At 46.0% G+C, this 116,220-nt stretch overlaps 1 protein-coding gene across 1 annotated transcript; it reads right to left on the bottom strand.

The window, feature by feature from the left end:
• Nucleotides 1-2,174: 2,174 nt before the first annotated feature.
• On the bottom strand, nt 2,175-67,198 carry ADAMTS3 (ADAM metallopeptidase with thrombospondin type 1 motif 3). The gene is made up of 22 exons (XM_068402987.1): nt 67,124-67,198; nt 66,340-66,367; nt 60,806-61,206; nt 43,539-43,695; nt 25,166-25,365; nt 21,000-21,083; nt 19,748-19,904; nt 18,816-18,921; nt 18,020-18,163; nt 16,992-17,124; nt 16,122-16,235; nt 15,322-15,467; nt 14,995-15,170; nt 14,295-14,428; nt 13,891-14,014; nt 10,801-10,881; nt 9,133-9,296; nt 8,380-8,545; nt 7,759-7,891; nt 7,305-7,512; nt 6,515-6,632; nt 2,175-3,857 (listed from the first exon to the last, which is right to left on the bottom strand). Exons 1-22 carry the CDS (start codon nt 67,196-67,198, stop codon nt 3,280-3,282), a joined length of 3,627 nt encoding a protein of 1,208 aa, XP_068259088.1. The 3' UTR covers nt 2,175-3,279.
• Nucleotides 67,199-116,220: the final 49,022 nt, after the last annotated feature.

Here is a 116,220-nt window from a genome sequence, read left to right on the forward strand (position 1 = left end):
TCTCCCAAGTCAGCGCAGGCACTTGGTCCTAAAACCAAATCATTCCAAGAGAGATTTAATACCCAGGGCCTGAAACACCAGAAATACCTAAGAGCAGGTATTTCTGCATGCTCTTTGTGCATTTTAAACACTTGAAAAGGAAAAGGACTGATTCTATGTTGAGTACAGATGGCTGGCATCTTCCCAAGATACTCATTGCAATTACAACTCACATGATGAGAGGCTCAGACTCTCTTTTCTAAGACAACTCTGTCTAATACTTTTAAATTTTGTCGCATAAAACCCCCCACTGTGGTCTGGCAGGATTTTCCCAGCAGTGTTTTAACACGCTCCCATCTGGTCCCACGTTGAAGTTTCCTGTTACAAGAGGTACCTGCTCCTGAAGTGGGACACCAGGGAAGTCTCCAGCTGTTGGCACTGCCAGTGACAAGCCATCCACCCCCAACAACTTGCACTTTAAACTGTGATTAACGGAGCTTTTCAGGGCTCTCAAGTGGTGCTTAACTGGATCTCAGAAGTTTTGAAACACTTTTGCTTATGAAATGCTTGGATTAGTGCTCTGTACAGGACTTTGAATCCAACTAGACACCTACTTTACATTTACTCGCCCAGCTTAAACCTGTCAAGAACGTACTCAGAGCGTAATCCTTGGCAGCATGTAGTAAAACAGAGGTTTAGCCAAGACCTGAAGCCAAACCCAGTGATACAAACTTCTCAGAGGGTTGGAAATTTGGCCTCTTAGTTTTATTTTTTTTTTAACATCATTCAGCATTTTCCATGACATCATTTAGCATTAAAATCAATAATTACACACCAAATACCAATATATGCCCATCACGTATCCCCGTGTCACACCACCTGAGGGTCACAGGGAAGCTGTGGCTGTAGGCACACGCCAGCCTGCACTTGGCAAATGAGAAACCCATCAAAGGATGGATTGTAGAGTGGATGGTCTCACAACTTTATAGATGGACCAGAAGGCCAGAACTCTCTTTAAAACATGCACCTGGACTAAAATAACCTGGGTGAGGTGGTGTTTTTTGTTATAGTGTCTGCTGCAGACCTGAAATCCTGTCATCAGCTGAGAAAACCTTCCCAGGTAAAGGAGAGGAGAGCAGCTGCCTCTGGTTGGGATCCCTTAGACACCCCTTCTCCAAAAGCAAAGCCCAAAACGTGACGTGTTGTTGACAAAAGGGCTGGAGCTGCTACCTGGATGCTCACCTGCGTCCTGGGGAATATTCTCCTTCCTTTTCCCCAGTTTCTCTACAACCCACACTCGCCCCTGCTAAAAGCAGGACCTTTGTTCTTAAAAATCAAACTAAACATTTAATTCAGATGAACTGTTGTCCAAGATGGTAAAGTTGGGATGGAAATGGTTTTATTTCATCAAAGATGAAACCAAAATGAAACCCCAGCCCCTCCCACACGAATCAAAGCAGAGGAAGGCCTGTTACTTGAGAGGTTTTATTGCTACGTGCTCCCCAATACAACAAACAGTATCAGTAGTGTACACCTTCTAGACAGAGCAATCAGCTTGGGAGGAAAAACCAAACAAGGTACAAGGAGTATCTACACCCACGTCGTATATACGTGAAAGATAAAGGCAGAGAGAAAAGAGAATTTGCCTTTGGGGGAATTTTCAAGAAACAAACACACCCTCTTTGTCTGGTTGAGGCTCAGGGATTGTCTGCAATTGTTTAATACCAATTTCTTGGACCTTCCAAAGCCTCCCAGAAAGGTAGCAGCAATTCTTCAGAGGCGTCGAGTCGACACGTGAGTGGGGTGGATCACACAGACGGTGATGCCCGATGTCAGTGTGACCCTGCACTTCCCCAAACCTACCTTCTCATTTACTTCAAACATCTTCTGACAACACTTTCCTTCCTTATTTCTCTCTGTGATTCCGCAGAGTCACTACAGATGTTTCTAGAATGTCACCTCTGGGGTCTTAATCCACTGTACAGCATTTTAGAGGTACATATTCACTCTTTTACATGGGTCAATCATGAGGCCTTTTTATGGGGAAGCAAAAATTGCACGTGAAACTTTAATAACCTATTTAAAGATGCCTGTAATAAAAAAATTGTCATAATTTTTTTCTTTTTAAAGAATAAGATCAACAGTTTCTCTACAGTAGTTTAGTTAGCTTAAATTTCTGTTCTATCCATAGCATGTACAGGTGTCTAATTACATCTCTCTATTTTATCTTGGCAAAAAGAATAGCCAACTGCCCTTGGTGTAAATATTTAGTACATAAAATACTATCAAGAAATCCACTTTTAATAAATATCTTTAGTTCTCAATCCTATATACAAGTACTTTACAGCAACACACAGGAGAGAGCGCGGCTGGGTGGGCTGTGAACGAGATGAATTTAATATATCGACATAAATTACTAGCACATTATTGCAGTCAGATGCATCGTGGTTGTGGAGATTCCGAGGTGAACCGTGCTGAAAAATAAATATCTCTCTCACCTTTAAATCCGTGCCTCCAGGAGGAAAAAAATAATAATAATAATAATATTTTAAGTCTTGCCACAGTATTTCTTGTTAGCGCCTATTTTTTTTATATTTCCAAAGAAAGCATCACATTGTTGATACAAAACCCCCCTTTGACATCAGCAGATGTCATTCACATGACAATGGAACTCCTCCTTTCCTGATAACGCTTTAAAAATCACCTCTTGGGGTGTCAGTAAGGCAGTACTCAGCGGCAGGCACCTCCAGAACGCAACGTAGGTAAACAGTTGTCTGACAGCACGACACTCTTACAAATAATACTGATTTTCTGCAATATACAGTATTTACACACAGCTGCAAACTCGCTCGTACAATATTTGTTTACAGAGATAAATTAGCAAAACAAGTCTCAGGGTTGTTCCACGCAAAGGTGTTTGTAGTGTAAACGTTTGGTACCTCTCGTAGCGGGGCGTTTTCTACGTGGGAGTGTGTAAAACCAACAGCAACGAGGCGAGCGCTGAGGTCAGGGCCACTCTTCTGTGCTAGAGGTTGCCTGGTGCCCTCAGCAGCTCCTGCTCGCTGCCAGGAGTATCTTTGGTGCTTTCCTCCGCCGCGCTCGAGCTGGCCAGGTAACGCGGCGTGGGAGGAGGACGGGAGCAAGTAGGAAGTGAACCAGCACTTCTCGTTCTTTGTATTTACAAGGAAGCTGAGTTGATGACCTGCAGTGTCAGGTAGCATGCACCATGGTGTCCAGAAGGAGGGACATGAACCCCGAAGCGCCAACCAAAGCCTCTTTCCATGGCTATCCTCCACATGCTCATCTGCCCACAGTGGAGGACCTCGAAGGCCAGCTCTTCTCAACGTGCTTCTCGCTCTTCCTTGAGGTTCTCGATGGAGCAGGAGCACCCGCCGTGGTGTTATGAGCTGCCACCACAGGAACAGCTGCCGCCAACGCCAGGGCGTCACGAGGACCGAGGCTGCTGCTGTTGGCAGGCGCCTGGCGTAGCGAACCAGCCAGCCTAGAAGTCTTCCTCACCTGAGGAGCTCTCCATTGAGGAAACTCAGCACCTTTGGGCCTGGCATTGGACGGGGAGATGAGCACGTCCGCGTCCTCTTCTGCAAAGGGAGGCGTGCCCAGCGAGCTTCTCGCAGGCAGGAACTGTGCGTGGCGGGGCACTGCAGGCGTGGGCACCACCAGAGCCCTGGGCAGGTCACCCCGGTCCAACGTCGCCTCCTCTTCAGTCTCAGCGGCGTCGGTGAGGAGCAGCGGTGGGAGGGTGCCGCCGCGCTTGCCGCAGGACTCGCAGCACAGCTTGTTGTAGCCGGGGATGGAGCAGTAACGGGCGAGCACTTCCATCTGACAGAAGATGGATTTGTCTCCCATGCAGGGCTCATCTGCAAAACAAACGTAACGTTGGTCGTGAACCAAGGGAGGAGAAGTTCTGCCCACGTTTCATACTGGGCTACTCCCAGTAGGCACCTGAGATGCTTCATCCTCTGATGGAACTCACCACCACCCTAGAAGTCACCCTAGTTGGGAACCAAAGAAATCAGTGGTCACATTGAGAACGTCAGCTTCTGTGCACACAGACAACCCTTGCCAGTGCCAACCCACCAGAGCTCCCCCACAGCAGCCCAGGCGTAGTTCTACCCACCCCAAATCACCTCCGCTTCTAGCCTGAGGACTTCATCTATCAGCAGCGTTGAAAACGATGAAATCTTCCCTTAAAGAAATCAAATCCCAAGCAATATCTCTTTTATATGATGTCTTAAAATACAATATTATACTCAGATAAAGTTTGGTTTGGATAAAGCCTGAGTTTTTCAGTGACCTAACCGTAATGGGAGAAGGGATGGAAAGCTTTCAACAGACAGGTCACACCTAAGATGCCTTCAAGTTATGTGAAGATTCCTTTCAGTCAGAAAAAAGATCTTAAAGAGGTCAAAGATCTATCAGAGATCCCCAAAATGTCCACGTTCCTTGGAGCAGGGAGAGACCGGCAAAGAAGTTGCCATGAGCAGAATTTTCCTAAGATACCATCAATGGTATTGATGGATTTTGCTTAAAAGAGAAATATGCCAAATTATAACGTGAAAAGCCAAAAGTTAACCCCAGCTATTAAGATCTCTTCCACGTCTAGTCCTCCATTCCTAGTTAGCAATTACGCAGTCAACATTTTAATGAGCAACTGATGGCACGTAGCACCACTCCTTAAGCTCTGAAATTAAATGAGCATCCTGTACTGCGATATTTTTTTGCCTCACCACATGTCAAGAGTACATCAGGCAACCAAGTTTTCCTATTTTAAACTATTAACTGCAGCCCAACCTCTTGATCGGTGTAAATCAGCTTAATTGCACTGAGCTCAGTATAATTACACACATGCTCATCAGTGGGGTTGTGGGATGTTGTTTATAAATAGCAAATTATACGACTGTGCCATGTAATATAAAACTTTCCTTGCTCCTAAGCCCCACGTGCCTCCTTGGACAGATGGCTGTTGGCTCTTGACAAACCTCACATTATATGTACAGCTTTGCACGGGGACGTAGGTACTCCACGGAGGTTCTCTAAGACTATTTTCAGCAGGGATTTAGCACGGGAAATTCAAGGGCTGCATTTATAGTTCACCTAAAGGTGAAAAGCTAATATTGAAACACAAATCTTCCATGTAAATGAGAGCACCTGATCTGGAAAATTATGGCAGCCACCTTGTTAACACACGGTGATTTATGTATGTAAGTCATCACCTGAAGTGACAACCCAAAAAAGAAAGGACCAAACAATTCTTTTTGCCTCTCCACAGTGACAACACATCTTATTTGGTCCTTTCTACTCATGGTCAACTTTTGTGACACCAGTTTGTGATGGTTTAGACTTCGTGACTCAAGTGATAGTGCAAAGGTTTTGTACTTATCTCCTTTCAGTGTGTTCTGTAAGCACAATCTTGGAGCTGTATACTCACATAATCCTTGTTTGTTTATTATTTAGGTTAATTCTGCACAACCTAGTCAACTATTTCCTATTCAGTGTGTCAGTGCTCGTATCCTTCTGCTGATGTTCATGGTAAAAAGTCTCCTCCTCACCATTTGTCACTTGCTTCACTGTAACTAAGAGTAGAAGACACAAGAAAGCGTATCATCTCCCTAGGGAATGAAGATGAAGCTACTGGAATATAATTTAAATCAACTAAAAATTTTCCCATTAGATTTTAGAATTGACACAGCTCTTAGAGGATGCATCACTAACTCGAAGTACACGGCTTGCTGACAGCATCCCATTGAGAAACTCGCTGCACGTTGGTATTTAGGGACTAAAATGTACAACAACACGTGCTGTAACTTCTTCATTCTGCACCTGGTGTTGCAAAGCAGGGATACCCCCACAAAGACTTCTCAAGGGTCAGTTCTATACACGTTCTTACGTGCAGCTCATCTATTTGGGCTATGGCCCAACCCCCTGAGCAGAGCAGCGAGGCTTGAGCTCAAAGGGAAGAGCTGGGTGTAGCTGCACACTGAGTATGGACCAACGTGAGATGTAGCACTCACAAAAGATTGGGTGCTGCTTGATTCTGAAAGGCAGGAGTTTAACATTGGCTGTTCAAGAAAATCCCTACTGATGCCTAAATCCCAGATCCTTTAAGGTGATGCTTAAAGCACGAGATCAAAACTATCTGGACATTCTGGCGAAGACGCAGCCCTTATTTCCCTCAGGTCTGGAAATATGTTTATCCCCAGTGAAAGAGGATTTTACACCTTGTACTTGTTTAGTCACAGCCAGTGATTTGCTCCCACCTAGTGGGTACAACATTTTATAAGCTCTCCATTGCTCCCAGAGTTGTTTTCTGCTCCGAGTTCTTTCGCTGGCAGAAGACAAGTCAGAAGACAAGCTTAGCTTTTAATTTAGACCCAAATACAGGTCTTTAATTGCTCACTGGAGCTCACTCCAGGGTGAAATCTGTGTCTACCATCTCCACCCAGTCCCTGCAGGCTGCACCAAGACAGGAATCGGTGCCCTCGCCCACCGCAGCCGCTCTCAGACCTTCTCTTACCGTTGCAGGGAGCGAGTTTACAGCCCCTCACTGAGTCCGGCTTGTCTCCATCGCAGCGGTCACCAGCGCGGCACACGACCTGCCGGGTCTCGGTCCCCTCCCCGCAGGTCACAGAACACTACGGAACAGACACAGGACAGGGCAGGACATTGAGCTTCCGCTGTGACGTGCAAAAATCACTGTGTCTAGAGTAGCCCAAGGGTGGCTCTCGGGTCAGGCTGCACGTGCCAGCCGTTTGTTTGGGAAGGAGGCTTCAGGGAAGGCTGACATTATGGAGGAACATGCAGAGAAGGATGGTATTTGCCTTGGTTCTTGCTTTATGTCATGTTAGATTGATTATCACAGAATCACAGAATGGTTTGGGGTGGAAGGGACCTTAAAGTCCATCTAGTTCCAACCCCCTGCCACGGGCAGGGACACCTTCCACCAGACCAGGGTGCTCCAAGCCCCATCCAACCTGGCCTTGAACACTGCCAGGCAGGGGGCAGCCACAGCTTCTCTGGGCAACCTGGGCCAGGGTCTCACCACCCTCACAGTAATAATTTCTTCCTAATATCTAATCTAAATCTCCCCTCTGTCAGTTTAAAACCGTTCCCCCTCATCCTGTCACTCCACGCCCTTGTAAAAAGCCCCTCTCCTGCTTTCCTGCAGCCCCTCCAGGCACTGGAAGGTGCTAGAAGGTCTCCCTGGAGCCTTCTCCAGGCTGAACAACCCCAACTCTCTCAGCCTGTCTCCATAGGAGCAGCATTATTAGAGCATATTATGAATTTTGCTCTTTCCTGTAGCCCACCTCCGACCAGGGTCCAGCCTTCCACTGCGCGGGGCACGGGACGCGGTTGCAGGGCCGGCGGCTCTCGGGGCGCTCCCCGCTGCAGTACTTGGCGTGGACGGAGCGGTTGGCGCCGTCCTGGAGGGGCTGGATGCAGCGCACCGTGCGGAGCTGGTAGCCCGACTGCCCGCAGGTTTTGGTGCAGTATTCCCACTCGTCTGCTGCCCAGCTGGGAGGGAGAAAGGAGTAAGATGCCATCACAACCCGTACCTGTTACCCACAGCGCTCCCACGTCAGGCATCACAGTATTTTTGTGATGAAACCACCCCGTAAGACCAGTAACCATCCTCATACAGGGAGAAAAACCAGTCCATAAGGCAGGAGCTCCAGGCTGGAAAGCTGTCAGCACCCTGCCAGCCTGGGCACACCTACCACAGGGAGCAGCTGCTCACCCCTTTACCCCAGCCCTACTCACAGCGGCTGCGTGCACTCGTGCAGGTTGCACATCCTACGGATGGGCTTTGGCTTTTTGCTGGCTTCACAGAAGCTGCGATGGACCATTTTGTTATCGCTCTTCCTGCGGCACCCGTACTTGGTGTACTGGAACCCTGGAAAACATCGTGGGAAGATCAGGAGAAACAGGTCCTTGGTAGAACTTCTGGTTTATATATAAATTTTGTGGCCTGTTTTTACACGACAGATATTTAAGAAGTATTTAAACGTGCTCACGATTTGCTCAGTTGTCAGGCATGAGTGTTCTGTGGGTGCCGTTCACAACAGGGCACTGTGACAGGTTTTTGAGGCCAGAAAGGACAGTTACAACTGTTGGAAGAGCCCTCTGGGGTCATCGAGTCCAACCATTGCCCTGACACCACCATGGCAACTAGACCAGGGCACTAAGTGCCACGTCCAGGCTTTTCTTAAACCCCTCCAGACATGGTGACTCCACCACCTCCCTGGGCAGCCCCTTCCAATGGCTAATGACCCCTTCTGAGAAGAAATGCTTCCTAATGTCCAACCTGAACCTCCACCTTTGACTCTTCCACTTTTGGTAACTCCTCATTCATTACTAGCAGGTGCTACACCGTCCGCTCACCTCCGCCGCAGGGTTTGGAGCACTGCGACCAGCTCTTCAACGCCCACTCGAAGGTATCGATTTCTTCCTGCAGGACGTTGTTGCTGTTGATCGTGGGTACTGAATCCTCGTGAATGATGTACTTGTAAGTCAGGCTGGATCTCGTGTCGTTCTCCCGAGGAATGATCTATTAATAAGCAAATGTAAACAGCGCTACAAAACCAGAGCTATTATTTACTCCTTTGCGAGGTGAAGAAACCAAGGAGAAACATGGAAACTCCTAGTTTTAACTCACTGTGAAAAAATAAACTGTTTTTTTTTTTGTTTTCACAGTTAGAACTAACAATAGTAAGGTCAACACAGAGCCATTTAAAATGAGAGGCATTCCTAGCTAGCATTCTGAGCTGGCCAACTCGGACACCACCGTGTAGGATCAAAGGATGGTGTGGCCACATCATTGACTTGGCTGAAGAGCAGGGCTGGCCTCACACAGGGTTTGACATGCAGTGCCCTTCTTTGGTCCACTGAAAGCCTCCCACTGATGTCCGACAACGCAATATTGGGCTTCTCCTTGACATAGGACCACTACGTCACCAGGCAGCAGTTTACAAGCGATAGTAACAGCTAGTGAGGAAAGGGCTTCAGGCCACCAGCCGCGTCTTTGAGAGAGGCATCACACAGCAGCGTGTTATCCCAGCACTAGCTCCATGCTGGCCACGGGCTTTTGATCAAAGACAACCCCCCCCCATTCCCACCGCTTGAGGTGTAACCCACCAGCACCACCACCGCGTCGTGCAAGGGCCCGTCGGTGTGGAGCGTCTCGATGTCGTCCTCGATGCTGTACTCCCACTCCACGCCCAGGTCGATGAAGGATCGGGATCTGGCCTCCTCCCCTTTCCCGTTCAGGATGTAGTGACCCGTAGCCTGGTTCTTAATTGCTGAAAGGATGGAGAACACTGTCAGCGTGGTGGCTCACGTGAAACTCAACTGGAGATGAAGAAGAAGAAGGCCTTTTGCAAGAAAACCCAACAGGCCAGCAAGTGCCAGAGATGCCCTGCCTCAGAGAAAGGCCCTCCAAGGCCTACTAGTACACCAGACACCTCCACAGACTTCAACTGCATTTCTTATTCTCCTGAGATTACTAAAATGACAACTCTTCATCACATTTTAGCTTCTTTTGCAGACATATGCATGTACCAGATGCTAAAATCAGTAAGCAAAGAGCTGAGGCATTTGAACCCCTCAACACTACTTGGTTTGGGGTTCCTGCACCACGATAAAAAAACCTACGCAGAAATCTTACAAGTTCCTGTGATTATAGAAATCCCAGTGCAGGAGCTCTGCAGCACCTAGTGAGTAGCTCCATGAAGAATCACAGAATCAACCAGGTTGGAAGAGCCCTCTGGGCTCATCGAGTCCAACCATTGCCCTGACACCACCATGGCAACTAGACCACGGCACTAAGTGCCACATCCAGTCTACTAGCAATGTGCTAGAATTTCCTCTACAAGTAGCAACTTTCTGAGTAGGTGCTTTAAATGGCTTCAAAAAATCCAGCAGAAATATGCCTTTCTTTTAAAAACTAAATTTACAGGTAATTAGGCAACTCCACGGTGAGAAGAAGGCTACATTGGCAGAGGCAGGATGTTCTGCTCAACTTCATCCTGAAAACATGTGTCTCCTTTGTCTTTTCTATTCCTACATCTTTTTAGTAACTAATCCACCTCTGCCTGAAGGGTTTACAGCTCTGACACTGCCCTAGCACACGAGGACCTGATTAAAAGGCCGTTAAAATCCATGAAAGATGGATTTCTCCTAAGGATGGGCTTCTCCTAAGATGAATTTTCTCCTAAAAATCCCTTCTAGGTTAGAAAAGGGTAAGCAGTAGGATATAAACTGACTGACAACAGTATGGACTGTCCCTGTGTGAGAAAAAACTGCAATAAAACAGACTGCAAATATATCACAAGTTTCCCAAAGCTTCTTTAAAATACAAGCTACTCTTTAAATAACAAAAATTGAATTTAAATAAAATACGAGCTATTCTTTAAATAACAAGAATTGTATTTAAATAAAATACAAGCTGTTCTTTAAATAACAAGCTATTAAAATAGCTGTTGCTTACAATCTGCAGCAAATAAGGGTAATTAAAGATACTGAATTTGATTCACATAATAGAATAAATAAATAGTTTTCACCCTGTCAGTGCCCATTTAAATGTGAGTGATGACAATCTTTTGTTAGTAAACATGCAAATTGGGATCAGTTTAATATTCAAATGAGCAGTAAATGTTTGTTTGCTGCAGGACTCAGTCCTTAACATGCAGTTTTGAGTGCACACATTTACCCAAACCACTTTAATTTGGTTATCTCATTTCTCAAGTTCTTCTGCATGACTGCCCCGTGCTTCTCAAAGCCAAACCCGAGGAGAGAAACACTTACCAAGAAAGTGAGGAGAAGCCTCGTCTTCTTGGACAAACACATGTCGAGCACCAGGAGGGATGTCAAACATCTTAAGGTACCCTTTGGCATGTGTAGGAGAAAGCAGGGATGGGAAGAAAAAGTAATAGCCATGGTTAGGGGCGCAGGAGGTGACCCAGCTGCTCCTTGCAGAGGAGGGCATCCAGCACCAACCGAGAAGCGGCGTCAGAAAGGAATGGAGCAAATAGTTTTGTAACGGGTTGGACAGGACCTCCTCGTGCTTCTTCTCTTTCAGGGAGAGAAGAGGACGCAGTTACAAAGCTATTTGTCACTCGACCAGCTCGGGCAGAAGTCTGTTTCCTATGTTCCTCAGGGGGAAACACAAGCCTTCCTGATTGTTTTTTCCACATCACTCATCAGCCAGGCCCTTAGATCTGAGTTTACTTACTGTCACCTTAGATGTTAATGTCCTGAGTATGTCTGCTTTCTTCTGAGACAAAGACCAGAGGAAGGTGGCTGTAGGACAGGGTGTATTGTCCCTACGCATCAGAAAACCTGAACCAATCACAACCGTGAATGTAAAACGCATCCATTAAACTGCTACTGCTGAAGCCATGGGGCTGAACTCAACCCTACAGCTACGAGTAAAAAGCTGTTCTCAAAGAAAATGATTTTAAATTTTGATTATTTAGCAGTCCAAATCACAGGTAATCAGTGCAACATTGTCATTAGAAGGACTAAAATGCCCAGAGAAGCTGTGGCTGCCCCCTCGCTGGCAGTGTTTAAGGCCAGGTTGGATGGGGCTGGGAGCAACCTGGTCTGGTGGAAGGTGTCCCTGCCCGTGGCAGGGGGCTGGAACTGGATGGGCTTTAAGGTCCCTTCCAACCCAAACCAGTCTGTGATTCTAAGAATCATTCCTAGGGAGCTGCCAGCAGGTACTGCTATATGGAGTTTTAAACAACAGCACCACAAGCACTCTGAGTGCATGGTACTTTCATATTTCCATTATTTTCTCCTTAACAACTGCAGATTTAATTATGGCAAATCTCTGCAGATCCCTTTTTAAGAGCTGAGTAAGCTTCTCTCTGTTTTGTACTCTGCTATGCAATCTTCTTGAGTAACCCAGCCCTGCCACAGAATCAGTGTAGCTGTGACAAGGGTCGTAGCATTGAAGTAATTCAGTTTCATCCTGGGGACTCTGGGACTAATGAATGCGTCGGTCGTTTGTCATGGACCTGACACGCTCCTTGGGAAATCCAAGTGAGGAAAAGAGGAGCTATGAATATGTAAAATCACGGTCCTGGCTGAGGAGTGACTGTGCAAACAGCACTTGCCAATCTTTGATCATCTTTTGAGCATATGAAACATAAAGCTTTTGCCCAACTCAGCATTATCCATCGATGTCCGAGTGGAGGTGAGAGCTGCAGCACGAGTTGCCACGGATGCCTCTCCTTCTGCAAGCACACGGGACTTACCCAGAGTATTTTTAGAGTCCTTTGTTTCAGAAAGGGAAATATTGCGAGCTCCTTTGGGCAAGGTGAACGCTCCTCGTGTCTTCCCTTAAACAGAACGTCTGTAATTAGTGCTACGGGAGCCAAGTCCTGGTGTTTCATTGACTACGTTTGTCAGCCAGATGGTCTTCACAAGTGTGAAGCATAAATTACTTTATGTGTTCAACTACATTTAAAGCACAATGAGACACATCCAGCACGTTTTAGTAGTCAATGAAAGTCAGACCAGTGAAAATTCAGGGAGATGAGTTTAAGTTGGATACTTGCAGATTTCATTTTCCAGAAACTTGAATTCTTTTTGGCACCTCTTGCTTAAATGTTTTCCTGTTGGAAGAGGTCAATTAGTCTTTTTAATGACTAGATTGCTGAGGTTACTGTAAAACAATAAACATTGCACAAACACTTCTATCACTTTCCTAAACATTTGCAAATGAAGGCTGAGGAACAGCAGCCTTCCTCAACCATCTCCTAGCACTGTCTCCCTCTTTGCACTGTCCTGCTTTGCAGACACTGAATTTTTTCTGCTGAATACCTTTATTTTTTTTTTAAGAAAAGTGCAGTAGCTGCCAGCTCCAGAGATACCCAGGCTTATATATGAGACTCAAGTTATAGTCTTAAGTCCATCACTCTCAAAGTCTGAATGATTCTTGCATTACTCTGTGTCCAACCCATCAGCCTCCAGGGAACTGTCCCTTTCAGAAAGGCCCTCTACTGTCATCTGGTAATTACAATCAGTTAAGTTTTCCAATTGGTTTGTAATAATTAATATGTACAAGATAGTACTGCCCTGGCTTAACACATAACTGACAAAATAGACATTTCTGAGAAGTTCAACGAGATCCAGAATTACTACTGGTATGAAACGTGTTGCAAAATACCCCCGAGTGCAGCCTGAAAAATCTAACCAGGTCATTCTTAGCTCTGAGCTAGCAGAACACTATCACATGTTCAGTGCCATGTCCAGGCTTTTCTTAAACCCCTCCAGAGATGGTGACTCCACCACCTCCCTGGGCAGCCCCTTCCAATGGCTAATGACCCTTGCTGAGAAGAAATGCTTCCTAATGTCCAACCTGAACCTCCCCTGGCCAAGCTTGAGGCTGTGTCCTCTTGTCCTATCGCTGGTTGCCTGGGAGAAGAGGCCGACTCCCACCCCGCTACAACCTCCCTTCAGGTAGTTGTAGACTGCACTAAGGTCACCTCTGAGCCTCCTCTTCTCCAGGCTAAACACCCCCAGCTCCCTCAGCCGTTCCTCGGAGGTCAGACCCTCCAGACCCTTCACCAGCTTGGTCGCCCTCCTCTGCACTCGCTCCAACACCTCAACATCTTTCTTGGAAGTGCGGGGCCCAGAACTGGACACAGGATTCAAGGATGGATCAAGCTGTCCTCTAACAGGCCCTTCAGAGGACAGTAGTAGTACACTCTAATCAAAGATGTCATTTCTTTATCAGAACTAACCCATTTTTGCACATCAGCTTACACCTTGTGTTTTGCTGCCTCAAAGCAGGCTGCATTTCTGAGTGGTCTGCAAAAGCGTAAGTACAACAGAAACACCAGAGACAACAGAAACTATATGCAGGTGCATGAAAATGCTAATTCCTACCAAGCTTTTTGGGAGTGCGGGTGAAGGTTCCCTTCACGGTTCGGCAGTGAGAGTTATCCCCGCCGCAGACGCCACACTTATCTTCAACCTTATTTGAGCCAATCTCCTTGTCACAGCCCACTTTCTGCAGAAGGAAGAGCAAACAACAGAACAAGGTTGACACCACCATGTCACAGAATCACAGAATCAACCAGATTGGAAGAGCCCTCTGGGCTCATCGAGTCCAACCATTGCCCTGACACCACCATGGCAACTAGACCAGGGCACTAAGTGCCACGTCCAGTCTTTTCATCTGCAAAGTCCCTCTTGGCACTGCTGGAGGAGTTGCTCTGATTGATGCCAACCAGCGTTGGTTCTGTAACGTGGTGCAAACCCAACGGTGCCCTTGGGAGGCCGTCACTCACCACGCATTCTCCACGGACACAAATGCTGTAGGGATCTTTATAGGAGCAGCGAGTCCCATCGTGTGCCAGCTGTTTCATGTAAGCAACGTCTCCGGTTTCCTTGGACTGGCAGTACAGGTGACATCTCTTATTAGCTGTGGAGCAAGGAGAGAAGTAACTGCATAAATTAACAGCAATCCACGTGTGCTTCAGAAAGATATCCCACTAGAGAAGTGAAGAGAATATGACAGAAAGGACCTTCAACAGACAGCTGTGGGGAAAAAAGGACCTAATTTGCTTTTCTGTGAATTATGGACCCATGACTTGGAGGTGTTCTCACAGAAATCAGTTCCCTCCTGAAGAGGCTCCTAGGACTGGGCTGAAAGCAGCTTTCACTCTGATCCTGGAGGGAACAGGGCTGAGCTCACAAAACCATTAAATGCTATGAGCACCCACCAACTACTCCAGCAGGAGCCGAGAGCCTCTCGCTACGTCGTGTTCTTGCTAGGAGGAGGATGCAAGTCAGGGGAAGCTATTGGGGAAATGAAACTGTCTCATGTGGCATGTGGTCTTTCCTTCTGGGGCCAGCCCTGTTTTTCCTGCTTTTTAGCCTCACCTATGCTCGCTCACACCCCGATTATTCTCTGCACAGCTGATGAACAAGACCCCCACAAGCTCCAGGAGATTCCAGGATTGACTCGGGATAAAGGCTTGAACTCACAGTCCGGGTGCTCGTAGGGCAGCCAGTGGTGCTTGCTGCTCTGATACTCGAAGTGGGAATTGCGCTGCTGACACTGCTGCGCCCTGAAGTCCTCGAAGTGCTTCGGACACTCCTCTGTGTTGCAAAGCTGGAACTCAAAATTGACACCGGCGCAGTCCTCACCTCCGTTAACGGGCCTGTGGAGAGAACAACATCCAAGAGATTGCAAAAAGCCACGTTTCGAGGGGCTTGAACAGAATGAGACTTTGGGCAGACTCCACCCAAAACTTAAATACCATTTAAATGGTTCCCAGTTGACTGGAACTACCCCCTAGCCACAAGACCTACATTGGGTTGTTGCACTGGCGCGTTCGGAAGCGAACTCCAGTCCCGCAGGTCCGCGAGCAGGAGCCAAATTTTGTCCAGGGTCCCCAGTTGCCATCCTGCTTCAGCTGGTTCACGTTCTTCCACATGCAGTGACCTTTGTAGCACCACTGAGAGACATGGGGCAAGGAGAACAGATGAGAACAGAAACAAAAGCCCAAACCAAACGTATAATGGCAGGAAAATGCAAAGCACAGAGGTGGGCTCATGGGCTGGGAAGGGACATCTCGGAGAGGAGACCACAAGCAGAGACGTTCCTGGGGACAAAGGGAGTGAGGGTCCATGTACCCTGGGCCCAAGAGTAGGGGTACATTTCCTATGCAAATAGGCTGGACTGAGCCTAGTCACTGGGCAGGGTGTTGTTTTGCTGCTGGCTCAGGCATCCTCAGATGGTAAAACTGGCTCTCCTGTATCTCAAAATACATGGAATTTGCTAAACAAACATTTATTTGAGTGTAATTTTGTAATTAAAAATGAATTAGCAGCAAGACACCCACTAATGGGGATACTAAAAGGGAAAAATAAAGAGCTAATCCTAAGCCTAGACCAACACTGAGCCACAGGACGTCTGGACCACAAGCACTAAGAAGTGGTCCGACAGTAAGGGCATTATCTGCTACTCTGGACTCCTCAAGACACTGCACGGACACTTTGCAGGTGAGACAAGAACCCAAAAAAAACCTAACAGCAAGGCCACAGGAGAGGCTCCCCAACTCAAATTAATGCAACTGTTGGGTTGTTTTTTCCCCAATACAAACACTCACTTTTCCAGGGGCACATTCTGTCCCGTCGAGTGGAGGTCCCTTCTTAGTCTTACAGAAATAGGGGTTGTCAGGATGGCTGCACCACAGCTGCTTACAGGGGTCGAAGGTTCGGAACTGAAATGCAGAATATTTGTGAGATTAAAGTCAACATTACATTATTAATGCTTTTTAGCGAAGGATTCAGCCCACCCAGTCAATTCATCTCACACACACGGCTACAAGTACAGTATCTTCAGAAAGAAAAGGGCAAAATGATCTTCAGAAGGACAAGGGCCCTGCTTATTCCCTGCAGCCCCTAGCCCTGAGCTGGTGAGGAGAGGAGAGGAGGAGACAGAATCACAGAATCAATGAGGTTGGAAGAGCCCTCTGGGATGATCAAGTCCAACCATTGCCCTGACACCACCATGGCAACTAGACCAGGGCACTAAGTGCCATGTCCAGGCTTTTCTTAAACCCCTCCAGAGATGGTGACTCCACCACCTCCCTGGGCAGCCCGTTCCAATGGCTAATGACCCTTGTTGAGAAGAAATGCTTCCTAATGGCCAACCTGAACCTCCCCTGAGGCTATGTCCTTTTGTCTTATCCAGAGACATCCAGAAATGGGCGGAAAATGAGGTTTTTCTCCCATCTTCCTTGGGATCACACTACCACAAGTCTGTACCATGTGGATCACGCTGCCATCCACCTGAGCATTAAACCAAATGACGCAGACGACTGCGTTTCACCCATAAATATCTCTCTCCTCTGTTTAAACTACTCCATGAACTGCTCTTCAATTATGAGAAAATGTGTATTTTGAAGCACTGAAACAAGGCCCGACACCAACTTGCTGAGTGAACGTCTGTCTCTGCAATGACCACCCGGACATACCGCTGTGCACATCTTGTAGCCCACGCCGAAATCGAAGCGGCACTGCTCGTCCATGGAGTAATTGATGCCTGGGAGCTCAGGAAGCTTGGGCCAATCGTGTTCGAAAGGGTCGTCAAGAAGACAGTCATAAGAGCTGGGGAAAGATACACAGGGAGAAAAAGTCATGAGAAGATGTAGGGCTCTTTTATCAGCAAGATTAAACTACTTACTCTTAGTAAGGCAATACTCCTTTTCTCCAACCTGTATATTGTCCACATCTACTGTACTGACAGGGATGAAGCCCTGCCCATGCAAGGGCAAGAGTAAGGCTTGCTTTTGTCTCATTCCTGTTTAATTCTGATGTCTTAAAGTGGTGATACTGGTGGGCTGCTCCTCCTGCACTGGGGCATTTCACTTTAGGTCTCAATCAATTACTATTTTATGATTTATTTCATGAATAGGGTTTCTTCTACAAGAGATGTGGGTCAACTCAGGAAGTTTTCACTCAGTTTTGACCAGCAAAACCAGCTATTAGCAATGGAGAAGGAAGCCTGAGTAAGAACTGGGTGAGAAGGTACCTACATGGAGGGAGACCAGAGCAGCAGGGTAGAGAGCTGTTCTCCTTGTCTCCCTAACTCAGGCACGTGCATGCCGTGCTGCCTTCTCTCTTCCACAACTTGTGCTAGTTCCTTTTCTGAGTTCAGGGCTTCATCCTGCCACTTTTACAGCACAACTCCTACAGAAATCAAAAAACCTAGGGGAAACACCAGCTACCTGACACGGGGGAGCCCCCTGCTCCGCTCCCCCCGAGGGTGCAGTGGGCTCTGAGCACAGCCCTGAGAGAAGCACCACTGTCCCTGCTTCACAGCTTTTCTGATCTAGAGTTGAAGTACCACAGGGTTTATCAAAGGGGCTTCCACAGCCAAGGGTCCCGTTGGTGACACTCATGCCTGCTCCTCCACGCTGGGACTGCCTCTCCTCGCTGGCCCCACATCCCCACAACTACACAGGCTCCTGTTTCCTCCAGTAAACCACCGACAGCTCCTTACTGTATGTATCGTTTGAGCTCCTGGCCGCTGCACCTGGACCAGTGGTACCGGTGAAAGGCAGCCTGCACCAAGGGAGCCATAACGCTCCCCATCGCCGTCTCGTCCCCGCATCTGTTCCCTTGCCCGTCGTGCTCCATTCCCAGCCTGTAACAAAGAACTGGCATCAGAGCCTAGAAGTTTCCACTCTTCAGCTGGTAAAACGACTGCTAAAGCACTGAGTTGTTCATGTTTGTTTATCAAAAGCACCTATTCAAACACAGAGCTAGCACAGTCATCAGGGTGCATCTCCCAAGAGCTAACACGGTTAGCACATCCCATCTCCAACACGCTTAACGTGCAGGTGAGTTGGTCATCTCCACTTGGGCTACATTCCTCCTGTGAGCTGCTACTCAAGGAAGACAAAAATCAGCTCCTCAGTGCTTGCTGTTAATTCACCCAGACAGCCAACAGAGATCTTTGCTTCATCAGTTACTCCCAACTCAATGTTTTATCATTCTTGCAGAGGTGCCACATCTAACAGATCAGCACGCCCAGTCAATGAGAAGAAGCCAAGGATGCTTGACAAGCTGCTGTCTCCGCTGCCTGGGCCTTCCACGTTTCTTACTCACCTTGTCCTCACCCTAGAGAAAACAAGTTCCCCCTCTCTCTCCCACTTACCCACATTCCAAGGGAATGGAAATAAAACCAGGATAGCTTTCATACAGCCACTAAAATCAAACCACTTGAAGCAAGCAGGAGATGCAGCACCACCAAAAATCAGTTTTGTTGGTAATCTACTTGTAAAAGTCAGACTTACACGTGACCAGTTTCATGGGCAACAACGAAAGCTGATGAAAACCCATCCTCGTGGTTGAGAGTACAGCTTCGGACCGGGTGACACATGCCAGTCACAGGAGCATACCCTGTTGAGAGAAATCACGTCTGATTCTTTTACAGTTGTTTTAAATGAGACCCCCCCCAATAAACTCACTGCCTGAGAAGAACCTAGGACTATTTTCTTTGGATTGTCAATTTTTTCTCTGTCTTTGTAAGTGCTGTCAGACAGTAAATGGCTCTGACACGCTGGGGTTGATTCCACAGACGTCTGGGTTACTTCAGGCACTCACACTTTTATCACCAAAACCACACGAGATTCCTGTTCCATTCAAAGGCAGAGCTACAGGCTGGGATTTTTTGCTGCCTAACATCTCAACCTAACTGGTTTCACTCCAGGCATGCCAGCCCACACCTGAAGGAGAACTCACTCAGACCCTTATCTCCCCCTGAAAGGTGAAGGGAGCACGCAGGTACGAGCACCAATCTCTAAGACATCTCCAAAGCACTGTCTCACCCAGACTCTTATTTATCTGCACTGACGTAGACCACACTTTGTGAATTTACTTCCCATCATCATTAGTTCCTTGAGTCATAAAGATTAATGCAGGTATCAAAGCAGCTGGTACACTAGCTATAAAAAGAAATCTACAGTCAATAACGCAATAAAATACAAGTGAGGTTGAATGCAAAGGGCACTGAGCACTCCTAGTGATCCCTGCACACACACGAACACTTGGTGTTTGAAAAAACTAAATATCTCTTTACTTACATCTCTCAAGTAAGAAATTTAACCTGCTACAGTGGGATATAACTGGCAGTAACAACGCAATTTTCAAATTTTCCCCTTTTCTGGCAGGCGCTAGCCAAGAAACACCAAGTCCAGACAGTTCTGCTCCAGCTCAGCTGCATTACCTTGCATACCAGCGGGCCCAAAATCTTGCCTGGTTAAGAAGATGGCGTGGTCGTGGTGCTCGGAGTGACTGGGGTCCGGCTTCTGCTGCTGATACGCCCAGCGGCAAACGTTCTCCAGGCTTCTCGAGGGATTCCCCCTTTCAATCAAGCTAATGGACTGAAAGAGCAACACGTTAGACCCAGGAGCTCCTAAAAGTAGGAAATTCAGGTGGGTTTTGATTTTCTTGGAGCACCAACCAGGTCCCCATTTCTCTATTCCTATCACTAAGTCATGACAGCCTTCTCTCCTACGAGGAAAGACAACGTGTATGTTAGCAGTGATGGGGCATGTGTAATAGTAAGTCCTTAGCGGGTTTTTTGAAGACAGTTTAATGAGTGTTCACATCATCTATGTGTTCACATTCCTCTAATGTGCAGCAGGAACACCCAGCTCGATGTCAGGATTGAATAAGGACATTTTATTTCTTTTGGAGCTTGCTTACATCCTGCACTGCCAGATGACAACGTGACTCGGTTGAGCAGCGCGTAGTGACACACACGGAGCCTGCGCGGAGGGAGTGAGTAACACAAACACGTAGGATAATGCCTCAACTGGTGCAAAACCCTGTAGGGCCAGGAAATGTGTACTGGTGAACACAGACTAAACATCTGGTTCTGTGAGACTTCTGCTACAGCGTGTGCCTACGAGCTCAGTAAAGTTAATTACAAGACCAACATCCAACTGGTCTTTTGACTTGCCCGATGGTCTTTTGACTTGCCCAAATCCAATGTCTGAGTTAAACAGAACAGATGTGATCTTTATCAAACCCTAAACAGCATTACTGCTTTCCCCTCTCCCTGAACAACTTAACAAGCATTTGTTTCAACACTCTCTGAGTGTTTGTGACCAGCAAAATCAATGACCCAGGAACAGGGGCGTACACAGAATGAGAAAAGGAGACAGTTACACCAGCAGGCTGCCTGGAGGGGGTGCACCAGCAACCTGTGTTGGCCAACCAAGATGACTGCTTCTACTGAACTGATTTAATCCCCAGAGGACTCAAAAGGGGAAGAATTCCTGTGTCATGGAAGGGACACTCACGGGCAGCCGCAGGAGCGAGGGCACGGGCACATTTAGCACGTGCCAAGCAGGGAAAGCAGCTCTCTGGAACCAGCAGTTCAGCAGACTTGTGTTCCCACAGCCCTTGGTGTGACTCACACAGACTCTAACCACCAAGATGAAGGTGGAGAAGGGGTTCAGAGGCTTGCTTACCTTCGCATAGCCCAGCATGATCATTCGCACCAGCACGACGTTTATGTGAACACCCAGGGATTCGTCGTGGTAAATTTCATTCACCTAAAGAAAAAAAAAAGCAGCGTTACAAAGGTGACTTCCAAGGCCACGGCAATGTTATTTCAAGTGCTTACACCACTACAGGCTCCTCAGAAGGGGGTTCAAGTCTCAGATCATTGCCATGCAGGGAGAAATGCAGACTATGCTGCCCGTCATCACGGCCCCCCTCAGGCAGGACTTTCTGAAGCACATGTCAAAGCTCCTCTCAAGTGTAATGGCCTTTGGATCAGGGCCAACTGAGAAGGCAATTGGGGAAAAAAAAAACAGACTGCAAGTTCAAACCTTGCAAATACTTATCTGAACACTTCACTTAGTTGGTAAACATAATGAGGGAAATGAGGCTATTCCTGAAAGCAAGGTTACAGCAGCGTGTTCAGGTTCACGGAGGGGTTTAAAAGCAGATGGAGTTTGCTTGAACGACAGATAAACCCGTTGCCATCCACCCCACGTGGCCACCTCTGCTATGCCATCTGGCCACTCCAACCCTGCATGAATCCCAGACTCTGCTCCTATCTGTAGAGCTCTCCTGTGAGATCTCTACTCATCACTTAAAGGCAGAGCTTTGATTCAAGTGTTTTCAGCCCCATTTCCGAAGGGAATTAAGATCAGACAGTCACTCTCTCTGTTAGTTCTAATGCCCCAACAGAATTTGGCCCTGTTTATCACTTGCAAAACAATAAAGACCTCAAAGAAATCCCGAAGTTTTGTGAAAACAAGCAGGTGATTAGAAATAAGTCTTACTACTGCTCACCAGGAAGGAGAGACTGCATATCCTTATCCCACAGGAGCTCAGAGAACACTCACAGAATCCCAGAATCCCAGAATCAACCAGGTTGGAAGAGCCCTCTGGGCTCATCGAGTCCAACCATTGCCCTGACACCACCATGGCAACTAGACCAGGGCACTAAGTGCCATGGCCAGGCTTTTCTTAAACCCCTCCAGAGATGGTGACTCCACCACCTCCCTGGGCAGCCCCTTACAATGGCTAATGACCCTTGCTGAAAAGAAATTCTTCCTAATGAAGAATTAGGACTTGGCACAATGATTTTAGCCCATGGTTTTTAAACACTCCCAGCACCGAGGAGCTTATGTCCCATTAGGGAGCCCAGGCACAAGACAGAAATCCAGAGGTAACCCTGCAGTCCCACTGCTCACTCAACGACCAAAATGTTTCACGGTGGTTTTTGTTGTGAAGAATTTTTTTTTAGAAGCAACTAATACTGCTGTCCTACTTTTTAGAGATGAATTAGAATTATGTGGTCACTTTGGTACTAAAAAAAGAGTATTTGTGGAAGTGAAGTTAAAAAAAACAGAATTATGCAGACGGGTCAAAAATTGTTCTTCTTGAGGAGTGTCCTTGTGTCTGGGAAGGTGAGAAATGTCCTGAGTGTAAATTAGGGGGCTAAAACATCTGCAGATCATCAATGAAGTTACTCATCCTCCTAAAAACAAAGTCAATATTATATGATGGGTGAAAAATAAATACCACTGTTCAGAGGCTGGTATATTTGAGCAGGATTTAGAGGCTGGGTTTTTTTTTACTCAGGCTAAACAGAACTTGCCCCTTCCCCTAAGGGAAAAAGGTCATTCTGAGTTGTCCAGACTGTGGGACTTGGCACAATGATTTTAGCCCATGGTTTTTAATGTAAAGATTCAAGTCTTCTTCAAGATTTCTCCGTGACACCGTTTTTCACCCCATTCTGTGTGGATTGCTATGGAGGGCTCCACGAGGAGCTAGTTCCTATGTACTCCTGTGACCAAAACACAGGGGACTTTGGAAACCTGTAACCTCGCTGGAAGGACACAAACCTCAAACAAGTGCAGAGAACTGCAGCACCTTCAGAGGAACTTGGGTTTTGGGGACCGTATGGCCTCAAGGACCTTCTGTTTCTGCCTTCAGGAAACTACTTATGTTTCTGTGTCTGACTTGCATGGGGGAAAGTGCAGCTTCTTAATTAGTATTCTACAGTGAAGTCGAGTCATTCATAATTTAGTGATTAATGCCATCAGCTGCTCTACTGTTCCCATCACTGGAAATGAAAAAACTACTGGTCTGCTGACCACCCACGGGTATAAATCACTAGATTAAGTGGCAAGGCGTGAGCTGAGCTCTTGTGGTGACACCTTCCCATGCCATTAGTCTGTACCACAGGCTGAGGGCAGTATTAGATTAAAATTGAAGTAAATGAGACAGAAGTGAGAGCTGGAAACAGCTCCCTAACTAGTAACCTTGACAGACAACGATAAGCCTGATAAAATCAAATCCAAAATTCAGGGCTGGGAAGGAGGGTGGCTTTTGCCACCGCCTACAGAACAGGCCATTTGCCTAAAGGTATCAAGAATGTTTTGTTACTTAACAAATAATAACTTCTCATCTCAGGCTTTCTGGATTCAGAAGTGAACTTGCTTCCACGTTCGCCTGAACCACACTAACTCCTATTCCACATTCTTCAGCTCCTGATGGCACTTGGTTGCCAGCGAGCCAGCTCTGGCACCGAGAGCAGCGTGGTTGTGTCAGCGTGGCCCTGTGCCCAGGAGAGCCAGCCTTGGCACAGGGCTCAATGAACGTGACTTAGTGCTGCTTTTTTTTGCACTGGAGGAAGAGTGTTGCTTACGATGCCTGTATATGCTCCTTCTCATCTAGAGCCTCCCATGTTTAGGCAGAGTGAAAGAAATAATTTGAGACACACAAAGTTCAGTTCTTGGACCTTCACACCACTACATCCAAACCGAAACCAGAACCAGAAGTCAGGTTCACGTCTGTCAGGTAAATTGAGCTGTGCTGAACCATGTCTGCAGATGCCAGCGGCGGACTGGACTGTGGCAGCTGCAGTCCCAGGGGCTGACCATCTTCTAGGAACAAGCAGAGACTTGCTTGTGGGCTTTCTGACTCCCTCAAGCCTAAAAAAGAAGCTTCTACTAACAACAAAGACACACAGTTACTAAACAGAATCCCAGAATCAATGAGGTTGGAAGAGCCCTCTGGGATCATCGAGTCCAACCATTGCCCTGACACCACCATGGCAACTAGACCAGGGCACTAAGTGCCATGTCCAGGCTTTTCTTAAACCCCTCCAGAGATGGTGACTCCACCACCTCCCTGGGCAGCCCCTTCCAATGGCTAATGACCCTTGCTGAGAAGAAATGCTTCCTGATGTCCAACCTGAACCTCCCCTGGCCAAGCTTGAGGCTGTGTCCTCTTGTCCTATGGCTAGTTGCCTGGCAGAAGAGGCCATGCATTCACGGCCATGACAGCCTTGCTGTCGATTCACTCGTGTCTCGGAGGTGACCCACAGGGCAGCCCAGGATCAGGGGCTTGTTTCTCCTCAGGGATTTCACACTCAGCTTCCTAACACACCACAGTCTCCAAAACCCAACGCACAGACACGACTCAACAACCTCTTTTCATCAAACCAAGATCCTGTATAATTCTATACAGAGATGTTATAATTCTACACACAGTTATGCTGGAAAAGATATCACTGGTTTAAATTCATACAGATTTTTTTTTCCCCCTCTCACATTCTAAGGATTAAATTTCTCAACTGCTGGTCCTCATTTTGGGAGCTAGAACAGGTGGGGCAGATTTCCAAAGATGCTCAGCATGTTTGTGCACTTGGAAAACCGAGATGGGATTGTGACAGGCAAAAGCTGGGTGGTGCCGAGGGTTTTTTTTAAAAGGACCTGGCTTTAAACATCCAAAAGGTAACTGGGGTCTTATGACAAGGACGCCATACCTGTGGGTACACTTTGTCCTGGCCCTGTGCTCCCCCTCAATATCTGGAAGGTATCCTCTGTACCTAGGCAGATGTAGCTGTGCTCTGTGCTCTTTAATGTGCATTTCCACAGAATCTGATAGTTGATGCTTTTTCCCCCACTGTTTTTCAACTATTTCCAAATTCTTGGAATTACCCTAGAAAACTACTGTGAAAAAGATCAGTGAAAGGAACATCTTGAAAAGAGAGCACCATACCCAACAGCAGACAAAATGATCCTATTTGTATGACTTCTAGATACTCCTCCAAGAGCTTACAAAAGCCTCCCACACTCCAAACAGGCGGTGCAGCACTACGGGAGATACTCACTATGTTCATGAGGGTGAGGAGGTAGTTCTGAACGTGTTCTTTGCCGTGGAACCGGACGACAGAGTCGTCCACGCCCAGCAGCACCTCGATGTTGTAGTCGTCGTCTCCCGCGTGCCTGCGTCGCCTCAGCGTCTCGTTCAGTTGCTGCTCTACGCTGCCGTACAGGGAACTCAGCTCTCCGAGGTCGCCGAGAAGAGACCCTACGAGGGATAATGAAGACATCAATGTCTACTCCAATTTCAGAAACATCCTCCTGCACAACATCTTCACCTGTACAGTCACCACTTCTTTGGATAAAATAAATCAGGAACTCTGAAGAGATGATTCTAGTGGCGTTGGGGTGGGGGAAATCACCAAGTACCCAACAAACTATTATGACAGGATGTTCTCATGAGGTTCTGGGATGTGCTGAAACGCAGAATCACAAAATCAAGCAGATTGGAAGAGCCCTCTGGGCTCATCGAGTCCAACCATTGCCCTGACACCACCATGGCAACTAGACCACGGCACTAAGTGCCATGTCCAGGCTTGTCTTAAACCCCTCCAGAGATGGTGACTCCACCACCTCCCTGGGCAGCCCCTTCCAATGGCTAATGACCCTTGCTGAGAAGAAATGCTTCCCGTTACCTTTACAGAGCAGCTCACTGCCTACTGCCAACAACGACTACACTCTAAATCGCTTTATCTGCCTTAAGCCTCTGAAAGCCGGCACAGCCCACCGCGCTGTCCAGACAGAGCAGCAAGACACCAAGAGAGCGCACGGCCCCGTTTGATGCGGGATTAGCGGGAGCAGGGAGGTGGGCCTGGCCAAACGCAGGCCAGCAGGACATGGGCAAGGGGCTCTCCCAAGCTCTTGGTGATGGAGACTTGGCAATCACTGAGGAAGGACTTCTATATGCCACTAACATGCAACTAAACAGAATCATCACAGAATGGTTTGGGTTGGAAGGAACCTTAAAGATCATCTAGTTCCAAACCCCTGCCACGGGCAGGGACACCTTCCACCAGACCACGTTGCTCCAAGCCCCATCCAACCTGGCCTTGAACACTGCCAGGGAGGGGGCAGCCACAGCTTCTCCGGGCAACCTGGGCCAGGCTCTCACCACCCTCACAGCAAAGAATTTCTTCCAAAGATCTCAATCTCCCCTCTTCCACTTTAAAACCATTCCCCCTCGTCCTGTCACTCCATGGCCTTGTCAAAAGTCCCTCTCCAGCTTTCCCATAGCCACTTCAGCTACCGGAAGGCTGGTTCACCTAAAACTACACATCTTAAAATTTGTGCTGTGCATCAGCTCCACAAATGACAAAATCCTGTAGCGGGGACCTGTCAGCTGACCCGTGCGAGGGGAAAGCTCTCATCAGCTCAGGATAAAGCCTTTGGCCTTTTCCAGGCCAGCTCTGGTACTCTCTTGCCTATGGAGCACCAGAAGCAGGAATGGCTCCCCACCAAAGAGCTTCAAGCTGAAGGGCTCCCTGTGCATGACTGCCAGTCCGAGCCAAGGCTGCCATCCAGCTGGAGAGGAGAGCTGTGAAAAGGCGAAGCTGATGCAGCTAAGCTTTTCCATCAGTGTAATTACCAACAGGGAAAACACGTCGTAAAAACCCAAGGAAAAAATGTCAGCTGTGAAGAGGTGGGGCACGGCAACCTGCTACTTGAGAAATGCTCAAGGACGAGAACATTGTGATGGCAACACACTGGAAAGCCCAAAAAGGTGCTTTACATTTTTTTCTGTGAAAGGAAACAGACACGAACACACTGAAGCTCGAAGCTTTGCCCATAAAGAGATGAGAGAAGATTCCTGAACTTATCGGGACTGAAATAATTTCCTTCTCGCTCTCATACGTTCACGTCTGTCCCCAGAAGAGGGACAGCAGAAGGAAGACAACCAGAATCAATGAGGTTGGAAGAGCCCTCTGGGCTCATTGGGTCCAACCGTTGCCCTGACACCACCATGGCAACTAGACCAGGGCACTAAGTGCCATGTCCAGTCTTCTCTTAAACCCCTCCAGAGATGGTGACTCCACCACCTCCCTGGGCAGCCCCTTCCAATGGCTAATGTCTCCTACCCACAGCTCTGGTTATAACTGTCCAGAACATGACCCAGGTGGGATATATTTATACAAACCATACAGTTTGATTTACATACTGACATCACAGTATTTTCAGTGAAAATAAAACACGAAATGTGCCTCTTAGGAGCTTTAATTTTCCCTGCCATACCACAAAGCTGGTTTACAAACAGGAGACAATCCCACATCAGCTTTCCTTTCAGGGAGGGGAACAAAGTCTGCTGCAAGGCCCCAACCACCCTGCCCTCAGCAACAGCAGGGATTTCACCACGGCCTCACCCCCCTTCCATACTTTCCCCTTTTCATATAGACTCTTACACAAAGCAGCACTTTTTTTTTTCCTTCCACCTCCCCAAATTCCTCTCAGCCAGCCAACCTCCGCTGCACCTCGCGCAGATGTGTTATGGATATAACTCACAGTGTTTCCACACAGGATATTTTGATGGTTCCCCTTCTCCTCCTCCCTGTCCCAATCCCATCCAAACCAGCAGAGCACCATAAATCCTCCCAGTCTGACCTCCCTCTCTTTCTGGCCTGCGAGATGGTGCCATTTATGTTCTCCCTCCTGACCCACCAGCTCAAGACCGCTCAGATAAAACCACAAATTCCCAACTCTGACACTAAAATTAATTTAAATCCAAGATTTGAACATCACTGATAGAACCTCACCGTAAGGTGTGAATACCCACAACGCCATTTATTCGTGGCACGGCGTTCCCAGCAGCGTTTCGTGCCCCGGGTGCCTCCTCAACAGCACATTCTCTCTACGAAGCTGCTCCCCAAGCCAAGGAATTTCCCTGCTCGAGGGGAGCTGCCAACTTTCCCTCTCTGGCGAGCAGGGTCCCATTCTTGCGCCTCTCCCCATTTCCTGTACAGTATGCTTTAACGAGCCCTCCAGTCTGGTGGAAAGCTAACAGAGACGGTGAAAAAATAATAATAATATTAAAAAAAAAAGAATAACCTGAGATGGGAGAAGATTTAGGAAGAATTTTCCATGGAATATACGATGGGTCTGATTATAAATATGACCAAAAGAGACAGTTCTCCTCGAAAGGCAGAGGGGAAACAGCCCCCAGGCGCACACTATTGTGAAGAAGGGGATCAAGGTGGGCAGAATCCAGCCAGAGCTCAGTAGCGCTGAGGAATGAAGAATAACCTCTCATAGCCTCAGGCTTTGCCAGGGGAGGTTCAGGTTGGACATCAGGAAGCATTTCTTCTCAGCAAGGGTCATTAGCCATTGGAAGGGGCTGCCCAGGGAGGTGGTGGAGTCCCCATCTCTGGAGGGGTTTAAGAAAAGCCTGGACGTGGCACTTAGTGCCCTGGTCTAGTTGCCATGGTGGTGTCAGGGCAATGGTTGGACTCGATGATCCCAGAGGGCTCTTCCAACCTGGTTGATTCTGTGATTCTGTAATGTCAGAGTAACAATCACAGCCAGAAGAAAAGCTGTTTAAAATGACAACAGAAGCAACCAATGCAGCAGAAGACAGAAGTGTCACGACAGCAAATAATACTGGTTTTTAGGAAGGCACCGAAGCGTTGGTCCCAGATAGGAAGCCTCTCCTTCTCGCCACACGGAATTTCAGCCGCGTTTCAAAATTCCACTGGCATCAACATAAAGGAAAAGCTCCAACTATAAACTATCCCTGAATGCTGCTGAACTCGGGTTCCTGCTTTTTTTCCGTGAAGGCACTGTAAGTCAGCATTCCAAGACCAACAGACGGCTCCAACCCCAAGCTATTTCCAAACAGTACATGTACCACGATATCGTCCAAGATAACGGCAAAAATATGCACGAAGCCCTTTCTCCTCTAACACCACGTAAAAAGAACCAACAAAACATGCTGATCTGCACAAAGGAGGGCTGGGGTCTGAACAAGACAGACAACAAAAAGCATCGAGAAACCAACTAGAGCAAAAAGACCATTCTATTCCTGAGCTGAAAAACAAATACCCCACCCAAGTCAGCTCTCTGTTGTGCCAGCTGAAATTCTGTGTAGCCATTACGAGCCAGAGCATCTGCCCAGGACTGGGGAAGCTCAGATTTGGGTTTAAGCCCTGCCCCTGCCTAAGGAGCAGTCTGTTCCTAACCCTGGCTATCAGCTTACCCACTGCTCCTCGGGGGAAGGACTTGCAGTGTCTTTGGAAATCCTCCTCAAGCTGTAAATATTATCATCAGCCCAAATAAACCTTCACAGAAGGTGCTGAGCGCAGCTTATTATGTCCCAAGTAACTAAGAGGTTTCAGGGAGGCTCTAGTTGTCCAGCTCTGCTCTTCCAGGGAAAAATGGAATTTCCTTTCGTTAAGAAAGAAAAAAGAGACCAAGCACAGACCAGGGAAGACTTGCTAAGAGGAAAATGACTGAAGCCTTTGCTTTCCCGAGGGCAGCCCCTGCTTAGCAAAGCAGCTGGCTCTCCTTCCTGGAATGCAGCTTTCCCTGCTCTGGAAAGCCAGCTGCTGCCTCAGTTTCCCTGGCATCAGAGCCAGGATCCTGCCTTTGACCTTTGCAGAAGGAACACACACAGAATCAACCAGGTTGGAAGAGCCCTCTGGGCTCATCGAGTCCAACCATTGCCCTGACACCACCATGGCAACTAGACCAGGGCACTAAGTGCCATGTCCAGGCTTTTCTTAAGCCCCTCCAGAGATGGTGACTCCACCACCTCCCTGGGCAGCCCCTTCCAATGGCTAATGACCCTTGCTGAGAAGAAATGCTTCCTAATGTCCAACCTGACCCTCCCCTGGCGAAGCTTGAGGCTGTGTCCTCTTGTCCTAGCGCTAGTTGGCTGGGAGAAGAGGCCGACTCCCACTCCACTACTGAACAGCTCCTCACGAGAATGTGCAAGGGGCTATTTTTTGCTCCTGTAACTACGTGGTTCAGCGTAAATAGCCTGTAACGCAGTTCAAGCCAAGCTCCATCAAGTCATGTTTTAGTTGTAGCCGCTGCACTTCAGCAGCTCTCCCATATTAAGCAAGTAAAGAAAGACCAGGGATTTTTTTTTTGCATTAATGCAGATTCCTTTAGGCTTTAAAAACGGAGGAAGGGCAGCTTGAGACAGAGGCCTCCGGGTTTACAAGCAGCATTACATCTGAAGAACAGCTGTGAATCAACCTGCGTGGCAGAGATTCAACAACACGAGTGCTTAGCTTTGAAAATCCTGTGGATACAATGAGTAACCTGGAGGAGACCCTGCTGGCTTTTCTCCATCGCTTCCCCCCACAAACGCCGCAAGTTTATTCCTCACACAGGAGCAAACATTAAGGCATCCTAAATATGTGCTACAAAAAAGCCCAGTCAAGAAAGAGGTATTTGGGTTTTAGTGCTGATTGAATTTCTTTCACTCCCAGCACTTGTACATCAGCCTGGAGATGGCAAGAGAGCGCATCTGCTCACAGAATCAACCAGGTTGGCAGAGCCCTCTGGGCTCATCGAGTCCAACCATTGCCCTGACACCACCATGGCAACTAGACCAGGGCACTAAGTGCCATGTCCAGGCTTTTCTTAAACCCCTCCAGAGATGGTGACTCCACCACCTCCCCGCAGTGCTGCTAAGAAGTTCCTAATAACGATGCAGACGTTTCCAAAGAGCCAGTGGATGGGATGCCCAGATGTCTTTCATTGTCCTATTTTTCCAAGCAGCTTGACAAACTTCAGATGTAAAAAAATAAATATGAATGATGAGTCTGTCTGGCCAGCAGAAATAAAAAGCATGTTTGACAAAAACGCAAACGAAGCAGATCTGTGGAGGTCAGGACTCTGTTGGCCTTTGTCCAACGGAGTTAGTGGATGATCAGCCACCGAAAGGCTGCCCGGCGTTACGTGAGCTGAGCTGCTGGTCACTAAACACCAGACTCTTCTAACTGATCTATCTCACCTTGTGTTCCCTATTAAAGAGCAACCGTTACCTAAAGGAAGGCTTATTTTTTTCTTCTAGTAGTAAATGTTCTGGGCATCAGCAACTTGGAAGCTTTGAAGTGCTGGAAGCAATGAAAATATATTGTTACTTATTCTTGGCAGGGAGAACTCTGCAAACTGATTAAGAAAAAGGACCTGAAATAAATCAAGACTCAACCCCGTGAAAGCAAATTGAGAAATACCATTAAAATACCAAAGCGCAGCCTCAAGTGCATGTTTGCAAATTCACTTGTGATTAAAAAACATTTAGTTGGCTGTGGAAGAACCTGAGCAGAACCCAGGTCCATGGCAGTGCAGATCCAAGGACTGTTAAGGACAAACTATTCACAACAGTTATCAAAATGAATGACACGGTTCCTGGATGCTCACTGAGTGCTGGTTAAAAGTGAGCATTTAAAAAAAAAAAGCAGCTGAATTTTCCAGTAATATGGCAAACTGACACGTGGGATGAGGAGCAGCCGAGTAACACCACTGCTGCCCCGTCCAAGAGGTCATTGAGCAACAGACGTCTTTACGATCTGGAGAAAATCAAGTCAATGACATTTGACTCCCGAAAGTACACGGGTGCAAAGGACCAAGGATCTTGGACTCGACGCACCCGGCAACGTCCAACAGAAGATTTTTAAGTAAAGCTTGAGATATTCACTCTGTGCTGTGAGAAACCCTGGAAGACCAGAACACGGTTTCACTCAACCTGAGAACTGTTCTGCCTAAGGCACAGTTTGTGCACGTAGTTTAGGAAATAAGAAGTTCCAGTTTTACTCCAGCAAGAAGAACTGATCTTGCAGGGGGAAAAAAATGCTAACAGCCTTCCTTTCTGCCCTAAGCAAGTGAAAAAAACCTGCAAAGAATCTTTATCAAATCACAGGTAACACAAAAAAAAGCCAAATAAAAACCTACATCCAAAAATGGAAGCAGCAAGAGACATTCATTTCTAGCTGGACTCAGTTAGGAAGTCCAAGACCTAAATGAAAAATAGATCGATTTATTAAAACCCTCTCAGAGGCCAGCGAGGACTGTGACAGTTGGCAGAGCAGCCTGCCACCATCCCCAGCGGTTCTGCTCCAGCTGCTTTCAGAGCTCCCAAGGAACATCCCCAGCAGCTTCTCCTCTTCCCCTGAGCCCTCTCCAACCCACATGCTTCAGTACCTCCTTCCTGCGCTGGCAGAGTGGCTGGGGGAGACCTAGTCCTGGAAACCTCCTGCAGACCTGGTCCTGCAGACCTCCTGCAGACCTGGTGGTCCTGGAGACCTCCCGCGGACCTGGTCCTCACTGAGCCCTGGAGGCATCTCCCTGTTCATCAGCTCATGCCCCCTTGGCCAGTTGTTGCAAATTGAAACTGCAGACTACAGAAATAGCATCCTAAATGATGCAGGTTTCAGCATCTGCTTGTGTGGACCTGCTCAAATATCAGTGTACCACTTCACATCTGAAATACGTTCAAGAGGAGACTCAATGTGAGGAAACAGAGGATATACTGAACTGGTGAACTATTACATTAACCTCCACATGAAAGGGAAAAAGCAAGCCCTAAAACTTCAGGCCCAGAGTTAATGAGACACTCCAGGGCAGGAAAGACCCGCAAACCTGGTCCTGTCACACCACTCTTAGACCTGTGTAAATAATTACCCGAGTTACTACTACCTCTTACCTTAGTATTGCTAACAGATTTAGTGCTGAGGAGAGACAAACACAACTTTCTTCTCCTGGAAGAAAAGCACTTTCCAGTGTTTTCTCCTGCCACCAAGGCCACAAGCAATCAGATGGTACTGATGTCTCCAACCCTTTCTAGCCTGGCTACTCAACCTCTCCAGTTCCAGCTTTCTCCAGGTGCCTAGGTCCCCAGTTAGGCAGCCCACGCAGAAACAAGGGAGGAGGAAAACCTTACTGTCCCTTGCCACCTGCTGGACAGAGTCCCTTGCCATTAACAAAAGACAGAAGAGCTTTTACCCCCAGACGCAAGTCGTGAGCCCAGCATAGCAAATACCTGAGTACGAGAAAGAATCCCAGAATCAACCAGGTTGGAAGAGCCCTCTGGGATCATCGAGTCCAACCATTGCCCTGACACCACCCTGTCAACTAGACCAGGGCACTAAGGGCCATGTCCAGGCTTTTCTTAAACCCCTCCAGAGATGGTGACTCCACCACCTCCCTGGGCAGCCCCTTCCAATGGCTAATAACCCTTTCAGAAAAGAAATTCTTCCTGATGTCCAACCTGAACCTCCCCTGGTGAAGCTTGAGGCTGTGTCCTCTTGTCCTATCGCTGGTTGCCTGGGAGAAGAGGCCGACTCCCACTTCACTACAACCTCCCTTCAGGTAGTTGTAGACTGCCTGAAGACAAAGACAAAGGCCTCTGAACTGCAACGCCCGTGAAGCCCCACACAGTCATTTTTCCCTGACCTACAGAGAAGAAAGACAAGGACAGAAAACTGTGTGCCAACTCTACCTTCATTTATCTCACGAGTCATTTAGCTACTCCATCCTGGTCCGGCACAAACCTGCTCTCTGGCACGCCCGTCACTAACTCTCCAGCTGAAGCAGCCTGCCTGCTGTTGGGGTGGGGTGTCAGGGCTCCAAAGGACACACCAGCTGCGACTTGGACCCCTCCTCCAGACACGTCCCCAGACTTTTCCAGGGCACGTTTACACAAGGCCCTGCCAGTCACGCTGCAAAGGCAGGCACGCGCCCCAAACCTTTCCTTGGCTGCTCCTAAGGGCACGAGCCAGCAAAGCTCTTCCTCACTCGCTGGGTTTTCTTCCCAAACCACCGGTGTCTGACAGAGCCTAACCCAGGTTTCCGTGGGTCAGCCTCCCCCAGCTGCCCTTAGATACCAACTCGCTCTTTTCCAGCCCAAACCGCGGACTCAGGCTTGTGTGTCTCTTAATAACCCCCAGAATCCTGACTATCTTGACGATCTTATCCCACGTTATTAGAATACTCAAAAGAATTATTAGGCAAGGCATTCTGGCAAAAAACCCCACTGTTTTCACAGCAAACAACAGCTGGGTCACGCTGTTACTCTGCGGTGTTTTACTAGTGCATTTTGGAAAGCTTCACGCACTTCTGTAACCCAGAAATGGACCTGAGGAAACTCTGTCCACTGGGAGCAAAAAAACCCACAAGGAGGATGTTCTCACGTCAGTCATCTCCATACGGGTTCCTACCAGCTTCAGTCGCCCAACACTGGGTCATCTCACCCAAGATGAACAAGATAAGTTCACTCGTACTTATCCTCTACACAGCGCTTTAGAGGGACACACGGAGGTGCCATCAACTCCAGGAGACATCTTGGTGCAATACATGCACTACGGCAAGAGTTTCCACGCAGGAACCCCACTGGCCCTCGCAGAGGATCCTCACCACCAAAAGGTGGAGGACAGCCTGCCAGCCTGGCTCTGCAAGCACCCAGATCCCTCTGCAAGCACCCAAATCCCTCTGCAAGCACCCAAATGTGTTTTCTGGAGGTGCTTAAGAAAAGCCTGGACATGGCACTTAGTGCCATGGTCTAGTTGCCATGGTGGTGTCAGGGCAATGGTTGGACTTGATGAGCCCAGAGGGCTCTTCCAACCTGATTGATTCTGTGAAATCCCTCTGCAAGCACCCAAATCCCTCATCCCTTCTTCTCTATCATCAACCAGGGATGACCACATCACATCCAGAAATTTTCAAAGATATAAAGTGAATTAAGTGGCCTCGTTGCCCCTCGGTTTGGATTCTTACCTAGTCCTGTATTTCTAAAATCTTCCTAAAAACACATGGGGCAACAAACCCGTTAAAACCAGGTGCCTCACAAGGGGGAAAAATGCCAAAAGTGCATAAAATTCAGGGGAAGAAAATCCAGCAGCAGCCACAGGGTTTGAAAATCACCATTTTATATCATGATACAAACTGCTACGTTTTAATCCACTTTCCCAAAGACACAGGTTAAAAAAGCCAACTGCAGAACGCAGACTGACTAAACCAGGATCTTTTCTTTCACAGAAAGAGTCTCTCGGTGCTTTCACAGTATCACATTTCCGTCCGAGACTCGCATGACGCACGTGTAGAACACACAAACAAGCATCAGCCCCCGCGAGCTGGGGGAGGATTCATTTCCTCATGCTCCTGACCTCGAATTCGCATCAATTCGTCTTGATAAGGCAGCTCTTCTGCTTCCAATTAGCGTGCTGGCTCCGACGGGGCTCGTCCCGGTCCGTGCGCTGGTTTATGGCCTTTTCACCATCTCGCGTGCATCTTTGTCATCAAACTCAGTAGTAGAAGTGGGCTACTTCTCACCTGAGCTAGGGAGCTCTGCTCTACAACGCTGGCCAGCCCTTTGGACAGCTATTATTTACCTCTATGAACACCATCCTTCCCTTCAAAGCTCCTCCTCGCCTCCCACCTCAAACAACGGGAGTGAAACCAGCAGCAGAGAGGAAATCTTGGCACAAGCTGCTTATCCTTCCGCTATGAATCTCATTCTGGGCACCAGGCTGCTCTGAAAAGTGTCATCTCCAGTTAGTCAGCTACTCAGAGCTGACGATAGGACAAGAGGACACAGCCTCAGGCTTCGCCAGAGGAGGTTCAGGTTGGACATTAGGAAGCATTTCTTCTCAGAAAGGGTCATTAGCCATTGGAAGGGGCTGCCCAGGGAGGTGGTGGAGTCACCATCTCTGGAGGGGTTTAAGAAAAGACTGGACATGGCACTTAGTGCCCTGGTCTAGTTGCCATGGTGGTGTCAGGGCAATGGTTGGACTCGATGAGCCCAGAGGGCTCTTCCAACCTGGTTGATTCTGTGATTCTGTGACACGTATCACACCCCCAGTGCTGGTGACTCCTGTGCTAGGGAGAAGACCCAGAGCTCTGGCTAGCGTTTACCATCACAAAGCACCACGTGCAGGGTTTAACACCTCCTTATCCATCAAGGCAACGGTGAGTCCCATGTGATGCTCCTCTCTGATGTGACACTGGGATTGTCCGTCGTGCCGGACACGTGCTGGAAGGGCACAAAGGGTGGTCCTCAGTGACTGCTTACAGGGTATTTAAAAATCTCTGCTGTCCTTTATCACCACTGTTCATTAATTTTCTCCTTCCTATATAATTTGGGGGCACACAAGGAGTTTTCATTGGGACACTGTACAAACCTTGGAATGGCTGCGAGTTGCATGTACCGATCTTCCTCCATTTTTTCAATTTTCCCTTCATACAGATTTCTGTGTGCTTTACTACTCTGGCTCTGGGTGCCTGCGCTTGGAACCAAGCCTTTAGCCTTGGTTTTATTTAAGAATATTTTTCCCTTGTTATTGCCAAGAATTGAAGACGACTTAAACAGATGGATGTCCCTGCTCCCATCGTCGGGAGGTGAGCGCAACCTCCCTGACACACAGAGTGCCCAAGGCACTTTCTAGCACTTTTTGATCCATTCCTGCTCCAGTTTGTAACTAACTCTTACAACTCTTTTTAAAATGAGGGATGAGCATTTGTAGCAAACGTGTTTCTATCCATTTGACTACCTCCATTTGACTACAGCGGCCTACGTTCTCCACTTGCTCACTCCCTACGCTCTTCAGCCCTCTTGTCTAACACGTCCAGTTATGATTCATGCAAATGCTTTTCATCTATTAACTCAACACTTGATGTAGAGCAATTACTAAAGCAAGTGTGAAAAGTCAAGGCTGGATACAGAATGTGCCAGGAAACACCAGCCACCTCACTGCCTGCTGAATGGTTGGACACGGTGATCGTTACTGTCCAAAAAGTTGTTACTGGATGAGAGGGAATGGACATGAGTTGAACAAGGGAAATTCTAATTAGATAGGAGGGGGGGAAAATATAATAACGAGGGTAATCAAACACTGGAGCAGCGGCCCAGAAAGGTTGTGGGATCTCCATCCTTGGAAATACTGAAAACACAACTGCTGAGTGACCGTGCTTTGATTCTGTGGAACGCCAGGCCATAGAGGTCAAACAGACACAAAGGGAACCGAGAGATGCCCCACAAGACAGTATCTAATTCCCAGTCCACAGACAAGCACCTGCATTTTTCTCCACTCATGTCACAAATTTTGGATGCTCATCTAAGGGACGAATTGGATGGCTTCTATTTTTTGAAGCTGGATGTAAATAACTGCACACAGGAAGACACTAGTGTTCATCATTGAGCTCTGGCAACTAATTGCTAAATTGCACCGCCCAGCACGTTACTGGAAATACATGACATGGAGTTGACTTGAACTGGGAGGAAAACCACCTCCAGCTGCATACCCAACTGGCCAGTCTCCCTGTATGCCTCTGGTGACAGGTATCACTAAAAAACAGAGGAGAGACAGGAAATACTACAACAAAAGATACTTTCCAAGTACAAGGTGAATCCCAAACTCCACCTGAGGACAAGTGGGCCGAGCCCAGCTGTGAACTCTGAGGGCAAAGGCGGCAGATCTGGAACCTACCCATGGGCTAAGCCCTCAGTACAAAGGTAGCCCGGGCCATGCTCACCATGGCACGTTCTGGGTTGAGGTCAAAGCAACAGTGGCCCTGTAGAACCCGATAATACACGTAGCTTCTCGGTTATATTTTGTGGTAAGCAGTTGATTCCACAGTTGTAGTGATGGGTACTGATATCCAAGCAAGGGAGGTTAAACCTAGTTCAGCTTATGCCCAACCAGGCTGAGAGCACAGTTCCATCTGCGGTGCTGTAATTCCATTGCGCTCAAAGATATTACTCATCTACTTCCACTTCTAGGAGTGCTCGATGGTTTTCTCATCATTTTTCCTCCCACTTCTCCTCCTCCTTAGATCCCCTCCCTTTTCCTCCCATGTACTGTAAATACATCCATCACCAATACTCATTTTCCTTTGTACCGTGCCATTCCTGTTTGAAAAGGACTTTGCTGACCACCTTTCCTTTGATTAAGCAAACTGTTACCTGAAAAAAGAAAACAACTAACCCCACAAACCAACAGTCAATCAAGAACTTCAATGGATTCTAGGAAGTTTCAAGTTTATAGAAGACAGATGATTCAAAAGCCAACGCTCTGGCAGCTCTGGATGTCTTTAGGTGAGTACACACACAGGTTATGGCCACCCACACAACTCATACAACAATCCTATGTTGTGACAGAGCACGTTACAAAATGTGCTGTACCAAGTCTCCACAGAAATCAGTTCCATCCTTCCCGTTATTACTGATGCACAAACTCGTGTGGTGTGCTGTGCAGCATCTAAAATATCCTGAAGTCATGAGAAATTCTGCTGAGAAACAGTTCAGACACCTTCTGGCATGATGACATCTCTAAGAAACACTCATGTGCCTGGGGAAGTGCTGAGGGAGGTCTCCGAGGCAGGCAATAGTCTTCCCATTCTTCTCTCTTCTGTTCCAGGGTTTCATTCCCAGGCAACCAGGAGCAATTCCCAAATCATTTCTTCCTCCTACATGTTTCCCACCTGGGACAAAGCCACTCCAACCCAGCGCCATGGCAACGCCACCAGTCACACAAGCACTTTGGTTCTTCAGGGAAAATGAAAATCCTGAAAGGAAGCTGGGAGATAAAGGCTCCTATCCCTCGTTTCCCACTGTTAGGAAGTAATTACAAAAATACTTTAATCTGAAGTGATCTCTGGGTGAATAGGTTGTCATTTAAAAAAGAAAATACCATGATGTGAAGAGGAAGATAAAACAGGAAAACTCTGAGTACATTAACACGCTGTGTAACCTCCAACTTAAGGTTGCTTGTCATCATTATACTGTATGAAAAGAAAGTGCGTGGAAAAAAGTAATAAATGAACAGGAGGAAAGATAAATCGAACTCTTTGTGATCAGCTCAGGCAGAATATGATCCAAAACCTGCCTCACCAGCCCACTGACATAAATCTGAGCCTTCTCACCGACTCCACTGGGCTTGGATCAGGCTTTCACGTTTCTGGGAAGTACAATTTGGATTTTATTTTACCAGACCCCTGAGCCTGATTTAGTATAATCTGTAAAGAACGCCTCCTGGGTGCAAATTTGACTCCAAATGCTACGGTTCTTTGCCTGTTTCTATTGTTTCTTGAATGCTTTCAAGGAATAAGGTTAATGATCACCCATCTTGGTGATGTTTGTCAAAGGACAAGAGACTCTTTTCATGCCACCCAAACACAACGATATCGTCGTTATACTTTCAAAACCTTCCAGCTCAGGCTTGTCGGGAGAGCATTTCTTTCTGTTTCTAAGTGAAAAGCTATTTTGGTGATAAAATCTTGCAGATTTATTTAAATGATGTTTTAACATGACAGCCTCATATATTCTATTTTTTTCAGCTTCGCACGCATAGCTCGTTTGCTCTCTGTCCCTCTTTTGATCTTTGTTTCTTATTGCCCTTAAAAATAAGTATTTTTTTCTTTAACAGACATTATTTGGGAATAATACTCATGACGTGAACACTGGTCACGAGTACCTGTACTGCTCAACTAAAATGAGCAGCACAGATGTTCGGTGCCTTTAGGACTTAAATTCCTGGGCAAGTCGAGCTTACAAAATGTCATCCCAGGGCAGTGGGATATGGAAAAGCCGTTAGGAGACAGTCGTGGACATTTACACCCATGAGGAACTCTAGAGATCGTCCTGCTCTGTGATAGGATTCCCAGACTGTACCTAAGCAGATGCTCATCCCAGATGTTTAAAAACAAACGTACAGAAGAGTCTCAGAAGCTGTACAACTCCGGCACAGCCCGTGTTAGCAGGGGATGCCACCTCACAGAGCTCTTCAGATGGCTTCTACAGCATGGCAACAACTTAAAATATTTTCAGAAAAAGCCTTGCACAAATTGCCTTCGTGACACAGTACCAGACATGGATGATGCTGAAGCAGTAACACTTCAGAGCAGGGTTATTCTCTACGCAGCTCACTCATTTAGGTCTAATAAAACCCATTTGGTAGGTTAAACGTGGCAACCCATCACAGCTCAAACTGGGAGTTCCCCCAGTTCCACACCGCTGGATGAATGGATGGTCAGAGGCTGCTGGCTGTGGGAATAACACCTCCTCCTCCCTCCAGGCATCCACCACCTTTTCTAAAGCTGAAAAGACTCATCAGGATTGCTGGGCTGCTACGTCCCCGCTGTCAATAAATGCATTTCTGGGTTGTGTTTCTCCTCCAGCACAAGCCAAATGAAAACACACTGAATTAGCTGGGAATTTCCATGAAATTCTGAGAGCCACCTATTTATAGTCCTACCAAGCCTATGGAGAAGGTCCTCTGTAGCCTGTCTCAACTCACCGCCACTTGCTGTAAGCATGTACCTGTTAATGTACATTCTCCTACCAGGCTCAGGATGGTTGGTTCCACCTCACTTCTGAGCACAGATATAAATTTTCAATCAATTTCTCAAATTCAGACAAGAATTAGGCCAGTACATGTATTTTGAAAATGTGGCATGAGTATTCTTGCTCCCAGTCGTGATTACATCAAACACTCTGAGCTGACCAGTATTCTCATGGCTTCCTGTGTGACTCCTGTCTGACCCAGTTCTTCACAAGGAAGAATAATCAAGAGTCTTTTCTGTTCCCAGGGGAGGAATCCACTTGACGTTTGTTGATGCCGTGTCACATCCTACTACGTTTAAGTGGTTTTCAATAGCTGGGGCTTCCCAGGGGAGGCCTTGGCTACCATCCCGCAGAGGAGGAAGAGCTTCCTCTGGCCAGAAGAATTAACCCAGGCTCAGCACTTCAAACCAGCAGACACCCACCAGTTCAAGGGATATCTGCACCACCTCTTTCAGGGCTCAGCCTCTGGTATGTTTTCCTAGCTCCTTCACTTGAGAGATGATCAAATTTAAAAAAGAAATTAAAAAAGGAGGAGGAAAAAAAAAAACGCATGTGCTATCTTCTGGGGAGACCTTCTAGCACCTTCCAGTACCTGAAGGGGCTACAGGAAAGCTGGAGAGGGGCTTTTTACAAGGGCATGGAGTGACAGGACGAGGGGGAATGGTTTTAAACTGAAAGAGGGGAGACTAAGATGAGATCTGATGAGGAAATTCTTTGCTGTGAGGGTGGTGAGACCCTGGCCCAGGTTGCCCAGAGAAGCTGTGGCTGCCCCCTCCCTGGCAGTGTTCAAGGCCAGGTTGGATGGGGCTTGGAGCAACCTGGTCTGGTGGAAGGTGTCCCTGCCCGTGGCAGGGGGCTTGGAACTGGATGATCTTTAAGGTCCCTTCCAACCCAAACCATTCTGTGATCTTACCACTCCACTTTTCTTTCTGAAATATTCACATTTCTTCCCATCTTCTGATAAGTGTTTTGAGGGGCTCCTCCCTACGCTTAATGAAAGAGGTAAAAAAACCCCAGCTTAAAAAACATCCCCCTGCTCCTACCATGACAAGCTGCACGTTCTACAGGCCTGGACCAATCCTTGGCATCACCTCCAGCTCGGTATGACTACGCACATGAGTTATCCACAAATCTGTGCCTATTAGTCCAGGAACTTTAAATTAAAACCATATTAACAAGCTAGTTGTAAGCACAGTGGTACAAAAGTGGGTGACCAGTTTTCCTTGAACGTACATTTCAAATTAGGAAAGAAAAGGGAAGGAGGAGAACTATCTTGCAGATGATAGAAAATAAATGCTAAAATACCAGTCACAGAAAGTATGATAAAGCGACAGAGCCTGGGTTGAGCTCCCTGATGGGCAAATTTTGCATCCCACCAGTTGAAAGAGAGACATGTTTCATATAAACGTGTGTGATCTATCAATAAAACACCTACCAAAGCACACCACGAACACAGACTGCTGGACTGGACCATAGCCAAAGGTCTGTTGAATTTTGCTAGGGGTAGAACAGCTTGGTGAGCCAGGATCTGCAGAGCCCAGCTCTCCAGAGCACCAGTTGGGCTTCAGGGCGCTCCCAGGAACACCACACCACATTCAGCTGCTTCAGGACAAGACCTGCAAGCTGGAGCTACCTGCTATTTGCACAGGCTTCCATGGCTTCAAACCACGTACAAACAAAGTCTGTGAGCACATAAAAGATTGTAGAGGAAAGAGATGCTGTCAAAGCACACCCAGAAGGTCCAACACCAAGCACGCACTGTGTCTAACCACGGTCTGAGTGGGCCAGCCCAGCTGATGGAGTTGTTTCAGCGCAGAAACACAGAGCTGAGCCCACTGCCACTGCCACAGAGCCTTATTTGGCACCCTCCAGTCAATCACACACAGAGATGCACAAGCCAGATTGGTATGACCTTGTTGGGGTACCAAAAGCCAAGTACCGTTGGCAGCACAGCTCTTGGAGAAAAGCCAGGTGGAGGAGCCTGCGTGGTTCAGGCCACTGCTGTCCCCAAGCCTGCTGTGACACCCCTGTGCCATACTGCTGTCAGCAGCACGGACTTACCTGCTGAAAGAGTAAGAAAAGCCTGACAGGATTTTATTTGAAATGTCTGTCAATTCCTCCGTGCTTTTTCAGAGACAGAACTCCAAAACCACACCAAATAACGTAAGTCCATGAGGACTGGCAACAAGGCACCACTTGATTCCTCTCTGTTTAATATTTGCATCTAATTCTAGTTCCGTGTGTCATATGCAGTTGTTCTTGTTCTTCTCAAACCCTTTCAAGTGCCAAGAACATGTGAACACAAAGTACAAAGAGCAATTTGAGAAGCTGAGAGCTGCTGAAAAAAAAGGCAGAGCGCTGAAGGGGAATGGAGCTGCTCTTTCATCCTCAGCCCATGGTGTCAAAAACCTCAACGGTCACCACGCAACGCGTTGGCTTGCAAGGATTTGTGTCATATTAAAAGGGGGAAAAAATGTACAGGCCAATGGACTAAACCACACGATAATTATTCTCAGATGGACCAACCACATTGTCTTCAAGACAGAGGGGAATCCTTGGAGATGTCAAATACACCCGACCAAGACAACTGCCTTCAAGCTGCATTAATTGCAACCAGTAGAAGGAGGAAAACAGTATCAGTCATTGGCACAGTTTAGCTGTTACTCAGAAAGAAATAGGAGCCAAGCTTTAAACACAAGTTGTATGGACAGGCGAGTCTTAATAACAAATCAGAACATTAAAGTCATATGAGTCCTTCTATTAACATCTCACGTCCCACAATATCTTACCAACTTCTGTAGAGCTCAGACTTGTTCCCACTTAAATCAGTACAAACTTGCTCTTGGTTTAAGGAGGAAAAAAAGAAGCATTTTGCAACATTTCTTGATGAGAACACCTCGTGGCTGAGCTCTGTTCTCCTAGGTGAAAGCACACGTGCACTGCTCCTGGCAGAGACACTGCGTGTATGACTCTGATGGTGTATTTCAGCAAAACATCTAAATGCTTTCTTTTCAAACAGCTCCATCAGAACTGCCTCTTCCCAAAGCTACCATAGGCTGGAGTTACCTGGAACAGAGCTGTAAACAACGAGCACAGGGTCACTGTACCTTCTGGGTGGACATCAGGGAGCACATCGGTGGGATGCTGCACTACGGCTGACCGCCTGTACACCATGTGGATTCTTCCCTTTTCCTCTTCCATTTGCTTCCCTCTCTCCAAAGGCTCAATGAAGTACTCATCCGTATCGGTTCTTATCATTCCAGCCTGGTGAGGAAGAGACAAAGCACACCAATACATCAGCTGAGAGCCTAAAGACCTGGCCTGGTGCTTTAAAAACAAATAGCAAGGGAGGCAAAGCATAAACCACCCAGCATGTTACTTGAATCCTGTGTCCAGTTCTGGGCCCCGCACTTCAAGAGAGATGTTGAGGGGTTGGAGTGAGTCCAGAGGAGGGCGACCAAGCTGGGGAAGGGTCTGGAGGGTCTGACCTATGAGGAACGCCTGAGGGAGCTGGGGGTGTCTAGCCTGGAGAAGAGGAGCTCAGAGGTGACCTTAGTGCAGTCTACACCTACCTGAAGGGAGGTTGTAGCACAGTGGGAGTCGGCCTCTTCTCCCAGGCAACTAGCACTAGGACAAGAGGACAGAGCCTCAAGCTTGGCCAGGGGAGGTTCAGGTTGGACATTAGGAAGCATTTCTTCTCAGCAAGGGTCATTAGCCATTGGAAAGGGCTGCCCAGGGAGGTGGTGGAGTCACCATCTCTGGAGGGGTTTAAGAAAAGCCTGGACATGGCACTTAGTGCCCTGGTCTAGTTGCCATGGTGGTGTCAGGGCAATGGTTGGACTCGATGACCCCAGAGGGCTCTTCCAGCCTCAGTGATTCTGGGATTCTGTGGTTTGGCAGTCAACGGGCCAAACCTGAAGGGCTGGTGAAGGACAACTCCCTTCCCCACCTTCCAGCCTTGCTTTACTCTTTGCTTCACTTGCAGGCATGATTTCGTATCACCCATGTGGAAGCTGAATACGTTTTATGTGCTTTTGAATAATTAATTTGCCCACACTTTTGAGATACTCACCCTTGCTTTGCTTCACCACACAGCAAACTACAAACATTAACACGCTGACACTTACTATGTAAGAGTTAAAATTACTCTAGCAGCATTACCTTACAAAGCATGTTGTAAATGACAGCAGAAAAAGTTTTATAAATACTGAATTTTTTTTCTTTTTATTGGAAAATGAGATTTAGAATCAACAGGGACAGTTTTGCTCCACTTCACCTGCCTACAGGCAAGCACGAGTGCAGAAGCCAGCTCGCTTTCCATTCTTTTTTTGTTTTCACCCCAAATTTCATCAACAAAAAGAGCTTGAAATTCTCCAAATGAATGGAGAAAGACGGGCATGAGCAGGTATTGCATTTCCATGTGAATTTTCACTGCAAACTCTACTCTCAACCCAGCATTTCCTTCCCCACCGGCTGCAGGGAAAAGCAGGCAGGTGTTTGGAGCAGTGTTCTTAAAGGCTCACTTGGAGCAAAGGCTGCAGTGGATTTTCAAGGAAGAAGTACGTGGTGGAAATGTTTTTTTTCCACAAAAGCACATTTATGGAGCACTACAGGAAAGCACAGTCTGAAATCTTGGAATGCCATTATTTTTACTGCGTTTTCTTATAAATTAACAACGTTCCAAACTTCCACGGGCTGCAGGATGCAGCTGGAGATCTGTGGAGTTATCTAGACCTGTCCTGGTCGTCTCAACAGCAAAGCCACCAAAAGCAAAATGCAGCTTTTGTGGCACAGCGACTGGGAAGAAATCTGCCCCTTCCCAGCACCACTTCACCCCCAACCCAGACTGGGGGAAGCGGATTAACCCCGCAGCATCCCCACAGACTCACTTCATCCCTGCAGCTCTTCTCGCCCTCCTCAACCCAGAGGTAACGGTGCGCAGCCAACGGAGGGGAAACCTTCCCGCTGGATTAAACCGACGCCGGAGCAAGTCCTGCCTGAGCTGGTACTAAAAGGTGAGCGGGAGCAGGGCCAAACCCCGCCTGGCAGAGCAGCCCACCCAGGAGGGCTTCCCAGAGGACACTCAACGCTGTGTCCTTCACTGGATGATCCACTGCTACAGCAAAACCTGGAAAAACGCCTTTTTTTTTTTCCCCAAATGCCAAAAGCCGCAGACAATAATAAAGGAATTACAAACAATAACAAAGCCTTGAGAAAATAACCTACAAGGGCAGGTTAAACTGAGGAACCGAGCCAAAATCAACAGTGTTTAAGGGGGACACGATTCCTTACAGATGCACGTGGGTATGAGCGGTGGGAGAGGAAAGAGCCGCCCATTCAGGGAGCACAAGAGCCAACTGTGGAGGGACCCCTCGGAACGGACACGTTTCCCCTCGACACCAGAGCAAACATCGCGGGTGGGATGACCAGGAGTATTCCAGGAAGCCAAATGCCCTGTTTCTAGCAGTGAGGGCAAGGCAGTTAATGCTCAGGTGTGTTTTCACAAGCCCACCCTCCAACGTCAGAGAGCGGAGGGGTTTGTTTGCTGGGGAGGAGGGAAGGCTTTGGGCTGTTCAAGTCTACAGTGCATTTATTTTCCAAAGTAAACCTACAACAGAACATCCCCGTCCTACCTGTCATCTCAGCTTCAACGCAACGAGGTCAGCAAACGCTCCCATTTTTCCATGCCAGTCTCCACTGCCCACCTCTGTCCCAAGTTCTGGGTTTTTCTCCTTCTTACCACCCTCTGGTAGCCTGGACGTGGTGGCCCCAAACATGAAAGCTGCTTTTTCTCCTGCAGCTCCCTCTACACCACACTCACTTGTGAAAAAACCTTGACAAAAGGGAGGTTTCCTCAAGTGCTGAGCCCTCTGCCTGTACTGTCTGCGTTCAGCCCACACCCAGGGCTAAACAACAACCAGTTCTATCAGCCAAGACCCCTCCCCAGCTGAGAAAGGGAACTGGGAAAAGGAGGGAGACTCGTGGGTTGAAATTTAAACAGGTTTAATAAAATAAGAGAACTAATATCAATACTAACACAAAAGACACAGAGTTATACTTAGCTCGTAGAGTGGTGGCAAGTGCCTCCAGGGATCACAGCTGCTGAGAAGAGAAGGAGGAGGAGAAGGAGGAGAAGGAGGAGAAGGAGGAGAAGGAGGAGAAGGAGGAGAAGGAGGAGAAGGAGGAGAAGGAGGAGAAGGAGGAGAAGGAGGAGAAGGAGGAGAAGGAGGAGAAGGAGGAGAAGGAGGAGAAGGAGGAGAAGGAGGAGAAGGAGAGAGGGAGAGAGGGAGAGAGGGAGAGAGGGAGAGAGGGAGAGAGGGAGAGAGGGAGAGAGGGAGAGAGGGAGAGAGGGAGAGAGGGAGAGAGGGAGAGAGGGAGAGAGGGAGAGAGGGAGAGAGGGAGAGAAGGAGAGAAGGAGAGAAGGAGAGAAGGAGAGAAGGAGAGAAGGAGAGAAGGAGAGAAGGAGAGAAGGAGAGAAGGAGAAGGAGGAGAAGGAGGAGAAGGAGAAGAGAGCAGAGCCAAGAGCCCCCCATGCCCAGCAGCTTCCCCATTTATAGTGCCCCTGAGGTTAATGCTATAGGACACACCTGTGGGCCAGCCTGGGGCAGCTGCCCTGGGTTTAGCTGCTGATGGCCCTGATCACCACAGCTGGCCACAAACTGGAACAGCATGGAACAGAAAAGGGATTCCATACATTTATCCCCACAAAACCAGTACTCACCCATCACGTCCCACTCTCCTCACCTCCTGTCCTGCATGCATCTGCTCCCTCCCGTCTCTCACTGAGCTCCGTGAGCTCTGCACAGCAGGACCTGTCTCCATGACCTCAGTCTGCACAGCACCTACCATGGCAGGAGGCCTGATCCATGGGTAGATACCGGGGTAAACCCAACATGCTACTGGCACGCTGCCAGTTGAAACCTGGTACTACATGCACCAGAGTCTGCTAGAAAGAACACCGAACAACTAAAGCAATGGGACCAAAATGAATCCCAGAATCAATGACGTTGGAAGAGCCCTCTGGGCTCATCAAGTCCAACCATTGCCCTGACACCACCATGGCAACTAGACCAGGGCACTAAGTGCCATGTCCAGGCTTTTCTTAAACCCCTCCAGAGATGGTGACTCCACCACCTCCCTGGGCAGCCCCTGCCAATGGCTAATGACCCTTTCTGAAAAGAAACACTGACATATTGTCCAAGCTTGCAAAAATGCACAGGAGTTACTCCCCTCCTCCTGGAGGTATCTCCAAAGCTTTTTTCCCCCCTTCTATTCTCCAAAGCATGTGGTGGAGGCAGAAGAGGGCTTTATTTGACTGAGAGAAGCTGAGCATCCTCCTCTCTCATGAGGACCAACAGAGGTGCTGTAGAACAAAGAGGGACACGGCGGATGCCAAGCCTAGCTTCACCTGCCACCAGCATTCTCCACGAGTACCCCGGATGGACTCCCAATGCCCTGGGTTCCTACACGGTACCCAGATGAATCTATCACCACACACACCTTAAAAATGAAACACAGAAACACGTGCAGCATCCCTAAGTGTCAGAACTAGGATATAGAATCACAGACTGGTTTGGGTTGGAAGGGACCTTAAAGATCATCCAGTTCCAACCCCGTGCCACAGGCAGGGACACCTTCCAGTAGACCAGGTTGCTTCAAGCCCCATCCAACCTGGCCTTGAACGCTGCATCTATTCTCCCTTCAGGCCCCAAATCACTTGTTTGGCTCATAAGAAAAATCTCTTTGCAGATTCTCCACGCGTGGTAAGTTAAAACAAGCCAGTTCCTTGCGCCGCCCCGCGTGGTCTCAGCTAGCACCATCAGTTATTTCCCCCACCCCTCTGAGCTCTCCCTTTTTCCCCGCTGGACAATCACAGGTGGCCCACAGCTCTACCCTGCCACCACCTCAATAGAGCCCTATTGAAGAGCACCAAGAGCTCTGTGTTCCCTCAATTTAATCCCCCCGCACCGGCCAGGCAGACACCGCACCCTGCCAAGACAAACACGTGGGACCTGGCCGGAGGGGAGGGGGGCAGGGTCTGCAGACAGCCCTCCAGTCTAAACCTCTTAAGGAGTTGATATAAACACGCTTTTATACAAAAAAAAAAAAAATAAAAAAGGTGCTGCCTCGTCTGAAAACACAGATTCAGCGCAAAAACACTGCCACCTTTCACCCTCCCTGTTGGCTTAAGGTGTGTTCGGTTCAGTGACTGTGCAAAACCTGCGTCACGGCTACCTGCTGCTCGCGGGTTTTAATCCCGAGGCGAAAACTCGCTGGAGCCGCACCGAACACTGCCTGATTTATTGGAAGGAAAATAAAAGCCAAGGAGGATGCTTCGCCGGCAGCACGTTTCCCTTCGCCTGCCTCCACCGAAACGGCCGCAGCGGGTGGAAACTGGTTGTAAGTTTCCTCCATGTGCAGCTCCAGGGTTACGCCTCCAACTCACTGGGCGGGGATTACTTCTCAACGCCACGTGGGATCCATGTTTTGTCAAGAACCAACTGATTCTCCGTGTTTCTTCTTCAAAAATCTTCTAGAATCACAGAATCAACCAGGTTGGAAGAGCCCTCTGGGATGATCGAGTCCAACCATTGCCCTGACACCACCATGGCAACTAGACCAGGGCACTAAGTGCCATCTCCAGGCTTTTCTTAAACCCCTCCAGAGATGGTGACTCCACCACCTCCCTGGGCAGCCCCTTCCAGTGTCTAATAACCCTTTCTGAAAAGAAATTCTTCTGAAGTTGTAGAGTTTGCCCCACGATGCCCCTCTTCAGCTCATGACTATCCTCCAGAATCTCCTCACGTGCCAAGGACGCGTCTCTCTATTTAGGTACGAGCACACAACAAAATGCCTCACGCCTTTCTGTCTGCCCCATCACGGCACGGACACGCACCACCGACCGTGGGGGAAAGGCCAACCAGCTCCTGACCACGGGCAGGGACGCCTTCCACCAGACCACGTTGCTCCAAGCCCCATCCAACCTGGCCTTGAACACTGCCAGGGAGGGGGCAGCCACAGCTGCTCTGGGCAACCTGGGCCAGGGTCTCACCACCCTCACAGCAAAGAATTTCTTCCTAATATCTCATCTAAATCTCCCCTCTTTCAGTTTAAAACCATTCCCCCTCGTCCTGTCACTCCATGCCCTTGTCAAAAGCCCCTCTCCTGCTTTCCTGTGGCCCCTTCAGGTACTGGAAGGTGCTAGAAGGTCTCCCCGGAGCCTTCTCTTCTCCAGGCTGAACAGCCCCAGCTCTCTCAGCCTGTCTCCAGAGCAGAGGGGCTCCAGCCCTCGGATCATCTCCATGGCCTCCTCTGGACTCGCTCCAACAGCTCCGTGTCCTTCTGACGTTGGGGCCCCAGAGCTGGACGCAGCACTGCAGGGGGGGTCTCATGAGAGCGGAGCAGAGGGGCAGAATCCCCTCCCTCGCCCTGCTGGCCACGCTGCTGGGGATGCAGCCCAGGACACGGGTGGCTTTCTGGGCTGCCAGCGCATGTTGCTGGCTCATGGTGAGCTTCTCATCACCCTTCACCTCCAAGTCCTTCTCCTCAGGGCTGCTCTCCATCCATTCTCCACCCAGCCTGTGTTTGTGCTTGGGATTGCCCCAACCCACATGCAGGACCTTGCACTTGGCCTTGTTGAACTTCATGCGGTTTCCACAGGCCCAGCTCTCCAGCCTGTCCAGGTCCCTCTGGATGGCATCCCTTCTATGTCAAGTACGGAGATTTGCTGTCACTACAGAAAGCTCACCAGAGTGACCATAAATGGCAGTCATTTCGAATTCCAAGCAATTATGCACAATTACAAACTTTCTCCTGACCTCACTAAGCACGCCAAGAGAGCAGCCCACCCAAAGAGCGAGGCCCAGGCCACCCCGCAGCGCACGTCACTGCAAGCTGCCACCACCACACAAAGCTACGAGCTTAACAAAGCCACCTGAGGAGGAACCTGTGAACGCAGGAGCCAGCACCCCACACGCAGGAGGAACAGCTGAGGGAGCTGGGGGTGTTTAGCGTGGAGAAGAGGAGGCTCAGAGGTGACCTTAGTGCAGTCTACAACTACCTGAAGGGAGGTTGTAGCGCAGTGGGAGTCGGCCTCTTCTCCCGGGCAACTAGCGATAGGACAAGAGGACACAGCCTGAAGCTTGGCCAGGGGAGGTTCAGGTTGGACATCAGGAAGCATTTCTTCTCAGCAAGGGTCATTAGCCATTGGAAGGGGCTGCCCAGGGAGGTGGTGGAGTCACCATCTCTGGAGGGGTTTAAGAAAAGCCTGGACATGGCACTTAGTGTCATGGTCTAGTTGCCATGGTGGTGTCAGGGCAATGGTTGGACTCGATGATCCCAGAGGGCTCTTCCAACCTGGTTGATTCTGGGATTCTGTGATCAAAGCCCTCTCAACACACCGAGTGATGCACCGCTTTGAGGAGCGAAAGCCACTTGGAAGAGCCAAACTAACCAACATCATGTTGAATTCGCACAGAAGAAAAGAAAATGGCAACATATTACTGGGGCGTATCCTCTAAAAACACACATAAGAAAATTCCTTTATGCTGAAATTTCTCTCAGAATCACAGAATGGCTAAGGGTTGGAAGGGACCTCTGGAGATCTCATGCTTGATTTTAATCCAAGCGTTGGGTTTCTTTTTCCCCCCTTTCAGAAAGCCTAAGAAAAAAATCAATGGAAGCCCTTAAGAGTTACATGAAAGTGAAAAGAAAAAACAAACTTTGATTTTATGTGGAAAAACGCGTCTCCATTTTTTGTTCTTGGAAAACCTACACGGATTCGTCTCAACGGCGAGCTGCCGTGCAAAACTGGCACGCAGAACGCTTTGTCCTTAAAGAAGGAATTGTGGTTTGAAAATATCAGTTATTAAAAGCTGAAAAGTATGCATGGAACATGCTCAGTGCAGTCGTGTCTCCCCGAGCCCAGCGTATCTCTGTAGAAATATTTACTGGGTACAAGTTTTGTCCTTGTGGCAATCACAGGAGCTCCAGCTAGTAACTATTTCATGGTGAAATGGTATGTGCAGTGGCAAAACTCCTCTGTGGAAGGAGCTGGTGGTGGGTGCGTGGTAAGGGGCACCCAGGCCCTTTGCCACAGGGGGGTTTTGTAGGCACGGGGTTGCCAGTTCTTGCAGTAAACGTGGTGCTTTCCCAGCTCCTGGAGTCATGGGATCACCGCAGAGTCACAGCTTCCTCTGCAAAGGGGAAAGGAAAACAAAAAGCAAGGACATGCGATAGCCTTCAAGGAGGAAAAATAAGAACTCCAAGTGCTGAATACACCAAAACTACAAAGCAAATAAAATAATCCCAAATACTAACATCTCATGATCTGGAGGGTGGAAAAGGGGACCCTTTAGGCCAGCACCATGTCTATTGTGGTGCACAAAAGCAGCGTTTCTTTACCTGCTCCCCGTACACACGTGAGGACTCACGTGCTCCTGAGAAACAACAAGACAACGGACAGCTTGGCTCATCCTTAATGAAGTCCATTTCCACAAGTATCAACTCACAGGGTTTGCTCTCTTGTGCTGTAAAAAGCACATGAATCAGCTCTGCAAAGCACCTGGCCCTTCACCAGTCCTTTGCCACCCAGCACTTCATGCTCCAGGCAAGCGACCCATGCAGACAGCAAAGATGTCCCTGCTTAAAGTACCTTCAAAGATAACAGAAAATTCAGTCAAAACTAAGGGTGAAAAACAGTCATCTCCTCAGAGAGTTAGAGGAAAAACAGAAAACTGATGTGTTTTCACTCTGAACGGAAATATTCTGTTGATCAAAAGCTGGGAAGCACCATCTGAAGTGCCAAGGCCAGTAACACTCACATCAAACTCACTCTTTTAAACTGGTTCTACCTTGAACTGGTTTGTGCAAAAACACCCATGGTAAAATCTTGCAAAGGAAGGGGAGGGTCAGGTTGGACATTAGGAAGCATTTCTTCTTGGAAAAAGTCATTAGCCATTGGAAGGGGCTGCCCAGGGAGGTGGTGGAGTCACCATCTCTGGAGGGGTTTAAGAAAAGCCTGGACATGGCACTTAGTGCCCTGGTCTAGTTGCCATGGTGGTGTCAGGGCAATGGTTGGACTCGATGAGCCCAGAGGGCTCTTCCAACCTCATTGATTCTGGGATTCTGTGGAAAAGGACAAGTAGTTTTACACGTTAGTGACTTTTCAGGTACAAAGCAAGCAAGCCAAACGACAGTGTGACTTGTATGAGGTTAGGAAGTTAATTTACTGTTGCTGCTTTTAAAAAAGAAACTCAAAGTGATTTATTAACGTCATCAGCCAAGTGGCAGAAGTAGCCTACGAAAACTACTATCACTTCAAAATCAAAGTGAGAGCAAATAGTGCTGCAGCTTTATCCGTCGTTTCACCAACCTCCTGATAGAACGTGAGCTCAGAGGTCGAACTGCCCAACTTTTATCTCCACAGTCTTTCGGAGTGCAATGACTAGAGCTGCGGTGAGACCCTCTGAAAAGGTTCTCAACAGCAGTATTTGCTGCCCAGCCTCGTCTCTTGCCCCCTTTGCAAACCTCAGACCACGTGGCTCTGAGGTCAGACTCCAGATACAAGCGAGGGCAGCGCTGAATAAACACGGGACATCAAAAAAGGCATCACTGAATATGGCTTCTGTATCTCCACCCTACAAAACTCAGTCGCAAACGCAGCACAAACTCCACCGTCAATAAGAACTTTGAGAGAGGTTACAAGGATTAAGTTCTGAGAACATTGACTATTTCAGTATCTATTTACCTTCTTTCACCGAGACACATACTTCACCACATGCGATATGTGAAGGCAGAAGGTGAATGAGAGCCCAATTCATGTGCGCTGCGTGTGTTATCAAGGGTCCACAGAAGTTATACAATCTGGGGTTTATTACTAAAGCTATAAAAAAAAGGTTGCACTTAGCAATTTTAATAACCTCGGGCTATTTTATAAACTGTTAGCTGTGAGCCTCCAGGAAGAAAAAAATTTTACTTTTGGTAAGAAAAAGCAAAAATCCAGAAAGGAAATTATTTGTCAAACTGCCTTAAAAGCCCCATTTTGTGCAAACGTGTGGCCAAGACTAAGAGGTGTGATCCAACAGCAGCTCCAACACAGACACCCAGCGCAGCACCCAGTCACCAGCCATCTGCTTGGGACCGTTTAACCACCTACACCAAGGATGGTATCACCCCACTGAGCTCAGACACGCTCGCCAACAGCTCTCCACCTCTGCCAGCTTGGGCTTGTCTTCTCCACACCACATAGGGAAGTAGTAGTAGATAGCCTCCTTCCTCCCTTCAGAGTAGGTCAGTAATGAGAAGGTGGCACTGAAGCAGCAGTACCCAGAGCAGAGAAGCTGCAAAGAGGGGCAACACGTCAGTCCCCAGCTCTCAGCTTCACAGCACACCTCAGGCTGCTGTACCACCACTGCCTGGGGCTACTCTTAGTTGCATGAGATAGAGCAAGCTGAGGAGAGTTACGCTGACCTGCCAACAGCAGTTTGAGCCCCTAGACATAGTGCTTAAAAGGTATGAATTACACATAAAATTACGCTCTGTCGTAAATAATCGTTTTCCAAAATCAGAAATAAATTATAAATAAAAGCCTAGAAGTTGTGGCAAAGCTGAGATATTTTAGTTTTAGGAAGAGTTGGAGATTGATGCCTATGCCCAGATCCCTTTCTAGAGAAGACAACCCGATTAAATCACCTCTATATGCAGCATTAGCATAAGCAGAGCAGCTTAGAATTCAAACTGTTCTTCTCGCCTCCACCTAACTCCCAACATACTGGGAAGTGTCTTAATTAACCTTCTAATATTCTCTCCAATCTAGAAAGACAGAAAAAAAAGAGACTAGTAAGGGTGTTAGACTTCTTAGCATCCCATTTTCCACCTGTGGCTATGTGGCACACAGACATTTTGGCAAACCTGGGGTAGTTCTTAAGTTCAAGTCAAGCGTTTTGGGCCGCTCCTGTTGGACGTTCCAGAGAGCCCTCAGGAAGCCCCAAAGGGCTGTAAAACCACAACTGTTGTGTAGGGGCACGCTGCTGGAATACAAACTCCAACCTGTCCAAATCCACACATGGGAGATGTTTATTTTCACATATTCATAGCCATAAACAAGCATCCCTTTCACAGCCGAACCACTTTCTAGCCTCTGTAAGCTACTCCATCGGCGAAACGAAGAGCAAGCAAAGAAAGATGATAAGAACACGGTCATTCTGCTTTTTAAGACACAACACCTCCAGATGGGGACGTGTGGACTTAAAATCACAGAATCACAGAATCAACCAGGTTGGAAGAGCCCTCTGGGATCATCGAGTCCAACTGTTGCCCTGACACCACCATGGCAACTAGACCAGGGCACTAAGTGCCATGTCCAGGATTTTCTTAAACACCTCCAGAGATGGTGACTCCACCACCTCCCTGGGCAGTCCCTTCCAATGGCTAATGACCCTTGCTGAGAAGAAATGCTTCCTAATGTCCAACCTGACCCTCCCCTGGCCAAGCTTGAGGCTGTGTCCTCTTGTCCTAGCGCTGGTTGCCTGGGAGAAGAGGCCGACTCCCACTGCGCTACAACCTCCCTTCAGGTAGTTGTAGACTGCACTAAGGTCACCTCTGAGCCTCCTCTTCTCCAGGCTAAACACCCCCAGCTCCCTCAGGCGTTCCTCATAGGTCAGACCCTCCAGACCCTTCCCCAGCTTGGTCGCCCTCCTCTGCACTTGCTCCAACACCTCAACATCTCTCTTGAAGTGCAGGGCCCAGAACTGGACACAGTACATACTGCTTTACACAGACTTCCTGGCCTTAAGACATGCCACGTGAAAAATATTTTAAAATAAACTAAAAAAAACCCTAATAAATGCTATTTTCAAGTTTAACTGCTGCACTGCCCTTGAGGTTTCTTTCTATATAAAATATTCACACATGCACACAGAGCCCCCCTCAACCAGTCCCAGGATCTTCACAACAGCTCCAGCGACCTTAATGAAGCCAGCAACCTTAATGAAGACAGCCCTCTAGATGTAAGACACACACGTACCTAACTATCATCTAGTAGGTTTACACACAGTTTCAATCTGTGTTAACTCTAATTTGTTTGTGCTGCTAAATGGATTAGTCCGAAGGCAAACACACGCAGCACTAAGTGATGTTTTTCAGACATACTTTACCTGGGGAATAATGGGGAAAAAATCATATATACATTAATCTTGGAGTGGACGTGCTGTTAAGTAAGAAAAATCTCATTTCTCTATCAAAAATAACTACAAGCACCATCAAAACAGACACCTTTTTTAAGTCGGCTGTTATTAAGTGAGCAGAAAAGTGGCTTTTTCCCCTCTTCTTTTTCTGATTGAGCAAGTCCTGATTCCCACCCCAAAGCCCCAGAGATGTGCAACCCCTCTCCTGATGCTCCCCTCGCCCTGTGCCATGGCTGTTGTACCAGCAGTCCCAGACAGGGACCATGGTGTGTGGACACGTGATGTACTTCATCTATTTTATTTATTTCACCACATCAGGCCCACTCCCAGTTTTTCCTGCCCCAGGATTTCTTCTCAGCACCTTCTGCAGAGGGCTGCCTCCACCCCTCTCCGTGCAGGAGGAGGACAGCTCTGGCAGGAGGGATTTCTTCGGGTCAGCGAGACCGCCAGGCCTTTGTTTTTACGCTCCATTTTAAAAATCCACGCCATCTTTTTCCATCTGGAAAACCCATTTTACCCCAACTGATGGCATATTTCCGTGCTACGAAAGATATTTGTGCGGCTCCTTATATTCTGGCCCAACTTGCTCCACGTTAAGCCCACAGCAGTACTACTGTGCATCTGTTCAGTTTTTCCTCTGACCACGCAACCCTTGGAACAAAGGGAGGGGGAGCTGCAGCCCACAGGAAAATTATCCTTTCAGAGGAGGCCTGAGCAGCTCAATCAGCCTCGAATGTGTAGAGCCTACAACCGGGTGGGAACGCTGAGCGTAACCCTTTTTACTACTTCCTACCTTGCACGGAGGTTCCCCCCACTCACCACCCTTGAGCAGGCAGCCAGAAGCTGGTATGAGCAACAGGGCTCTAAAACTATCTGTTGAGACAAAGAGATTCTCTCTGCACCTGTAAAATAAAGAACTTTTTTACAACTGGGTTTAATCTCACCCCAGTCACAGGCTGAGGATCCCTGAGGAACAGGGCAGGAGGCAAAGAGAGGCAAGAGCTGAGCCAGGGCTTGGAAGGTCTCAGATCTTCTCTCTGCTCACATCACCTTTTGCAAACGCTCTCCACGCATCTCCCTGTGGTGTCTGTTCACAAAAACGAGTCTCGATGAGAGCTCTGGAAGCAAAGGGAGGTCTGACGTGGGAAAGGACAATTTGTTCTAAGGGAGAATGGGTAAAACACGGGGCAGGAGGGCTCAGAAGTGAGGCAAATCTATCACTAGCCCAAATCTGGCCCCATCAGAAAAACTGGCAAAAGCCAACAAGAAGAAATAAACGGAGCTTCAACAAGCATCTGCACAAACTTTGACTACACTACACAAAGTAAGGACGAGGTACCTGCTTGTTTTGAGTGATGACTTCAAGGAGAAGCAAATTAGACACGTAAAAGAACTTCCATACTATATTGTTTTACACTATATTGACATTTGATGTCGATCACCATCACCTCCTTTCTCAATACTCCTTCCCTCGGTGTTTTATGCAAGAAGCCTGAAGTCCTGAATAAGCGACACGACGGCACTGCATTTCTCCAAGTTTCTGGAGCTTCTGAACGTGGAGAAATCCTCTTTACTACGGATTACTACCTCTGACAAGTCTGTATGAGCCTCTGGGAAGTGCTGCATACCGGAGAGGTGACAGGGATGAAGCCCAAGCCCAGCTTGACAGCGACCAAGGGCTGCTCAGTCCAACGGGGAGGACGGGCTGAGGTTACCAGCTGGGGTCTGTCTGTCCAAGAGGCAGCTGCAACCTCTCAAGCCCAGCTAATGAGCCCTCAGGGCTGCCAAGCACAGCAAAACGTGAGCGTAAGAACAGGTTAAGGGAGTTCACGGTGAGGGTGGGAGTGCTGTGGGAAGCACACACCAGGGCAGGGTAGTGGGAATGTAAGAGTGTTAAATCAGTCTCAGCAGCGGGTCCCCAGTCACCTCCTTCTTCAGGACGCTGGAATTAACCTCATCGAGAGCTTCCCGTGTGCTATAACCAGACGCTCAGCAGCAGTTCCAAGTGTTCATCTCCAAAACACACTAAGATAAAATATCTCCAGCTCCCAGAAAGCTGTTTCTCCGCTTAGTAACATCGTCTGGCCAGCTTGGGGGAAATCACGTTGACACAATCCATCAGTACCAACACGGGAACGAGAAATAAGCCTTAATACTTCGGTCTTGATGGAATAACGGTCGTAAAAAAGCATTTGAATCAAATCAAAATGCCCTGAAACTGCTTAGATCCCAGCAGGCACTTAACCACATGCCTGAACCTACGTGTATTTTAAGGCTTTTCCTGCACCAAGGCTTAAGTCTTTGTGCAAGTACCTCTGGTCCGAGATACTCCAGCCTGTACTTCAAACAAGCCAAAGGAAAGTAACTGTGCACAGCTCTGTGCATCCTTCCCTTCAGACACGTCAAATAACTCTACATCCCATTAAACATTTCACTGCTTGCCGTAACCTTTAATAATACTTACTCCCCCTAGTAAGGCTGAGCCTAACGAGATGGACAGCAGGGTACGGAGGTGAGGCGTGACTGTGCAGGCACTGGAAGGAAGGACAAGCAGGAAGGAGGCAGAGGGAGTCACGGGAACACCAGAATTTAAGGACTACAAACATACTAAACCAAAGCCAAAGAGAAGACAAGGGGTCGATCAGTGGACTTAAATCCAGGCTGCTGGCTGGGAAACTACAATTTTACCATCTGCAGATCAGAGTTACTAAGAGCTTTTCCCCTTGTCTGGTCAGAGATCAGAGGCTGCACTCTCTCAAGCCCTCAACACCAAGGTAAACTTCTAGAACAAGCTCCTCCAGCCCTCCTGAGCTCCCCAAGCATGACTGCCCTTGATGACCGTGACTCAGTTACAAGGTTTGTTGCAACTCTGGCAAGTATTTGGTAAACTCTGTAAATATTGTGACAACAAATATCCCTACTTTGACCAAAACAACAGCAGAAACATAGAAGAGAAACCTGCAGAAGTAGCAGCTTTCTGAATTGTTGAATTAAAAACAATGGGCAGCTTCTACGCGACTAATGGAGTGTTCTTTGCTACGACGAGGACATGCACGTGCATGTGATTTTATTTAAAAACAAACAGTTATTTTCAAGGGATATTAAGCAGATGTGAAGACAGGAATCTGCAAAACTGATGGCATGCAGATGACTTCTACTGCAAGAGTAGATATGCATGAACTATTTCAAAGCAAAAGTGTTCAAATATTCTGTTTTTAAATGTAAGTTTAGATTTGGGAAGAGACTACGGGCAAAAATCTTGCTTTACTAATGCAAATGCCAATTATTCCATGTATTTATAACAAAGCAATCAAAGTTTAGCACACCTGTGTTACCCATAACCATACATCCAGTGCTGAGAGCTTGGTTCTAGCTTGGTTGCGACGCACAGTACAGCAACAGAGGAGCCAGAAATGCTAACTTCAGGTTACTCCTGCTGACCTTGGAGCTGGTGGGAGCTAAAAAAATACAACCTGAAATCCCATCAATGGTCAGGATTATTGATTCATTTCACACTCACTAGCTTGGAGCTCCAAAAGACCGTTACAACAGCGAGGTGGAGAGTAAGCCACACAACCCAGAACTCTCCTGTTATTCACTCAGGACCCCTCTGGTATCTGCTGTCGCCTCATACACGTGGAGGTTTGTGAAGACAGCAACTACTTCACTTCAGTCAACTGAGAGCACAACACGAGCAGCTTGCCAGCCACCTGGCAACCTCTGCTGAAGCTGCTGTACTCCTTAATCTGATTCCAGTTAATCCAACCTACCGTCTTAAAGTGCTGTCTCACTTAACACAAGAACTTCATTCAGGATTATGGCTAAAACACAGCTCTCAGCCCGAGGGTCTCGCTCACTGGAAGCACTACACCTGGAGCTGGAGCTAGGCAGGCAGATGTCTGCATGGCCTCTGTAAACACAGCACTCTGCCAACAGCTTCTCCTGAAAAAACCCAAACCCAACACAAATGCACCCAACTGACATCAGCTCATCACCTCCCATGCAAACAGAATCACAGAATCAATCAACCAGGTTGGAAGAGCCCTCTGGGATCATCGAGTCCAACCGTTGCCCTGACACCACCATGTCAACTAGACCAGGGCACTAAGTGCCATGTCCAGGCTTTTCTTAAACCCCTCCAGAGATGGTGACTCCACCACCTCCCTGGGCAGCCCCTTCCAATGGCTAATAACACCACCAGCACCTCCTTTCTTTAACTAAATAAAGTCAAGGAGGTTTGGTTGCGCGTAGCCCTAAGCTCTGAATCGGGAGTTGGAGACATCTGTGCAGTGACGGAGGCACATGGCGAGGGTGGGGAGGTTTGAGAGCCAGCACCCATCACAAAATGGAATCAAATTATTAACGTGTGGCACGTGATGGGAAGAGGGAAACCTACTTCCAAGAAGAGATACTTGTTGCAGACTTGCTCCTCTCCTGACCAGCAGCACTGTGTAACCACTACATTAATCCTCCTGGATGTCGCAGCCGTGTTCCACCACTGCTCCTGCTACTTAAAGTACACGGTACGGACTGTTAGCTTTCCTCACCGCATGACTGAGCTAACAAATGGTGTGTGTACTCAGTGTGGGAGCCGTGCACCGAGGTAGTCGTTGCATCTGCTGAAGCCACGATGAAATACCACGCGCTTTCAACCAGCACGGCCAGGGCAGTTTTGAGATTACAGAGATGAACCACTCAATTCTCTTACGATACCTCCTAACGAAACAAAACTGCATGTAAGAAAACAAAAAGCGTGCTTATTTTATAAATAAACCTTTTAAAACTTAAACCTGTTGCTATTCTTGGACGACAGGGCAGCCTGCAATTTTGCTACCGGAGAAGCACACAGTGATGATTTGGACGCCAAATTCTACATTCGCTCACCAAAAGGTCACCTTTTAAGTCTTAAAATGACTTCACTATTAATCTTGCCATTTGTAACACCTCAAACCAACAAACTGGAGGTTTGATTTCTCGCTCTCACACCGGTGACATTAAGGACTTTGCTCATCAAACCCAGAGAAATTATCCCAGAACAAAGCAGTAGGACTCCACACATCAGTATGTACTGAGGCATTTCCTAAGGGATTGAAGAAATGAAGTTCTTTACATCATTAGCAACGTGTAGTTAAAGAGCTGTGTACAACATGATCAAAGACCAGATGTTAATGCTATTAAATCAGCCTTACCAGACCGTCACAGTTGCTAATGGCCACGGAGGCTCCAGGGATGTCCGTGATGTCTCCCACGTACGTGCAGCTGCTCCACAGGGGCTCCCTCTTCCACAACCTCTCCGCAGCAGTTCCAGGCTCACTCCTGTTACCAGCATCGCTTCCAGTCTCCACAGCGTCTTCGTACCACTCCACCACGGCCTCGGGGGCCACCAAGCGAGTGTTGGGTTTCAGCCGGAGGTGGAATTCCCTCCCGAAGGCAGTGACATTAAAATACAGCTGTCTGGGGCTCTGGGATGCCTCCCGTGGGGACCTCCTTTGGTGACTGGCAGAGAGGATGTTGGAGATGTAGCTCCCGTCTGCATCGGTGCTAATTGGGATCACCAACCCGTACGGCCTCGCTCGGCTTTTCCTCAACTCTGCCAAGAGAAATACCCAAACTCAAATTAGAACAAGAGCACGTAGGCAAACAGAAGGCACGTGTCACTGCTCTCCCCAGCTGGAACACTCGGGCTTATAAATCTTCACTTGGGTACCCTACACCAAGGCTTTAATACTCTATCAACTGTTGTTATAAAAATGCTTTGTACTAGTTTTACTCAGACACATAAGAAAGAAGCAGCAAGGTGTTTGACACATCATTGTGCTAAGCAAGGTACGACAAAGCAGGGAGGAAGGTCACCCAACGTCAGGGAGAGCATGTGGTGGACAGCCCCAAGAAGCTGTGCCCACTTATGCACCACAAACACACACCACTGACGCTGGGATACACGTTAAGCGCATGCAAAATACCCTCCACGTGCCAAAATTTTCAAGCAGCGGGTCTTTCATGACTCTATTTTCATAAAACTTACATAGAAAACCCTGAAATATCAATTTACATCGAGCTGGGGAGTTTTTAGGGTTGCTGAACAGCCACAGGAGAGGCAGTGCCTGGTTGAATTCGCGTGGCAGAAATGCCCTGCAACTCCTTCCTGCACCTGAAACAGAACCACTTGAAATCCAAAATAGGGAAAAGAATCCAGTGGGCATCACATACCGCTGATAAATTAAACCTGTATCCTCAAAATAGCATTATTAGCCTCACAGAAGAGGTTTTTTTCCACTCTGTGCTGTTCTTAGGCACTGATGAGGAAAGGAAGAGGATCTTTCCCTTCGCTCACACAAAGGTCTTCTCCTCTTATCGCTGATCACGTTTGCTGCCCTGCATCAGGACACACACACGTGTCTCCCGTTGCCTTAAGGTAATTTCACACCCCTGTAAAACGAGCCCATCGAATGAGTTTATCTCTTCTGGAGACCTCTGTAATCTGGAAGTAATCAGGGTGTTGGGTGTCCAATTCTCATCCTGTAAAAGGAGAAGCAGAGATGCTCCCAGGCCAGGGCAAGCCGTGGGCCAAACTGCTGCTAAGAACCAGACCAAAGTTTTATCGCCGGTGTATCAGACTAGGTGAGAGTTAAAAAGACACTGAGCACAGAAATAATTATTCCCTAGCTCTTCTCTTCCCCAGAGAACCTGCTACAGGAACATTAGAGAGATATTACTGATCCTTTTCATTTAAAGAACTGGGTAGCTCAGATGCTACCACTAAGTGCCACTGGGAATGCCTCAAATAAATACACTTAATTAAATGAGCTAAATTTTACCCCCTCCCAGTGTGAATCACACTTGAACTGAGAATTAATAGAGAAAAAGCTCAGGAGCTGGCTCCTCTCCCCTGGTAGCAGCGGCTGCTTATTTTAAGAGACTCACGCATTCAATGAGTAACTTAGTAGGAAAATGTTCCCAGTGGCTTCATAGAACTGGTTTTTCTTTTCTGCTATGCCAGTTACTGAGGGATTTGACAGAAAATCAATGTATGCTACTAGCAGGATGTATGTGGACATTTAAATTCTTGCACTATAAATATCTTTACACAATACACAAATGCTACAACCCAGGCAAGTGAAAAGCTCTTTATCATTTTCAAGTCCAACGTTCTCAACACGCACCCCAAGTCCCACAGTGTGTTCCAGTAGCAGCCACCTCACCTTATTTTGCCCAGGAGAGCAGGTTCTAAAGCTGCTGTCCTAATTAGCACGTCGTCCTTAGGACAATTCCCACCTCAAACACTGGGAATCCCGAGGCAGGATTGCCAACCTCTCTCCACAGAGCAGGGACCAAATTAAAACTCTAAACTCATTTTTATTAATTAGCCAGAGCTGCCAGGCTGGTTATCCTAACTGGGTCAAAGTAAAAAGCCAGATCCTCCCCTTCCCCGCGATGAGATTTCATCCCCAGGCTGACATTCCTCCTTTTACCTCGCTGAGATGCTTTGTGGCTTGTTTTTTTTTTTAAAGCAGGATGTTCAGTGCCAGAGACCACAGGCTGGCCATCAAATTCTGCGTTCACCACCCCACCGAGGAACAGCTTTGCACATCTTGCAGCAATATGCCCAGATTTCGACTTGCAGGGGCAAAAAAATAAGTTATTTTGCTAATAATGAGAGCCAGCTAGCCACAAGGAGGTAGGAACAAAGGGTGGAAAATAAGAACCGTCGAATTTTTGAGTCAGCAAAAGCCTTTTCCAGAGTCTCCAAAGTGCTGAGCTAGAAGAGGAAATGCCTTTTGTTCAAAGGCAATTAAAATTAAACGCGACATGACTGAATGCTGAAGACACGACACTCCTCTCCTGACTTATATTACCCTTTTTCCACAGACTGCACGCTCTCCCAGCCGGAGGTGTCCCCTTGCCTACGCTGAAGTTTCAGAGCCGCTCCGCTCTGCTAATTCAGAGCTCACAGTAACGACCCGAGAGGAAACCCAGAGCAACAGAAAAAGCACTTCACATTTTCTTCATTTTTTTTTTTCAGCTGCCTTTAAACCGCTGCTCCAGTTGCACAACGTTTAGGTTGAGAGGAAGCACTTAAGAATGAACATCGCATTCTTTCATTGCGTGCCAAAACATCATTAGCTAGAGAATGCCTCTGAAGAAGCCTCTCTGGACTTTTTTTCTCTCAAAGACACATAAAACTGGAGAATTAACACCACTGCAGTTGTCTTTGCACTGTAAAACAACTGTTGACAATGGAGGTTCAGAAGCCCTAAACTTTATTTTTTTTTAAATAACCTACATTTGGAAGAGCATTAATTTTTCAGGCATAACATTTTGTGAAATACATTGATCAAAAATAGCTCGTGTGGTTGCCCACAGCAGAATTCCAAGTGCAGAAACATCCACTTCAGAAAGAAGATTTCAAAAGCAAACTGAAATGGTCGCAAGCAGTGGAAAAGCAGCAACTTCTGTAAAATCAGAAAAAATATTTCCGTGTCTAAACCAAGCTACCCAAGCTGTCCCATACTGACATGAGGGGATGACCAGGGAGCTGCCGTCTGCTTCCAGAGCTCCCTCCCCTCTCTTGGAGGATGTATCTGAACATGGTTTGTAGGGTTGGGAAGCCCAGGTACCTCGGCACAAGGACTGGATGGAACATAGCAGCTCCAGAGCATCGCTGTGCCAGCACCTTCTGCGTGGATGACCAAGCTGTGATGCAGTCAGGTCGCTGGGTGACCCACAGCCAGCTTTGCAGTGGAAGCACTGGAAGAAAACACCCCTCGGTAGGGTCCTCGTTCCTGCACTTCACTGTCAGCTTGTCCCAGGGATACAGACAGCACGATAAATTCTTGGTGGTACGTTCACAGGCTGTTCTGAAGCGCAGGTGACCGTGTTTCATCCGGGCTGGACATCCGAGTTTTCTTCCAGAAGCAGCACTGAGCAGCGCTGAAGCTCTGCTGCGGGAGGCTGAGGCAGGAGAAGCGAAGATGTAGGACCACCCCAAGTGCCAGCACCTTCAGGCTTACTATTCCAGAGTGGCAACAGTATGATTTCCTCCTGACAGCTTCCAGGCATTGGCAGTACATGATGCATTAATGCAGTTAATTAAGCTTGGGGAGCTCCCTATAACACATTCTGTATTGATATTTTAAAAAAATAAAATCCTATATGCTCTAATTTGTCCTAAGTGACTTTCCAGGCTACCAGAAAAGATGAGCTGCCGACAGCAGCCAGCCCTGGGCCAAAACAAAATATGCAAAGTGACACTTAACAGGGACTTAAAAGTAGGACAGCCCATTTGCAAGCAATCCTAAGGCAGGTTTTACCATCATCATCAAAACTCTAACCTAAGCGAGCCATAATTTTTGAATCAGGATTTACAGGATCAAACGTTAAATATTAACAGTTTAAAATCATAAAGCACAGGACAAATCCCAATGGCTGTAAGTGTTAACTGGCTATTTGTGTTTGAAAATACAACACAACCCTGTCGATCCCTGAAAGCCAGAGCTACTCACAGACAGCCTGGTCTTGGTGAGCCCTCAGGCTGACGTCTAGCCTGGCCCAAAAGCCACCGAGACGCCGTGTGGTTGTGCCGAGGAGACGCAGATGGGCCAGCAGCTCTCGCTGGGCACCCACCAACACCGAGTCCCATCCCAAGGGGGTCCTCCACCGCCCAACAGCACACTCAGGACCACAGACTCATGGATCAGCGACTGGATGGACCCTCCCCTCCATCCTCTTCACCTCTCCCCTGCGGTTCCTGCGCGCCTCGAACGTTCCTGACTACAGCAACGCCGGGGCCGTGAAAGAAAGGAGAAAGTTAAAGGGAAGAAAAGTTTTCTAGGTCAAGGAATTTTGTCTGATGTACTGTATAATTTAAAAAACGCATTCCTGTATAGCTTATGGTTTCTGAAATTCAAATACAATCCATTTCTCATGGAAACGTCGAGAAATAAAACACAGGCTCAGCATACCACTGGAAAAACCATCTGCCTGCCAGTTAGGTTTAAATGTACCTAACTGTCTCCGCTCCCATTATTCACTGATCACAGTGGAAACCAACCTAAGCCCAGAAGGACGCGGTGCCAGAACTGAAACTGAGACGAGACCTCCAAAATTCAGAGAAATACTTGAAATTCTTGTAGGAACAAAACCTCCCATCCAAACCTGAAGCAAAACCTCAAAACTGGAGGTCTAACGGCGGCTGGAAACAGAATTGCCTGGGGTCGGTTCCCACCGCTCCTGCTCCTCTTGGTGAAAAGCTCCAGCGTGCTCCACAGCAGCCTGCTGAAAGGCCATCAAGAGAACCCACAGAGGCACCAGACAGATTTTTTTCCAGCTAGAAGAAAAGGTTGAGCACTTCTGACACAGAGACATGCTTTGCCCCAGCCAAACGGAGCAGGCATTTCCTCCTTCATTCAGAAACGAAGACAAAGTGTCTGACCCGGAGCTGATCTGCCGTGACACTCGGAGGGCTTCGTTTAAGCACGCTGCAATTTTTAACTTGTGTTGTTTCATGTTTAAGAAGAGAAGCACAGGATGCAAGAGCACAGAACGACAGGGCATGCAAATTGAAGTCGTGCCACGTCACTGTGAAACTACAAGTGCTCCTGGGTGGTAACGGTGGGGGGTACACAAGAGAATGTTGCCTGCATACAAATAATTTTCCCAGAAAATAAACGAGTTTCTTGGGCTTACTACTTTTATCTCAGCAATAAGAGTTGAAAAGACTCACCTATTTGGATCTGTTGTTCTTTCCCAGCCTGCAGAAAAGAAACAAATGCATAAAGTTTAGTGTAATTAGTAGGCGACGTGTGACAGCTTTGTGCTTCTAGAAGGCTAAAAAAAATCACTTGGTCTGTATTGCACCAGATTTTACATTTCTGCTTTTGGTTTCCAAAGCAGAAAAGCGTTTTTCCTTAACGGAATCACCAGCTGTTCCCACCAACACACTAACAGGATCCACAGCGAGTTTAACATAAACAGAGCCGCCGAGAAACCCTGATTCTGAATGAGCCATTCTGCACCCCGTGACACCGTGCCAAAAAGTCAGTTCAGTGGCCAACAGAAGGCCCTAACACCCACGAAAGCGAAGAGTTGGGAGCAGCACGGGTGGCAGGGCGGCAGCGAGGCGTGCGTGGCGGCAGTCCTGCTTCATCCCAGTGCCACGGAATGGGAAAGTCGCTTGGACCTCCCGAGTGACAGCGGGGATGGAGGCAGCGGTCCGGTGCCAAGGGCAGCTCACCACCGAGCTCCCGGGGCTGAAGGGTGCCCGGCGGTGGGGCAGCACGCTCGGGACAAGCCCACGGCGGCAGGAACCGCTGTCCCACCGCTGTCCCCGACCTGGCAGAGCCCGGTGCTGCTCGTCCCCATCCCCGAGGGCAGCCCGCAGCCGGGGGCGCAGCTCCGGCAGCTTCCCGGGGCCGCTGGCAGAGGGACCCCGCGGGCAGGGTGGAGGGGAAGGGAGGGGAGCGGCCCCGCGGTCCCCCGCAGCCCCGATGCCCCCCGGCCCCACTCACCTGCCGGGCGGCCGCGGCGCGGAGCCCCAGGAGCGCGGCCGCCGCTACCCAGAGGGGCAGGGGCAGGAGCACCATCCCGAGCCGCCCGCCCGGGGCCCGCCGCTCGCTCCTCCTGCCCTGCACCGCCTCCTTCCCTCCCTCCCTCCCTCCTCTCCTCCCCCGCAGCCCGGGCCCGCACCCCGCAAGCGCCGGGGCCCCGGGGCCGGCGGCGGGCAGGCGGGCTGGGCGGCGGCGGCGAGCGTCCGCGCCGGCTGCTGCTGCTCGCTGCGCCCTGCCTGCGCCGCGCATCGCGACCTGCGCCGCTAATAAAGGCGGCACCGGCCCCCGGGCGCGGCTCCGCCCTCGGCACGGCACGGCCCGGCCCGGCACACCCACGGCAGGGGCTGGCCCAGCGCCGGGGGCGGCTCCGGTACCTGGGGCAGCCGGCGCGGCACCGCACCGAGGGTGCGAACGGGGAAACGGCCGGACCGGGGGCCCGCAACATCGGAAGGGCACGGAGCTGTCGGAGCGAGTCCAGAGGAGGGCACGGAGATGCTCAGGGGGCTGGAGCCCCTCTGCTCTGGCTGGGAGAGCTGGGGCTGTTCAGCCTGGAGAAGAGAAGGCTCCAGGGAGACCTTCTAGCACCTTCCAGTGCCTGGAGGGGCTACAGGAAAGCGGGAGAGGGGCTTTTGACAAGGGCATGGAGTGATGGGACGAGGGGGAAGGGTTTTAAACTGCAAGAGGGGAGATTGAGATGAGATATTCGGAAGAAATTATTACTGTGAGGGTGGTGGGACACTGGCCCAGGTTGCCCAGAGAAGCTGTGGCTGCCCCCTCCCTGGCAGTGTTCAAGGCCAGGTTGGATGGGGCTTGGAGCAACCTGGTCTGGTGGAAGGTGTCCCTGTCCGTGGCAGGGGGTTGGAACGAGATGGGCTTTAAGGTCCCTTCCAACCCAAACCAGTCTGTGAGTCTGTGAACTTCACACACACACAGAAAAGTCACTTCATCTCCTGGCCCAGCCCTGCGCTCCAGCCTTGATTTTCAGGAGGTATCTTGAATACTTAAACCACACCAGCCTGTGGGGCAGCCCTGCTGTGGCAGAGAAGACAGGTCCTGAACTGCATTATGTTCTCTCAGAAAGCAAAAAGAAAAGAAAGAATTTTTCTGAGAAAGCGGGAAGGCCTGGATATGTATCTCTGTTACAAGCCTGAGATCATTTCCGTACGTAAACCACACGAAGCAGCCCCGTACACTGAGCACACGGCAACAGGAGCCACTTTTTGGAAAGAGCAGGATCAGAAAGGCTGAGGGGCACACGATTGTCCATTAAAAGGTAAGTCAAGGACAGTAAGTTTGCAAAGCCACGGAGTGAGAACTGCCAGACTCCGGATGCCAGCCTAAGCTTGCTTTCATTTTAAGATGCTGACTGGCGTTACTTGATAACACACCACTTCTCCCACAGGACATTTCCCTCATCTGGGCACCAAACAGGCACCGTTCACTTAACGTGCACCTACCCCACATTTTACTTCCCCCACTGACATTCGTTATGTGACCTCAGAGCTCATTTGCTGCACATTATTCCAATCCCAAAAGCAACAATGCTGATTTCCTTGTGGGTTTTCCTGTAACACCACAAACCAGCCGTTTGCCACGGTGGAACGATGGACCAGCACAATCTGTGGTGCTTCCTGCAGGCTAATTAGAGGTGCAATTTACTACTTGATCTCGGCCGTCCCAGGTTGTTGAACTCCCTCAAATTCACTAGAAAAGTTTCTAAATGTCAAAGAAACAGACACGCACCAAAGACAGACAGGCCAGGGCAGATGCTCTGGTTTGTGGTCTTTGAGAGCAAAGAACCAAGGTTTGACAGGATTTTAAGAGAGCAAAAATAAGGTGTTAAAATTAGATGCCTCATCAGCTACTCCTGAGAAACAAGACTGAGCACCGCACCGGTAACAAATGTACATCAAGGCAGGATTTGAAAGTTCAATTAAAGATTTCTCATCTCTAACAGCCAAGTTTGGACATACTATTATGAAAGATATAATAGATTTTCTTGGGCGTATTTCAAGTCTTATATATACACACGAATGTATATATGTATTTACACGTGCACGTACATATATACACATATCTATTAAAAATCCCTTAAATATTTGCAATTCTACAATTAATCTTGCTAACACTACATCCGACAGGCTCTCTGCAGAACAATACTCATGGGAGTAAGCACTCAGTGCTGAGAGTAAAATGTGGCATTACCTGAGCATAAAGGCTCCGGAAGATGGTCTCTATGAAATCTCACATTCTCTCACAGCAGAAGTGCCTGCAACACAAAATTTCAAAGCAAGTTTTAATTGGGACAAGAATTCAAACAGAGAAACTTTAAAGAAGGAGCCAAGAGAAATGAACTGAAGAGGAGTTTTTGCAATGCTAGTTAATACAAGCTTTCAAATATGACATTTTTTTTTGAGACAAGCCCCTAATAAACTTAACTATAACACCTAGGAGTAATACCTGCACTCTAGACAAACCACAGCCTTCACCAATCGTGTATGCACACATGGTTCAATATTCAGTTTTCACAGAATCAATGAGATTGGAAGAGCCCTCTGGGTTCATTGAGTCCAACCATTGCCCTGACACCACCATGGCAACTAGACCAGGGCACTAAGTGCCATGTCCAGGCTTTTCTTAAACCCCTCCAGAGATGGTGACTCCACCACCTCCCTGGGCAGCCCCTTCCAATGGCTAATGACCCTTGCTGAGAAGAAATGCTTCCTAATGTCCAAACTGAACTTTTGCAGTGCCATTTCCTGGTATTCAGGAATCATTAGAATTTACTGAGTCTCTGATCTACTCTGTTCCTTGCCAGGCTGCATCTGACGACCTTTCTTACTAGTGGCCAGTTTGGAAAGGAGCACTGGGCCATGGAGGAGGACAGCTTGCCTTAAGAAAAGATATCGCAGCCTAGCTCAGAAAGAGGTGAAAGACAGTCCAGGGAAGGTAGTTACAGATTAATTTCCTTTCTTTAATGGTTGACACATTGGGCCCCAGGTTCTCCTCCTTGATGAAGCATGCCCTGATTTAAACACGACCAGAGGGCAGGACCCTGGAGACCCAGAGCTCGTTCCTCTGAAAGCAGAGCACGCCTACACGACCTGCTCAGGTTTCCAGCCTGCTCACCGCTGGCTTAATGACAAATAGAAATATTTTTTTCTCAAGTAATTAGAGATGCAGGAGGCCTACAGTGTGATCATTAAACCTCAGGCAATACAAATTAGCTTCTTAGCTCAGGATACATGTGAGAAGGACTGCGCCTCGTTGTTAAAATTTCATTCAATTTTGCAAATTGAACTATTTGCAAGCACTCTGGAAATGAAAATGGCTCTAGTTTCTCCTTGACGGTGCACTAAAACCAGGACTATTAAACCACACAACCCTATTTAATTGTTTTAAAGACACTATTAATCTAGCAGATTGTTAAATGAAGAAACACAGTAGACTTATTATTTTTAACAAAGCGGCGTTAAGATTTACGCTCAAGATTTAACCACAGGACGCAGGAAACTGGAGAGAAAAATGCGAGACGTGAAAATTATAGTTGTAAAATACGTTATGAAAAATGAAAAGTCATGGAAAGAGGCAGTGTTTGGGACAATTTCGTAATAATAGATACATTCCATGAAACTGCTCCTATTTTAAGGCGGTTAATTTTGGAACTATGTGTGCCAAATAAAATGCAATTAAAACCACCTCGAATCCTCAAAAGAAAATAAACTAATACCCATAAATCATTCTAAAAATAAGATGCAGTGAGAGCCAGCCTTCAATGGCCTGCGGTACTGATAGGGCAATCAGGGTTCTGGTGTCCCAAGAGATTCGTGGAAGTGCTGAGGCATTTATTCCTCCTGCAGCCAAGTACTGCCCAACAAGACACCCGTGAACACGCTACAACACCAGAACTCTTAAGCAAAGGGGATTGGTCACGTTTTACGATACTAGTGCATAAAACAATTACTGGAAAGAACAGGGAATGACTTCTCAGTATAGCAGGAGGTAAAGTTAAACCGGTCATAAGGAGAGAGGGGACAGAGAAGAGGAAGATATCACAGAATCAACCAGGTTGGAAGAGCCCTCTGGGATCATCGAGTCCAACCGTTGCCCTGACACCACCATGGCAACTAGACCAGGGCACTAAGTGCCATGTCCAGGCTTTTCTTAAACCCCTCCAGAGATGGTGACTCCACCACCTCCCTGGGCAGCCCCTGCCAATGGCTAATGACCCTTGCTGAGAAGAAATGCTTCCTAATGGCCAACCTGAACCTCCCCTGGCCAAGCTTGAGGCTGTGTCCTCTTGTCCTAGCGCTGGTTGCCTGGGAGAAGAGGCCGACTCCCACCCCGCTACAACCTCCCTTCAGGTAGTTGTAGACTGCACTAAGGTCACCTCTGAGCCTCCTCTTCTCCAGGCTAAACACCTCCAGCTCCCTCAGCCGTTCCTCGTAGGTCAGACCCTCCAGGCCCTTCACCAGCTTGGTTGCCCTGCTCTGGACTCCTCAGAAGGTCTAAAGCCCCTGTGAAAATCCTTCTGTGAAAAGCAGTGCCATCCATATTAGCTTACTCTAGAGGAAAACTACGCTGGGAAACACTGGGTTATTAGTGTGATGGCCACCCTGTGACAGAACAGAGACACACCACAGAACCTCAAGGCTCCTTCTGGTCAGGAGATTTACAGACAAACCCTTCAAATACCTATTTCTTGCAGAAGTTTGTGGTCAGCCGAAACAACCATGTTCCCACCCCCAGCCAAATACAGACGGGCTTGTAACAGGGACAGAAATTGCTACGTGTGGATTTCTGCGTCACCGCTGCACTGGTCCTTACCTGGATGAGATGGAGAAGCCACAGTCTAACTCTATCAGTTGTATTTTCTCCAAAGGGACAGTTTGATGCCCAAACCCACCGACCTCGCTCTGGCACACACGCTGGCCCCAGCGCACATGGAAGGCTGGCACAGGCAGGATTTTCAAAGAGGTTTGACTTAAGGCTCATTTACGTGCCACACTCAGTTAGCGTTCAGGCCATCAGGACAGACACCCAGCTTGCTCACGCCCCCCTCAAAAGCCCAGCCAGGGGCTTCAATCCCTTCCACTGTGTACACAGATCGTTCAGATTCACACGCTCCACGGGAAAGTGTAGAAGCAGGCAAGTATCACCACCTTGACTTGAATTTGCTGGGACGCTTCCAGGTCACTTCCATTTCCAGAAGGAATTAAACCAGGTGCTTTGCCTCTGCAAAGCAGCTTAAGCTAAAATCCTGATACCACTTGCTGCTCTCACGTGGGGTCATGGTCGTTAAATATGCAAGACAAAACAACAACCATTGGAGATGAGAGAGTAGCAATGTTTAGCAGATAAACTGCTGCTCTGGACTCCACTTCTCCACTCTATGAGGATCCATCTGCTTTAAGAGATCAACGTAACCTCAAGGGACGACTCCAAACACTGTTTAAAAATCAGAAGCTTAAATGAACATGAGAACTGAGCTTCTGACCTCACCTAGGGTCGTCTGAGCACGTCAAGGCTGGGGTTATTTCCAGGGCAGCACGTGAGAGCTTTCACTGCAGCCGCTCGAATAGTGCTTTGCCTGTGGATTAATGGATGACTTGGGCTTCTCATTCTTAGCAGCCTTTACAATGCAGGAGAACACACAGAGGATTCTTCTGAAACAGCTGAAGTAAGAAGACAAAAGCAAGCTAACCTCCTGACCTGTAAAATAACCTCGGAGGGAAATCCATTCAACTCAGCTGCTCGCTGTTTCTGGGAAAAGGAAGCCAAGAGTTTTGCAGGAGGAAACAATAACTTGTGTAACTGTTTAAGAGGGGAAACTACCACAGCAATCTGTCTCTGATGAATTTACGGGGGTAGAGGAGAGAGTTAATCCAACAAGGACCAAGCAGTGATAAACTGTGTCATAAGCAAGGACTGAACAGATTTAAAGCAAAGGACTTCTGCTCTTACTGGCATTTAAACCAAGGAAACACTCAAGAGAGATGGAGAAACAGCTATTTAGAAGATAAACCTCTTCCTTCGTCACTGGCCTTCTGCTTTCAAACCTCTATGCAACAAATCTTTTTTCACTCCAGGAGTTCTGAGCAAATATCAAGCTCAAAGGCAAGTGAGATCTGCTTTGGGTTCCCAGGAAAAGCAGAGCTCCCTGCAAACCTGACCCTCATGTCTGCAGAGAGATGTCACGAGAAAGAAAGACAAGATGCTATTCACTGGCAAGGGGATGGCGATGTGATTCAAGATGCAGTCAGCAGCTCACGTACCAAGCATGCTCCCCAGCTTGGAAGCCAGGATTTCTGCTCAATTTCTAGGCAACTTTCAACCAAAGGAGAAGCAGCAGCAACTTCCAATCCCGTGCACCAAAGAGGAGGGAGGAAAAGGGAGAGGGCTGGCAGATGGCACTGCAGCATGAACGCACACGTCCAGCCTCGAGTACATAAACCCCGGGGAACTTAAAGGAGGCGACTTACTCTGCAAGCTTCAGTCCAAGTGTGTGACAGTTTGTCATCACCTTCGCACTCTCCAGAGCTCTGCTATTACACAAGGGCTGCAACATCAATATTTTCTCCCTCTCATGCTTGCCCAGATATATTTTGCCCAAATATATGTGAAAATATGTGTAAACAGAGACTCTCTTCACTGCTTATTGTTTCTTTTCTGTCTGTTAGTCAAGCCCATCAGTGTTTATGATACAAAACACAACAGACATGCATATATGTATACAACCTGGTTACAAGGAGGAATTGTTAAAAGTACATTTTCCAAGCTAAGCACTGAATTTCAAAGGTGAAAAGTTAGCCTCTACTGCGAACTATATTCATACGAGGTCAGGGTCACCTGGAGGGAGAAAGCAGTCCCTTCTTGTCACTCCTCCATAAAGATTTCTCCACAAAACCCCATTAAGATCTCAAATATTTCACCAATGAAATCATAGTACGTTCAGCAATCCCTAACCACTATGCCATTCACACCTGATGCCAAAGGCTTGTGCATCAGGCTTAGAACTTCCTAGGCTTTATCTGCATTTCTTCCCAGCAGTTTAATTTGAGTTCAGCTTAAATTCAGAGAGCTTCTACAATAACGAGAAACAAGAGACCTCATTTTTACATGTAGCTCTAGCCTCAGCAGTTTGTTGTCATCAGCCTGATGTCCTGCAGGTTCCTATCACATGACTGCAGCTTTGCCTTGGACTGGAAATGTAAAAAGGTTCTTCCTCAAGTCTCAAGGTGTGTGCAGTAATGTGGGAAGTCACACTGATGTTCCTCTTCTGTAGGAACTCTGATATCTGTGTTGATTTATCAGATTCTGTGAGTTCAGCCAGTGAAATCAGAAGTTGGGGATGAACATCAACCACCATGAGCTCACAGAGGCCCAAGCATTCTGCTGTGTCTAATGGACTGCAAGTAATAATGAAGCAAGTATGATTAAAGCATATTCCTTACCTTACAGTTTCCAACTTGAATTTGAAGTCTCAGCTTTCCCAGTGTCTGTCTTCAGCTTCCCATTCAGTGGAGCAGGTTTTGACTTCAGGACAAGTTACAGGAGGAGGTCCAAACCTCAAGTGTAGCATTCACCCTCAAATGGGTAAGTTCATCATCTGAGGAAATTCAAGACAAATTGACAACATCAATCACTGCTACCACCCATTTGTTTCACTCACCATCGTTCACCTAGCTTTCCCTTGTCAGATCCTGAGCAACAATGTCCTTTATTAAAACATTCAAGTAATTAGAATTTGTAAACTTGGACAACAGACACAAATTACAGACCTATCTGCAGTGACTGGAACAAAAATATAGCAAAAATGAGAAATTACGTTTTGATGTTCCCCCAGCTGTGCCCAAATAGCAAATAAAGGGCCTTTCAGTCACCCTCACTGTTGGCAAGTCTCGTAGGACGTGGTGTTTCCAATTGCCCTCCAAGAAACACAGGCACAGACTTTCAATTGTCCTTAATAAAAATCAAAAGACTTTCTGAACTTTAGGCTCACATGTGACAACTTGAGGATTTTAACCTTGTGGAAAGCCTAAAAAGCCAACACATGAAATACTAAAATATTTCTTCTTCAGACTCCTAACCAGCCCCTCGTGTTTTAGACTGCCACAACGTGCACAAGTCATGCAAGAAGGACTGTTGGTGGTGATCCACGTGTGTCAGCACGCTCCAAGGTTTATTTGAACCTCAGGTTTTACTGAATCTAACACCTTAAAGACAAATATAATAAAAAGTGCAGGATTTTATCTGTTTTTCTTTACAACTATGTAAAGCTATGCATTTCACATGATTTAAACAGCAAAACCACTCATCAGCTCAGGTCATTTAAAAGGTTTTCAAGTATTAGATCAAGTTTATAGGAAAGCTTTCCTAAGTTGAGACCGTAATGAAGTATATACAGCCTGTGGTTTAATTGTATTTTGTGTAGTTCCATCTGTGTGTGGTATGTTTGTTTCCTTCCAGGAATGAAGGGTAAGAACACAACCCCTAAGAACACCAAAAGCACAGCTTTTGGATACCCTGACTCAGCCAGCACCGCAGCTCCTCACCTCCAACAGCAGCTGAGGTCTTGTCTCAATGTCAGAAGCTCTGGCAAGGCACGTGGGGATGATTTACAAGTTACCTTTTCAGTCTGTCTCTGCCAGAAGTGAGCTGTCCCCCTCTGATACGGCGCAGAGTGGAAAGCAATAAACAGCAACCCCTTAAAATCACCCCCGCAGGAGCTGCCAGAGGTCAGGAACCACAGCCCTGCTACTGCTGAAGCCCTGCATTTTCTGTCCAACGCTACACGTGTGAACTGATTTAGTGGCTGCTCTGTTTTCCCCACCAAGTCACCTTTCTATATTTAACACATGACTGTATAAAACTCTTTGGTGTACCTCAAGTAGGGGAGGCTCCATGTAAAATTAAATTCTGCCTTAAATCTTCCTGGAAAAGCACCTCAGCCCCTACTTCCTAAGAGTACTGATTCTCCTCTCTCTGCTCAAATCTTCCAGTAGGCAAATACCTCTGAGGAGGTCAGAGGAGAGCCCCGTGGTTCCTTCCCTGGTACTGCACCGCTCGCTTTGACACGTTCAGCCTCCACCTGCGTTTCACATAGTTACTCCACTCAGCTGCAGCAGATTCCTCGGCTGCCAGTGCAGACCCCAAAGAAACCAAGTTATGTTTTGGCATCTTAGGTGGCCAACATAAAAACCTCCCTGTGACAATGTTCAACCAGCTCCAGTAGAATAAAGAAACCAGCATTGAAAATATCCCGAAATATTCTGGACTGACAATCACATTGGTCCAATAAAATATTTGTCTTTTTGCCCAAAACAGCCCCTAAAATAGCCTTCATACCTAGTCGTTGGAAGCAGAACTGAGTCCCCTTGGTGGGCCCAGACCAACGACCACAGCAGGCTGTTACCTTCCCTGGACTCGGACGTAGCTCTCGATTGCTTTTAAGTGCTGACAGCGCAGTGATGTTTTATGCTCCTTCTTGTTTGTGCTATAATACCCTTCACAGCCCTTCCCCTGGGCCAGCCTGGCATCCTCTCAGTTTTTTTCATCTAAGCTTTCACTGCTGTTATCCATCTGCACTTCTGTCTGCATCCAGCTGGCCCGTGAGAACCGTAACTGCCCACCCCGCCTGAGTCAGCAACTCATCGGTTACGTACTGCTCTATTTCAGATTACTTTTCCAAATATCAATGTAATTATTTGGATTAATTCTACTCTGCCTATACCAAAGGACTCACATTTTTTATACAATGATATAGGAGAAGACAGATCCTCAATATAAACTAGTGGAATTCCTTAGAAAACAATGGATTGCTACCAGGCAAGTATCTGACCTCACCAAGGAGTAAGTACATCAAAGGGATAAGAAGTCTTCAGCACCCTAGAAGAAAGATTAATTAAGGATGTTGTTGCTGCAAGAAGAAACAGAAGGAAAAGAGGCACCGAGTGAGAAGAAGTATAGTAGGAAAGAAGACTTAGTCAAAAAAGACAGAGCCCAAGCTAACCATCTGGAAAACCTTCTGCTGATGGGTGCAGCTCCTTATTGAAGGACCCTCAGCCTTCTTGGTCTTGCTGGCACGATGAGCAACCTTTCACTTCTTTAAAAGAATCCCTTTATAAAGTAAGAACCTTTCCTGCTGGTCAGAGTACAACCCAAGGTGTATTTTTAAACAACTGTGACAGCAGAGCCTGGGCCTCTCCTGCTCCTGCAGATGCACGTTGCCCACCATCTGCCATTAATAGAAAAAAGGCCTTTGTTTGTTTGGCTTTTTAATAAAAATACAGACTCGCTACACTCCTCTAAAATGAATACTTGGTCTAGGAATATATTTTACAACAAGGACAACATTAATATCTAGGAAAATATTTTTCCAATATCTCGCAGCGACTGGAAAACTTCAAAACATATGTCCTGAAGCTCCAGAGCTCCAGCATCTGTCTGAGTTAATGATTTTTGCCTTCAACATCTTGTAAGGGGGAAACTCACTTCTGTTTGGTATTTTGAGTTGGAGAGGTCTCTGTCTCACATGAAGGGTGGCTGTTATTGCTTTCCTATTAATCTCTTTCCATACTCCGTTGCCAACATGAATTCTTCATCCTTTTTCCTGCTCCTCTTTTCCACTGTATTTCACATTCACGTGGGCTCTTGCATGGGCATTAAACTTGGACAAAACACACACACACAGAATGGTTTCCTAGATACCTTTTTTCTTCTTTTTAATCGGAGTTATTAGGGCAGACTGACATCATGCAGGAGGAGCTTGGAGCTAGCTAGCAGAGGTCACTCAGACATCAACTCCTACACGTAACTCCTGTGCAAATATAGCAGGGGCAGAGGCTTCAGTGCTCCATGAAAACCAGCAAACCCCGCGCTGCGAGGAGGGAGGTGACTCCAAAAGGGAAGCAGCAGGCCTGCTCACGTTGTAATTCTGCAGGGGAATGTATGGGGAGAGAAGAGATGGACAAAGCGGGGACAGAGCTGAGGCGTTTATCTCAAGGGGGTTAGAAGCGAGGGCTTGTTCTGCCCGACTGTCCTTTTTGGGGGTGGGCTGAGGTGGGGAGCAAAGTGTTCAACAGGAGTGGATCCAAGATTGGTGTGCTGTAAGAACTCACCAGTGAGACAAGCAGCTGGGTATACACACGTGCTTCCTTAATAAGGTTTGGTCTTGCTGCCTAATTTTAATGCAATTTGAGAAATGGGTGGAGATCTCCAAGACAACTGGGTTCCTGCAAATTTTGCAATGTAGGGAGTAAGGTAAAGGAGGAAGAGAGTCCAAGTGTCCTAAAAGAGAAGCTGCAACGTCAGCCTCACAGGGAAAGCTCAGGAGTGAGCTGAAGAAGATGAGTATCTGCTGCCTAGTGAGGTATCTTGTCTGCTTGTCTCTTGAACAGTCGTGTTTTGTCTGTGTAGCTGAATAATAGATAAGAGAAATCACTGTCTGCTTCATGCAATGGGGCCAAACCTGGCTGGTGCAAAAGACAATAAACAATTCAAGCACTGGAGTCGAATGCCTAAAGAAGTTGGTAAACTTGCACTTTCTCATTGATCTTCAGAAGGTGTTTGTCCTGACAGGTTATTCCCTGGAAGAATACATACTACTTTTAACAGACAAACTGAAAATGTAATTAATCTCACTTTAAAAAACCCCACTAGAAGGCCCAATGGAAGCTTTCTGATTGAACGCTGCTACAAACATTTCTTCCTGTTTTTCCCCCCCTCTATTCTGAAATCTCCTCCTCCAGACAGCACAGCCAAGCCACGTTCCATTTTGTCAGCTCCAACGTACCCAATATGCTTGCTTTTCCATGGGAGAAACCTATGCCTTTTCAGAAATAAAATAATTTGATTTTTTCTTGCCTCAACATCTATCAATAACCTCAACTCCCTCGCATGCACTGCCTCCATGAACTTCTGTTCTCAGTTCTCCCAACCAACTCTGGATTTCAGGGCAACAGCCTGAATCTGACCCAGAACTGAATTTAGGATCCAAGACTGAGGTTTCTGTAGCTATTTCAACAAATTAAAATACTTTTTTTTTTTTTTTTGAGCCGTGATGTGCTTTCCCATTCTTCCCCATACACACATATAAACGACACCTACTCTGAGACACTGAAGAGGACAAGAAAAATCCCCTCCAGGCACTGACCCAGTGGTCTGCAGGCGGTACAAGCTCGGTTTTCCCGTTGGGGTTTTGACTCCCTCCCAGGCACACGCCATCCCAGCAGGCCACCGCAGACGAGACAGAAACACCAGCTCCTTACTATCACCCTGTTGATGTTGGCTCTCAGGCCACCGTGAAACCAGCTCCACAGAAAAGTCTAATATTTGAACTTTTCACTCTTACTTCATTTTCTTAGACAGCAGTGAGGGTTAGCTCTGTAAAAAAAGACTGAGCTAAAGCCCTGAAAGCAGCATTTTTACCCCACTCCTCGTTAGGAGATGGCCTTTCCAAACAGACTTGATTTTTTATAAGTGATGGTTTCTGATTGACAGTTCAAAACTTGCTGGCTACACGGGTGGAGAGGCTGAGATTTTTAGGGTGAAGGCACAAGGGTGCAGTGTCCACACAGGACAGATCAGCAGCTTGTTCTGGACTTTGCCCTGTAACTACCTGACTCAAGTGCAGAATGACATTGTTTTGGAGCCTCCCACAATAACAGGAATTGAACTCTGCTCTTCAGGACACTGGCTTGAAGGACCTAACCTGAGGTTCAATGACAGCATGATGTCTCCTTTCTGCAGTGAGAAAGTAAAATGAATATTCACAACTAGTTTGGGACACTAGAAAAAGCTTAAATCCAAGCTCTTTACCACAGACTGTATTTCAAAACAGGCATCTAAAATCAGAAGTCACTTTTCATACTCTTGGGAGACATGCTTAACACTTGATGACACAATTTAAGCTAAGTACCCATATTTTATTGAAGCAACCTCATCACATGCACAAGAACAGTTCCTAAATTAGAACTACAAAGATTCAGTTTTGAGTACACAGTGAATAATAAGTCTGGATTAAATGCTAGAAGTACTCACTGTGATGTGGATAAACCAGACCACCCCTAAAATACTTGTCAGAAGTTTTCCTTGGGAATTTATTAAGTCCTGTGCTACAGTAAAAACCAAGCACATGAAGAACCTGAAATATATACAGGCCCATATAAGTGCTCTGATTTTTTTAGCTTCTTGAGGGCTTTGCAGGGGCAGGCCTAACCTAGTCTGTGTACAAACCATTTGAATTCCACGTGTAAAAGCAGGAAGTGAGAAAAATGAACGATTTAACCATTAACCATTTTAAAACATGCCATTGGTTTTGAGATCAAACAAAAGAAACAGAATTCCACATGTGTGCCTAGCAGCTGACGCTTGCAGGATCTGGAAGACCAGAGCTAGACCTGCAAACAACACTGCCAAACCCAGGATCCACAAGGTTGTCAAGTAAGACACAGGCTGTTGCATACAGAATTTGGGTGAGTGATGGTTCTAGACTGGAAGGTCTGGAAGACATTTTAATATTCTACTGCCTAAAGTTCTGAGAAAATTTACAGCTACCTTTCCAGGAAATTGCTTTTCATCACTTAGGAGCAAAGCTGGCTTGCTGTTTCTTCACATTTATGCACTACAATATGCTCTGCACTTTAAAATAGGATATGTCAGACACCCTAGGTATAATCACAGTCCCATCTATGAAATGAAATTTACCACAACATATTTGGTGCCAAGACTGTGACCTACGAAAATCCTGAGCTGAAAACAGTGTTTTTTGAAAAGCAGCTAATGGTCGTGGCAGCTGAATGAGGGACTCTTGGCAGGGCCCCCTCTTTGAGGATTAATGTTCCCAGTTGATGCTGCTGTCACAGCAAGACCCTTGTGCTGACTCAAGGCAGGCATCCTTCAGGGAGATCTCACCCAAGAGCAGGGTTTTCTGGCTTACATCGAGCTTGTGAAGGGCTGCATGTGAAACTTTTGGGGACAACTGTTGACTTATGCAAAGCAAAAGTCTGTGCATGGAGCAGACATCAATAATAAGAAGGTTGGTTTGCACCTTACAATTCCCCACTGAAGTTAACACAGAAAGATACTGGGCTAGTACTGTCTTTAAAAAAGAAAATCTAAAATTCAGAGCCTAACTTTACTATGCAAAGGCACTAAGTATTCTTTACTTCTCACCAAACCAAAGATTATTTAAGGCACCTAATTTCAAACAGGGAGGTGATGCAGCTGCTTCTGCAAACTGTGGCCACAAAGGCACTCAATTATCGGGGCGTAGATAGGATGGAACAAGCGGGCAGTGCCAAATACAGCAGCAGTGGCTGGAATTAATTTGGTCAAGATGCAGATAGTTGTTTAAAACTGGAAGAAGTCGAAGAAATATCTCATTATAATTCTGCATGAAAAATTGCCAAATGTGTTAAAAATCAGGCTACTTAGTTCTGTGAGCAAGGCAAAAAACGTGAAGTCAGATGCCCAGCTCCCTTTTTACTGCTCCAGTCCCCAGTCAATAACCTCCTTTCTCTCTTCCTCACTCTCACCTTCCTCCCTACTTTGTTCAGTAGCCAGAGCGTTCCAGCGACGACCCGCTGAAGTGCTCTGGTGCACCACAGACTGGAAAACCACAGCTGAAGGGGACGCTGAGCTGCCTACCTGCTGAGTGAGCCCTGTCTGCGGTGACTCCCGTGCTGCAGCCCCTGCCCGTGTTGGCAATCCACCACCCCGTCGCCGTGGGAGTCCCTCCTTGGCAGCGCTGCTGCGTGGCTTGACGTCGGCGATGCTGTTGACTCGTTTTATGTCCTTTCCTCAAGCTACAGAGAAAAGAAACAGATTGTTCAGCAGTGAAAACATCTGTAAAAAATGTCACTCAGCAGTGCAAGATGTGAGTTCTGTTTTCTAGGAAGAGGAAACACGCGTGTTTCCAGACACAAAGGCTGCATTCAGCACTCTCTAGCAGTTTTACATGGCTCTATTACAGCTGATGGTAGCGTCTTCATGGGGGCAGGGGGAACACTATGATGAACCAGATCTAAAAGAAAATCCTCAGACAATGCCTATCTTTTATCATCTTATGGCAAATGAATAAGATTGTGTGACTCCCAAACACATAAAAGCTCCAATGCATGTAGCACACGATAGGAAATTAATTCATGTTCATCAGAAATCTACTTTAATATCTCACAGAATCGCTTTGGTTGGGAAGAACCTTTAAGATCAAGTCCAACCCTTAACCCAGCACTGCCAAGGCCACCACTAACCCATGTCCCTCAGCACCACATCTACACGGCTTTTAAACACCTCCAGGGATGGTGACTCCACCACTGCCAATGCTTGATAACCCTTTGGGTGAAGAAATCATTCCTGATCTCCAATCTAAACCTTCTCTGGTGCAACTTGAGGCCGTTTCTTCTCATCCTATATGAACTGCCATGTAACCACATCTGAGGAATGCAATACATGATTATTCACCCTCATTAGCCCTGTGGCTAGAGCTGCTAGCCAAGACTATGCCTCTGTTGTGCAAGGTACTGTATGTAAATGCACGACAAGAGACAATCCTGCAAAATTTACAGGTGAAATACACAAAAGAAAAGGGAATTAGAGGTGCACAGAATTTAAGTATGTCTTCCAGTGCCAGATAGTTTGCATAGGAGCCCAAATCTCACTCTACATCTGTCTGGTTTCCAATTCCTGTTCCTCCAAGAAAGGTGTCTCATCAGTAGGATGAATGATCACTTGATTTTTTTTTAATTTTGGGGTTTTTTTGGAAGAAAACAGTCATTGGAAGTTCATGTCAGGTTGCTGACTAAAAGCAAATGACATCCAGTTCACGTTACACTTCCAGAAACATGCAGGCAGCTCATTCTGTGTGACTGCTGCCGATGGAGTGACCATGCAGGGTCATGAAGAACCAAGGGTACCAGCAGTAAAGCAGCACGGGTTGACATCTCAAATTTCCACAGCACCACACCACCCTTAAGAAAGTGACCCTTAAGAGGTGACACCAATTGCATAAGTGATTTAACGCCCACAGAAACTCCCCGTGAAGGAACCACTGACGCATTCTTGTTCCTCCTGAAAGCACAGCTCCAAACTGCCCCCAATGACGAGAGGAACAACGATGGGCCCGTCACTGTGAAGCTCTGGGGAGGAAAACAGCCTCTCTTCCCAACTGAAATGAGCTGAGGAAACTTTTTAAAACTTCCACAGATTTCAGCAGACAGGTTTGTTGGAGGATGTGGTCTTCAATGAAACGTGGACTCACATAGGACTGAAACTATCTGGCATTTCATGCAGCACGCCTAGCTTAACAATAAGGAGCCCAGGGCTCCTTCAGGGTGCTCGTTATATGGAGATAACATCATTTACAAAGGTCCTGTTGAATCCCCCACCAGCTTTGAGCTCTGTTACCCCACCACCCTGCTCTGCCTGGACGTCCCATCACAGCTAATAGGATGCAGCACGTACACAGGGTGACCAAAGTGCCAAAAGCAGAGAAAATTCTGCTCTGAAAGCAACACTTGAGCATACTTTGCCTGCTCATACTAACAAATCCAGATGTTACTCCCCGACTTGATCCTTGCTGTGTACAGCATCTTGCTGTTACTGTTTTAACTGTGGTTTACTACTTGGAAGCGGGAAGTGGTTCATTCTGAAGAATGCAGCCTCAAGTGAAAACTCTGCATTTTGAGTGGATGTTTCTGTTTGGAAAGCAAAGCTTCAGCAAATAAGGCAAGTCACATAATGGAGAAACACTTATCAAATGGCTGCATTGATCAGACTGCAGCGAGGAGGAGCAGCACAGCTGAAAATAGCCAAAACACCGAGTAAATACGAAACCTCTTTGGGCTGTCTGACATTGTGGTCTGCTCCTGGAGCCAGTTAATAAACCCGAGGGCTGGGAATGCATTATCCAAACTCTGACCCCAGCTAAATATAATTATTTGAACAATACAAATTGGAAAGAGTTTTAATCTAAAATCACTTTGCATGAGAAAGAGAGTCATAGTTCATATTTACTCTGTAATGAACAGACTTTGCTTTCTCAAAGGCACTACAATTATCAGCTTCAAGCAGATAAGATGATGGTACTTAACCTACTTGGCAGCATGCTACACTGAAACATAGTCATCTACAGATATTATTACATTTATCAGCACCTTTGCTCCTTCCTCTTCTTCTACACATCACTTGATTCAATCCCTTAGACACAATTTTTTAGAACAGCATTTCCAGTAGAAAATATAACTGAAGAAATCCCTCCATTGACTCGTTACGGTTTAACAAATCCATAGGTTCTGTGTAAAACAGGAGTTACAGAAAATGCAACAACACACACGTTTTTCTAGCCAGCCTTAACATGTCAAAACTGTGTCAAGCAACTGCATAGTAAAAAGGCACTTGCTTAAAGACTTTAAGACAGAACATAATTAGGATTACTGTGAAGAGTAACACATGACCATGACAAGCATTTAATGCATTTAATTCTGCTTCTCTTTATGCCTTTGAATACTTAAATAACTTTTTTCTAAAAGCAATGTTACATTCTCCTGGAGAATTCCCCAGCCTATTTGTCCTTAAAAAGAAGTCACCCAAAAGCACATATCACAAAAAAATTGTCTTTATAGTAAGGGACCCTGTGAGCTCTGTTTCATCCTTGGAAAGCCAAGTGGGTCTTATCTGCAAGCAATGATAATGAGAGTTCAAGTCTCTGCTTCAGACGTACTTAACTAAAACATTTTTGGGAAAAAATCCAGATCAACTGCAGCAGTTTGAGCTCTTAGACAGAATTCATGCTTCTAATTACTATAATTCACTGTAATAGGCCTCTGAAGGCTTTCCATTTTGGGCTGAGTTCTTTTAATGAGGCTCAAGTTGGATCTGGATATGCCTCACATCTTAAAGTATTTTAAATAAACACACCGTACAGAAATCTTATTAATCTTCAGGAAAAATGAGCATTTGTTAAAACAAGCTGAAAAACCTGTACTAATGCAATGAAAAAGAGAACAACTCCAAATGAAGAAGGATGAGTATTGTCCTAATGAAGATTTCTTTTACATCCTGTCGAAGCGTCATCGGTTTCAGCTGGATGTTTTTAAAAGAATGATGGGGAGCTGTGCTGAAATGACACAACTCTGGATTTTACTCTGCATACATTAAGCATGTGTGTTGACCAAAAGCATTCAGGGAAGAATTTGACCCAACATTTGACAATAAATCTTGAGAGGCTTGGCTAAGGAGGGATGTATTTGGAAGGAAAAGCTCCCATCAGATACTGACTTCTGTGGAGGTCCGTGGCTGAGCAGTCTGGTTTCAGTATCAGTTTTCAGAGGAGGGAAGTATCTTAAGTAGCTTGAAAAGCTTCACTTATTCCACCTTCTCACCGTCTGCTGGGTGCCAAAGTAGATCACCACAAAATCAGAGCATAACTGAGGCTGGAAGGAACCTCTGGAGATCTCCAGTCCAGCTCGGAGCAGGGCCAACTACAGCCAGTTGCTCAGCGCCTCGTCCAGGTCAGCTATGACTAGATTAATGAAAAAATTTAAGACCCAGTCCCACTGTTCTTATGTTAAATAATTGCTTCCCCCGTGATCAACACAGAAAACCAGTGCAACTGCTCTCACACAGCAGCTTTCACCCACGTGAGGACAGCAAGGAAAAGCTGCAAGTTTAAGAGCTGAAACTACAGCACTAAAAATCATTCCAGTATTAACGTGAATTTTTGTACTTCCCTAGGAAAGGAGTATAAGAGTAGAGCAGCAAGTATGGTATTTCCCAAGGTACTCCTACTGCTTGTGGCAGTATCAGACCCCTGAAAGACTGGACTGTAAATGGCAATAGTGGAGTTACTCATTAAAGGCTCGCTTGCTCTGACGGATATATTACATCGTGTTTAGCTGCAACTTAATCCAGAGTGCATGGAACATGTAATGAAAAATTAATGTCATTCAGATGACAACTCATGTAAGATACAGACATTTCTGGCAATTTTGATTTTACATCATTACAGACTAACCCTGGGGAGGGCTGCTGAGGCAGCTCGGCTGCTCCTGCCTCCTTCCTTTACACAAGACACTGATTTTCCCCCGTTTCTGTGGCCAGCAATGATTTCTTCTCTCAGGTTAATCATTTAAAACAAAAGTCCCAGCTTCCCCATCAAGTCAGAGCAAAGGGAAGCAGTGACAGTCCCACAGGATTTGTTCTTCCCACAAGAAAGGCACCAACCAGAAACCCGATGGTTGTCTGTTGGGGGAGGACACAAGACGACTCCTTGTGCACAGGCCCCCCAGGATGATGCCAACAGCAGCTCCCTTTGCAAGAACAGGTTGAAGCCTGAGGGTTTAAAAGGGACAAAGACTAACGTGCTCTTAGTGTGACATAAATATTCTGCAACATAACATGCAGAGGGCTTTCTGTCCCAAGGTAACGTACCTCTGCACCTCTCCTACGGCAGCTGTATGCAAATGCCACACATCCCACCCATAACTCCCATCCCACTAATAACACAAAATCACTTATATTAAACAATTTGGATCCTTGATTAACATAAACTCAGAATTTGCCAAGCTGAATCATGTAACTTATTTTCCTAGTCCTCTACTGATGTTGGCTGCTGGTAAAATTGAGCCCTACATACTCCAGACAAAGAAGGCAACCACCCTCCAACCCACACACCGCAGAAGCCACTCAGGCATTCCCCAAAGCTAAGATTGAGCTGTCCTCCACATCACAACGTTGCAGACACGGTTAGTAATCATCAAAACACGTAGCCCATGAGAAAACCTAACCTCAGCGTTTCCTTTTATTAGATGATGCTTAGGTCAGCTCCTAAACATCCCACAGATGTTTAGTCAGCAGCTGCTCAAAGCCCATCGCCCTTCTACTAGATCAGGTACGTCTTTGTTCTCATCACTTATGAAAGGACCAAAGTAAGCACTGATCACTTTATGCATAATCATTTGCATCCCATCTAATATTCATCCTTTCCAGACCAGGTAGGTAAACTCTAGGTTTACACTCTCCTTCACCCACTCCCCCTCGGTATTTGGCTGCTGTCCTCCTGGCTGCAGCCCAGGAACACAGAACAGTAGCAGCCTCTTCAGCTTTCCTTGGGTTTCTGATTTTGGAACCATTCTGTCCCTCTCCTTCCTCTTGGCCACGCTCTGGAACCGAATTCAGACTTGAGCTGCAGTGATCATCTCAGAGCCTGGGTGGTCCAAGCATCAACACACAGCCAGGGACAGAGCTGGGCGAGGAGGCAGGAAAATATTATTTATTAATACATTAATGACTCTGTCCTGATCGCTATTAGTACCAAAGAACTTCACTTCCAGGCTGAGAGGCACAACAACACCTCAGTTTTTCTGCAGTAATAAGCCTATCACCAGCCTTAAATTTTGACTGCTCCTGAAATGTGTTATTGCTCTGTAAAAATGAAATATACCACTGTTGCTATCTGTTAATTATCATCGATTGGTTTCTGGAAAAATACTATGCCATCTGTCTACAAATATATCTCAAAAGGCATTTTTCTAAGGTTTCCCTTCGGAATCAAACAATTTAATAAAGTCACGGGCAGGAAGGATGAAGAAGAGCCCCTGGGGAGCTGATCAGCTGAGACACGGCCAAGATCTTCATCAGCTTCAGCAGTTTAAAATTAGAACTTTCCAATTTCAAGGAAGGCTTTATGATATTCTGAAACCCAGCGCTCCTTACTGGAATTCCTTTTCCCAAGAGGGCAATCCCTGCCTGTTACTCTTTTTTTATACCACTGCTTTCTTTTAGCAGGTTTAATCCTGCTCCTGCAGAAAGCCAGGACAAAACTCTGAAGGATTTCTAATGCTAAAGCCACGGACAAAATAAGAAATATCAATAAACAACTCATGAGCTAAGCTTTTTTTTTTTTTTCTGAAAAAGAGATGACTCCCTCTGACTTATTCTGAGGTAAGAGATGAAGCTTGTTAGGTTTGGTTCTTCACCACACTGCCTCTCAAAAGAACAGCACAGGAAGGAGGGAGGGTGTAACTCAGGAGAAGCCTGGGATAGTAACAGAGAAAAAAATCACAGAATCCCAGAATCAACCAGGTTGGAAGAGCCCTCTGGGCTCATCGAGTCCAACCATTGCCCTGACACCACCATGGCAACTAGACCAGGGCACTGAGTGCCATGTCCAGGCTTTTTTTAAAAGCAAGGAACCTTACGCTTATAAATACCCTCTCCTGAGGCAGCAGGCTCAAGATCTTTGTGCCATAAGTACTCTTCCTGTGCAAAGTTTCTGATTTTCACAGCTCACCAGTTCTGCAGCTCCCTCGCTGCTACTTCTGGATCTGGTTATGATTTAAAAACAATTTGGAAGTGTGTATTGATTAAAGTTGCATTATTACAAACTTCGTGACTTTTACAAAACCTCTTTGTTTCTGAATTAGCATTATGTAAACATACACAAAAGAACTCATTAACCCCCCCATAATTTTAATAACGATTGCCTTTTGATATCTCTTCTCCAAAAAACCCTTTGTTTGATCAGCAACCATTAAATTATCTGCCCTGAAGGTTTCCTCCTATAGCTTTCCTGATGAGGTTGAAGACGGGGTGAGAAGAGATGATGCTTTGAATCTCCTCATAAACTTTGAAAAGGAAATCTGCAAGAATTCCTAAAATTCATTATATAACACTACACATCGTCTTCCTTTTGTTAGTGTGGCTTTTTTTTTGTTAGTTAGTTAGTTTGTAATTGGTGTCGTTTTTAAATGAAGGAATCTGGAGAATATTAACATTTATACCTGAATCTATGCTGAAAATATTTTTGTCATTTTAAAGCCAAAAACATCCTCTTGCCAAAACCTGTAAAATGCTTTAAAAAAAAAAAAAAGGAAAAGAGAAAAAAGCACCTTCCAAATGGAATTCACAATTCTCATGGGTAGGTGATCACCAGCTCAAATTAGTCCCTGGCAGAGGACTCTGAGCAGGAGTGATGGACTCAGTGCATCCAAAAGTGTTTAGTCTAGACTAAACCACGCTGGAATTCTCCGCAGGCTAGACCTCAGCCCTCTGGATCCCGACAGCCATCCACCCTGGCTGCAAACACCACCACAGCCTGGATCCCCTTCCAGGCTCCGCTCCCACCTCTCCTTATCTAGTCCTGTTGCTGTTCCCCCTCCCGACCCCCCAGGCACTCAGGGCAACACGTTACAAGCTGTTGACTGTTACAAGTATGTTAAGCTCGTTAATGAACGTAGGTAATTCTCCCCCCCCAAATCATCTGTACAGTAACCACGTGAGCCAAGCCCAAAATAATAAAACCAGAAAAACATGTTCATCTGCTAGACAGCAGCCAGGACCGACTGTTGCCAGAAAGAAAAGAGTCTGGAGCTGCTCTTCATAAAATTTTGTCAGCACAATTAATTCTGAAATATGCTCTGAGAATGGAACGTGGCCCATATGTCACGGCTCCTCTTGTGTATTTAATGTCTTAGTGAGAGGGTCTGAATAATGCAGACTCAGTCCTTTCATGTACAAACCTGGCTCTCCTGCGCAAAGGGTTCAGCCCGTAGTTAAGAATTTCCTCCTTTCCCAAGCAGAGCCTCTTCAACAGAAAAGATGGTCGCCATCTGCTATCCCAACTTCCCCTTACTTGACATCTCAGCCAAAGATTTTGCCACTTACCCTGTCATCTATCTGCAGCAACAATGAAATAACGCTGGAGTATTCTTCTTCTTCCTTCATGCTAGAAATTGCCCACTGGCATCAGCAGAGAGAATCCAGCATACAGAGCGTACTTCCACTCAAGCCAGGGAGCTGCACCCGTTCCTCCAGCAAAGCAAACCAGTGACTACCAGATGTGAACACGTGGTAGCCTTTATCTACACGCACTGCTTGAATTGCACCTCTTCCTTGGGAGAATGCAGACACAGCTCCAAGCGTGCTCATGATTCCAAGTCTAACCTAATGATCACCAAAGTGGTGGTTCAGTTTGAACTTCTGGAGAAGTTCACTTAGATCCAGGTCCAGACCTGCAGTCCATGGCAGAAGCCCATCACCAGCACGTTTTCCTAAAAAACATCTACGTTTACTTATTCCTCTTACTTAATTCTTGCCACCAGGCACATAAATTTAAGGAATGAAAGGAACAGAACATAAGTAATTAGATGATTTCGTCATCCATTCTCTGCATTTTTATTACCAGAGGGCCATCCAGGCCGATTCTTGAAAAGCACACAGCCTGAAGCTTGGCCAGGGGAGGTTCAGGTTGGACATTAGGAAGCATTTCTTCTCAGCAAGGGTCATTAGCCATTGGAAGGGGCTGCCCAGGGAGGTGGTGGGGTCACCATCTCTGGAGGGGTTTAAGAAAAGCCTGGACATGGCACTTAGTGCCCTGGTCTAGTTGACATGGTGGTGTCAGGGCAATGGTTGGACTCGATGAGCCCAGAGGGCTCTTCCAACCTGGTTGATTCTGTGATTAAATCCGTGCATCTCACTTCCCTATCCTATAAACACAGACTGCCACCAAGCTCAAAGGGACCTTTGTGACACTGCTACATAAACACCAAATTTAATATCATTCCTGTATGAACTGCAAGGATAAAACAGGACTCATTTGAATACAAATCCTCCAAGCTGTCTACAACAGACCCAACTCTGAGGACGTACACAAAGTTCAAACAACTTAAGAACTGGAGTTCACGTTAGCCTGAAAAGTCATCCAAAACAACAAAAAGCTCTTTTGAAGTCTGGAGGAATTTAGGAAACCAGAAAGGCTACTCCTGTTATGCTTCCAAGGCTGTCAAAGACAGGAGTTGTTAGAAGTCTTGTTCACCAGCATGATTTCTCACTGAATAGATGCATATAAATTTATTCCAGAGTAAATTCCTAAATTATAGCTTTATAAAATATCCGTAACAAAAATAAAAATACCTTAAAATCTGCCATAAGCTTTAGAATTACATTCTCCATGGAGCAGTCTGAATGTCCAGGGAAACACGAATGCACTTTCTCGGGGATTATCTATAAATGTGATTAAAAATTAGCTAAAACTGGCCACACATTCTTTAGTCAGACTTTGTGATTTGCTGGATCTGTGCAGCAATATGAGGAATGACAAGACACCATATTACAATAATACTTCCAAATATACAAATAGACAAAGAGCCTGACTTACTCCTCTCTCCATCAGGTACAGAAACGTTCTTGCTGTGAGGTTGAGTTAAAAACTAGTTCTTTTAGACTTTAAAAAAAGAAAAAAAAAGAACAATTATCTTATAACTGTAGGAACATACTGAATGCTAAACATTTTGATAATGTGCATCTTAATAGCAGTAGCACCTGCTCTTTATAGCGTGATATTTTTGTGCCAACAGTGCAGAAAATGAGGTAGTGCTACTAGTTTCAAGCGGATTATGGAGAGTCTCACCAAGTCCTACATTCTCCCATGAAACCAATGCTTTAAGCTCTTTATTTTTGACTTCAGCAGTCTGGATTTTAAACAAAGAATTGTGATTTTGAGATGTATGCCTTAAAGGATCCATATTTTCATCCTCTGAGAATCTAAGCGAGGTACTGAAAGCTCTTCTCTGAGTTTTCAGCTCTAACTGCTACGGCTGCTTCCTCCCAAAACATCACATCTCATCCAGTACTGGCTGATAATAAAAAATTTCCGAGTGCCACGTAAATAGAAAGTCATGGATTCATTTTTTTTTAATAAAAAAGTGTAACTTTGTTTCCTCTATTCTGTTTAATTCTTTTCTGGGTTTATAGGGTTCTTCAGCAGGGAAAAGGCCAGAGAAAACCAGATTTCATTCAGGGAATCGGTTCATTCTCACGGAGCATTTTACAGAATGGGGCAGAAGAAGCCTGAAATGGTTATTCCCAGAGGACAGTGATGTAATATTCTTGCACGCATTGAGGAGTATCTCAAGAATCTAAACCTGAGGAGGAAATAATGATTTTTTTTTTCTGGCTCAACTTAAGTGGTTACTCTTTTGAGGACTATGAGATTTTTTTCATGCAGATTTTTCTTCTTTTAAAGGAAAGAATGCAAAATAAATATTTAATCTCTGTTGGACTAAATAACCTCATTATTTGCAGGATTCCCCATGGTCACTAGCACATTTCTTAACCCATGCCTATCACTTAGACATGTCAGGGGAATGATTTTGGATTTCAAAGCAAGAGAAGAATCAGGTTCAGATCTCTCTGATGTGCTGTTATTTGCTGGCAGACAAATAACCTAGCATACCTGCAGAAGCACTAAAATCCCTAAAACTCTCTAAAACTGGGACACTTCCAAACCATTGTGTTCATTCAGAAGATATGCTGAACGTTCCCATTCAAAACCTAAAAGATGGGCAAATTTGTTCTGTCATTGTAAAACACTTACGTTTCTGTACTGAGAGACTAAGGGAGAATGGAAAAGCTAACACATTAAACCAGTTCTGCTCAGGTTTGCTAGCCAGGCCTCCACGCTGCTACCCCTTCCCAGGAGCTTCAACGTATTGTAAAGGAAGGAGATGAAGGAAAAACCTTGATGAATTTAAAAAAAGACAAAACCAACCAAGCTGCATTTTGATCACGAAATACACATAAAATATTCTCTATACTGATACTTGCCATGAGCAGCTGTGACAATTCAGTGTCTGCTCATGCTTATGCAATGCAGAACCACCACCCTCCAGCCTTACAAACTTTTATGTATATTTATGAATTTATATGTATGGATAATCCACTTAGTTCAAGCCATCGCCCTGTGCAGGAGTCAGGAACTGCTCCACCAACTGAAAACGATCATTAAAGTACATTTTGGGTCACTTCAGATTGTGGAAGAGCATCTTTGTGAATCGTGTCACCATCAAACACTGAACTCCAAGTCTACACGCGCCTCTTAACAAGAGAGGTTTGTCTGTGGTGTGAGTGAGTCTCTGCGAGTTAGATTTAGCTGTGAGAAATACCTGGAGCTTATCTTAGATTGTCCAGACTTTAATGGCCTGGAAATACACAAAGCAGTTTTGCAAGATCAGGTTTTTCAAATGAAAATTCCAGGACTGGTTGTGTTTCAACCTGGCTGGAAATCCCTCCAGCACAGATGCTTTTACGCCGTTTTAATAGTCTGAGTTTCAGTTGAAATCTGGAATTTTAAAAGCATACGCAGACTTTTTAAAATTCTGCTTTAAAATCATAAAGCACTTGGATTTGGGTGTGATTTGAGCGGTGATAAAAACCATACAAACCTCAACCATTCACCAGTACGTGTTCCTGTCGCTGTCACTTGGCTTCCAAGCTGCGCTTCAGGACTGAAGCATTTATCTTAATGCCATTTCCCACCATAAATACTTTCAACAAGCTGAAAATATAGCAGACCCCAAGAGCTATCAGCAGAATTAGGTGAATATAATTACTAAAAACAGCTCCTGCCTCAACAAAACCTTGTCAGTGAAAAAGACGTCCACAAAAAAGCTTAAAAAGAGAAACTCAGAAACAATTGGCCTTGCTTTTAGCATTACAAAGTTAAGTCAGTGGGCAAACCAAGAGGCATAAAAGGGGATTTTTCTGGTTAAATGCACAGAGCACTGCTAGCACCAGAACTGCCTCACCTATCCCCAACCAACCAGGCAGCCTAGCCCTAGTTTGGTGCCTAACGAGTACCACCAAGGGACAGCGTTACTCTCTGAGCAATTCTGTTTATACTCTTCCCCCTCACTGGAATTACAAACATTGAACCATCCACGGGAAGGTGTGAGACTTTAACACACACACACATTTCAGTGTATTAAATACAAAGAAGAGAAGTTTAAATTTTTGCACATTTTGAACATGCTTTCCATGGGTACTTCTGTGTTGGTTGATATCACAATGCCATTGCAGAATCTTTATAAGCAGCAATAAATTCACGTGTCGAGAACATTAATTTATTGATTTGGTGATGGCCCATAATGCTTTCTTACTTGGCAAATTTTCTTTCTTCTCTGCCTGTGCTCAAAACCTGCTTTTTGCTTGAGCCAAGTCCAGCAGACTACGCTCCAACGCAGCAGGAGCTTTCCGCAGCGTTGCCCCCTCCCTAGGGCAGTGCCTGCCACTTGCTGAGGCAAGATAAAAACAATTATTAGAGATAACACTGTGCTGCACAGGAATGTGAAACTAAATCATCTCCTCAAGTGATACCACATAGAAACTACTTTCAGTGCACTTCCTTCCCCCGTTGATCTCCCTCACCTACCCAAGACGGCGAGCTTTGGGAAGGATTTCAACACTGACCATTATAGGAACGAAATGAAAGAGTAACCCTGTAGTAGGAGTGCCACTGATTTGATTTGGCAATGCTTGTACTGCTGTAGAACACTCAGCTTACCAGAGGGATTTCTAATTATGTTCACAAACTTCAGAGGTGACATAACATTAAGACACCTGCATTATTTTTCTTTTAGAATTCCACCTATCCAAAAGCAACCACATGGCCAGTCTCACATGCTGAATAATTTGTCAGTTTTGACTAGCCCACGAACAAATTCTGGACAAACATCCACACCCAAGCTCTTTAGTGCATGCTTATACACAAAATTAATTCTTTTTTATGCACAAACAGAATCCCAGACCATGTTTTTTTTCAGGATTCATGAAAAAGAGGTCAAAATGAAAATAAAGAGTATTTTTTCACCCAGACTCCTCAAAACCCCAACAGCAACCAAAGATGTCCTGCACCAAAGAACCCAGGTATTCTCTTTGCTGTAAAAATATGAATTAGCAGTCTTTACTGACCAGGCAAAAATGCATTTCAACACAACAGCTAAAATTTTACTGTACCTTCGGAAAAAATTGTTTCAGTTCCACAGAGTTCCTGGCCAGCTCCTTTCATCTCTGACCCAGAAGGCACAATTCCAGCGTGTGGCAGCTTCCAGAAAAAACTGCAGAAGCAATAAATCAATCCATCAGGATTCCAGGAAAACACATTTTCCTCAGTAAATAGCACCTTTTGCAAGGCTCCTTTTAAATGATGAAGCTGTACTCTTTGAAATAGCACACACAAGTTACGCACGCACGTACCAGGAGGAGAGTTTGGAGGGACTGGGCAAATTGCACTAGAAAATACATCTGACATAACTACTGAGCAAAGCCATCTCTGAGCAATCTGTGCAGCACGCTGCATAGAATACTTCCAGTGTCTTCTCTGTGCATAAACCTTCCACCTGCTTCTCATCTGCCAGGGACCCTGCGTGTTTGACAGGATAGGAAAGACAGAAGAGGAGCTAACACAGGCCTTGGTTTCAATTTGAGTAGCAAAAAATAATAAATTACTATTTAAAGTTAATATTTTAGAATAGCAAATAATTTTTCCAGACTTGGTTCTACTCTCATTTAAAACTAATGACTGAAAAAAACTCCTCAAGGCTTGGCACAGCTACGCAGCTTCTCTCTGGTCAGCAGAGATTTCACGTGGTCCATCCCTTGGGCTTCAGAGAGCATCTGAGCCAAGCTCCTCACCTCACGAGAGGAGCCTGCGCTCCCATGGGATTTCACAGCTATAATTAACAAAATCACCAGCGTAAATTTGAATAACCAGTCAAAAAAAAAGCCTCTGTTGAGCAGCAGGTCAGTCACTCCATCCACACAGAAGTAAGAGCTCGACTGCGGGCATGATTTTCCACAGGAATACAGGTATGGCTTGCTCATGGCAGTGAAAGGAGGCTGATACACATCTTACGTGGTGCCTGGCAGCTGCTAGAGAGGACACAAACATCACCTCTCGCTGATGCAAATGGTTAGAGAACACAGAAGGAAATGTAAATAAACCATCCGTGAAAAGCTTCCCTAAATGCAGCAAAAAAAAATTAATTTTTTTTATGCACAAACTGGTGCCAATCCACAAGAGTTCCCCTTTCAGCAGCTGCCAGGATAAATTTCCCCTTTGGGCAGACGGTCCGAAACCTGAGCCCATCATGAATGAGAATGTGCAGCTTTACTTGAGTGCACACTGAGAAAAAAAAAAACCCACCCTAGAATTCTGCCCAGGGAAATTAATCATTCCCAGCGCCTCTGCACATACAGTCTATCCCTTTAGCACTGACCTACATACTGCACAGCCTGCGCTGCAAAACAAAGTGACATTTAAACCAGAACTGCCCCACGCCCCGCTCCCAGCGCACGAAGGACCCACGGAGCCCTTCGAAGGGCGTTACTTAGTGGTGCTCCAGGACGCTCACAGCCTCCCCGGGGCTCCCTGCACCATGGCTTAGGGTTGTCCTGAATGGGTCAAGAAAGATGTTGAGGTGTTGGAGCGAGTGCAGAGGAGGGCAACCAAGCTGGTGAAGGGTCTGGAGGGTCTGACCTCCGAGGAACGGCTGAGGGAGCTGGGGGTGTTTAGCCTGGAGAAGAGGAGGCTCAGAGGTGACCTTAGTGCAGTCTACAACTACCTGAAGGGAGGTTGCAGCAGAGTGGGAGTCGGCCTCTTCTCCCAGGCAACTAGCGACAGGACAAGAGGACACAGCCTCAAGCTTGGCCAGGGGAGGTTCAGGTTGGCCATTAGGAAGCATTTCTTCTCAGCAAGGGTCATTAGCCATTGGAAGGGGCTGCCCAGGGAGGTGGTGGAGTCACCATCTCTGGAGGGGTTTAAGAAAAGCCTGGACATGGCACTTAGTGCCCTGGTCTAGTTGCCATGGTGGTGTCAGGGCAATGGTTGGACTCGATGATCCCAGAGGGCTCTTCCAATCTGATTAGAGCAGGCTCTAATAAAATGCCTTCTGTTAATTTTCTCAGGTAATTTATCAGTGTAAATTTGAGCTGGCCCAATCTTGAGGGGCACCACGTCCCTATTTCAACTGGGGAAACACCACCGTAAGCCTGAAACCTCCAGGGTAACTCCCAAACTGGAATCTCAAAACCAGAGATCTAAAAATAAGTTGCTGCTCCTAAAAAAATGTGTGATTACGGTCTGACCTCATTGTAGTAGCCCAGCAGGCAGACTCATCACAGGAGCAAAACAAGCTCCACAGAGAGGAAGCAAGGCAGCAAGTAAAGCAGAGTTTCCACTATCTGCTTCAAAATCATACGTAAAATAATAACCACAGAGTATATGTTGAGTAAGAAGAGGGCAACCTGGTTACATTTTCACCAGATAAAAACTGTACAAGTGTTAATTCTAGTACTCTGGAATTAACAGCAATTTCTGTACCTTGTGGCTTTAGGTCCTTGTTGCAAGCACCTTGTTGAAGTGCTGTAATTGTATAAAAATCAGATCAACACACTGGAGTCTAGCAGTTGTAAATGTATCATGGCAGTGTGCATATAGCCCCCATTTTTGGTTTGCAAATCGTGTTATTCTAGCCAAAGCTGTCTCAGGTACCTCTGACAACCTCTCCTGAAGCACCTCTCCAGTCCCTGGGGGGACACTGCAGCAGTTATTTCACCCACACCTCAGACTTCTCTACCTCCTCCTGCTTCCAGCTTCACATTTGTGCCTGAGAAGGGAAGGGGCGTGAGTCCGTAGCCACGTACCACTCACCACCCAGGCATTTTCCATGATGCTTCCATGGGTACTTCCAGAAAAGGGGTTCCTCAGAGAAGCACTTCACCACGCAGCACAGAACTACTGCAAAAAAAAGAACAAATTTTCCAGTTAAGCCAAAGCAAACGTGACTAAGGAAACTTTTTCTGATGAAGAAACAGAAGATAATGGGCACAGGCTAAGGCTAATTAAGTTAACAGGCTGCTACCCACGTCAAAGAATGACAAGTATCAGTTTTGGGGTTTTTTTTTTTAGCTTTTCAAACTAACACATAAAAGTTACTAATTCAAAAAGCAAACACCATGCCTCGAGCATTTTGTAACAGTGAGACACAACATCACTCTCAGGAATGTGTCTTCCAAACCAACAACTAACAGTACTTATAGCTACAGTTACACCCACAGATAGGGATGATTTACCACAGGTAGAGTCATTTTTTTCTAGGGGTCTCTTATGAACAATGAGACAGTAAAACTTTATCCTTTTACATTTTCCAACGTGCCCACATGCAATATGAAACAAATATCATCCTAGCAACAAGAAAAGCAGAGAGTTAGCGGGGAGAAAGGCACAGTCCTGGTAAATCACTTCTTTCTCCTTTCAAACAGTTAACTGCAAAATACATAAACCTGAAGCACATAAAAATGGCATGTAGCAAACAGTAAAACATAATGGAAGTTTAACTGTTAAATGAATAACAACTCCAGCCAACGTGGCTATGATTTCATGCTTTTCCACTGTAAAAAAGAGGAGTCCATCCACATTTCACAACTCCACAGGGAACGAGTTCCACATTTTCAGGATTGCCCAGAGTCGTAGCAAGTCCCCCCTCGCCTGAGGCACAGCCACAGTGTGCCCCAGCCTGGTTAGCCAGTGGAGACACGCCACACTCCTAGGGCTGATGAAGAACATCTTCCCCATTGCTGGTGCAGAAGCTGGAGACAGCATTGCATAGCATGGCACAACGTGTGGCCCTGCTTTCATTTTCAGACGCACCAGATGGAGCAACCCCCAGTGATATTGCTCAGATCTTCTATTTTACAGCCTCTTCACAGCTACTGGGCAACCAACAAGTTAAACCTGACCAAGGAGCTGGTCCAGCTGAAATGTCTCCCATGAATTTCTGTGAGATGTGTGGAGGCTGCAGGGATGGGACCAAGCAGACACAGTGATGCCAATACCTGCTCACGAGCAATGCTCCCAACACTTACATGGCCATAGTGGTACCAAGGCTTGCCCAGACCCAACAAGGTCAACACCATTTCTGGCTCTGGAGGTACAGAGCTGTACTAGCACCGTGCTGCAGGGAACTGGATGTCCACCAGTGTCCCTCCCTTCTGCTTTTGTGACAGTTGGCCACAGAAACACTTGTCTCTGCACTGGAAGGGAGCAAAAGCCAACTCCTCACACCCGATCGAGTAGGACAGAAAGGTGTATCCATGAAACTAAGGCTCAGGAGAGCTTGTGCTTCAGTAGAGCTCAGCACCCCCCAGCTCTTTTCACATGGATACGCAGCAAGGAAAGGATTTGGTCTAACTCACCTACCAAGAGGGAAGAGAATCCAAAGATATGGAGCCTCTGTCCCATGCTCTGATCACCCAGCCTGTCCCTCTTGTGATTACACTGCTGCTGGATTTGTTATGGAATAATGCCTGCTCCTTCACCCTTAACTTTCAGAGATAACTGCTAATGGGCAAAATTTACTCCACCTGAGGAGACTGTTGCCCTTCTTGTCCCACACTCCTCTTCCACAGAAAGAAAACATTAATTGAAGTCCTAGCAGCAAGACCAAGAGTAATGTTTTGGAAAACTGCTTCCCTCCTTTTGTTTAACTACTATTAAAAAAATATGTGGCACGCTCCATCTGCAGCCCCACAAGAAGCTGTTTTATTCATTTGCACCAAATTTTGTACAACAAACATCACTGTGACAGCACAGTCGTATGGGGTGTGGAAAGACACGGTTGCACGGACCTCATGTCTGTCACAGATTCCCCCGAGTCGCCCAGGGAACATTTCAGCTATACCCTGAGAGTGGAATCTCCTGCAAGAATTGCTGTTGGTCATACAGTGACCTTGCAGATAAAGCCTGAAGAGCGTATGACATCCTACTGTAACGTCTTCTATTAAATACCTTAGGATGAAAGCGTAATACAACGAAAATTCTATAAAACTTCATGATTTTAATAGTTTCAGTTACTAAGTTGGGTTTTCTGGAGACTTGGCAGGCTTTCCTGGAACAGACTGTGACATCTGAAACCTCTTTTGTTCCTCCCCTTTTTATTTTTTTAAAAAAAAACCCCATAGCTATTTGCAACCATCAATGAATAGTGGCAAAATATGACATTTAGAATTAACCCTGAAATCCTGGAACTGTCTGATGATTAAAAGCCAAAGCAGAATGCTTCAGTCTTCAAGCAAGGGTATCTTTAATCCTGTTTTAATAACTCGATTTCACTGTGTTAATATATTATATTGCATCAACCCACTGATTTTGATAAAAAGCTTGTTCAAATTCTCCTTGCTAAAAACTCAGCTGTTTCTCACAATCATTTTTAAACAACTTTTTACTCAAACATGCTTCTCATTAATAGTAAAATGCAGATAATCTAAATAAAATATGCAAAACCACCAAGGTAAAAATCTGAAAATGTGTTGCTTAAACTGTGAAATATCAGAATTTTTGTCATATTCTGTTGCCTTTCAATGCCAATATTAATGTAAATTGCCTGTTAGTGCAGCAGTCCTAACAGACCGACTCATTTTATCATGATTAGCAATGCACAACAGGACCAGAAACCTTTTCAACAGACCTATGTAGTCTAAGAGGAATGAAAGCAAGATGTTGTTAATGGGATTTAATGAAGCTCTGTAGAAATTATAAAACCTTGACAAATCAAATGATGAATAAGATGGTGCTGGGTTTGAACACTCTGGGCAATTTAAGCTCAACCACAAGGCTCATGTGATAGAAACACAACAGCTTTAATGAGACAGAGAAGCAACAAGGCTGGTCTACATACCCCACACATGTGCAACAACATCACCTGCCCCTGGCAGGAGGACACTGGAAGGCTCAAACTCCTCTCTGGGATTCTTTCTTCACTCTCGTGTTCTATGAACAAGTAACGTCTAATTTTGATGATCTTGTGCAACAAGGAGAAACCTCCAAACAGCTCAAAGGACATCTAGTCTACTACAAGCACGAGAACATGCTTTTCAACATCAAACAGAAGAAGACCAAAAGCTGTAACTATAATGTTCCACAGAAGAAAGCTTTAAAGACCATGACTGTCTGCTTCACAGCTCACCAAAACCAGCAATGACAACAAAACACGAGATATCATCAAAACCTCCAGCCCTGGAGAATTTTGCAAATCTTTTGGCCATGCCTTTGTTTATTCAACACCACACAGGACACGTGATGGCTGTGTTTCAGAGAGCACCTTCGTGAAACATTCTAAGGCTATGAGGAGGTGTGGGGTCTGAGAACAACAGCAGCACACACAAGAGAGGGGTGGACAGCACTTTTGTCCGTATTTGACCTTCCATTCAAGCTCCTGGTTCTCCTGGACCAAGAGGAAGAACGTTAGAGAACAGCAGGATTGCTGACAGCTCACATTTGCCATACTTGTGAGAAAAAGGGCCTTTTAGCGAGTAGCTGGGGATGTGGTTTTAGCAAAGACAAGCAACATGTTTGTAGATGCTGGAAGCTAACGTGTCTCTCTGTAACGTGGTTCTCCGTACTCAGAAGCAAGCCTCCTTACCCAGTCCAAATAAAGCACAAATAAAGAGCCTGCTGTGCAGAAATTGCTCCCAAGCGTAGCAAAAACCCCACAGACTTTGGTTATAGGGAGAGGAGATGGAGACTAGACTAAGCCTATGCTTCACACTCCAGCAAAGACAGCAATAACATCATTATGGGTCAAAGCTTTCTGCTGGTGTAGGTTTGCTACGCTGAGTGCTGTGCAAGTGTGTCCACCAGCACCCATCTGTTGGCTGCTTCGGAGCTGGGTGCACAAAGACTTGCTTCTGTAGTCCTCCGACAAAACCCCCACCACCTTTGCTGGGACTCTGCTCCCCGTAAGGAACAGGAAGATGCAAAGTCTCCAAATGTCACTCTGACTTCATGGGAAATTATTAATTCACTGTGAATAAGCACGCTGAGCTTCTAAAGTAGCAGAGAAACAAAATATTTGTGTTAACTTGTAAATAAACTCCATTACCCCCTTAAGGGTAATCTGGGCACTGGGCAAGAAAGCGTGGTGCCACCTGGGCTGGCCCAGCTTTAGCTGTGCTATGAAAATACCATTATCATATTTTCCAGCTTTACTGTAGCTGATGCTAAGAGCAGCTAAGTTTCCACATAAAACAAATGGTACTTTTTCTGTGTATCCTGCCAGTCCTTGCAAATTGTACAACTGAGAGCACAAGTGTTTAAGTGATACAGAGTCACTCCTCTAAATCTGGGGAGGAGAAAGGCATCACTTGCTGTAAACCTTTTAATTTTTTACCTCATGGTGGTGTCAGTCTCAGGACGAACAGATGCAGCAATCTGCCTAAATATACAAATAGTCTGCAAGAAAGAAGCTTGCATTTTTTATAGCTGAAGGCTGACAAGGAAATTACTATTTATAAAACAAGAGGCACTTTGCCTGTTTACCTGAGAGAAATCAATATGAAGAAATAAAGACCAGGCCCATAGTATCTACTATTAGTACATGCCCATCCTATATGGGCACAGACCAAAAATAAGACACCTATGTACAGTTTTTGTCAGTTTGTCTCTTTAGCCTTTCAGAATTCACTCCATATGCCCAAGTCAAGAGAATATGCTGAGAAATACCAGCAAACAGAAGGGAAATCCAGCCTCAAAGGACAAAAGGAACAAAGCTCCTATCAGACCCACATATAAGAATTAAACCTCTTTTTTTAAAAAAAAAAAACCAAAAACCAAACACTTTCCCTATCTCCTGCCCTGACCATATCTGTAAGAGTTTCACAAAGCAATAAATAATCCAAGCCCCAAACTTCTGGTTGACTCGACTTTTTGAAGGATGCTACGTTGCAGAAGCTTGGGTTTTTCTTTTAAACATGGTTAAACCAGCCATACATCCTCTTAAAAAGAGAGGAGGGGAGATGGCTGACCTAGGGCGAGATAAAACAGCGCTTTTCGTCACGTTTAATTGCCAAAGAACGTCTTGCACTTATCAAACAGAGAGGGGAGGGAGAGGTCATCCTCGGACTCCCCTGTCTTCACTCTCAGCAGATTTCTCCCTCCCTCTCACTTTCCTGCTCTGCTCCAGCCCTAACAACACCCTGAAGAAGTGGCTGCTGTGCCAACGAGGACGGGATCCAGTGTGTACGGTCAGGAACCCAAGCTGGGATCTTTCAGGGTGGAAGTCACTACCCAAACGCACGCTGCCACGGCCAGTGTTTGCTTTCAAACGGAACATATTTTTCTAAGAAATCACTGAATCGCTGGGGAATGCTGGAATTAAGTCAGAACATGAGATTCCTGGAATGTTTGCCGATCCGAGTCGCAATCGAGGGCCAGGTTTGGCATCGAAAAGGATTGTTTTCTAGTCCCATAATAGCAGTGACAATGAAAATTGGTGCGCCAAGTCAAAATCTGGCAATGGTTACCAGGGGCCTGGTAGAACACAGGCTTCTTCATGGTCTGTGAATGCAACGCACGCTGGAAAAAGGCAAATGAGTTTAGATTTTATCCCATCTCTGGTTCTGACGCAGAAAACTACAGGCCTCCCGTGCTGTTCTTATTTGAAAAGATGGAAGGGAAGGCAAAGGACTGAAAAAAAACAGGTACAAACAACACTGGGTCCTATTTTGAGTGTAATGGATTTAGAAATTGAGTTTGTGCAGAGATGAAAAGCATACAAGTAGGTTACCCAACGCTTAAGGTTATGGCGTGTCACCAGCATCACACTGGGTGAAATACTCAAGGAAGAAGTGCTCACCACCACTTCCCATCTGGGTGGCTGCATGCAGTGTTAGAGACACCTCCATACAGTCACGGTACAAACTCACAATGGCTTTGACAGTTCCTGTTGAACACTGGTGTCACCAGAAGTGCACAGAGAAATGAACACGAGAGGGACTTGGGCCCTGATGGAAATCCTGCTACAGGTTGGATCAGGCTCACTGGGGTTGAGTTTGCAAGATATGAAAGCAAACTATAGACAATTAAAAGTAGGTGTGAGAAATGGTAACTTTTTTTGTTTAATCAGAAAGCCAAGCAATGCCTGCCAGAAGTTTGTCAACATTCAGAAGTTTGTCAGCATTCACAGGGATTAAAATCAGGTCCATTTGCAACTATTTATAAACAAGAAATAAACACCAGATTCAGACATGTGACATTTACAGTGGAGGGATTACTGCATCTTTACAAGGAACTTTAGGAGGACGCCCTAAGAAGCTATGGCCTGCAGGTGAGACATGATAACTGTCAATGTGGACATTCTCATTTCGTTACAAATGTCAACTTAAAAATAACCCAAACCAACCAAACAAAAAAAAAAACCAACAAAACAAACACAAAAGCTATAAGTAAACTCAAAACCATCCTCACTTCCAGTCTCTTCATTATCTAGAGTGTGGTTTAAACACATACACCTCGCTTTGCACTCACCATGAGCTAGGAGGGTGCGTGCTGCAAGCTCTGGCATTTCATTCTTCTCAGCAATTCCTCTCTCTCTGTCTTGACATGCAGTCAGCCACTTTGCTTTGGAAATAAATGTCACAGCAGAACATGACACACAATGTAGTTCCTTTCCAGGCGTGTTTGTAGCATCACTACATCAAACTGAACACATACCCATGAGGCCAGGCACAGGATTGCAGCCACCTCGTCTCAGTTGTTCTGAGTGTCCAGGATGGGGACAGGCAGGTTTCCCTCCTGTATCTTTGATCTCCTTTAGACAGCTGGAAGCCTGCAACATTTTAATCTTTTCTTTCTCTTGCATAGTCAGGGCAATGCTATGCTCGATTCCAACGACATGTGGCCTTGTCCAACCCTGCATTCCCTCGGAGATAAGGCAGGCATTGACTCTGGCTTTCAAAACATACAGATGGAACTGGCCAGCTGCTTCAGCCAAAGGCACTGTGAGGAAGAAAGCACAAACGAGACAGAATTAGATTCTGCTCATTCATTCCCATCCTAGCACAAGAAAACTCCATATCCAGATGTTTTGCCTATTATCTGGAACAGATAACTGTGATCAGAATGTCACTTCAGTATTCAAAAAGAGATACAGAACAAATGATTTACAAAATGAGCTTAATGAAGATACACAGTTGGTCACAGCTGCTGCTAAGACCAGATTGGAAGGAATCCAAAAAGCAGGAGGAAGTGAGAGCATTAGTAAATTAGAAGGGGAGATCAAGAGCTTGCTTCTGTAAAGAAATCCTGAGCCCTGAAATCCAAAATATTTAATCTCAACCACCAATGACTCTTCTAGATCAATGGAAGGCACCTGGAGTCTTTGCAGACCAGCCATCACAACTTCTCTCTGTCCTTCTTGAATTGAGCCAGCAAATAAAAGAAGTGCTCGTGCTCACGGTGGCTGCTCACATTATCCGCAGACATTTCAGAGCTGGCTACGCTCAGAAAATTAGAGACTTTTTGGAGCGAAGAGGAATATCACTTACTGAAATTTGTACAGATGGAGCGCTGTGTGTCGTGTGTGGGAGGATTGGGGTCAATCTCGTTAGACATAATAGGACTTTATTCATTAGGGATGAAAAGACTCGGATCTTACCGTTAGGCGAGAGGATCAGTTCAGCTGTGGTTTAAGCAAACTCACAGGACTTGCAGCAGGGTGAATTAGACTACTTCAAAAAGCTGCTGGAATATTTGTAAGATTCCACCTCATCCAGCTGATGTCTGCAAAACATAAACATAATTTCCATTTTGAAAAGGAATGAATACCAAGTGGTGTTATCTTATATAAGAATTACTGGGGCTATCAACCCTTATCATCAAGGCATAAGCTGATCACCAGCTGGGATCAGAAAGAAATCCCCTCTGCTCCAACCCCACCATGGATACAGTGTTAGATAATTAACAGTATATCGAGGAAAGGAAGATTAACACCTTGCTTTAAAGCATCCAGAACTGGGCTATCAGGCCAGATGGACAATTATCTGTTCTACTAATGTAACTCTTCTGCTCTTAAACAATGTACCATTGCCCAACAGAAATGCCAAAATTATTACTGGGTTTGGTGCCACACGAATCACTAACCACTTTAACCACTGATATTTAAGTGGTTTTACTATATTCTGCAGCTCCTGGGATATCTCAAAGTCAAGAACTCTTTGCCACCCTCACTAATCACGAGGGAACAGGCATCTCTGCCACGGCAAAGCAGTAAAGACTCCTGAGCCTCCCCCCGAAGCCTTCACAAATCCTTCTGGATTACAGCACCCTACAGTTGCTGCCATTGTGCTCCAAATAAAGAGCCTGAATTGTCTAACAGATAAAAGTTGCCTTTTTTTTTTTTCTGAGACCAGACACTCATGTCAAAGAACTTAAAGAGAATGAGAGAGGGCAAGTATTCAGCCCACATTAAATTATTTTGGCAATGAAACTGATGAAGAAAAACACAATAAAAACGCTGCAAAGAACTTTTCCAAATGTTTCTTTGAAAGAATTTGTACCCAGCCAAGAAATGCCGGTTCCACACCAGACTCCTATGCCAATCTTTTCTTTCTTTTCTTTTTATTTTCTAAAGATCTCACTGGTACCTTTAAATTTGAAGTTTTTTGTAAGACAGAGAGCATGCCTTGCCAATGACTTCTCCTCTACAACTCGCAGAGGTTTGTTTTCAATGTTTTACTATTATTTTAAAGCATTTTAGGTTGTAAGATCTTCAGACTTTGTATGACTGCACAGTTGCAAGACTACTAAATGCCTGACATGGCAGGGAAACTGTTAACAGCTTAATGGTCTACAGAGACTGTGAGGGGAAAAGTCACCCTGGTAGAACTGAAAACCATCGATGTGACAGGCTCAGGACTGCTCACCTGCCCTCAACACGAAGGGAATCAGCTGCAGCCCTTGTTTCCCAACGTAGATATGCTGTAAAAATTCCAATTCCACATTTTTAAGATAGCAAAAGCTCTAGAAAGGTTGATTCTTCTAAGCATCATCTGACTTTATTGCCAACTGTCACCCATTCCCTTCATGTTCCAGGAATTTTAGACAGCTGAAAGGAGCAATTAGAAGTTTTAAAAAGAAAAAACTGAAGCCAAACGCTAAAACTTTCAGTTTTCTTTCACCTCCTTAAATTCTTCTTGTTCAGTTGCAACGAGAATTACGTATGATACGTTTTTTGAACTGCACTAAAACTCTGGTTCATTAAGACTCTGCTTCAATTTTGTCCTAATAGTGCTTGTCTTTAATTTTGTATAAAACCTGACAGGGGTTTTCAAACTGTATTTGCTTCTAGGAAAACTATTTTTTTTTTTACTTAAAATAAGTATCTGCTTACTACTATTTTATTTGAAAAAATGTTTTCAGGAAAATGCTTGAGAAACATTCAAATAATGTAATGTGACCCAAAACTTTATTAGGATATCTGAGTAGTTTTGGAAACCTCCAAGCAGTTCTGGGTTACGTAGTCTACAGCAGACTGTGAAATGTGTACAGTACTGGGAAAGACATCACGTTATCTTTTAATTGATGTGCTAGGTGAGCACAGGGCAAGCAGAAATTCATTCCAGAAGATGAAGAGGTGAAGTCACACCACACTTCATGGGCACTGAGCTCCACCACCACCAACCAGTGCCACTGGGTTTTAGCTGAACATCCTACATGCACCTTGAAGACGAGGGCTCCCTAAGTCTCCCAGCTCATTTCATGAGTTGTATGGACACAGCAACCCCCAGGTAGTCAGGGATGCCTTGGCTACCAACTTGGAGCCACTTGGGAGAACTCCTTTTGGCAGCTGTATTTCCCAGTCCCACACCACGGAGTTTTCCTGGTCTCAAACACTCACCCCTCCAGCTCCCCAGGACAAAAGACAAAGGTTCACCCCGTCCCTCGAGACTCAAAGCAGGGCAATTCTCCTCCCTCCCCATTAATCTCTGAAGTACAAATGACATCTTTCAGGGTTAGGAAAAATCTGTTTTACCAAACAAATCCTATTGTTTGTTTGATTCTTGTGGTTTCACGACGCTGGCTGGAGCCTGGGCACAGCAATAAGACCGTAGGCTCTAAATCAGCAAGTTGGCCAGCTCTGAGGCTGCTCTTGTGAGGACACCGAGAAGCCTCTAACCACACATGCCTTGCAAACAAAGATGGCTATTGCAAAGCAGAAACTCTTTCACACACAAAAATTATCTCAAAAATCAAGAACACTTTCGTTAACGCTGTGTGTGCCAGTGTGAATTCAGGCTCTCTCCAGGATGAGTAATTCCAGTGCAATTCTGTAGCAAATGCTGGAAACCACTCCAGAAGCCTCCCTGTTGCAAGTTAATGCAGTAATTGTGTAATTTCAACAAATCTAAACCCGAACTTTTAATTATGCAATAATATAAACTGCAGAAACACTGCCTAGAACTTGCTGGTTACGTATGTTCATTTTATTAACAGGGGTTCTTCAGGCAAAATCATGCCAGTCCCGAAGCAAACAGATGATTTTTGAGCAGTTTTGGGTTTTTTAAAAATACACCCATGCCTCAGACAGTCTGTGTGCTAGTTCTGCAGTTTATAAAACACAGAAAAGGCCAGTAAGAAGCAAAGACCCAAGGCTGGTGCACGCTTCATTCTCAGCAACTGACCAGGGCCACCCTCGAGCGTCACCTTAGAGAAGTATGGAGTTTTTAATGCAATATAAGGCCATACAAAAAATATATATATAAAAAACCAAAACCAAACAAAACCCAAACAAACCCCCAAAAACCAAACAGCAGCAGAAGATGGTTTATGTTTTATAACTCAAGTCAGCACAACAAATACTAATGAAAAGAATAATGGCCACACTATGCATTATTAGACAAATAAAGAGCTCAAGCCTGCCACTCCCCAGAATACGGTTATTTTTCTAAAAAATTGTTAGTTTTGGAAGCATTTACCACGTCTGTTGTGTTTTTCTGAAACAGAATAACATTTATTCTATCCTTTATCGGGTGAGACATAAAATAACAAGCCCAAATAGGCGTGGCAATTAAAACTCATCTGTTATCTTTGGCAAGAGCATGGGGAGCCAGCTCCAGCAACCAAGGCAGGTCCCCAGTGTGGAAAGAAGAATTCTCTCTCTTACCCACTCCCCAGGTTATTTCAGATCCTGAGTTTAGTCTTAGGTTGATGTTAATTTCTATCATTCTGTTCATGATACAGCCACACTGCTGTGTGTCATCTCTGGGTCTCTCTCACCTTAAACAACAGCTTCAATCACTGGCTGTACTGAGCAAGGAATTATTTCAGAATGCTACTTCATGCTGCCTTTCCAAATCATTCTACTTTTTTCAACACAACCTGTAAGTCTAGTACTCAGGCAGACTCTTTGCCCCGCTGAACCGAAGCCACAGAAGGAACTGACTAAAAATCACTTTCCAAGTTTCTCTTTGCTCATTAGCTGACACAGCTTTCTTCCCAAGACATTAATTTGTTTTACAAAGACCTGTGAATTACAGCACTGCAAAGAGTCCCCTTCGCAGTAAAGTATCAGCGCTTTAAATAATTGTTACTGAAGAAACATCAGCTAGACAGAAAGGTAAAACTATGGCTGGCTGTTCGACTTTTGCCTCCTCGCAGCAAGATTTAGTTGCTGTGTTCTTTCTGGAGAGCAGTAAAACCACTGTGCTGTGGAAGGATGAAAATATCTTTTCTGGCTGAGCTCGCTGCTTCTGTAGAGTACACTTGCTAAACGTTCTAGCAGAGGTTAGAAAATTGCCTGGAATGGCTTGGAAACTTTGCTCTGAATTAGAGATATTAGATAAAGAAAATAGTTTCATGATAATCAGAAAAATGTTTACATCCCTATACATGAACCATTACTTGTTGAGAAATAAAACCTGCAATTTAGAATTGTCTGATGCTTCGATTTACTCACAGGAATAAGAGCCAGAATATTTTTATTGCATCATTCATGGCCAGGTATGGCTTATCAAGCAATGAATTCATGTCGTGCAGTGGCAGAGAGAAATCATTAAAGCAACACTTAGGTCACACAGGTATTTCTGTACTCCAGAAAATGGGAGAACATCTGAAAACCAAGGCAACAGGGAGGGATTAGAGCAAACACCTACATTATTTCATCAGTGCTTTACTGATATCGTGATCCAATATCTCTGGTAGCACATTATCCTGTTCTCTGTTCAAGAAAGGTTCAAGAAAGGTTCAAGGAACCTTTCTTTAAGGCAAGGATTTAGATCATATTGCAAATTTTATTTGGTATCATAAGAGAAGATTCACTCACCGTTTGTAACCATGAATACATGCAAATAAAACCTCTGAACTGAACTTTTCAATGACCAGAACACATAACACATCCATTTTAGAATCACATCATTAATAAGGTTCTACATAAATTCTAAATTAAAAGTGATTTTAAAAGACCTCTTAACTATGTTTTGCAACATAGTGAACCAGGTTTTTTGGGCTGAACCAAATGAATAGAATAAATCAAGTGAAGGAAACTTTCTGCTCCTGCAGAGGAGCGTCGTGTCATCTAAAAACCAGCACATCACCAGCAAACACCAGCTTTGGGTGATCAGCCAGAGACCTGCACCAATTCAGTGGTTTGAGTTTTGTGAAGTTCAGTACTCCTGGCTCACCTGTGGCACGACAAAGGAAACATACTTGTGATGTAGTGCTTGGGAAACCCACCTCTCCGTGCTGCTTTGGGCAGGGGGGCCCTCTCCTGGGCATTGCCTTAGCACTGCTCACCAAGTCAAAGCTCCCCAAACTGTGCTTCAGGGAAAAAAAGGGCAAATCCTTAGCAGCTGGCTCAGAAAAGGATAATAAACAGCACAAGGCACTTCACTCTATCAGTGTTTTTGAGTACAATGCAAAACATTTGGAAAGCTGCTTGTTTCAGTTTGGAAAATACTGGAAGCCTGACAGAACTCTGTCTGCTGATGTACCTGTGCTAGTTCAGCCCCGTTACAGCGGATAAAAGCAGCCGTGGAAACTGAGCAGCAGCAATTTTCACGTGCTCAGCCAGCCAGGATCATTAGCAAGTTTATGTACTTTATTTAGTCCAAAAAAATGTAGGTTTTTTTTATTCAAGTACTCAAATTCCCTCGCCATCACGGTGAGAAACCAGAACTGACCCACCCAGAAAAATGGAAACAACCCTTTCTTCAAGGAGCTACTGAAATACACAGAAGTGGATTGTCTGCAGCAAGCCCCCCTTCTCCCCCCATCCTTTTTCCCCCCCTGAACTTCGGAGGGAGACTTGTACAAGCCACTGGAATGAACGGAGAGCAAATCTGGTTTGGGAACTGGTGACAAATGCTAAGCCTAATCCAAACCACAAAGCCATCCAGTGAGGGTATAGGTTGGGCTACAATGTTCTCCCCTTTTTTTTTTGAATTTAAACTGAAAACTTTCCTAGTTTGTATTTAGTTTTCCCTTTAGTTTAACAGAAAAAGGTGCAAGAAATTAATTCTATAGAGAAATACTGTTATTGAGAACACTTCTTCAAACTCCTTCCAAACCTCCTGGACCATATAAGATATCCTGATTCCTTCAGGAATAATTTCTGCACCTCAGTAATCATCTTAGGAGGCCAACTCATCACCATCCAGGAGGAACCTTTAAGCACAATGAATACCTCCTTCCCTCCCATTATGCCAAGTTTCACCACTTCCCAAAATACTCCTGCCAGGTAGGTTTCAGTTTCAGCAAAGAACTGTGTGAAGTTTACAGGTCAAGCACACAAAGTCTTACCTAAAAATAAAGTGTAAGGATTTTATTAGAGCATTATATGAGGGCTTAAAATCAAAAAGGACCATGAAAACTGCATTTTTTCAGTACACCAGCAGCATGCAAAAATCAGTAATGCTTTTTGATTACTAAAAATCTAGATTTATTTGTCCTAGACAGTGAAATACTTGGTTCAAGTATTGTTTACAACATTAAGTGTCTTCAAAATAAATCTGAGAAGGCACTTCTAAGCCCTTAGAAAAAAGCACTAAGAAAAAGGTTGAAAGTAAACATTACCAAGAATTCAATTTTGGAATGAAAAAAAAATGCTGGCAGGTATTCTGGTAGCCAATGTTTAAACTTCTACAGAATAAAGCTAAATTTGCAAACCAAAGCCACATGTAACATCAACATGAGTTTCTACTACAGTACAATTAAAAAATCATAATTTTTCCTTTTACAGACAGGAAATCACTACCAGATCAGCCACAAACCCCCAGATTTCTTAAAGCCAGCACATATACAGGGCAACCAAACAGAGCTAGAGCCTTTCTTCATAATAACTAACACATTTAATGACTTTCCTTCAGATGACAGAGGGGAAGAGAGCCCAGCAGTTTACTGCCTTCTATACATCCTGTGCATAAAATACTCCTTTGTGGGCTTTTTCTTCATAGTCAAATGCCTTTTATTCTCCCTCCTCTCCTGCCAAAGGCCCTTAATGCTCTAAGAATATTTCCAATCACTTCTAATGAGATTTCATTTTGGTGACAGTCAAATATAACAAAGGGATAGAGTGGGGGAGTCGTTTTAACAGATGAATGAGATGCTCTCTGCATAACCCAGATATGGATTTCAATATCCTTTTGGAATATCCATTTCTTTTAAAATATGAAGAGAGTGTCAAAGGAGAGAGAAAAATTTTCAGTTAGAGGACGCTGATGACAAAAGAATAAAGGGGTATAAACTATCCAGGAATAAAATTCATGCTGAAAATCAGAATAAAGCTTTTATACATACGAGGACTGAGGCTGGGGCTCACATCCCAGCGTGGCTGGTAAGGGCAAACGTCAGTGTTGCCTTAAGGTAGCACTCACTAGGCTAGATGAGGATTTTCCTCCTAGATAAAGAGGATTATAATGTACTGATACCTTAGAACAAACACTATGCCCCTTCCAGTTGTAGGTCCCTATGAAATCTTTCCTGATTTGCATGTGTCTTACAGCAGATGGTCTCCACTTACATAAATATGACTCGTAAATTTATTTAATATATTTATTTAATAAATTTATTTAATATTTACATAAATATGACTCACAAACAGCCACCTAGATCTGGAAACAAATAACTATGAAGACTCCTCAGAATTGCAGGAGGAGGTAGGGAGCAAAGGAGACCACAGATACAGGCACGTGTATGTATTCAGGCACTAGGATATACCTAGTACACTAGTGTTTTCCAGCTCCATTTAAAGCCAAAGCATGTCTTTCTCAGCAATTAAAAGATTTCGCCACCCCCTGGGTTGTACTATTAAAAATGGTGACATCTCTTAGCATAAAAAGAATGTCACAATGTTCACCCAACTGGACGACACATTTCCCTGAGCAGCCAGACGTAGCTAATGAAGAGATTAATTCACCCCAGGTACAACTGCAAGAACTGTAATAAGATAAAAAAAGGCCAATAATGCTTCAAGGTCAATGCACAGATGGCTGTGGGGACTCTAGCCTGAGCTCAGGAGGTTTTCCCTCAGAGGCATCTTCTGCCCCAGGTATGAAATCCTTCCAGCAACCAGCAGCTCATGAGGAGGCTGGGGATCTCATTCTGCTTCTCGACATCGTGTCCCTGGTCTTTCTCCTCCTTCAGCTTTACATAAACCAAATATAAACTCTGTGCACACAACATGAAATAACTGCATATGGAAGTGGGAGGAAGAGCATTTAATGTCTAAAAAAAATGTGGAGAGACATTTTTTTCTATTGCTTGAAGTCACATGAGGCAGCTCAGGTAAATCACCCTTCAACCCACTTCGCCGCATGTGACAGAAGAGTCTGTCTGTCTTTCTAAGGAAAGAAATCAGTTGAAATGTTTTCTAACCTGATGCTTTTAATCTGGAATTTACCAAAGAGTACAGTTTTTTTAAATAGACTTGAGAGGAGGCAAATGCAATGTGAGAAAAGTAGAGAAAACACCAAAATACTACAGATTCTTCAGTGAAAAGAAGCAGCTACACACATCAAATACGGGTCTTCCCTCACATCTGGTGTCTCCAGAACGTCTGGATGTGTGAAAAATCATAACAGCAGAGTGCTGGACTTAAGCAAGCTTAGACTAATCTTACCTTTGTATATCATTTCAGCTGAAAACTCTTAGATAGTGCGCTGGGGCCTGGATTAACCCTCATTAATAGGGAGACAGGGAAAAAAATCAATAGCAAGTAATTCATAACCCATGTCTCCCTGCCTTTACATGATGGTGTCTTCAGATTTTCAAAGCAACTTCACTGTTTGGTTGGAAGTCAAAAGGATCCATGCACAAATTTAATACTCAAAAGAGGAGAAAGATTGGCCCTGTGCTTTTTCAACTTGCCAAGCTAAAGGAATGTTATTGAAGACTCTCTTACATAAATGTTCCTTGACCTCTGAATGAACCAACAGGTCTTAAAAACTGCATTAGCCAAAGCAAATTCCCACAGCAAATACAACATCTAGGCGAGTGCATCAGATTTTTCTCTCTGCAGCACAAAGAAAGCTCCAAGACCAAAAATTGGAAGTTAGCAGTTCCTGTTAGCATCTAAATGGGACCAATAAACTCGTGGTGTGCAGCTGCCAGTGTCTAGATAGTAGAACTGGAATATACCATCCTGTAAATGCTATGAACTCCACAAGTTTGAGACAAAATTTAAAGGACAAGAGCTGTGTAAGATGTAGCTAAAGTTGACATATCTGTGGGAGCAGCTTAAGATGAGTAAGGAATGCAGTCCAGATCACTGCTGAACAACCCATCGCTCCTCAAGCACGTCACAAAGCATGAGAAAAGCCAGTCTACAACCCCAACCTGGATATGAGCACGGGTGGATGCTGCTGATGCATTCCATGCTTCCAAGGCTTGCCCATTCTCTTCTGCTCATACAAAGCAATAATATTATATAATAAAGCAACATACACAGATACAGAAACAGCTCAGAACAGAAAAGAGAATAACCATCACACCCATCAGCATAACACAGTTCATTACATGCTGCACAGATAGTTTCAATTCTGTAATTTAAATAGCTCTGCAAACCAAGGAGATTTGAACAGTTTTCAGCAAATATATGTGTATCCTTAGGTCACGTTTCCTCTTCAGGTCTTTAGTAAGATACATATAAACATATGGTCTATTAAAGAAAAAATTTTAGAAGGCAAAATATTAGTAGGTATTACCCATATTGTGATTTGAAGAGGACCTCTTCCCTCCCTTTAAATACCACAGTAGCAGCAAAACAAGCAGAGGTTACGCTGAGAAGGGGATTTTTATGAGAACAGAATCACCTAGGCTCCTTTTATGACATGCCACAGACACAGAAGTTTCACCATTTAATGCTACTATTTTATTAGCAAACTTGCAGTCAGCCAGAATGGAGATAGAGTGGAAATGATATAATGCTGACTTTTTGCCAAAATATCTTGAGTCCAGGAAAAGGAAAAAGCTATATGAATCTGAGGAAGCTTTATACCAATTTAATGTTGTCTCCAGTGAATACTACACTTTCATTTTTTTTCTTAAAAAAAAAGATAACAAACAAAACAACCACTATCAAAACAACCTATACCTGGATCAGCCATAAATATCCAAACATTGAATGACTGCCAAGCTTCACATTAAATCTACATGGATTTTCAAGACAGGAACAGCTTCTAATCACTCAAGCAAAAAAAAATTGCCAAATCTTTTACTTCTATTTGCTTTTTTTTTGTTGTTCCTTCCAACACCTTCACGTGACAGAGGAACAGAGCAGTGTACAAGCCAAGATCCTATTCAAAACTAGAGGATGCTGTTTTATCTGGAGAAAGAGGTGTATGAACTAAATAGTGATGAGGAAGAGACTGCATGTTCTGCTACCCTGCATCCATAAACTCATCATTCCATTGACACCACAATCCAACAATAATTAAATACAAGCACCTCACGCTCGCAGGCATACGTGGCCTGACTGACACTTCCCTGGATACTTTCTGTATCAGAAGATTTTATAGGTCAGGGAAATAATTTATGGGAGTGGGTGAGAGGTGCTTTACTTCTGGCTTAAGTAGTTTGTGTAGAATTTCTTTAAGTCTCATTTGTGCACATATTTTTTACACTAAGACAGTTTAAATGGGAATTATCATGGCAGTATTCTTCAGATTCTACTGTGGGATCTCTTATTTTGATACAGATCACTTTTTCCATTGCAATTTAGGGAAGAACCTTAACTTTCAGTCATGACAAAGAGCCACCTTTCTGTTTGGACCTTGAGTGTTTCCACAAAGGCACACCACACAAATAGGGACATGCACACCTCTGGAATTAACTGCAAATGCTATCCAATTCCCACATACACGTTGCTGCAGTTCAAACGTTCCCATTTCTAACACATAAAGTACCATAACCTGGATTAAGCCTGGGATATACCCTGGTTGAAACCATATTTAAG

The sequence above is a fragment of the Nyctibius grandis genome, chromosome 6 (genome assembly GCF_013368605.1).
Source record: "Nyctibius grandis isolate bNycGra1 chromosome 6, bNycGra1.pri, whole genome shotgun sequence".
Taxonomy (NCBI): domain Eukaryota; kingdom Metazoa; phylum Chordata; class Aves; order Nyctibiiformes; family Nyctibiidae; genus Nyctibius; species Nyctibius grandis.

What these genes read in the sequence shown, in the direction of transcription:
- ADAMTS3 (XM_068402987.1), bottom strand. Translation starts at nt 67,198, where the DNA reads ATGGTGCTCCTGCCCCTGCCCCTCTGGGTAGCGGCGGCCGCGCTCCTG. An exon ending in GCGCCGCGGCCGCCCGGCAG is followed by an intron (nt 66,368 to 67,123) that starts GTGAGTGGGGCC and finishes TCTTTTCTGCAG; the next exon opens with GCTGGGAAAGAACAACAGAT. An exon ending in GCCCTACGAGCACCCGGACT is followed by an intron (nt 14,429 to 14,994) that starts GTGAGTTCAAGC and finishes CTTGCTCCACAG; the next exon opens with CTAATAAGAGATGTCACCTG.